This window comes from Zootoca vivipara, chromosome 13, assembly GCF_963506605.1.
Source record: "Zootoca vivipara chromosome 13, rZooViv1.1, whole genome shotgun sequence".
Lineage (NCBI taxonomy): Eukaryota > Metazoa > Chordata > Lepidosauria > Squamata > Lacertidae > Zootoca > Zootoca vivipara.
Window position 1 is genome coordinate 52,621,383 of NC_083288.1, and position 135,694 is coordinate 52,757,076.

The following is a 135,694-nucleotide window of genomic DNA, read 5'->3' on the forward strand; positions in this document are numbered from 1 at the left end:
AAACAATTTCTTTGCATACATATATAACAACCTGAGCCTACGATGGAGGGGCTCAACAGCATTCACACCCCAAAACGGCCTTGCTTCTCCCATAGCCATAGCCTTGCATCCCAGCAGAAATCAGGCCTGGCGCTGGCTTTTGTCCTTCTAGCTACCGGCCACCTGTTTGCCCTCTGGCACAGAGCTCCTTTCTGATGGTAAGAGCTGTTGGAAAGGGGGGGGGACAGTCTTCGTCAGATGGTGGCAGATAAAGAAATATTGGAATATGATACATGACGAAATTTAAAAATTGATAAAAACAGCACACAGTAAAAGACCTGGATCTTACTTACTAGGAATTTTGAACAGAGGCATCCCAAGTGAGAAAGTTAACATCTTTCTATACGCAACAACTGCAGCGAGAGTGTTGATGGCTCAACATTGGAAAGAGAATTGCATTCCGACTAATGAGGAACGGTTGATTAAATTATGTGAATATTTAGACTTAGCAAAGTTGACTGACTGGGTAAGACCAAAACATATAATTCAGGATCAGAGGAAATCCTCTTTTCTTATTTCTTTCTTTAATTTGCTCCTTTTTTTTCTTTTCTTTTTCTACCTTTCCTTCTTTTTACTTTGTTTTGTTTCTTCTTTCTTTTCTTTCTTTTTTCTATCTTTCCTTTCTTATTAAAATGAAAAATGTGTTTATAAGTAATGAGTGTGTATGTATGTGTTAATTCGTAAGATTTTGCGGGTGTTTTGTATGTGTTTTGTAATAATTAGGTATAATAAATTAATTTTTTTTAAAAAAAGAAAAAAGATGGTGGCAGACTCTCCTTCCTTGGAGGTTTCTAAGCAGAGGTTGGGTGGCCATCTGCCATGGATGCTTTAGCCGAGGTTCCTGCATTGCAAGGGGTTGGACTGGATGACCCCTGGGGGGCCCTGCAAACTCTACGGTTCTCTGTTTCTGTGTGCAAACAGAGCGAGTCCAGGCAAGTCTCGACATTGCCAGGAAACCCAATAAATTCCAAACTGTTTCTTTCAACCCCACCCCGAAAACAAATATATTTTGCAGAATTGTACTCTGCTGTGTCCTGTAAGCAAAGGCAAACTGGTCCGACCTGACAGCTGCTGACGGATGATGTGGCAGCCGCGAAGGTGATCGTGATCCCAGAGTTGGGGTTGGGGCCCTTCAGGAGAAAGCACCAAGCAGGGGTGGTGAGCCGAGAGAGGCAGGAGCATAAGAAGAGCTTGGCTGCAGGATCGGGCCAAATTGGGCCCATCCAGTCCAGCATTGTTGCCCCAATGGGAAACCCGCACACACCGTGGCAACTGGCCACCTGTAGCCCTGTCCACGAATCTGGACAGGGGAAAAGAAGGAAAAGTAGAAAAAGAAAAAAGCCAATGCAATTCTGGGCTGCATCAATAGGAGTATAGCGTCTAGATCGAGGGAAGTAATAGTACCACTGTATTCTGCTCTGGTCAGACCTCACCTGGAGTACTGTGTCCAGTTCTGGGCACCACAGTTCAGGAAGGATACTGACAAGCTGGAACGTGTCCAGAAGAGGGCAACCAAAATGGTCCAAGGCCTGGAAACGATGCCTTATGAGGAACGGCTTAGGGAGCTGGGTATGTTTAGCCTGGAGAAGAGAAGGTTAAGGGGTGATATGATAGCCATGTTCAAATATATAAAAGGATGTCATATAGAGGAGGGAGAAAAGTTGTTTTCTGCTGCTCCAGAGAAGCGGACACGGAGCAATGGATTCAAACTACAAGAAAGAAGATTCTACCTAAACTTTAGGAAGAACTTCCTGACAGTAAGAGCTGTTTGGCAGTGGAATTTGCTGCCAAGGAGTGTGGTGGAGTCTCCTTCTTTGGAGGTCTTTAAGCAGAGGCTTGACAGCCATCTGTCAGGAATGCTTTGATGGTGTTTCCTGCTTGGCAGGGGGTTGGACTGGATGGCCCTTGTGGTCTCTTCCAACTCTACGATTCTATGATTCTAAAGCCTCATTGACACACTGGACAATAGATATAGGACACAATATGGATTTTAACCTCTGGGGAAAACTCTGGAAAAGTGACTTCTATGATTATTTTAAAGGCGACTAGCTTAGCAGCCCCCATTGCCTTCCATGGGAGTGAGTTCTGCAGGTTAACTCTGCATTGAGTTCAGGTGAGATTCCTGCGTGGCAGCGGGGGGGGGGGAGCCCATCAACGTTTGTGACACGGGATAAGGAATTTCGGCAGGTGTGGCGTCCGGGAGAAGGGCTCTACTCCACACCTTCAACATGCAAGGAGGAGAGGTGTGCCTCTCTTTGAGCACCCTGAAAACAAAACGTCTCGGAGTCTGTGGGGCCGTCCTTAGGACACCCTTTGCCAACCTGGTGCCCTCCAGTTGGGAGTTGCAAGTCCAAAACAGCTGGAGGGCATGAGGTTGGCGAAAGGTGTCTTCTTGGGGACTTCCAGAATTCAAGAGCTGAGGTTGGTTAACTACCTGTCAGGGACTGTTTAGCTGTGATCCCCGCATTGCAGGGGGGGTTAGAATCTTAGAAACATAGAGTTGGAAGAGACTACAAGGGCCATCCAGTCCAACCCCCTGCCAAGCAGGAAACACCCCTGCCAAGCAGGTTCAATGGATCTGCCTTCTCCTTTATCTGGTTCTGCTTCTGATTCATAATAGTAACACTAATTTTATTATTAATACCCCACCCATCTGGCTGGGTTTCCCCAGCCACTCTGGGTGGCTCCCAACAGAACACTAAAAACAGAACAAAACATTTAAAACTTCCCTAATCAGGGCTCCCTTCAGATGTCTTCTAAAAGTCAGAGAGTTGTTTATTTCCTTGACATCTGGTGGGAGGCAAGCAAAGATGTTTATTCGGCTGTACGCCCATCATAAAACACAACACAACAAAACAAATCAAATAAAAACCGCGGACTCATACAAACCACAGGTAATATAACACAATTCACAGCTCACAAGGACAAATATTAACAATTCAAAAAACATATCTTGAAGGTTTAAGATTAAGATTAAAAATTTAGGCGCTAAAATAAAATCAATATCTGATGTCATTTTAAAAAAATTCTTATAACTATCAATAATCAGCTAACATTCCATTCCGTCTCTTGTACGAGAGGACGGCTGTTAGGAATTTAGCAACCTGTAGAGTAATATAAGGGTCCACATCTTGAAGAACCCAAGCTAGCTGAAGGTCAACTGGATTGTCAGCCATAGGCTGGATTATGGAGTTTAATATACTCGCACGAGCCAAACTGTACATAGGGCAGATAAACATAATATGGTGTAAAGATTCAGTTGATTTCATTTCGCAAGCACACATTGAAGAGACTTGGCCCTTAGTAAATCTATGTCTCAGCACGTTAGTTGGAAAAACATTGAACGTAGCTTTAAGGAAGGCATATCGATGAGACGCGGCCGTAAGCGTTGTTAAGTAGGATGGAGTACGGTAAATAGGGGTTATGCCGATATTTAACGGTGAGCAGACTCCCCCGCCAGCTAGACAATTTTGGTATAGCTCCGCATCATCCAACCTTTGGTTTATACACCTTTTTGCTGCATTTAGATCCAGTTTGAGCAATTCAGAGGGAGAGATCTCATAGGACAGCAATTTGGCATGGATTTTTCCGGTCCACAAATTTGTGAAGTCATCCCGCCACATGCATTGAATAAGATAGTGGTTCGGGAGTTTATGCCACAGGGATATCCAGTAAATCAAAACTCGCCTCCATAAGACTAACTCAACTGAAGGGATCTTCATTTCTAAACGAATAGCAGCATTACTTACGCATGTTGGTAATTTTAAGAGTCGGCGTAAGAATTGGCTTTGAAGCGACTCTAAAGGTGAGAGATTTGCAAAAGCAGCCCATAAAGGGGCAGCATGGGCCATTGTAGCCAACACTTTAATGCTATACACTTTCAAAGCCGCAGGGATGAATAGGGCCCCCTCGGAAAAGAAAAAACGGAGGAGGGAGTTCTGGTGGGAGGGCGTTCCACAGGGCAGGTGCCACCACCAAGAAGGCCCTCTGCCTGGTTCCCTGCAACCTCACTTGTCGCAGGGAGGGAACCGCCAGAAGGCCCTCGACGCTGGACCTGTGTGTCCGGGCTGAACGATGGGGGTGGAGACGCTCCTTTAGGTATACTGGGCCGAGGCCGCTTAAGGCTTTCAAGGTCAGCACCAACACTTTGAATTGTACTCGGAAACATACTGGGAGCCAATGTAGGTCTTTTGGGACTGGTGTTATGTGGTCTCGGCGGCCGCTCCCAGTCTGCAGTTCCTTCAACCGGTTCAATGGATGATGAATTAGTCTTGGCTTGAAGAAGCAACATGCCATTCTTAAAATCAAACACACCCAGTTATTTAACGGGTCAGCAATTCGCAAAGTTGAAATACAATAATCTTTGTGGTAGTGGCGCCTGCCCTGTGGAATGCCCTGTTTGGAACGACGGTCGTTGGAGACGGGCATATATGATTTTATTTGCATATGTTTATTTGCCTCGCAGGACATTTTTGGGAGTAAGCCCTAAGCAAATCTGCAGCAGAGCTGGTGTCCGAACGTCTTGCATATCACATAAGTATATGAGAATGAATGACTCTGGACCAGCTACCCCCAAACTCGGCCCTCCAGATGTTTTGGGACTACAGTTCCCATCATGTTAGCTTTGGATGATGGGAGTTGTAGTCCCGAAACATCTGGAGGGCCGAGTTTGGAGATGTCTGCTCTTGTGGATCACAATTTCCGTACAGTACAGTGGAACCTCGGTTTATGAACACCTCGGTTTATGAATTTTCGGTTTATGAACGCCGCGGACCCATCTGGAACGGATTAATTCATTTTCCATTACTTTCAATGGGAAAGTTCACTTCAGTTTACGAACGCTTCAGTTTATGAACAGACTTCCGGAACCAATTACACCCATGCTTCAGTTTATGAACGCTTCAGTTTAAGTACTCCGCGGACCCGTCTGGAACGGATTAATCCACTTTCCATTACTTTCAATGGGAAAGTTTGCTTCAGTTTATGAACGCTTACTCCGTGGACCATCTGGAACGGATTAATTCACTTTCCATTACTTTCAATGGGAAAATAAAAAAATTCCTTCAGTAGCACCTTAAAGACCAACTAAGTTTATATTTTGGTATGAGCTTTCGTGTGCATGCACACTTCTTCAGATACTGAAGAAGTGTGCATGCACACGAAAGCTCATACCAAAATATAAACTTAGTTGGTCTTTAAGGTGCTACTGAAGGAATTTTTTTCTTTGCTTTGACTCAGACCAACACGGCTACCTACCTGTAACTATTTCAATGGGAAAGTTCGCTTCAGTTTATGAACGCTTCAGTTTATGAACAGACTTCCGGAACCAATTGTGTTCATAAACCGAGGTACCACTGTATATGGCTTACAAAAATTCATTAACAGTAATGTACAGAAATTCGACACCTTCTAATTCTGAAGAGTGTTAAATGATATTTACAAGGTCAACATAATAACAGCATACACTACTCAATACCCGAAGCAATTCTTGCAATAAGTCAAAGAGAATAACTCTATGTGTATATTATGCCGACGAAACTCCGACAAAAGAGAGAACTGGATGAGAGGAAACTGAAAGAGAGGACCCAAACAATTACCGCCCAGTCAGCCTGACATCAATACCAGGAAAGATTCTAGAGCAGATCCTTAAGCAAACGGTCTGTGAGCACCTAGAAAGAAACTCTGTGATCACTAAAAGTCAGCATGGGTTTCTGAAAAATAAGTCATGCCAGACTAATCTGATCTCTTTTTTTTTTACAGAATTACAAGCCTGGTAGAGGAAGGGAACGCTGTGGATGTTGTTGTTTAGTCGTTTAGTCGTGTCCGACTCTTCGTGACCCCATGGACCATAGCACTAGGGCGTGTCATTTAAGGACATTTTTTTTTTTAATTTGCTCAATGAGGGGTTCTAAAAATACTGTATGTTATTGCACATGAGGAATCCAAATCTGCAATTATTTTTACGATTGGTTGATGTTTAGCTTGGTAAATTGAGATCTGTTTGAAATACACTTTAAAAAAAGCCGAAAACTCGCATTTTGAAGCGAAGTTAAAGTTTTTAATCATTTTATACAAGCGAAAATATAAAGGAATTTTGTTTCCAGCTGTAACAACATATCATTACTTTATATTAGGCATCCCCAAACTGCGGCCCTCCAGATGTTTTGCCTACAACTCCCATGATCCCTAGCTAACAGGACCAATGATCAGGGATGATGGGGATTGTAGTCCAAAACATCTGGAGGGCCGAAGTTTGGGGATGCCTGCTTTATCTTATAACATCCTATTATAGTAAAAAAAGAATAATAAATTAACAACTTCAAGGGCTGGTGTCACATGATCATGTATCTTCTGAGGGCCCACATCTGAGTAGGAGAGCCACTGGCAGAAGCCCCCTGGACCATGCTCTTCAAAAGAAGTGTACACTGTTAAAATTTTATTCCTGTAGAATCTAAAGGCCTCACAAAGATGGTGTCAGACTTAGAGAAACCATATTCCATGCAGGTCAAGACTTCTGTTCATTTAATGGTTCTGAAGCAGGAGAATATATAGTATTTCCATCCTTCCATCACTGTGATAGAAGGGTTACCATAATGCTTATTATCCCAGCCCCCAGTCTCCAATGCAACACAGAAGACAATTGCTAGGGCTGGTTAGATGTCCTCATGCCACCCCACTCTGTCTATCTCGGATAGATGAGAAATCTACTTGTCAGAGCATTTCGGCTTTGAAACCCCAACGACCTCAGTGGGTGGACTGGTGGTAGAAAGCAAAAAAGATATCACATACTGTTGTATAATATTAATAGTACAGATAACTACAATACATATATAAGACAACTACAATACAGTGGTACCCCACAAGACGAATGCCTCATGCAACGAAAAACTCTCAAGATGAAAGCGTTTTGCGTTGCGCGAGGTGACTCGCAAGAGAAAGTTTCCTATGACCGCGCTTCGCAAGACAAATAGGAATGCATTAACTAAATGGGTAGACCGGGTAAACTGGGAAAAATTTAAACCGTGCTTTGCAAGATGAGCGACTTGCAGAACAAAATAATTTCATCTTGCAAGGTACCACTGTATCTTGTAATCAATTTTAGGCACTTATCAACATCTGTTTTCATCAAAATTGGGGAATAACCTATATGTTTATAAATGACAGGAAAATTTTAAAAATGTTAAAAAGTAGGAAATTTTCACATAGAGATTTACCAAGCAAGACCTCAATATTTACAAGGAACCAAAATAGATTTCAAATTACCTCATCATACCACAACTTTTTAACACCCCTCAAATCAGGATTTTTAAAGATGAAAAATTCAACACGCCCTACCATAGCACGCCAGGCACTCCTGTCTTCCACTGCCTCCCGCAGTTTGGTCAAACTCATGTTCGTAGCTTCGTGAACACTGTCCAACCATCTCGTCCTCTGCCGTCCCCTTCTCCTTGTGCCCTCAATCTTTCCCAACATCAGGGTCTTTTCCAAGGATTCTTCTCTTCTCACGAGGTGGCCAAAGTATTGGAGCCTCAGCTTCACGATCTGTCCTTCCAGTGAGCACTCGGGGCTGATTTCCTTCAGAATGGAGAGGTTTGATCTTCTTGCAGTCCATGGGACTCTCAAGAGTCTCCTCCAGCACCATAATTCAAAAGCATCAATTCTTCGGCGATCAGCCTTCTTTCTGGTCCAGCTCTCACTTCCATACATCACTACTGGGAAAACCATAGCTTTAACTATACAGACCTTTGTCGGCAAGGTGATGTCTCTGCTTTTTAAGGTGCTGTCTAGCTATGGATGTAGCCTACCTTGATTTCAGCAAGGACTTTGACAAGGTGCCCCATGATATTATTGTAAAGAAGCTGGTAAAATCTGGGCTAGGTAGACAATGCTACCATTCAGTGGATTTTTAACTGGCTTACTGACCGAACCCAAAGGGTGCTCATCAATGGCTCCTCCTCATCCTGGAGAGTAGTAAATAGTGGGGTGCCACAGGGTTCTGTCTTGGGCCCAGTCTTATTTAACATCTTTATCAATGACTTGGATGATGGGCTTGAGGGCATCCTGAGCAAGTTTGCAGATGACACCAAATTGGGAGGGGTGGCTAACACCCCAGAGGACAGGATCACACTTCAGAATGACCTTAACAGATTAGACAACTGGGCCAAAGCAAACAAGATGAATTTTAACAAGGAGAAATGTAAAGTACTACACTTGGGCAAAAAAAAATGAAAGTCACAAATACAGGATGGCTTGAGAGCAGTACATGTGAAAAGTATCTAGGAGTCTTGGTAGACCACAAACTTGACATGAGTCAACAGTGTGATGCAGCAGCTAAAAAAGCCAATGCAATTCTGGGCTGCATCAATAGGAGTCTGTATAGCGTCTAGATCAAGGGAAGTAATAGTACCACTGTATTCTGCTCTGGTCAGACCTCACCTGGAGTACTGTGTCCAGTTCTGGGCACCACAGTTCAAGAAGGATACTGACAAGCTGGAACATGTCCAGAAGAGGGCAACCAAAATGGTCAAAGGCCTGGAAACGATGCCTTATGAGGAACGGCTTAGGGAGCTGGGTATGTTTAGCCTGGAGAAGAGAAGGTTAAGGGGGGATATGATAGCCATGTTCAAATATATGAAAGGATGTCATATGGAGGAGGGAGAAAGGTTGTTTTCTGCTGCTCCAGAGAAGCGGACACGGAGCAATGGATTCAAACTTCAAGAAAGAAGATTCCACCTAAACATTAGGAAGAACTTCCTGACAGTAAGAGCTGTTCGGCAGTGGAATTTGCTACCAAGGAGTGTGGTGGAGTCTCCTTCTTTGGAGGTCTTTAAGCAGAGGCTTGACAGACATATGTCAAGAATGCTTTGATGGTGTTTCCTGCTTGGCAGGTGGTTGGGCTGAATGGCCCTTGTGGTCTCTTCCAACTCTATGATTCTATGATTCATTTGGGAGTACCAAATCTTGCCTTTGCGCAGGGCTCCCTATTACAAAATATTACCAAAGTCCACCCCTGCTGATCAGCCTGTGAGAAGATAATGCTGACCTAGATGGGCCCCTTTTGGTATGATCCAGCAGCCTGACTCTTATTGCATTCTTAAATTCTCCCCCTCTCCCTTTCATTCATAAATGTGTCTTACAAATACAATAATTTAACAATACACTCTCCTGATTTGCCAGTCTTGGCTTGGAAATGGCGGTTCTGCTGTATGAGTCATAAAGGCATGCTAAATCATAAAAAAAGTGTCTGGAGTTTCTGAATATGCTGCCATTTCTGTCAAAATCCAGATTCCAAAACCTCACACTGAAGCACCATAACATAGAGCGTTTATTATTCAAGAATTCTGTACAATATGACGATTTCCTGTCCAATATTTTAAGTATGCATATAAAAGCCTTGCTACTATATAGTCATGTATTTATTAGAAGCTCAGTTAATCTCATTGTTTATTGTTTGTTCAAACAGACACCTCCAAGATGCCACACTGAAGCTTTGTTCATATCATATATCTGTATTATAAAGTACAGTTCCTTTACAGTATTCCTTTATAATGTATCAAACAGTCTGTGCCATTTTATGTATCTAACAGGGGTCAGATAACAGGGGGCCGGTCCACTGTCCCTCAGACCTTGTGGGGGGCCGGACGATAGTTTGAAAAAAAAAAATTGAACGAATTCCTATGCCCCACAAATAACCCAGAGATGAATTTTAAATAAAAGGACACATTCTAATCATGTAAAAACACGCTGATTCCCGGACCGTCCGCGGGCCGGATTTAGAAGGCGATTGGGCCGGATCCGGCCCCCGGGCCTTAGCTTAGGAACCCTGATCTAAGCATTTTTTACTGTTGCTGTAACTTCTACTTGAGAACAAAGAGGGAAGACAGTTAGACCTTCAGGCCCCAGATAAGGAGGGAGGAGGAAGCGACAACAAGGCAGTTGGGCATTTCAGGACCAGATATTGAGCGCCAGTTGGGCCTTCAGATGCAGATAAAGGAAAAGGGAGGGTGGCAGTTTCAGGTTCCTGGAATGTTTTCTGGTAACTTGTTTCGAATTCCTTTAAGTTGCCTGCAAGTTTCGTTTTCCTGGAAATCGTGCTTTCGGGGAAATCAGGTTTCTCCGTAACCTCTTGACCGATCGTCCTGAAATTTTGACACAACGATCCAGGCCACTCCTAGAGCGTTGTTAGGGGCAAAAATCCCTCAAATCGCACACCTGCCCAGGTGCAAACCTGCTTTTCCACCAAGTCAAACAGCGCCCTCAAGTGGCGTAGTACCCTCCTCCACCCCCTCCCTTCCTGTGAAATCTAAGCCACACCCACAAACCAAATGACATCATCATCAACCAAGCAACTGAAAATCCCCCAAGGCAGCCATTAGGCCTTTGTTTAATGTAGGCCCCTGACAGCCCTGGGGGGGGGGGACCCACAACAACACACTTGGGGGCATGGCAAGGGGCTTTTACTTTACCATTTAGCACCACTAACCCTCCCCCCACCAAAAAACCAACATTGCCAAGTGGAGGTCGGGGCCTGCCTGGGGGTGGTGGTGGCACAGGCCACAGCACAGCCTTTGATTTATGTAGGCCCCTGCACGGCAAGGGTTTTTTACTTTACCATTTAGCAACACTACCACACCGGTCATGGGGGGGGGGAACTGAATAGATCATGGGGCCAGTCACAGGGATAAGGCACAACAACACACCACACCCACAAACCCCGCCTCTGCCACGAGATCCTGTAAAACAGGAGGCCTTGGCTCCATTTTACATACTAGGCCTCAGGTCTACAGCCCATTAAATACTGTCCCAAATGGAGCCCTGGGTGGGAGGTGGGGGGAGGAGGAGCCCAAATAGGTCATGGGCTGACGTAGGGTGGGGGGATAGATAACCCACATCAACGCATTTGGGGGCACAGCAAGGGGTTTTTACTTTACAATTTAGCACCACTACCCCCCCCCCAAATCCACAAGACAAAAATAAATACCATCCTTCAAAACGTCCTGAGATACGCCGGTCATGGAGGGGGGGGCAAACTGAATAGATCATGGATCGGGACACATGGGGCCAGTCACAGGGATTAGGCACAACCACACACCACACCCACAAACCCAGCCTCTGCCACGAGATCCTGTAAAACAGGAGGCCTTGCAACCACCCAAACAGCTATTCCACCCAAAGCCCAAAGCCTCTCCCGGCGGCTGCATTAATAAACGCCTGGCAGCATTAGGCAGTCGTTCATCATTTCTCCTAACACGCACTTGGGGGCACAGCAAGGGGTTTTCGCTTTATAATTTAGTGGGCGTTGTGTCACATGCGAGGCTCCGGCAGCCATTTTAAGTAAGGGCAGTCGTGCCCCTTTTAACTTAGGCTTTACCGTGTTTCTAAAAAAGAAAGAAAGACACTGTCTTATATTTATTATTCCTAAAAAACCCCCACATTGGCTTATTTCCAAGGGATGTCTTATTTTTTATTACGTGTCCAGCCTTGCCTCTTCCTTGGGGCCCTCCAGAACTGCGCCTATAACTATGTCTTATTTTTGGGGTATGGCTTATATAGCACAAATGCTTAGACATCTTGCTATGGCTTATTTTATGGGTATGTCTTATTTTAGGAGAAACAACTGATTGTAAGCCTCTGTGTTTTGTTTTGTTTTAAAAAAACCATTCACTTTCTCTCCCCAGTTTAAGTCCTCAGATATTTGCAGTGGCCACCCCCCACTCCATTTACAATCCCCTACCTTCCCCTTGCCCGGGCCAGGTAGATAATGTGGCCCTTTTTAAACCCTTTTGTTACTTTTATCATTTTACTGATTGTGAATATGCTGACCGAGGCCCCCTTTAGATTCGGAGGCCCGCCCCAAGTGGCCCATATGACCCCCCTCCTTCTGTCTGGGCCTGTCTGTTGCTACGGGGCTATGGGGCTTCGCTATTTGACCCCCCCCCGGGTTGGGATTCTTTAAGTAGTTATCTGGGTCCCAGGGCACATCATCATCCCCTATCCTTAATCTAAATATATAGAAATGTTCACGATTCGTTCGCAGGGGCCAATGTATGGAAATACGGGGGGAGGGGACAACAGAGGGCTCAGACAAAAGTAAATACTGGGAAATAGAACCCAGAAACTGACAACTCCTTCTCCAATGACGGGGGCCAAGGTATGGAGATACAGGGGGGAGGGGCCAACACTCCCCAGGGACAACAGAGGGAAGGGTATCCTACGGAAACACAGGGATGAGCCGGGGTGGAGGGAGGAGGGGCAGGGAGGATCGTGACAGGGTGGGTGGGGGGAATCACAGGAAAGAACCACAGCAACGCGAGGCCGGGTCAGCTAGTATATATATGAATGTAAAAATCGTGAAAGTGTGTGTTCCACTTTTCTCTGTAACCACTTGACCGATTGTCCTCAAATTTTGACACAACGATCCAGGCCACTCCCCGAGCGTTGTTATGAAAAAAAAAAAACAACCTCAAATTTCACACCTGGGCAGGTAGAAACCTGCTTTCCCACAAAGTATAACAGCGCCCTCAAGTGGAATTCCTCCCACAGTACACCCCCTCCCTTCCTGTAAAATCTACACCACACCCACAAACCAAATAATAGAATCATAGAATCGTAAAGTTGGAAGAGACCACAAGGGCCATCCAGTCCAACCCCCTGCCGAGAGCATTCTTGACATATGGCTGTCAAGCCTCTGCTTAAAGACCTCCAAAGAAGGAGACTCCACCACACTCCTTGGTAGCAAATTCCACTGCCGAACAGCTCTTACTGTCAGGAAGTTCTTCCTAAAGTTTAGGTGGAAGCTTATTCCTTGTAGTTTGAATCCATTGCTCCGTGTCCGCTTCTCTGGAGCTGCAGAAAACAACCTTAGCCTTCTCTTCTCCAGGCTAAACATACCCAGCTCCCTAAGCCGTTCCTCATCAGGCATCGTTTCCAGGCCTTTGACCATTTCATTGACATCATCAACCAAGTGCCCGCATCACAGGTCGCATCACGACATTTGTTTTATGTTGCCCCCTGCCAGGCCCCCACTAGGCCCGGGGGGGGGGATAACCCACAGCAACGCACGTGGGGGCACGGCAAGGGGTTTTTACTTTACAATTTAGCACCACTACCCCCAAAAAATCCTCCACCAAATAACCACAAGACAAAAATAAATACCATCCTTCAAAACGTCATGAGATACGCCGGTCACGGGGGGGGGGCAAACAGAATAGATCATGGATCGGGACACGTGGGGGCAGTCACAGGGCTTAGCCACAACAATGCGCCACACCCACAAACCCCGCCTCTGCCACGAGATCCTGTAAAACGGGGGGACTCTGAGGCTTAGGGGGATCTGAAGGGGGCCTATTACCCTCCATTTGACAGACTAAGGCACAGCAACACGTGGAGGGCCAGCTAGTGGCTGTATAAAAGGATAAGGCACCCACCAGTGGTTGTGCAGTTTTGCGAGCAATCGCCCTGCACCTTGCCACGCATATGCTTGACAATAAACCTGTTGTATCTGCTTGACCTGTTGTATCTGTGTGACTCCATTGCTCCTGAGATCCGGACCTGGGCATAGGTCTTATCAACACCAGCTTGCAAATGATCACTATTTACCAAAAGCTTTCGGTAACCCAGAACAAACTTAGTTGGTCTCTAAGGTGCTACTGGAATTTATTTTCTAATTTATTTTGACTACATCAGACCAACACGGCTACCTACCTGAAACTATTTACCTAGTTAATTGCAACCGCCCACCCAACAGTTTGGTGACATGGAAGAAAATATTTTGGACATTTGCAAAGTGGTTTTATTTTTCCAGGGGCAGTCCTGGGTTTATAGAAGCCGTCCCGGTTTCTGATTTGATCCCGAATGCCCTGATTTTCCTTAGGACGTCACTGTTTTTCATCAGAGAAATGTTGGAGGGTATGGAGTTATGTGACACCCCCTCCAAGCCAAGGAGATACATAAATATGCAATCTTTAGAAGACAATTGAAGGCAGCCCTGTATAGGGAAATGTTTAATGTTTTATTATGTTTTTTTTTAATAGATGCTGGAAACTGCTGTTTTAAAAATGACTGTACTGTTTGCTTGGTACATTTATGAACATTTATTATATATATGACCTCAAAATTCTTACAACACTGCCCAGAGTAGCTAGGGCAACCCAAACAGATGGGTGGGGTGTAAATAATAAAAATTATTATTATTATTATTTATTATGGAATAGGACGTCCCTATTTTCATTGTAGAAATGTTGGAGGGTTTGTCGTGCGCAGCAATTTCAATGAGATTTCCCTAACAAAAAGTTGCAATGACTATTTGAGGTGCCAGAGTCACACACACACACCCTCCGATTCCTCTGACAATATATATATATATGCATTGCTATCCAGGGCCTTGCATGGCTCACACACCGCAATGGCTCAGGCCAGGCCTTATCTTTGCAGGATGGGGCCCTCCCAGGTGGGCCCCGTTTGCCCTCAACAAAGATGGCTGCCCAGAAGTTCAGGAATGTGCTGCTTGCTGCTGGCAGGTTGGTAGAGGGGGAGTGGGGGGCCCTGTTGGGTTTTGGGGCAGGAGTGGGGTGCAGGGAAAAGGAGGGGGTGCAATTATCGCAGAGGCTTCCCTGCCCCCCGCCCCGCTTTCGCCAAGGCAGGTCTGACAAGCTGGAACGTGTCCAGAGGAGGGCAACCAAAATGGTCGAAGGCCTGGAAACGATGCCTTAGGGAGCTGGGTATGTTTAGCCTGGAGAAGAGAAGGTTAAGGGGTGATATGATAGCCATGTTCAAATATATAAAAGGATGTCATATAGAGGAGGGAGAAAGATTGTTTTCTGCTGCTCCAGAGAAGCGGACACGGAGCAATGGATTCAAACTACATACAAGAAAGAAGATTCCACCTCAACATTAGGAAGAACTTCCTGACAGTAAGAGCTGTTCGGCAGTGGAATTTGCTGCCAAGGAGTGTGGTGGAGTCTCCTTCTTTGGAGGTCTTTAAGCAGAGGCTTGACAGGCATATGTCAAGAATGCTTTGATGGTGTTTCCTGCTTGGCAGGGGGTTGGACTGGATGGCCCTTGTGGTCTCTTCCAACTCTACGATTCTATGACGAAGAGGTTAGGCCTCTGGACCGCCTTGCAGGGACGTTGTGGGCCCAGCCAGGATCTGGGCTCGGCAGACAACTCTTGCAACTTTGCAGAAGCAACCCATTTATCAGGGGAAGCCGCTCCCTAGGAGATTATCTACTTCATTTCCTCTACGCAGATTCTTTTTTATCTCATTCCTGACCGCATCTCGTTGCGTTTGAGATGATTTTTACAAGTGCGATAAATCTGTGTTCATATGAAGGCAATCACAGATATGTGCCCGTGTGACAGAGAGAGATAAATTGCTTCAGGGTGCATCCTGGTCTGAAGCTCAACATCAAAAAAACCAAGATCGTGGCCACTGGTCCCATCACCTCCTGGCAAATAGAAGGGGAAGAAATGGAGGCAGTGAGAGATTTTACTTTCTTGGGCTCCTTGATTACTGCAGATGGTGACAGCAGTCACGAAATTAAAAGACGCCTGCTTCTTGGGAGAAAAGCAATGACAAACCTAGACAGCATCTTAAAAAGCAGAGACATCACCTTGCCGACAAAGGTCCGTATAGTTAAAGCTATGGTTTTCCCAGTAGTGATGTATGGAAGTGAGAGCTGGACCATAAAGAAGGCTGATCACCAAAGAATTGATGCTTTTGAATTATGGTGCTGGAGGAGACTCTTGAGAGTCCCATGGACTGCAAGAAGATCAAACCTATCCATTCTGAAGGAAATCAGCCCTGAGTGCTCCCTGGAAGGACAGATCGTGAAGCTGAGGCTCCAATACTTTGGCCACCTCATGAGAAGAGAAGAATCCTTGGAAAAGACCCTGATGTTGGGAAAGATGGAGGGCACTAGGAGAAGGGGACGTCAGAGGACAAGATGGTTGGACAGTGTTCTCGAAGCTACGAACATGAGTTTGACCAAACTGCGGGAGGCAGTGCAAGACAGGAGTGCCTGGCGTGCTATGGTCCATGGGGTCACGAAGAGTCGGACACGACTAAACGACTAAACAACAACAAAGCATCCTAGGAATGTTGTAAGCCAAAGAGATTCGCAAATGAAATAAATGTTCTCCATCCCGGGGCTTTTTGACGCTCGAGATGTACATTTTTAGGACTGTCCATTTATCTGCGAATGTAAGTTGCTTTGAACGGTTTTTAATACTGGGTTTGTTGCCTCCTGCCTCCGGGACCATAAAACATGGAATCTAACAATACAAACATCAACAATAAAAATGTATATAAAACAATCTCGCCGTTGAAGCATAGCAGCCAGCCAGCAATTTCAAACCCAATAAAAGACTTAACCTCAGGAAGCCCTTCATAACATTGGGTCTGTCTCTTTTACGGTATTACAATTTAAATCAACTGGTTCAGGTCCTCCGCTCCGGAGCAGGAGAAATCAAGCTTGCTCCCTCTTCCGTGTGACAGCCCTTTAGATATTTGAAGGTGGCTATCCTATCTCTTCTCAGTCTCCTCTTTCCCAGGCTAAATGTACCCAGCTCCTTCAACCGTTCCTCATAAGGTTTGGTTTCCAGGCCCTTGATTATCTCGGTCGCCCTCCTCTGCCCACCTTCCAGCTTGTCCATGTCCTCCTTAAATTGGGGTGCCCAGAACTGGACACAGGACTTCAGGTGGGGTCTGACCAGGGCAGAATACGGTGGGATTATGACTTCCCTTGTTCTGGAGACCTAGACTAGCATGGGTTTTTCGGCTGTAGAATATTACGCAGCCACAAGGCCTGGCTGAACGTTTTGGCCTTGCGCCTAGAAATAAAAAACAAAGGCGCCAGGAAAACGTGGGTTCAGAAATTTTAGTTAGTGCAGAATTTGGTGGCTAGGCTGCAAACCGGAGCAAGACAATTTGAGCGTATTTCACCAATCCTGGCCTGGCTACTGATTAGTTTCCGGGCCCAATTCAAAGTGCTGGTTTTGACCTACAAAGCCTTAAACGGCTCAGGACCACAAGACCTCTAGGACCGCCTCTTTCCATATGAACCGACCCGGAGGACCCTGAGATCATCTTCTGAGGCCCTCCTTCGTGTGCCTCCTCCTTGAGAGGTCCAGAGGATGGCAAGGCGAAAACAGGGCCTTCTCTGCAGTGGCTCCCTGTCTGTGGAACGCTCTCCCCAGGTAAGTTCGCCTGGCACCTTCATTATACACCTTTAGGCGCCAGGCAAAAACGTTCCTTTTCAATCAGGCCTTTGGGTGATCTGGTTGACATCCTATGCCCTTTTAAAATGTGGAGTTTGGCCGGCGGCAGGGGAGGCTATTGGGTCGTTGTTTTTGTTTTCATTAGGTATTTTGTAGTTTTATACCTGGGACCCAGGTGGTGCTGTGGGTTAAACCACTGAGCCTAGGGCTTGCTGATCAGAAGGTCGGCAGTTCGAATCCCTGTGACGGGGTGAGCTCCTGTTGCTTGGTCCCAGCTCCTGCCAACCTAGCAGTTCGAAAGCACATCAAAATGCAAGTAGATAAATAGGAACCGCTACAGCGGGAAGGTAAACGGCGTTTCCATGTGCTGCTCTGGTTTGCCAGAAGCAGCTTTGTCATGCTGGCCACATGACCTGGAAGCTATACGCCGGCTCCCTCGGCCAATGATGCGAGATGAGCGTGCAACCCCAGAGTCGGTCACGACTGGACCTAATGGTCAGGGGTCCCTTTACCTAGTTTTATATCTTGATTTTATTTTGTGAACCACCCAGAGACCCCCAGGTATAGGGCGGTATATAAATTCTAATGATGATGATAGAAGATGTGGTCCCCTCCAACTCTGTGATTATATGAAACTAACTAATGAAGACTGGTTTCCTGGCTCTCTGCAGGCTTCCGCACCTCCCCTTCCGAAGGACCCACCAGCTGGGGATGGCCGTGGGGTTCCTCATCTTCATCCTCCTGTACGTCTGCCTGACCCACAGGGAGAACGTCTCCCCCCACCCCGAACCTCTCGTCTTGCAAATGGGCAGCTGCCGCTTCCAGCTGGACCTCAGCGTCCATGCAGCCCTGTACCCGCACCTGCAGCGGTATTATTGCCGGGAGCTGACGTCCGAGAAGGCCTGGTGCCACGGCCCCCGGTCTGCCCCTCTGCTCCTCCTGGCCATCAAGTCGCACCCGGCATCCCGCAAAAGGAGGGCCGTCCTGCGCCGCACGTGGGCCCAGCAGAGGATGATGGGCGGCTTCTGGCTCCAGCCCGTCTTCCTGATAGGCACGGCCTCCGAAGACAGCCTGGCGCAGGTGCTGCTGCAGGAGATCCAGGCGTTCAGGGACGTCCTGTGGTGGGACTTTGCGGAGTCGCCCAGCAACCACTCCCTGAAGGAGCGCTGCTTGCTCCATTGGGTCCACAACCGCTGCCAGAGGGCAGCCTACGTCTTCAAAGGTGAGTGGGTGCTGGTGAGGCTGGTGTAGGAGCGGGGACGAGGAGGGGCCACACACCTGTTTCTTTCGGTGGAGAATCCCGAGAATCGTAGCACTGGGAATCCCTTCCAACTCTACTATTCTGTGATTCTGTGCGTCAAAAAAATATAGATCCTCCATTTTCCCTTTGGGGTTATCGTGCATTTATCCTTATCGAGTTACTGATGCATAAGAGGAATAATAATAATAATAATTTTATTTACAGGTAGGTAGCCGTGTTGGTCTGAGTCGAAGCAAAATAAAAAAATTCCTTCAGTAGCACCTTAAAGACCAACTAAGTTTTTATTTTGGTATGAGCTTTCGTGTGCATGCACACTTCTTCAGAATGTCCTGGGAGATTGAAGTGTTCTCCTACTGGTGGAACCACAAGACAGAGAAACCAGTAGGAGAACACTTCAATCTCTCAGGACATTCTATACAAGATCTCAAAGCAGCTGTTTTATTACAGAAAAATTTCAGGAACAGACTGGAAAGAGAAGTTGCTGAATTGGAACTCATTACCAAACTTAAAACCATGGAGCTACCTGGGATGAACAAAGACATTGGATTCTTATCTCATTATGCATGATCAAGCTTTCTTTAGCGCCTCAGCCCTTGTCCCCCCCCCCCAGGACTAATTGCAGCCATCAGCAGTCGTTAACAGCCATCTACAGGTTTACCACTCCCATCAGCCCATCACCCATTCCCACCCACCCCCACCACCCTCTGCATATACATAAGGGTCTGACTCTTCTGTTTCAAGTGTATCTGAAGAAGTGTGCATGCACACGAAAGCTCATACCAAAATAAAAACTTAGTTGGTCTTTAAGTTGCTACTGAAGGAATTTTAATAATTTTATTATTTATACCCCACCCATCTGGCTGGGTTCCCCCAGCCACTCTGGGCGGCTCCCAACAGAGGACTAAAAACAGAATAAAACATCAGACATTAAAAACTTCCCTAAACAGAGATGCCTTCAGATGTCTTCTAAAAGTCAGATATATTTCCCTGACATCTGATGGGAGCGCGTTCCACAGGGCGGGTGTCACTACTGAGAAGTCCCTCTGCCTGAATTTTGGGATTTAATTTGTAATGAATTAAAAAGGATGTTTATTTCATTGCCCCCAAACCCCAAAGCATTTATATTTGGGGTTGTGGGAAATGAGATTCCAAAGAACCTAAAGAAAGCAAGAGTTGTGATCACACAGAACTGGAAAAGGGATTGTTTACTGACTGAAAAAGATTAAATTAATGGAGTATGTGGAGATGGACAAGTTGACTGGGCAGATAAGAGATCAAACAACACAAAAAAATTAAAAAGATTGGAATATATTCAAACAATACAGTATTTGCAAGATTATCATGAAGAAATACAATTTTTGACTTGTTTAGAGTAACTTCTGTAAGAATTTTTTTATAGTGGTAACACAGGAAACCAAATTCATAAACGCGTTAAGAGAGTCGTTTAAATAAGTAAATCTAAGGACCATTAAGTACAAATCTTTGTTTTTGTTTTATTTATTAGTATTTAAAAACACATGTATAGTTATAGGAAAATTGAGATGTCACAATATTTCATGTATGTCTATTAAAAGAAACCAATATAGATGAATTGCAAAAAGAGAGAAGGCCCTCGCTCTGCCTGTGTCCCTGTAACCTCACTTCTCGCAGGGAGGGATCCGCCAGAAGCCCCTCAGAGCTGGACCTCAGTGTCCAGGCTGAACGATGGGGGTGGAGACGCTCCTTCAGGTCTACTGGGCCTTTGAGGCCGTTTAGGGCTTTCAAGGTCAGCACCAACACTTTGAATTGTGCTCGGAAACGTCCTGGGAGCATCTGCTTTAAAACCTGCAATGAAGGAGAGTCCGCTACCTTCGGAGGTCATGCAATCACATAACTGTGGCATTGGAAGGGACCCCCAAGGGCCATCTAGTCCAACACCCTGACATGCAGGAATCACAACTAAAGCATCGCTGACAGGCGGCCATTCAACCTCTGCTTGAAAACCTCCAATGAAGGAGAGCCTGCTTCCTTCTGAGGGAGCCTGTTCTGCTGCCGAACGGCTCTTGCCCTCTGTAAAAATTAGAAAGAGCTTCCCATTTATTGTTGATCTTAATTGTTTTTAATACATTTTGGACCAAACAGATTGGACCAACAGATTGGCTAACAGATTGAGGTTGAATCCTGACAAGACAGAAGTACTGTTCGTGGGGGACAGGAGGCGGGCAGGTGTGGAGGACTCCCTGGTCCTGAATGGGGCAACTGTGCCCCTGAAGGACCAGCTGCGCAGCCTGGGAGTCATTTTGGACTCACAGCTGTCCATGGAGGCGCAGGTCAGTTCTGTGTCCAGGGCAGCTGTCTATCAGCTCCATCTGGTACGCAGGATGAGAGCCTACTTGCCTGCAGACTGTCTGGCCAGAGTGGTGCATGTTCTAGTTATCTCCCGCTTGGACTACTGCAATGCGCTCTACGTGGGGCTACCTCTGAAGGGGACCCGGAAACTACAACTAATCCAGAATGCAGCAGCTAGACTGGTGACTGGGAGCGGCCGCCAAGACCATATAACACCGGTCTTGAAAGATCTACATTGGCTCCCAGTACGTTTCCGAGCACAGTTCAAAGTGTTGGTGCTGACCTTGAAAGCCCTAAATGGCCTCGGTCCAGTATACCTAAAGGAGCGTCTCCACCCCCATCGTTCTGCCCGGACACTGAGGTCCAGCACCGAGGGCCTTCTGGCGGTTCCCTCGTTGCGAGAAGCCAAGTTGCAGGGAACCAGGCAGAGGGCCTTCTTGGTGGTGGTGCCTGCCCTGTGGAACGCCCTCCCATCAGATGTCAAAGAGAAAAACAGCTACCAGATTTTTAGAAGACATCTGAAGGCAGCCCTGTTTAGGGAGGCTTTTAATGTTGAAGAGATTATTGTATTTCATTTTTCTGTTGGAAGCCGCCCAGAGTGGCTGGGGAAACCCACCCAGATGGGCGGGGTATAAAAAAATTATTATTATTATTATTTAGCTTTTGCCATCCCATTTATTCTTTTTGCAAACTGCTTTGCATTTCTCGCTCTTTCTTTTTTAAACAATTGAATGGTACAATGTTAAAGAATTCCAAATACCCCTAAGATAGGGACTGTGCTAACGGGAAACCGAGCGCTAACCCCTACGTCTTGCCGTTGCAGCGAACGACGACATCTTTGTGAACCCATATGAGCTGACACAGTACCTGAGGCAGCTCCCCAGAGTCGCCGACTCCATCCACGGAAACCTGGCCAACGAGGAGCCCGTCAAGAGGACGGGGGACGCGGCGGTGCCCTGCCTCCTCTACCCGCTGGAACACTACCCGCCGTTCATCGCGGGGGGAACCATCCTGCCCGGAGCCATGATCCTGAAGCTCTACCAGGTCTCCCTGCAGCTGCCCGTCTTCCCCCTCGACGAGGCTTACTTGGGGTTCCTGGCCTTGGCGGCCAACATCAACCTTCGCCACGAGGGGCGCTTCCAGGTGTGGGGGCTGGTAAAAGACGAGCTCGAAGCGTACAAGGAGTCCATCACCGTCCACGGGGTCTCGATGGAGAGGATGGAGGAAGTGTGGAAGGAGCTCTGGAACTGAGGGGAGGCCGCCGAGCCAAACGTTTTAGGTGCACCCCGACCCCCAAGGGGATGGGACCTGAATTAGGTACATACCCCGGTTTCACGGTTTGGCTCAGGTGTCTAGGTTGCCCCCCCCCTCGCCCCACAGAGGGGCTGGCCGGTTTAATAGCCTTCTTGTTCACAGTTCCTTAAAGTTACCTGGGTCGAACAGTGGCGTTGCGGGAGCCTGAAAACCTCCCTTTGCTCCTCAGGGTGGACTTGGAGCAGATAGAACCCATTCTGCACTGCTGCAAGGGCCTGCTCCCGGTCAGGAATGGGCTGAAGCAGCGAGATTTAACCCCTGATCGACAGGCTGATGAGCAGGGGTTCAAATCCTGCTCAGTTTGGCTGCGGGCTGCTGTGTCCCGTCTTCCAAGGTGAAAATGCCACAAAGCAGACACGACAGGCAGGTCCAGATTTTTCCTCCCATCGCTGTGCAACTAGGCAGCCCCTGTCAGAGGCGACGCCTGCTTGCCCTAAAAACAGGCTTCTCTTTCCCTGCCTGCCCAGGGTGGGAAGAAGCTGTTTGCAAGAGCTGATCTTTCTTCAGAGAATGGGGCAGCTTCGAAAGCCCTCTCCTCTTTTCAGGCTCCACAGCCTTCGCAAGGGATTTTGGCGTGGGGGGTGGGGCTGGTGACCCGTCAAATCAGGCGACATCACAATGGACGGGTGGGTTGCCCCCCTTCCCCGCATCGAAGTTGGCCTTGCGAGATTCGGCTCTCAGAGCCAAAAAAGGGCTCCCCTAGCCAACCCCTACCTTAAGGGGGGGAGAGTCAATTTTCGCAGAAAACCCAGGAATACCACCCCAAAACGGTGTTCAAACAGGGACGTTTATTGAAATCTCGTTGGAAAAGTTAACATGAAATACCCATAAAATGACACAGCATTTGGGTGGGTGGAAGAGAGACTAACACACAGGGAGGGAGGGTTGGCAAGCAGGAGAAGCGGCTTCATTTTTTAAAAAAGAAAAGCTTGGGGGGGGGCAGAACTGAAACCCAACTTGGCAAGATGACTCCTGGGCTCAAAAGAAATCGACGTCTTCTGGGGCATCCAAGTCTCGGTACTCCACTATTGCCCGTGGATCACCTCGCACCATCCTGCGGAGATAATTGGGGGGTGAGATGGTGGCACTGGGGCCCAGCTGCGCCCTCTCCGACCCCCCTGAGCACTGCCCCTGTAAGGCAGAAGGCCCCCACCCCACCCCTCCACAATAGGTTTGTGGCCCATCTCTGCTCTTGCTTGAATTAGATACACAAACACCTACCTGTTGCGTGGTTTGTTCAGGTAGCCGCCCTGCCCTCGGAAGGTGTCGTAGTTCCCCCTGCCAGCGGCGTACGGGGTCGGTGGGTAAGGAGGGCCCCCTGCGAGATACCAAAGGGGGGGGGGAGATCATCAGAAACTGACACACTGTATTGTTATTGGGGTATCTTTCTTGGGAAGGAGCTGGGAGGGGTTTTGCTTCTGTTCTAGTTGATAAACAAAGCTGTTCTAAGTACACATGTTATTAAACTGTTCATTTCGAAACAAAAATTAATGTGTTTGTTTTTCACGGAGCCATTGCGGCCAGTAGCTGTGAATAGCCCTCTCCTAAAATGCATTTCTCCAGTCCTCTTGTCAAGCCATCCCAGCAGGCAGCCGTTATTGCCTCCTCCTGTGGGAGGGAGTTCTGTAGTTTACCTATACACTGTGTAATGGCATTTCCTTGCAAGGCTCCCTTGGACAAAGCCCATTTGCAGGGCAATAGCGCTGCTTGCTCCCCGGTGCCCCCTTGTGGGAGGAGGCCTCGCCAGGGCTGCACCAGAAGCTTTTACGTACCTCCGTATCCCAGGATGGGCAGGCGGGGCTGTCCGTAGGGCAACAATCCCTGGGGGGCCTGCGGAGGGTAGGGCAACCCTGGAGCCAAGCCTGCAAGAGGAAGAGGGAAAGCACTGCGGTTGCTGCGGGAGAGAGGCAGAAGGGACGCTTGGGGAGAGGGAGAGAGCTGCTGCGTCAGGCTAGGACCCCCCTCCCCCCTGTAGTCCAGCATCTTGCTCTCACTGTGGCTTTGAGGTTTCTAAACCTTCCAGGGTTGTTGTGGCTACTCTTGAGTAACGACCCTCCACATCTGCTTGTCTTTCAGATGTTTTTATTGGTGCATATTATTTACAGTGTAAGGCAGGCATCCCCAAACTGCGGCCCTCCAGATGTTTTGGCCCACAACTCCCACGATCCCTAGCTAACAGGACCAGTGGTTGGGGAAGATGGGAATTGTAGTCCAAAACATCTGGAGGGCCGAAGTTTGGGGATGCCTGGTGTAAGGTGTCTGAAGTCCCACGTCTGTTCATTCAGAGTCAGATTCCTGCACTGCCGATTTCCGGCTCTTAGTCCAACACAAGAGCCTGGGAACCGTGAAGCGCCTCCCCCTTCTCCGACGCCTCAATTCCGGCGTGGGGGGGGGGATGGCCTCCCCCTCTCTTCCTGCCCATGGAGTAAGGGCTCTTTGATGCTGCTGGAGTGTCGGCACTCCCTTTCCGTTTCCTGGCTCTTGTAATCTGACCCTGCGCTCGAGTTACTGCTTGGAGAAGAGCTCGTCCTGATGAGGGGGGGGGGGCTGTTCTCTGTAAGCCTTCCCCCTTACAAAACCGCTTTTAGGTTTTTCCTTACGAATATAAGAATAAATACACTGTTGGTGGCAACACATCTGTCTCGAGAGACAACGGAGTGTCTCCGGGGCTGAAGCCACAACGCTGGGGAATCGCAGCGCCTGCTGTGGCTGCAGAGAGTGGCAACTCATAACTGCTGCCTCCTGCGTTGTTTTTGCGCAGCATTAGGAGCCCCAGAGTGACCTCTCTCAATATAAAAAATACTGTGGGAAACAAGCCGGACCTGAGCACAAGAGCCACTCTCCCTTCCTGCGGTTTACAGCAACTGGGATTCAGAAGCACTGCTGCCTCCGAATGTTTGCGAGTTTCTGGGCTTCGAGACAAGATGAAAAGTGTGTTCTCTTCTGAAAAGTACCCCTGCCCTGTGCATTTGCTGAGCCCCCTGGTTCTGCCTGTCCCTCTCTGCCTTACCTTGTCCTGGTGGCTGGTTGGGCTTGAGCTCAGGCAGGGCAGGCCTCTTGGCGTCCATGAGGAAGTTGTTGAAGAAGGACACCTCCTTCTTCACCTCCTCGATCTTCTCCGCATGCTTGTTGAAGATGTGCTTGCGCACAAACTCTGGGCCCTGAGAGAAGAATGAGAGCAATGGAATTGGGGAGTCAGAGTCAGAAAGGGAGTCCCTGAGCATCATCTAGTCCAACCTCTCTGCAAAGCAGGAATTGCACCTAAAGAAACCCTGGCAGGGGGCTACCCATCTTCCCTTTATGAACATCCAACGAAGGAGAGCCCACCACCTTCTGAAGGAGTCTGTTCCACTGTCAAACATCTCTTACTGTCAGAAAGCTCTTGCTAAGGTTAAATCAGAATCTCCCTACATGCAACCTCAGTTCAGGTCTTGCCTTCTGGAACAGCAGAAAACAAGCTTGCTTCATTTCCTGTGCAACGGCCTTCAGGTATTTGATGAGAAAGGCTCTCATTTTCCCCTCATTTTCCTCTTTTCCAGGCTAAACACCCCCATCTCCTTCCACCGTTCCTCATAAGGCTTGGTTTCCAGACCCTTGGTCATCTCGGTTGCCCTCCTCTGCACATCTTGCAGCCTATCAATAACCACCTTAAATTCTGGCACCCAGAACTGGACACAGGACGCTAGACTTCTGTTGATGCAGCCTGGAATAGTGTTAGCTTTTTTTGCTGCCGCATCTTGCTGCAGGCTCATGTTAAGCTGGTGGTCTAGAGAGTGAGGAGGGGGGGCATTTGTGCAGGTGCACCAGGGAGCGTGGCCTCCTCTCTTCCCCTTGGAAGCTGGGAAACGAGACTCACCTTGAACTTCTTCCCGCTGAGGGGGCACAGCCATTTGTCCTTCCCCAGCTCCTGGGTGTTGGCCGTGACGAACTTCTCCACCTCCTGCTCGGGGTCCTTCTTGCCCATTTTCTGGGCCTCCTCCTCCGAGAGGAACTCCCGGGCGCTGAACAAAGGGGTCAGCTTCTCCTCAAAGGTCTTCTGCCAGTCAGACACTGCAAAGGGAGGGCAAAGGGAGCTCGTGGGCAACATGCAATGAAGCTGTATGTTGGGGCATTTGGGATAGACGAGTTTCCCTTGGGGGCATATGCTTGGCCACTGCGAGAACGCGGGTGCTTGTTTGGATAGGCCAGGGGTGGCCAACTCTGAAGAGACTGTGATCTACTCACAGAGTTAAAAACTGGCAGTGATCTACCCCCGTTTTTTAGGGGTTCAGGTCAAAGTTTTTGAGCTTTTTTTTAGGAAGGAAAGCCCTGTTTTGGGGGGTTCAGGTCTAAGTTTTTGAGCTTTTTTAGGGGAGCCAAAGTTCTTGAGCTTCTTTGGGGAAACCCAGTGATCTACCACAAACATCCGGTGATCCACCAGTAGATCACGATCTACCTGTTGGACATGCCTGGGATAGGCCATTCGAAAGGCAACTCTCATAGTATCGAAGTGAGCTGAGGAGCCAGGAGTTCTGGGTCCCGGTCCCCGTCTCCTCACCCAAATGACACTCTTTCTTCCCAGAAGCAAGAAATGGTTATCCTCACCAAGTGTGTTGCTCCTTAGCAGGGCAGAATTTTGAGTAGTGCAAGGGAACAAGGGTGGGAGCTGGGCAATAAAAAAAAAAACCCGGGAATTTATTCATCTTGCATTTAGTTTCCTCAACAGCCATTAAGAGATTAAGAACACAGAAACAGCCGTGCCAATGGCCTATCTAGTCCAGCATCCTGTTCTCACCGTGGTCAACCTCTGGGAAACCTGCAAGCAGGATTCCACCAAAAGAGTAGTCTCCCCTCTTGTGGTTTCCAGCAGTTGGGGTTTGGAAGCACATGCTGCCTCTGAGTGGAAGCAGAACATTAGCCATCCTGGCTAGAAGCCACTGATAGCCCTCTCCAACTCCTACATGAACTTGTTCCATCCTTTTCTATAGCCACCCATAGTTGGTGGCCATCATTGCCTCCTGCAGGAGGGAGTTCCACAGTTGTGCTGCGTGAATGCAAGGAGCTAAGGAGAGACTGCTGGATCAGGCCAAAGGGGGCCCATCTAGTCCAGCATCCTGCTCTCACAGTGGCCAACCAGATGCCCCTCCAAGCGGGACCCGAGTGCGAGAGAACTTTCTGCAGTTTCCAGCTACTGGCATTTGGAAGTACGGCCGCTTCTGACCCTGGAGGCAAAGCCTAGCTACGGATCGCTTCCCCTCCCATGCATTTGTACCAACGTGATCAGAAGAGGAGGCTCCAAAGAGCCCACAGCCCGGTGCTGTTCCAAAGCCTGCTGTGCCCTGCAAGTGGGGACCACAATTCATTCTCTTCCACCTGCCTTGCCCCATCCTCCAGTCCCTGCTTCTCAATTTGTATCGTATTATTTTATGCACTGTGGCTTGCCGTCGTTTTGTTGATTGTAGTTTAGAAATTATTCATTGTAATTGTTAAGAGTGGATCTCTGTTTAATTTTTATATGCTGATATTATTACAGTGGAACCTCGGTTTACGAACACCTCGGTTTACAAATTTTCGGTTTACGAACGTCGCGGACCCATCTGGAACGGATTAATTCACTTTCCATTACTTTCAATGGGAAAGTTCGCTTCAGTTTATGAACGCTTCAGTTTAAGTACTCCGCGGACTGTCAGGAACAGATTAATCCACTTTCCATTACTTTCACTGGGAAAGTTTGCTTCAGTTTATGAACGCTTCAGTTTATGAACAGACTTCCAGAACCAATTACACCCATGCTTCGGGTTAAGTACGCTTCAGGTTGAGTACTCCGCGGACCCGTCTGGAACGGATTAATCCACTTTCCATTACTTTCAATGGGAAAGTTTGCTTCAGTTTTATGAACGCTTCAGTTTATGAACAGACTTCCAGAATCAATTGTGTTCATAAACCGAGGTACCACTGTATTCTATACTAGGGATGGTTAAACTGTATCATACTTAATTAAAATAAAATAAGACATCCCCTGAAAATAAGCCACCATGTGTGTTTTTGAGGAAAAATAAATATAAGACTGTGTCTTATTTTTGGAGAAACACGGTACCTGCTGGACATGCCTGTTATATACTATTCTAATGATTGTTGAATGTGACTTTATTTGATGTAGGTTGCTTATTTTAAAGTTATGTTTTATTACAACATTTTTGTATTAAGTTAATTGTTATAAGGTGTACATTCTTTGTTTCTTCAGCTTGTGAACCGCCTTGGGTATTGGACAGAAAAACAGTATACAAATTAAAAGTGATGATGATTATTCTCTCTCTTTTCCCACCCACACACACGCAGCCCACCCACCTTCTCCATGGGTGACCCGGTTGGGGGGGATGGGCCCTCGCACGTGGATGATCCCGCAGCGGTTTGGCATCTCGTCCTCGTTGACGTACTCCGAATTGTTGTAGTAGTCGACTGAGTGGACGATGCGCAGGTACAGAAGCAGCTTGTCCAGCACCTGCAGGGAGGGAAGGAGGGACGTTGGCCCTGGGTGGGTCCTCAAAGGAAGCCCACCGGGGGTGGAGGGGGAGGCCGGGCCTGGAGTTAGTGGACCTCTGGAACTGTTATTATTAAATTTCACCCAAGGATCACAGGACAGCTTAAAGCACAAAAATACAAAGATGCATAACATTCTAACAAACCTGCCATTATCTCCCTTCCCCCCCAGTTTAAAAATCCATAGACTGCTTAATTCGCCAAAGGCCTGGGAGAAGAGGAAACTTTCCATCCAGATGAATGTAGTGAAGGCGCCAGGCGAGCCTCGCTGGGGAGAGCATCCCATGAGCAGGGAGCCAGTGCAGAAAAGGCCCCTTTCTCATGTTGCCACCCTCCAGACCTCTCTTGGAGCAGGCACACAAGAGAGCTGTTTAAGGCTTTATAGGTCAAAACCAGCACTTTGAATTGGGGCCGGAAAACTGATCGGCAGCCCAGTGCAGTGGGGCCAGGATCATTGTTATGTGCTAAGACCGCCTTGCCCCACTGAGCAACCCAGCTGTCAAATTCTGCACCAGCTGAAGTTTCCGCACAGTCTTGGGGGCAGCCCCACATAGAACGTGTTGCCGTAATCTAACCTAGAGGAGTTATGTGCTTTGTGTTGCGGGGCTGTTGCGCCGTGGTAAGTGTACTTGCCTGGACTCAATCTCCCGTGGCGTCTCTAGCCAGGGCCGGGAACTTCCCCAGCTCTGGAGAGCTGCTGCCAGTCCGTGTAAGACAGCACTGAGTTGGACGGACGCTGACAGTCTGACTTGGTAGAAGACAGCTTCCTATGTCCCCAGCTTCCCGAAAACCAAAGCTCCTACTTCCCACACCCTCAAACAAAGCCACTAATCTTGCAACAGTCACCTTGACGAGCTTCTCGTCCCTCTCCACGTTGAGCTCAGCGGGGTTCCCTTCCTTGGGGGGCTCTTCAGAGGGCTCCCCGCTTTTGCCCAGCAGCTCCTCCTCCTCAGCGCTGACCTCTTCTATCAGGTAGTCCGTGATGTTCTTCAGGATGGGGTTCTGGGAAGGCAGGCTCTGGGGTGGCAGAGAGGGAGAGACCGCTGTGAGCTTTGCTACTCTCTAAAAGACAGAAGGTCAAGCCTTCCTTCTGATGGCTATGGCTCCAACTCTGTTAAAAACCAACGACCCATCTGCTTGAGCCACTGTGTTTCTCTATGGACAGCCTTTCCCTGAGCAGGTGCCCCTCCAGTGCTTTAGACTACAACTCCCATCAGCCATGCTAGCTGCGGTTGATAGGAATCGTAGTCCAAAGCAGCGGGCGGAACACCAGCTCAGGGAAGGCACACAGGCGACTTCCTGCATCATATGTAGACATTCAGCTGAGAACTGGTATCCGAGGGGAGCCATTTTCACGAATCCATAGAGTTGGAAGGGACCCCCGGGGGTCATCTAGTCCAACCCCCGGCAAGGCAGGCATCGCAGCCAAGTTTCTGGGGATCACGTACAGCACGCTCGATCCAGTTTGCCATCTGAAGAGGCACAGAGGAATCCGAAGGGCAGAAAAACCCAAGGGCTGCGAGCGGCCCCCTCCTCCAAGAGTCTCCCCCCCCCCGTGCCACATGCCCCCAACTGACCGAGACTTCAGAGGCCGGACGGGCCTCCCCGGCCCCCCACAGCTGGGTGCGGTCATCCATCGTCTGGATCAGCTTCGCCGCCAGTTTGATGTCGTTGCGCAGGATCTGCTTGTGCTGCGTGATGCCGTTGACGTTCCGGACGCGGCGGGTCAGGTCGCGGTTGACTCCGGGGCTCAGCTCGCATTCCCGCAGCTGGGGAGAGGGCGGAGGGCAGTCAAGGCCAGAACAGCGCCCCAAACCTTGCTGAAACAGGGAGGGACCCCCTCCTCCTCCTCCTGGCATGCAGCTGTGTCTAGGCACAACATTTTAATAATAGCACTGCAGACAGGCATTGTTTATCCTCTCTACCCCGGGGGGGGGGGGAACACTACAGATTGGGAGATACAACTTAAGAGAAGGTCTCTCGCAGTTCCCAAACTTTTGGGGGCCATCCCCACCTCTGCTCCTCGGTGCCCCCCCCCACAAAAGCATTATTCAGAATAGCGGTTTGCACGGCCCGCTCAGGAAGATAACAACGCGATACAGTTCAAAACAGGAAAGATTAACTGCAGTTAATTCAAAATCCAGTTAAAACGATTCAGTTTGGTTCACTCAACAAAACAGATGTACTAGATTCCAGGGATACGAGCTTCTCAAAATGTGACAGTCGTTTTGCACCTCCAGTGCCCTCTCCAATGCCCCCTCGCCTCTTAGGGTCCCCCCCCCCAGGGAATCCCCCTGCCTCCTGCCCCTTTTGGGAATCGCCCATTTACCCGAATGTTCTGGAGGTTCCAGCAGATCTCCTTGATGTTGACGCTGCGGTCAAAGGTCACCCAGCCTCTTCGGAAGAACCTGAAAAGGAGAAAGGTGTTTGGGTGCCGGCCTTTCCAAACACCCTCTCCCCCTTGCAGGCACACAAACACGCACAAGCCTGACCCACCCTGCCTTTCCTCCGAGCCAGTTCACACAGGGCTCTCTCGTTTCACCCACACAACGGCCCTGCAAGGTAGGCTAGAGGCCGAGATAACTGCCTTGCTTTTCTCTGTAGAAAGGACTTCTCGGCTGCCAAATGGCTGGCATGGTTGTTTTCCGGCCTGACAAAGGAACATTCTGCACTGTTGAAAGCAGATCTTGCAATTGCTTAGCAGAAGAACCGCTTATGATGAGTAAGTTGCTCACAGCCACTCAGTTAAGCCTTACGGCTCCGCAGAGATTTGAAAATAGGGGAATTCTTCCTCCACCCTCTAGAGAGAATGAGGAGGACCAGTGGATCTCCCAGGGATGTGAAGGAGATCAGGACGGATTTCTGACTCCCAACTATTTAACGACGGCACCAACTTAAATGACTCTCCCCACAACGCCTTAAATATATTGCCGGAATGAAGAAAGCTTGGAGTGGGGTGTGTGTGTGTCTGTATTCATTTTTTAATCTTTAAGAGGCTTTCACACCTGGCTGGTTAGTGGTTCTAGCAAAAATATGAAGGAGATCCCACAGGCCTGAACAAATTATATTGAGAGGGCTGTCAGTGGCTCTTAGCCACAATGGCTCTGCTATGTCTCTGCAGTCGGGAGGCAGCAATTCTCCTGGGTACCAGTTGCTGGAAACCGCAGGAGGGGAGAGTGTTGATCCTGTGTTCGAATCCTGTGAGAGAGCAGGTCGCTGGCCTAGACGGGCTCCCTTTGGCCTGATCCTGCAAGCTCTTCTTACCTTCTTATGCTGTTCTACAGACAGGGGATTCTACGGAAATATTACCGATAGGACACAGGCATACAGACACAGAAGCACGTGCAAGAAGGTTTTGGGTGTAGGTGTGTGTTAGAAAAACGAAAGTTACCTCCTTTCTGGCTGGGGTTCTGAAAGAGCCACTCGCATGAAGCCAGGGTACCTTTTGCAAAGCTGGGAGAAGGGAGAGAGGAGAGAGGGGAGTCAAAAGCTGGAAATCTGGGGGGTACGGGGTATGTTAAGGCAGAAAACCCTGCTCAACACCCGGCCCCAGAAGAAATAAGAAACCTTGCCAAGTCAGCTCCTCTATCACAGAAGGGGAGCCCATCTTAGGATTTGAACACATTGATTCAATGCTAAACATAAGAACTTTCTCATGGCAAGAGCCATCCGGTATCAAAACAGGGTCCCTTGGAAGGTGGTGGGCTCTCCTCTGTTGGAGGCCTTTGAACAGAGGTTTTCAGCTGTGATTCCTGCATTGCAGGGGGTTGGGCTCTTACCTTCCAAGTTCCAGACTGCAGAATCCGGAACCGGCAGCCATGTGACACCGGAAGTTGCGTTGACGTAACTTCTGGTGTCGCTTTGCCCTTCTATGGGCACCAAAAATGGCCGCCGGCGGCTTCGAAAGTCGCTTGTACGCATGTCAGGAAGTGCGCCGACGCAACTTCCGGCATCGCTCCGCCCATCTATGGGCACCAAAAATGGCCGCCGCCAACACCGGAAGTCGCGTCTATGCACTTCCGGACATGCGTAGATGCGACTTTTGAAGCTGGCGGCGGCCATTTTTGGTGCCCATAGAAGGGCAAATCAGAAAGAAAAAAAATGGCCGCCGGCAGGAGAAAATAACTGAGAAAAACGGGAGACGAAGTGATACAGGGGACCACCGGGAAAGGGTAAGTAAAAAAGGGGTTTTCCCGGGGAAAACGGGGTACTTGGCAGCTATGGGTTGGGCTAGATGTCCCCTGGGGTTCCTTCCAGCTCTTCTACAACCCTACGATCCGCTCGTTTCTTACACTGACACCCCACCAAGAGCTGGAGGCGGTATACGCATGTCCCTGCCTCTCCGTTTTGTCCTACCCTGCGGGGTAGTTTAGGCTGAGAGAGGCCCAATGGACCACTGCTGATTATCTGTCCCCCACCAGAGTGTGCTGGGAAGAGAGATGCCGGGTTTACTAAAAGGCAGGAGGGAGGGTGTCTGGAAAGCTCTGAGCACCATATATATCCAAAAGGGCTGTGGCTCAGTGGGAGGGCTGAGAACACACCTAGCCTGGAACCTGGAGAGCCATAGCTGCCAGCCAATGTCGACATCACTGAGCTAGGTGCAATATTATTATTAATGAAATAGACAAGACCTGACTTCCTATGTTCCTTATAAGCCTTCCTAAGCCTGCCCTCCGGGGGGGGGGGGAGCTCCTAGGGTCTCACAGCCCACCCTAGAAGCACCTGCTCTTCCCTGCAGCGCCACACAAGCTGGGCTCCACTCACCGCTACGATCTCCGCCTGGGAGATGTTGGGGGCGATGTTCCGCACAAAGAGGGAGCAGGTCTTGTGCAGGGGGCGTGGCTTGGGCTCCCCATCCTTCTCCTTGGCTTTGGGGGGCTCCTCGCCACCTTCCTTTGCTGGCCCCGCTGTCGTTGCGCCTGCCGCTCCCGCTGCTGCCCCCACCTTCTCCTCCTTCGGCTTTTTGTCTGCAAAAAGAGATGGCAAAGAACTCAAGAGCAAGGCCTTTATTTGGCGCATTTCCTCTAGCTAACCGGCGGCGAGGGAATTGTGAATCCCGAGGCGTCGGAAGAGCAAGCTGACTCTTGTGAGCTGCCGAATTACACATCTCAGCATCTCTAGGTCCAAAGAACTGGCGCTTTGGTTTACCAGAGGCAACACTTTTTTTTTTTTTAACCAGATGCAGGAAAGAAAATAGTTCAGGCTACAGAGGCTTTTCTCTGGCTTCAGCAAAGCCACAGAGGCCCTGTCAGCAAAACCCTTCGCTCTTTTCTAATTTGGAGACCTCTAAACGTAAGAAGGTAAGATGGGCCTGCAGGATGAGGCCATCTAGCCCAGCATCCTGTCCTCAGAGTGGCCGACCAGATGGCCATTATGGGATGCCAGAAAGCTAGATCTGAACGCCAGGGCAAACGTCGTTTCGCAATGCGGCTTTTCAATCCTTTCTTTTGCTGCTCACACATCTTAAATCTATACCGCACATTTCCCTGTACAAGACGAGTGTTTTTTCTTAGAAAATTATGACAAAAAGAGGGGGAGGTCTTATACACGGATAGTGCATAGTGGGGACGTGGGATTGGCTGCTCCTGGGAGCCGTAGATTGTCAGCGGCTATTGGGTGTGTTTTTCTGCGGCAAGGACTGGTGTCGATTGGCTGTCACTGTGGCAATTGGGTGGGCGATTTTCTGCTTCTGCTGTTGAGGGGACAGGCGATAGGTGGGTTTTGAGATGCGTGACAGCGTATGTCAGGCAGGTGAGCTATTTTCGGCAATCCCCCCTTTGAAAAGCTCAGTAACTCTGCCCCTCGCAAAACAACTCAACAACTCTGGGCAATCCTTCCTCCATTTTCCTAATTTGGAGTCCCCCAAAATAGGGGGCGTCTTATACACGGGGGCGTGTTATACACAGAAAAATACAGTACATCCATTCATTGGTTTGTTTTCCTACTGCATCTCTCCACCCACCTTCCTTGTCTTCCTCCTCAGGGCGCCCGCCTTCGGACTCTGTGTCAGATTCAGAAACGCTGCCTTCGTCGTAGCTGTCGTCTCCACTGCGCTTCCGTTTGTGCTTGTGGCCAACCTGGGTGGGGGTGGGAGAAAGGGATCAGTCATTCCTACCCCCCAAAATCTTGTTTCTGGTGCATATTATCATTGCTGTATATCTTTAGGTCCTGCCTTCCCCGCAGCCTCAGGGGCGGCTTGCCACAAATGAATGCGACACGGATAAAAACGTCTAAGAGAGACCCGTCGAGAAATAATTAAACTACGAGAGACTTCAAATAATATAAAAGGCAGGCCCTATTAAAATACAGGTGATGAGAATAGCGCAGCATTACTTTAAAGCCCTTTCTTTAATAGAAAATGGTTGGCTCCCAAAGCCTGTTAGAATAAGGAGGTCTCCAAAGCCAAAGGAGAACAAGGAGGGAGCTGACGCTTCCTTTGCACCATTTACTCCTGAAATAACGCTCGGCCTTTCTTGAAAGAGGCAGGGAGGTTTGTTCCCCACCTATCTTTTTATTTTATTTTAGCGTAGGTGGTGTCTGGTCTCTCTAACCCTCTCCTGGTCTCTTTCCCTTGTGCAAAGACACCCCAAGAGGAAAAAGCCCCCGTTGGCCCCTGGCTCCTGGCCCTCTTCGTCTTCGTGATCTGCGGATCAGGTGATTTTCCCATTTATTAACAGTTTCTCATAGAATTGAAAGGGACCCCCAAGGGTCATCCAGTCCAACCCTCTGCAGTGTCTCTCTTTTCCTTAAAAAGCTCAGGGTGGCAAATGCGACTTCCCATTTTATCCACACAAAAATGAGGATAAAATGTGTGTGTGTGTGCATGAGAGAGCAACTAGTCCAGGCGAACATTTTTACTCACTAATGTCAACAATTTAGATATTGCTTAAGCAGCGTACACAAAGCAGTGTACACAAAGGTTATGAAAGAGGCATGGAAAGATAGATTCACTTAACATTGACAAGAAGGTAAAGGTAAAGGACCCCTGGACGGTTAAGTGCAGTCAAAGGCGACTATGGGGTTGTGGCGCTCATCTCGCTTTCGGGCCAAGGGAGCCGGTGTTTGTCAACAGACAGCTTTCGGGGTCATGTGGCCAGCAGGACTAAACTGCTTCTGGCGCAACAGGACACTGTGGTGGAAACCAGAGCGCACGGAAATGCCGTTTACCTTCCTGTTTGTCTACTTGCACTGGTGTGCTTTCGAACTGCTAGGTTGGCAGGAGCTGGGTCAGAGCAACGGGAGCTCGCCCCGTCACGGGGATTCGAACCGCCGACCTTCTGATCGGCAAGCCCAAGAGGCTCCGTGGTTTAGACCACAGCACCCTCTGCGCCCCTCCCATCTATCTAACCTCCAGCACGGCATAGACCTGACACTGTGAATGAAGTGCCTCCACACACACCCTACGCTGGCAGCTCATCCACTTCCTGCCTGCTCCGGTTCAGTGAAGAGAAGCACGGAGGCCCCTGTACCTTTTTGGCCTCCTTGTCCGTCTCCTCTTTCTTCTCAGCCCTCTTCTCCTCCTCTTCCGAGGCCTTCTTCGCCTTGTCCTCGACAGCTTCCTCGTTGCCAGCCTAAGACAGAGCAGGGAGGCACGTCAAGACTCCCCTGCCCAGCTCGCAGCAGCAAGGAAGGCCCAGCCAGGATCGCACCCGCCTCCCCAGGAGCTACCTGAAGGAGCGTCTCCACCCCCATCGTTCTGCCCGGACACTGAGGTCCAGCACCGAGGGCCTTGTGCCGGTTCCCTCATTGCGAGAAGCCAAGTTGCAGGGAACCAGGCAGAGGGCCTCCTTGGTGGTGGTGCCCGCCCTGTGGAACGCCCTCCCATCAGATGTCAAAGAGAAAAACAGCTACCAGATTTTTGGAAGACATCTGAAGGCAGCCCTGTTTAGGGAGGCTTTTAATGTTTAATAGATTATTTTATTTCATTTTCTGTTGGAAGCCGGCCAGAGTGGCTGGGGAAACCCAGCCAGATGGGCGGGGTATAAATAATAAATTATTATTATTATTACCTTCTTGGCCTCCTCCTTTTTGTCGTCCTTCTCCGAGGCTTTGCGGTCCAGCTCCTGCAGCCGGTTCTCTTCCTTCTTCCCCGGCTCTGCCTTCTCCTGACGCTCCTCCTCTTCCTCCTGGTCCAGGATCTTCAGGTCGTGTTCAGTCCCGCCTTCCATCTTAATGACGGCTGCAGGGGGAGAAAGAGCCACCACCGTCATGACCCTGACAGGCTCTTAACTATGGCATGTGGCAACACATTGTAAACAATTCGGGCTGGGGTGGGGTGTTTCAGCGGCTTTCAAACTCAGCAAAAGATCTATGTGGACCCCAGGCTGTGCCAAACGCTGCCACCTTTCTTCACAACCGTTTATGAAGATAATTAAAACCGGCAGCCTAGAAGATTAAAAATATGTCAACACCTACGTGTCTGGAGATGGGCTGTCTCGAGTAAAAATGTATGGCTCGTGATGAGGACAGATGCAATGGCCTTCTGGGCACCCAAAGCAAAAACTCTCCTCCGCTAGAAATCTTAAGGCAAAATCAGGTAAATCAAACCCTACTGTTGAAGTAATAACTGGCTTTCCTTTACCCATGGGTCCTCTGAATTTTGCTATCTGGTTATGTTAAGGAAATAAGCACAGGGAATTAATGCAACGTCTCTTAACTGCTGCCAGAATTATTTGTCAAAAACTGGCCGGGGCGGAAATGGGAACACCAGCGCATGGGTAACTACAATGTGGGACGTTGCATACCTGGCTACGGTTGCATGCATGGTGAGAAGCAGAGAGAAACAGAGCCTTTTCACGATCTTCTCGAGAAAGAAGGTCTGTGCTACTTGGAACGTTGAGATATTAACTTATTACGTGGGATTTTGGCATGAAAATCTGTCCGTATATGTGTGGCTTCACTGCACTTCTGCATCGTTCTGGCTTCTGTTGCTTTTCGTTACAAATAAATATATGCAAGGAGGACGACAACAACGACAACAACAACAGTTGGTATTTAACACCAGCAAAATTAGCTAAAATGTATAGGATGAGTAATAAAATGTGCTGGAAATGTAATGAGAAGGAAGGAGGATTTTTATCATATGTGGTGGAAATGCGAAAAAGTTAAAAGATTTTGGGAAATCATATATAATGAACAGAAAAAGATTCTTAAGTATACTTTCCCCAAAAAACCAGAGGCATTCTTATTAGGAATTATTGGACAAGAGATTGCAAAGGAGGACTATATGATATTTTTATATGCAACAACCGCGGCTAGGACCTTGTTAGCCCAAAAATGGAAAACTCAGGATTTACCGACGATCGAAGAGTGGCAGACAAAAATGATAAGACTATGCAGAACTAGCGAGACTGACTAGCAGGATCCGGAACCAGGGCGAAACAAGGTTCCAAAAAGACTGGAGTAAATTTGTGGATTATATGGAAAAGAACTGTAGAAGTTTAAAGACACTTTCAGGGCTGAAATAAATCCTACGAATTGATTTTAAATGGATGGAAGAAAAGAACTGCGAGATAAGAGCTGAACAGAAAACCAAATGAGGGGAGGGAGGGAAGTCAAGCTCGGCAGAGCACTGAGAAGGAGAATTGTTAAAAAGATAGTTGTGTGTGTTGTGTTTGTTTTTGAATGTTTGGTTTATTGTTTTAAATGTGTTTATTTGGAAAATTCAATAAAATGCTTTACAGCAACAACAACAGCAACAGCAGCAGCAACTGTACCGGCGTCCAAGACTTTGATGATGGCGTTGGCCTTGTCGATCTCCAGCTGCAAGTTCTCAAACCAGCCGTTGTCCATAAGGTAGAGGAAGACATTGAGGCGGTTCTGCAGGGCGTTGTGAGATTCCTGCTTCCTCCTGCCGGCTTCGTCCGGGTGGTATTTGGACCGGAACCTGAACGGAACCCAAATTAGCAGAAGGGTGGGGGTGGGGAGGGGCAGGTGGGGGTGGGGTGAGAAGAAAGACACAGAAAAGGAGGGGCGGAGGGGAGGGGAAGAAATGCGTTAGCCAGAAGAACGGGAAAAGGGAAGCACGACCCTCTTGGTCGCTAATTCACACATGCAAAGCAGGGAAGGAGGGAGGAAACTCCAGGTGGTGGTTTTTGTTTTTTGGTTTCTGTGGAAATGGAAGTGTAGAGGGGAGGGAAGCGCTGCTCGAGGAATTTCTTGGTCGCTGGCAGGGCAGGCCAAAGCCCCCGAGGGACCAAAAGCTATTTTTCGCAACCATCTGTGGTCTTGGTTCTTGGGGCAGGCGGAAGCCCACCTCCACAAAACGGGGCGCCGCTCACTCGCTGTCTCCCGCCACAGGGAGGGTGCGTGCACAAGCGGGGTTGCCCTTGGGCCGAGAGTCTTTGCGGAGTGGGAGCTTTGGGGAGACTGCGTCGGTCTAAGAAAGGGCCTCCTACTCCTCGACAGCCTGGCTCGGTTCAGAATCTTTCCCCCTTCTTTCTTTGGGTTTGGTTTGTTGTTGATGCTGCTGTTGTCAAGTTTATTCCCTGCCTTCCCACCTTAAGGTCCCGGGGAAAGGATGTGGTTATCAAATCAACTTAGGAACCGCAAAGATAAGGCAGGTCCTAATAATGTACGCGTCAAGCATCAAAAGCCAGGGTAAAAAGGTGTGTCTTCAGCACCCGCCGGGAGCAGAACAGTGAAGGGAGTTCCACAGCTTAGGGGCCACCACAGAGAAGGTCCTCTCCCCCTGGGTCACCCCTACCCTGAGCCTCTGAGGGTGGAGAAGCTGCCAAGAGGGACCTCTCCGCAGATCTCGGCACCCGAGGGGGTCTGTAGGGAAGAAGGTGGCCGTTCAGGTAACTTTTAAAGGCTTTAAAGCGGTTCCCTCGCTACGAGAAGCCAAGTTACAGGGAACCAGGCAGAGGGCCTTCTCGGTGGTGGCGCCTACCCTGTGGAATGCCCTCCCACCAGAGGTCAAAGACAATTACCAGACCTTTAGAAGGCATCTCAAGGCAGCCCTGTTTAGGGAAGCTTTTAATGTTTGATTTCTGTATTTTAATGTTTTGTTGGAAGCCGCCCAGAGTGGCTGGGGGAACCCGGCCAGATGGGCGGGGTATAAATAATAAATTATTATTATTATTATTATTATTATTATTATTATTATTATTATTATTTAAATGCCAACACAAGCAACTTGGGTTTACAAGGTCACGACCTGCCTGCCCTGGGACCTTAGGGTGAAATGTAGTTAATAAATTGTAATCAGCAGCAGCAGCAGCAGCAGCAGCAGCAGCAGCAGCAACAACTGTTCCAGGCACCTCCTCCCTCCCTCTCAAGCCCTGCCACAGGCTTCTCCTCAAGCTTTCCCTGGTCTGGTCCTCCGCCTTGGCTGCCGTGCTAAAATGCCCCACACCCAAAGCCCCGCCTGCCAGGCAGGGACAGTAAGCCCTCCTTTGTCTGCAGATGCTAACTATGTGATATAAGGAAGGACAGCCCTGTTTGAAGATAAGCCTCACAGCCTGCCCCCCCCCCCCCCACAGCTCACGGTGTGGGGTGGGCTAGCTCCACCGGGGCCACTTCTGTCAAAGAGATATCAAACTCTGCGAGGAGATTTGGGGGGTCCCTTCTTGTGAGGCAGCCATTGACTCCATTTTCATGGAGGGAGCGGGTAGTTGAAGGCACAACAGCTGTGCGCTGCCTTCACGGTTGGAGGAAGCGATGCTTCTGAATCCCAGCTGCTGGAAACAACAGGAAGGGAAAGTTGATCGGATCCTGCTTGCTGGTTTCTTATAATGGGCACCCTGGTTGGCCACTGTGAGAACAGGACGCTGGACTAGATGGGCCATTGGCCTGATCCAGCAGAGCTCTCCTTACGCCCTTATGGAAACTGCAACTGAACCTAGATCCCTACGGTGAGTACAGAACGCGGTTCTCCCCCCCCTTTGGCCCAATCCAGCCTCGCCCTATTTGGGAGATGGTATGCTCTCAGGATTTGGAGATGGGGTGGGGGAGATGTAAAAGCAGTTTCAATGGGGAAGGCAGTTAAAAAGGGGGGTGGGGTGGGGTGGGAATTAATACAACCAAATCTACAGTCTTTTTTTTTTTACCTTTTGCAAATACAAGATATGCGTTTTAGATTTTTATTATTATTATTTTTTGCTCTCAGCTCTGATTTAAGAAGACAGAACACGTCATACATACACTGAGAGGAGTCACACTCCGAGCCTTCCAAGCGAAGAGAGTTTTCTTCGGCGGATTTTTTAAGAGAAAAAAAAGCAGCACGGGCTTAGCCCCCAAAGATTGGAATCTCTCTCTCTCTCTCTCGCTGGGTCGCAGGACTTCATAAAAACCAAAACAAAAGAGAGAAGAGGCTCTGGTGCCTGCGATTTCGCCCTGCTCTGCCTACATCCTGCCAACTCACATTCAGCTAGTCACTGCATTGTGCACAGTGAGGACCCTGACTGTCTGCGCTACGGAGGAAGAAAAAAAAAATCGCCACCACCAGCAGAGAGAGGAAGGGGGAAAAATTGGAAGAAAAAAAACACATTCAAGGCTCTTTGGTTTGTTTGGCTTATTTATGGATTCTCCAGGCTGAGGACGGATGATTTTTGGAGTCTCCTGTGAGAGGTTCTTGGGAGGAGGGGGAGAAAAGGCCAAGTTATTACAGTCAACAACCAATTAACAAAAAATGAAAGAAGTTCAAATCTATCAAAGGAAATTAAAATGGTCCAAAGTGAACACACACACACACACACACACAGAGAGAGAGACACAGCTGTGTTAAGATACCCAGTTGCCTAGGGAAGAGGGACCACACACAGCCCCCTCCCCTCGCTGAGATTCCCCCATCCAGCGCTGCAGCAAAGCGTCCCTCCACTCCCCCAGGCACACAAACACCTCGGCCACGTCCGTCCAGAGGCCACCTTTCGTCCCCAGTCTCCTTCCCTTGCCCTGGTGCAGCCTCTGCTAACCTGGCACCCTCCCGGTTCTCCGTGGACCTGACCTGAAGCCTGCTCCATCCATTCTGCTACCCTGGTAAACTTATTTTGGATGGCTCAATAATAGCAGCTGCTTTGTAGAAACTAGAACTAAACAAAAACGTCCCCGTCCGATGTGCCAAGCCCCACCCTTGCCTGCCCTCAAAAGCAGAGTAGAGTGTTGCACTAGAACCTGGCAGAGACCAGGGTTCGAATCCTCCCATTCGGCCCTTGGGGGGCCAGTCACTGCCTCTCAGCCTATCCTATCCTGCAGGGTTACTGTGGAGATCAAATGAGTGGGATATAAATGCAACAGATAATTTAAAAGGTCGATACAAGGATGTTTCCCCTGACTAGCGGCTGGCAGTTTTCTTTCTCAATTTTATTTTGCGTTTGCTCAGTTTTCAAGGATTCTGCTGAAAAGCATCCGTGTGCTTTTAACAGCAGGCGAACAAGCTGCTGGAGCTATTGAGAGATGAACCCAAATCAAAGAGAAACTGGGGTTCCGAGCTGGAATTCTAAAAGTATTTAGTACACAAGCAAGCCAGCTGAGAAGCAGACGGGAAATAGGAAAAAACACAAGACACCTAAATGATGAAAATCTGCATTTTACAAGTGAGAGGAGGGAAGTGGGTGCAAAAGAGCTTGTTACCATCTGGATTCAGATAATCATGGCTGTGTTCGCACACAATGCTAAACCATGGTTTGCTCAACGAACCACATGACAACAAGCCTTGGTTTGTTCTCTCCAAAGCTTGCTTTGCTCCCCAGCTGTGGTGGCTTTGTAGCTTGGCAAGCATCTAGGGTAGGGGTCAAGCGAGATCGTTGGGTTCAAACCTGGGGTTAGACCATAATTGGAACAAACCATGGTTCACAAGCCGACAAGAAGCCACAGCTTCACGTTGCGGTGCCTGCTGCCAGAGAACAAACCATGGTTAGCATGCTGGGCTTGGGACTTCTAACAAGCCACACACTCGCTAAATGAGTCATGTGCGAACCCAGCCAGTGGTGGAAGAAGTTTTTATGCTGACTGATGTGAAACAGAACAAGTGGAAAACATGTCAAAGGGAGCAAAGATGGTATGTAGGTGATAAGGATGGCAGGAGAACACCACAGACTTCCAGAGAGGAACGAGCGGGGTTTCTACACGCCTCTCAGCTCCCACCTCTCTCTCACCACCATCGCCACGCATTCAGTATCCCCCTGCATCACCGCGTCCTTCTCAGCAGTTTCTCCATCTCGTAGAGCACACCCGACCGCGCCAAGTCAAAGCCCGTTGCGTCAACTAAATCAACCAACTCCAAGCTGGCAGCCTCCGGATGCTTCAGACAACGGGCACAGCCGGCTCGGCTGAGAGATGGTGGGAGCTGTGGTCTGAAACATCTGGGAGGCGCCAGGCTGGGGGAGCCGGGGCCGAATATCCCTGATTCGCTGGGAACAGCTGGTTGATTTCATTTGCTGCGCTGGTTGTAACGGAGTCTCTCTCACACACTAACACTGCTCTGCTATCTGTAAACCAGGAACGTAGACTAGGGAGGGTGAATTAGCACCCGAATCTGGCAGTCCAAGAGGAGGGGGGCCTATTTCTGGGAGGCGGGGGGGGGGGTCGCTGGAACAAGGCCAGCACCCAGAATGGACGTGTGTGTGTGTGTGTGTGTGTGTGTGCTGCTTTTCAAAATACAGTCTGGCCCACCACATGGTCTGAGGGACGGTGGACCAGCCCATGGCTGAAAAAGGTTGCTGACCCCATGTTCTAGCCTGCCTGCATGTTTCTGGGATGGGGGAACAGCTCACATACCCCACGGGGGAAAATGCGCAAGGACCTCACAGGGATATGTGCAGAACATTCTTTCAATTAGCTGGAGACTTCATGCTACGTTTTTTAAACCCACCCAAGTCATTTAAAGCCCTGAGCATTCCAGCAAGCTACACCCATCGGAAGGCCAGAAAGCGGCCTTCTAATGCCTGACAAATCTAGCAACTGGTTACTGAATTATATTCCACTCTGAAGGCTCTTATTTAAGTTGCCAGTCATGCATAACTACAGATACACATCCCTGAGGGAACCAGACCACTCCTTGCTCCCACCCCAGTCCAAGGCAAGAAGGCCCAGCCCACGAGAGACGTACCACTCTTCATCCTTGTGGGCCAGGAAGAAGTCTTGCATCTTTTGGCGCTGGAAGTCCAGCTTGTAGTCGTTGTAGCGCTTCACGGCTTCCGTCTCGTCAACGGAGTCGTCCAAGGAGAGGAGGAACTCCTTGAAGTTCTTCATCACGGGAGGGGCAATGCCCAGGTCCACCTCCGCGATGTTCCCCAGCCTGGGAGGGAAGGAGGGAAAGGGAAGTAAAGAGGTGTGCATTCTCGCAATTCAACGTCTCCAGTGCAAAGGGGCCACCCTTTCAAAACCAGCTAAGCTCCACAGAGCCTTTTCAAGTGTGCAGTTGAGTTGTCAAGTGCAGGAGATGGAGAGGTGGCCTGCCCTGGATGGGGGCCGCACTCCCTCGGAAGGAGCAGGTTCGCAGTTTGGGGCTGCTCCTGGATTTGACTGGGCTCTGCTAACTTCCAGAATGGATTTCTGCAATGCGCTCTACATGGGGCCGCCCTTGAAGATGACTGGTAAACTTCAACTGTTCCAAAACTCAGTGGCCAGATTACTGGCTGGGATTCCATATAACCCTCATTTTAAAAAAGCTCATTTTAAAACAAACCAGTTTGTTTTCGGACCAGATTCAAAATGCTGACATTACACAGTAGGACCTTGGTATTCAAACGGCTAGGCTCCCAAACGCCGCAAACCCGGAAGCAAGTGTTCTGGTTTGTGAACGTTTTTCGGAAGCCGAACGTCCAACGTGGCTTCCAATTGAGTGCAGGAAGCTTCTGCGGTCAATCGGAAGCTGCACCTTGGTTTTTCGAACAGTTTCGGGAGTCAAACAGACTCCCGGAACGGATTAAGTTCAAGAACCAAGGTACCACTGTGGTTTAAAGTTCTAAATGACTCTTGGTGGTGGACCGGGAGAGGGTCCTCTCTGTGGTGGCTCCCAAGCTATGGAACTCCCTCCCTGCAGAGGTTCACCTTTCACCTCTATCATAACAGCATTCTGGAGGATGCTGAAGATGCTGGTTTTTGACACTTGAGGGGTGTATCTTGAAGCCCCACCTTATTTTTATGATTGTTGCTTTAAACTGTTTCTAACGTTGCGTTTTAAAAGTTGTAACCTGCCCTTGGACCTCTGAGTGAAGGGTGGGCAATAGCTAAACAAATAGCTAGATTTGTTTTTAATTTACCAACAGGATTAACGACAAACCCAACGTAACTATGACGTAACCAATCCAATCCCTGCTCAATACAACATAACTGTAATTACTGAAGAAGCCTGTGCAAGGCTTAATTAACTGTAATTATTTAATTAACTGTAATTACTTAAGAAGCCTGGGTACTTTCTACTGTTAAGTACCCAGAGTGGCACAATATGAACTATAGGACCATGTGGCAGCCTGGCCCTAAGCCACTTAAGAGTTTTAAAGGAACTTGACACAGCCCCTAAAATGAAGGCCAGATGCAAACTGGAAGCCAATGGACCTGAGGTGCGCTCAATTATGTTCCCCAGCCTATGCGCACTAGGCAACGGCCTGGCTGCTGCATTTGAAGAAACCTAAAGGCCTCAGACTATCTCCAAAGTGAGCCCCACATTGTGTGCATGGCAGGGCCGCCCCTGGAAGTAACTGGAGCATGGATGGTGGGTGCCAAGTGGGACAAGCCTGTTTGAAGTGTTCTTTATTTAGCTGTGATTCCTGCACTGCAAGGAGTGTAGGAATGAAGTGGATGACCCCCGGGGGTCTACAATTTCGCCTCTATAATCCTATTATTCTACTTCGTCACACGGAAAGCAACAGGGAGGCATTTCAGTATTTGCAGGCACCTGTTCTTGGGAAGACGATTTGACCAACGTATCTCACGGTCTTCAGGCAGAGCAGCCTGAGGTCTTACCTGAGTGGCAAAGGCCACCTGGCTTGAACAGGCAGGACGTGCTTGGAGCAGCTTACCTGGCTTGGATAGGCAAGATGTGATGCTGTGTCACGTGCATTTCTGGGTGAGCCCAGGGTTGCGGAGGTCCGTAGGTGGGGCCAGTGGTGACGCCACTGTAAGGCATCTCGTAGCCGCTGTGGTAGGGGTCCGATGTGTGCTCATCCCTGCAGAAGTTTTTTGGGGGAGGGGGTAAAGTTAAAAACCACCAAGAGGATTGGGGGAGAACCAAAGTGTTAATTGATCCCGATTTATTTTGAAGCAAGGGTATGTGTGTTAAAACCAGTTCTTCCCAAACTGTTTCTGGCTGGTCCACACCCTTGGTTCCATAACCTCATTCCCCCGTGCGTCCTGCCTTACCATACAAAATGCAATATTCAGAATACCCGTTTGCACGATAATGGCACAGAGAAATTCAGAATGGTGCCAGATGGGCGGGGTATAAATAATAAATTTATTATTATTATTACTATTATTATTATATTCAAAATCTAATTCAAGCAATTTAGCTTAATTAATTCAACAGAATGGATCCAATCATACCAGCTTTTCAAACTCGGACAATTGTTTCCACCTCCAGCATCCCTACCCCCCCCCCCCAGGTTATAAAGAAAAAGTTTTGCCTCCTTCTCTCGTATCACTAGAACTCGCGGACATTCAATGAAGCTGAACGCTGGGAGAGTCAGGACAGATAAAAGAAATGCAGTGGAACTCCCTCCCACAGGAGGCAGTGATGGCTACTAGCCATGATTGCTACGTTCTGCCTCCGTAGTTGGAGGCAGCAATGCTTTGGAATTATTCTTATGTATTTATTGATACCCTGCCTTTTTCCCTGACAAGGACTCAAGGTCCTTGAGAACAGCTAATCCCAGTTGCTGGAAAGAGTTGCTCTTGTGCTTAGGTCCTGGCTTTTGAATTTCCCAATGGGGCACTTGGCTGACCACTGTGATAACTGGAGGCTGGATTAGATGGGAGACTGGCCTGATCCAGAGGGGTTCTTCATGCTCTGGAGGGTCACGGATTCCCCAGACCTGACCCAATATGCTGTTTCTGCTGAGCATCTCCTCTTGGGAACTAAAGAGCCACGTAATGCAGAACAAAGAATGGAAGAAGCAACCCAGAGGAGATCGAACGGCCACCTACCAGTCTCGTCGCATCCGTTTTTGTGGGGGGCTCAGTTCGTGGCGAGGTGGGGAGAAACGCTCCCGCCGGTTCCGGTCATAATCACGGTATTCGCCTCTGCTGCGGCGCTCTCGGCCCCTGTCCCACTCCCTGGATGCAAACAGCACAGAGCTAGTAAGGAGGGAAGGCATAACTGACCCCTCTCTGCGGCTGGCAGGGCAGAAATCAGCCCAACTGGGTTTTCTACCAGCTCTCTGTGCCATGAGCTGAAGTGCCTGAGAAATATTTCAGGACCTGCTCTACCTGGATTCCATCCTGCCCCTTCAAAAACAGGGCAATCAACAATCAACCATCACGTGTTAAGGATTCTAATATGCTTAAAACATATTTGTTTACGCAGCCTGCTCAGATGGGCAGAACAGGTGCTGTTAAACAAAATACCTGTTCCACATTTGTAAGAACTCAAATCTTTTCGTGCAGCAGCACTTATGGAACTCCCTGCCCATTGACATGAGGAAGGCACATTCAATGTACTCTTTTTGGTGCCTGCTAAAAACATTTTTGTATAGACAAGCAGGCGTTTAGAAAGCTGGTGCAAGTTTTAACCTGCATTTAGCCTATTGTTATTTTAATTCTTATTCATAGCTTTATTGGGGTTTTTTTCTGTAAACCACTTTGATGTGGTTTTTTTTTACTATCAAGTGGTGTATCATTTTAATGAAATAAATAAAATAATAAATATAGAACTCCTTCCTGTCTTATAGATCCGCCTCCAAGACTGAATGGGCTTTCCTGCAGCCACAGAAAAGAAAAGCATCAGGTTTGGTCTCCTTGGGAACAGAGCAACTCTCTAAGCATGTCCGCCATTGTTCCATTCCCGAGGTCACTTGGGGTGTACCTGTCGCTCCAGTCGTCTCGCCGCCTGTCATCACGTTCTCGAGAACGGTCGTAGTCACTCCTTTCGCGTCTGAATTTGTCCCTGCGCCTGCGGTCATATTCGTCATCACTGTCACCCATAGCTGCAGGGTGCTACTATCCCTTGTTCTGCAGACAAGAGGCAGTTAATCTAAGGGGGTCCAGCACAGCTGTCTTCAGGTCGAAAATACCCCTGGCAAAGCACAAGGAAAAGTAAAATAAGTGTGCCCACGCCTGTTCCCAAACATGTCCGGAACTCAACCCCTTTAAAAAGCACTATTCAGAATGGCAGTTTGCACGATCCACTAAGATAACACAATAAAATTCAAGACAATAACAATTAACTGCACATTTATTCACAATCCAATTAAAACTGTTTAGTATTGCCTACGGTGACTGGCAGCTGCTCTCCAGGGTTTCAGGCACAGAGTGACTCCCAGCCCTACCTGGAGATGCTACTGGGGGGGGGGAGTGTGGGAAGTTCTGCTTGTAAAGCAGATTTCCTACTACTGTGCGATGGCCCCTTCCCCTAATAACAGCAGTCATTAAAAGGAAAACAAAGCTAGGGTCCCCAGACGGGGCCAGGACTACAATCCCCCTCATCCCACAGCCATCCTAACCCAACGATCAAGGATGATGGGCAATGTGGTCCACCCACATCTAGCCCAATCCACCCAGGTTGAAGAAACCCTACTCTAGACAAACCTTCCCCAACCTGGTCAAGAGGTTTTGCACCACACGTCCCATCATCCATGGCCAGCTCAGCCCAATGATCAAAGATGGTGGGTGTTGTGGTCCACCCACGCCTAGCCCACTTCACCCAGGTTGAAGAAACACTGTTCTAGTCCAGGGTTTTCCAAATTCGGGTCTCCAGCTGTTTTGGGACTACAATTCCCATCGTTCCTGACCACTGGTCCTGGCCAGCGAGGGATGATGGGAGTTGCAATCACAAAAACAGCGTTTTTGGGAAACCCTGCTGCAGACAAACCTTCCCCGACCTGGTGCGCTCCAGGGGTCTTGGACTACAAGTCCCATCATCCACGGCCAGCTCAGCCCAACGACCAAGGATGATGGGCGTTGTAGTCCACCCGCCCCTGGGGAACCACAGGCTGAAGAAACGCCGGTTTAGTGCAGCCCGCCTTGGCTCCCCTGAGAGGGCCTCACTCACCGACCGAACCCCACGCTCTTCTCCGCCGCACAGCCGCCCTTCCGGGCACGAGGCCGCCTCTGGGCCGCCTCCCTCCCCGGCCACGCCAGAGGAGGAAAGGCAGGGAGGAGGAAGGCCGGGCCTCTCCTCTCCTCCTTTCCCGCCGCCTCCTTCTCTCCTCGCTCGCCCGCGCGCCCCTTCTCCTTCCTCCGCGCCGGAAGCCTGGCTCCGGGTCACCAACCACTTCCGGTTCCTCTCCGGACAGCGAATGAGGTTGCGAGGCATGGAGGTGCAAGGAGAGATGAAGAGGTGGGACTTCCGCTAACTCTCCCATTAACAATGATAATAATTGGGCTCGTGTGGAAAATCAGCAACAACTTCTTAGATGAAAGCAGTGTTCGTGAAATTCACAAGGGACCAAAAAAGGAACCAAAACCCCCACCCAGAATAGGGAGTGTGGGTGGGGCGCTCTAGGACGCGGGCGCTCTGTGGCGCCCCGCCATGTTGGGGAGAGGAGGCGCGAAAGGGAGGCCCGCGGAGGAGGAGATGGCTAGAGCGTCGTGCGCTGCGTCTTCCGGCGAGGAGGCCGCCGGTGGCTAGAGTGACGTCAGCGCGACCATAGAACCGGGTGAAAGTTTTAGAGTCGCGTGGCTAGGGGAAAGTCCAGGCTCCCTTTCGCCCCCCCTTCCCCAACCTGGCGCCCTCAAGAGACTCCACCTCCCGCCAGTGCCAGCTGGGCAAGGCTCGCAGTGAGAGAGATGATGGGACTTGTAGTCTTAAAAAGAAATGTTTCCTTTTTAGAGGGCCAGGACAGTGAAGGCTGCGACAGGATGCTCTCCCCCAGGGTGCATTGCTAACAACAGCCCTGCAATGTGGTCTTTGGTTTTTTGTTTTTTTAAAAGTTCTTATGATGGAGACCCCCAATTTCTGCACCAAGTTCAGTCTGGCTTCCTCAGCCTGCATAATGAATCTGCCTCAGAGTTGTGTTTTTTCTAAGCCAAAAAATATCCACCCCATTTGCCCTTTCTTATAGGCACAGAAGCAGCTGGCCTTGTCTTGAGCACTTTGCTCTGTATTTCCAACACTGACTGGCAGCAGCTCCCCATATTTTCAGGCCGAGGGTCTTTCATAGCCCTTCTTTCCTGGCACTATGTCCACCCTCTTCTGAACTTCCAGCGCTGCCAATCTCTTTTCTTAGAAGGGTCAGATCAAAGGGTAGCACAAAGGAAACTTATAAAAGGGTTTTTTTTAATGACAGAAGTTTAATTTTTGACAATGCCCGAAACCCAATTTGCTTTGTCCATTTACTTTTTGTTCTCGTGTGCCGAGTTGATGGGTTTCCAAAAAAACCCCACCCACTGCAACCCCAAGACTGCATTCCAATCCATTGCATTTGCTTACCTTGACTCTCATTTGAAATCCTAGTACTGTATCTGTTCCCACAGTTTGAAAAAGGTAATTTCAGAAGTTCTCGGCTGCTTCGGATTTCACTCTCCTTCGTATTGTGCAAAGGTGAAGAAACTAAACAGCACCAGTTTCAATCTGTTTACTTCTGTTCATTTCAAGGAGGATGGCGGACGCAGAGCATAGCCATCACGGCTAGTAAACCACCGAAATCCCCCTCCGCCACAAATCTGTACAATTCTTTCTTCAAGCCATCCAGGTTGGTGGTGATCACTGCCTCCTGGAGGAGTGAGTTCCACAGTTTAACTGTGCACTGCACAAGGGGACGTTCCACCTACATGCTTTAGTTCAGGGGTGGCCAACTCCCAAGAGACTGCGATCTACTCACATAGTTAAAAACTGGCAGTGATCTACCCCCATTTGTGGGGTTCAGGTCAAAGTTGAGCTAAATAAACCGTTTTTAGGGGTTCAGGTCAAAGTTGTTGAGCATTTTTTTAGGGGAGCCAAAGTTGATGAGTTTCTTTGGGGGGAGCCAGTGATCTACTGGTGATCTACCACAGACGTCCAGTAATCTACCGGTAGATCACGATCTACCTGTTGGACGCGCCTGCGTTTAGTTTTCCACCGACTGGTCTATGATGGGTCTCTAGGGCAATTGGGTCTGTCATTTCCTGGCCTGGCGAACGGCAGATGAGGGAAATGGATTTGGAGACACACACACAAACACAAACCCCTCTCTATGGTGACACTATTTATTAAGAAATTTAAAATTACTTGGTTTGTGGCAAAGATTCCAACAAGGCGATTTGATTTATTTAATCAGCGGCTCGATCGGAGTGGTGAGGGAGAACGAACTGCAGGTTGGTGACAGGTTGAGAGGAATGTGGGATCCGGGAGAAGCCTCCCCAACTCTGCACCCCGTCTCCCAACCCCAAACACTGCAAACCGGCTGTAGACCTTCCTCCTTGTTGCAATCCATCGTTTCAGTTCCAAAGGAAAAAGCCCCACGCTTCCACGAGGCGAGGGGGAGAGAAGACAGATGGCCCCGGCTCAGTCCAGCGTCCCTCCAAAGTGGTCAACGGCTCAAGGGACAGAGAGCGGGGAGGGAATCGGTTAGGGGGTCTCACGAGAGCAGGCAGGGAGGGAGAGATCTGGTTCTTGGCAGAGGAAGACTGTCATGGCTGTAAATTGGGAGGTCCAGAAAAGTTCCCACAGTTCCCTGAGAGGAGGATTGGTGTCGGCGGTGGGAAAAGCATCCCGCCTTCTCCCCGTTAACCTCCAAGTCGGATGCTCTGGATAATTTGGAAGATGGCTGCGAAGAGTAAGAGAGGGAAACGTAAGGATAACATGTTTGGATCCGGCCAATGGTCTCACCCATTCCAGCATCCTGTTCACACAGGGCAGAACAGTTTTACCTTTCAATACTCTTAAATTCAATACTCTTAAAATGGGACCCAGGTGGCGCTGTGGGTTAAACCACAGAGCCTAGGGCTTGCTGATCAGAAGGTTGGCGGTTCGAATCCCTGTGACGGGGTGAGCTCCCGTTGCTCGGTCCCAGCTCCTGCCAACCCAGCAGTTTGAAAGCACGTCAAAGTGCAAGTAGATAAATAGGGACCGCTACAGCGGGAAGGTAAACGGCGTTTCCATGTGCTGCTCTGGTTTGCCAGAAGCGGCTTTGTCATGCTGGCCACATGACCTGGAAGCTGTATGCCGGCTCCCTCGGCCAATAATGCGAGATGAGCGCCACAACCCCAGAGTCGGTCACGACTGGACCTAATGGTCAGGGGTCCCTTTACCTTTTTACTCTTAAATTATTGTTGTTAATTCCCCCTGCCTGCAACTATCAAGCGGTGTGTAAATCTTATGAAATAAATTAACTAAAATTGTTTTGGAGAGCCATGTGGGGAACATCAGGTAATATAATAATAATAATAATAATAATAATAATAATAATAATAATAATGTAATAATAATAATTTAACCAGACCTTTTCAGTAAGTCTTTCTCGTCAATGAGGGACGCGGGTGGCGCTGTGGTCTAAACCACTGAGCCCCTCAGGCTTGCCGATCAGAAGGTCGGCGGTTCGAATCCCCGCGACGGGGTGAGCTCCTGTTGCTCTGTCCCAACTTCTGCCAACTTAGGAGTTCAAAAGCACATCAAAGTGCAAGTAGATAAATAGGGACTGCTGCGGCAGGAAGGTAAACGGCATTTCCGTGCGCTCTGGTTTCCATCACAGTGTCCCGTTGCGGCAGAAGCAGTTTAGTCCTGCTGGCCACATGAGCCGGGAAGCTGTGGACAAAATGCCATCTCCCTCGGCCTGAAAGCGAGGTCAGCACCACAACCCCATAGTTGCCTTTGAGTGGACTTAACCGTCCAGGGGTCCTTTACCTTTACCTTCTTGTCAATGTGAAGTGAACCTATCTTTCCATGCCTCTTTCATAACCTTTGTGTACACTGCTTAAGCAATATCTAAATTGTTGAAATTAATGAGTAAAAATGTTCGCCTGGACTAGTTGCTCTCTCTCATGCACACATTTTATCCTCATTTTTGTGTGGATAAAATGGGAAGTCGCATTTGCCACCCTGAGCTTTTTAAGGAAAAGAGAGACACTGCAGCGGGTTGGGCTGGATGACCCTTGGGGGTCCCTTTCAATTCTATGAGAAACTGTTAATAAATGAGAAAATCACCTGATCCGCAGACCACGAAGACGAAGAGGGCCAGGAGCCAGGGGCCAACGGGGGCTTTTTCCTCTTGGGGTGTCTTTGCACAAGGGAAAGAGACCAGGAGAGGGTTAGAGAAACCAGACACCACCTGCGCTTCCTTCTATTCATAATCCCTTCTATTATGATGGGATAAATCTGGGCTTATTCCTGCCTATTCCCCTTTCCTGCAGCCTCAAACTGAGGTCATGGGGCAGAAGTGGGAAGGAATGGGAGCACCCGTGGGGACAGGAGGGGGCATAACTTTTCTAGGTGACTTCCCTCACATCCCCAAAATTCCCTTTTAATGCTTCCCCCCCCCAATTTGATCATAGAACAGCAATGCACAGATGGGCTCAGAGACTATTATTATTATTTATTTATACCTCCCCCGCTTTCCCCCAGACTGGAACTCAAGGCGGCTCTCGCAAACTAAATGGATGCAGATAAAATACAAGTAGCTAAAAGCATAGAAAATATAACCGTTTAGCTACTTTTCAACAATAATTATCTTCCATGCGTTTTTAGCTTTCTGAAACTCTTAGAGGTTTACCCCGACCCTATTAAAACGCAGATAATAAACACAGGGCAAAAACAGAAAACGGTAGAAGAGGCCCTGGAAATTAATAGAAACTAATCGGGGTGGGGGAGTCCTGCCAAGGATGGCCCACCCTATTCCAGCCCCCTTAAGAGGCAATGGCAAAACACCCCCCCCCCAAAAAACCAGGCTCTCCCTAAGCAACCCCTCCACCGGTCAGATATATATGTCAGGGTGCAACTCTGCTCACCTTTCAGCAGAAGACCCTAGGGTGCTCAAATGGGGGGGGGCTTTGCTCCCAGGAATTCAGGGTGCATGAATGGAGCTGCAGCCTCAGACTTACCTGTGGGGTTTTTTTTTTGGGGGGGGAGTTCAGGTGATCCTCCCCACTCCACTCCAAACCTCATCCCTCCTGACCTAAGCTGCTTCCCCCCCATCTTTGCAAATATCTGAAGCGGGGGGGGCTCCCCCTTCTTCATCCCCTCCCAAGCCCAGGTGCTCCCCCTCCCCTTCCCCCCCCATTGCAAACTCCTCCTCCCCCCCAGCAGCCCCCCATATACCGGGGCCCGATGGAGGCCCCCCCTCTGAGTGATGCTCTTGCTGTGCCTCTCGTTGGCCACTTTCATACGTTGCACCCCAGACATGGCGGCGAGTTGGGGGGCTGCTCAAGGGGGTGGGGTGGGGGACACCGACCACCACCTCTAGAGCAGCTGCTGCTGTTGTCGTGGCGCCTTTGGCGGGGTGCCGCCTCCTTTCCCACCCACCCCCACCCCGGCTCCTCCCCGCGCAGGCGCAGCAGCCGCACTCCCAGCTTCCTGACGCCGCCACGGAGGCCGCCATATTGGCCTCTGCCCAAAGTACCGCCGCCACCTAGAAGGACGGCCGAATTCCCCAACACCACCACCACGGCGGGCTACCGTATTTCTCCTAGTACGAAGGCACATTGTTGTACCTGCCTGTGGACTGCCTCGCCAGAGTGGTGCATGCTCTGGTTATCTCTCGCTTGGACTACTGCAATGCGCTCTACGTGGGGCTACCTTTGAAGGTGACCCGGAAACTACAACTAATCCAGAATGCCGCAGCTAGACTGGTGACTGGGAGCGGCCGCCGAGACCACATAACACCGGTCTTGAAAGATCTACATTGGCTCCCAGTACGTTTCCGAGCACAATTCAAAGTGTTGGTGCTGACCTTTAAAGCCCTAAACGGCCTCGGTCCAGTATACCTGAAGGAGCGTCTCCACCCCCATCGTTCTGCCCGGACACTGAGATCCAGCACCGAGGGCCTTCTGGCGGTTCCCTCACTGCGAGAAGCCAAGTTACAGGGAACCAGGCAGAGGGCCTTCTCGGTGGTGGTGCCCGCCCTGTGTAATGCCTCCCAACAGATGTCAAAAAGAAAAACAACTACCAGATTTTTAGAAGACATCTGAAGGCAGCCCTGTTTAGGGAGGCTTTTAATGTTTAATCGATTCTTTTTTTTCATTTTTCTGTTGGAAGCCGCCCAGAGTGGCTGGGGAAGCCCAGCCAAGTGGGTGGGGTATAAATAATAAGTTGTTGTTGTTGTAGTTGTAGGGGGGAAAGTTCGAAAAAGAGCCACCAAAACGAATAGAGCCTAGAAGGAAAAATTGTTGCAGTGTTTAGGGTTTCCCAGTTTAGAGAAGAGGCTCGGATCCTGTTTGCTGGTTTCCCATTCGGGCAACTGTTCAGCCACTGGCCTCATCTAGCGGGGCTCTTTCTTCTCCATCCCAAAAACAAAGCAAATTCTTTTGACATTGTTATAAGAATAATAAGGTCCAAGATATAAATGTACCAAGCAAACACATGCATAAAATACATAAGCCGCATTTCTGAAACAGTACAGGAAAAAAGTCCTGAAAGCATCTCTCCCAAATTGACCTCAAATGTTTCTCTGCAAGGAGGGAGGAAATGAGAAAAACCTCCCCATTGTCTCTTTGCTCACAAATCCTGCCTTGTTGTTGTTGTTTAGTCGTTCAGTTGTGTCCGACTCTTCGTGACCCCATGGACCATAGCATGCCAGGCACTCCTGTCTTCCACTGCCTCCCGCAGTTTGGTCAAACTCATGTTCGTAGCTTCAAGAACACTGTCCAGCCATCTCGTCCTCTGTCGTCCCCTTCTCCTAGTGCCTCCAATCTTTCCCAACATCAGGGTCTTTTCCAGGGAGTCTTCTCTTCTCATGAGGTGGCCAAAGTATTGGAGCCTCAGCTTCAGGATCTGTCCTTCCAGTGAGCACTCAGGGCTGATTTCCTTCAGAATGGATAGGTTTGATCTTCTTGCAGTTCATGGGACTCTCAAGAGTCTCCTCCAGCACCATATTTCAAAAGCATCAATTCTTCGGCGATCAGCCTTCTTTATCGTCCAGCTCTCACTTCCATACATCACTACTGGGAAAACCATAGCTTTAACTATACGGACCTTTGTAGGCAAGGTGATGTCTCTGCTTTTTAAGATGCTGTCTAGGTTTGTCGTTTGTCATTGCTTTTCTCCCAAGAAGCAGGCGTCTTTTAATTTCGTGACTGCCTTCATGGATCAATGCCTTGTCGTGGAGAAGGGGCTTGAATAACTCAGAGAAGCTATGAGCTATGCCATGCAGGGCCACCCAAGATGGACAGGTCATAGTGGAGTTTTGACTAAACGTGATCCACCTGGAGAAGGAACTGGCAAGCCACTCCAGTATCCCTGCCAAGAAAACTCCATGGACAAAGACAACAGGCAATCCTGCCTTAAGGGCACATTTAAGAGATGAATGGGGTGAGCCTGTGACCTGGACTCAGGAATTAAGTAGTTATGCTCACAAAAGAATATCCAGGTAAACAAATTAACAGGTCTCTTGGCAGACAGGATTTCTGCTCCAGACTCCCTCCTTCTGTGATGTATGTATGATGTATTGGGGGCTGGTCTTGGGTTCCAGGGTGGGCAATTTCAAATGTCTACATAAGGGCTCTCTCCTGCGTGTAGGGGACCACCCTGTTGCAACAGTTAAGAAAGATCAGGCTTACTAGCTGCTTTTGCTTCTCACTATTCTTTGGTTGGCTTCTGTTATTTTCTTCTACCAATAGGGAACCTACAAAAGGACTCTATATGGGCTCTTAAAGGTAAAGGGACCCCTGACCATTAGGTCCAGTCGTGACCGACTCTGGGGTTAAGGCGCTCATCTCGCGTTCTTGGCCGAGGGAGCTTCCAGGTCATGTGGCCAGCACCGGAACAGTACCTATTTATCTACTTGCACTTTGACGTGCTTTCGAACTGCTAGGTGGGCAGGAGCAGGGACGCTCACCCTGTTGCGGGGATTCGAACCGGCGACCTTCTAATCGGCAAGCCCTAGGCTCTGTGGTTTAACCCACAGCGCCACCCGCGTCTCTATGGGAGATGGAAATGGAAGAGTAGTAGTTTTTTTCTTATAACAACACAAAATGTATTAATAAAAAGGGGGGCAACCCCCCACTTTAGTTTTTCCAGATTTCCCTGCCCTCCATCCTCCAGAAAAGGGAAGGCACAAGATCCCTCCAAAGACTTAACTGCGATTCCTCTTTACTGCCGCCACAGATCAGCTCTGGAGCAAGAAAACAAACAACTCTTGAGCATACACACAGTGCCTTTGTCACGGAGGAACCACCAGTCCACTGCACCCTTTCCGAGAGCAGGTGAAGCGGGCTTTCAGACCAAAGGGCAGGTTTTCAAGCCACCTTCTGCATTTCATTCCACGGGGTTGGATTGGATGACCCTTTGGTTCCCTTCTGAGTCTACAATTCTATGATTCTATTTCCCTTGCAGGGCAGTTGGGGATCCTAAATATTCCTTCTCTGCCCCTCCCTACCAGCCACTGAAACCCCCCCCATACACCCCAGCGATGAAAGGAACCATAAAAAGCACAAGGAACCCCACCCTGAAAAGCAATTCCAACATTTTTGTTCCGCCTTGTTTTGACATGGATTCAAACTACAAGAAAGAAGATTCCACCTAAACATTAGGAAGAACTTCCTGACAGTAAGAGCTGTTTGGCAGTGGAATTTGCTGCCAAGGAGTGTGGTGGAGTCTCCTTCTTTGCAGGTCTTTAAGCAGAGGCTTGACAGGCATATGTCAAGAATGCTTTGATGGTGTTTCCTGCTTGGCAGGGGGTTGGACTGGATGGCCCTTGTGGTCTCTTCCAACTCTATGATTCTATTCTATGACATTTTAATTCCGCTGTGCTTGGCAAGGCTACAAAAAGGTCTACTGCCCTCGTCATCAGTACTGCAATGTCAGCAGAAACTCCTGTCAGGTGCAGCGCATGCAGAAATGGTTGTTTCCAAACCCGTAGATAAAATTAATCTGATCCCATTATTCCTCTTTGGGGCAAAAACAGGTGTGGGAAAATATCTCCCCCACCCCACTATCTCTCCAGAACATCTGGAAGGGACGAAGAATTTAAGAGAGAGAGAGAGAGAATTGCTCCCACAATCAACAATAATATAGTTTTTATTTTAAAAAAATCTATAAATTTTATAATAAATAAAATTTATTAAATGTGTTAATACGAATGGAAGTAAAAACACCTGTAGCTGTTGATAAGTGACTAACATCAAGACTGAATGTAATTGGATGAATTCCGACTTCATCCATTTCACCTTGAAATCTAGCACGCGGGAGGCCACACAAAATGCATAACTGGCTTTATAATCAATATATATTTGAATCTGAATCGCAATTTGAAATGGATAACATGTGGTTTATATTGTATTTTAGTAATTGAAAATTAATAAAAATTATCTACATTAGAAAGAACTTCCTGACAGTAAGAGCTGTTCGGCAGTGGAATTTGCTGCCAAGGAGTGTGGTGGAGTCTCCTTCTTTGGAGGTCTTTAAGCAGAGGCTTGACAGGCATATGTCAAGAATGCTTTGATGGTGTTTCCTGCTTGGCAGGGGGTTGGACTGGATGGCCCTTGTGGTCTCTTCCAACTCTATGATTCTATGATTCTATAAAAAACCCCAACAATATAGAAGTTTTACATATAATAATCTTTATTTATTTATTTTCTTTCTTTTTTTAAAAAAAGAAAGCCAGTGAAAGAAAAAGTAGTTTAAAAGCCACCCCCACCACCCGTCCTTTGGAGGCAGCGGCTTCCTGTTCCTTGATCCTGGAAGAGGGGCACCGGACCCCCCCCCCAAAAGGCTCTGCTTCGCCCCCAAAATTACCAGATAAGCTTCAGAGGAGGAGCGAGGTATCCAAAAGACACCCCACCCCCGTTAAAAAAAGACCAGCCCTCTGTCCAACTTCCCCCACCCCCCAAAGAACCCACTTAAAAACCCTGACGCTTCTGCAGAGGTAATTAACATCGTAATACTAATTCCTGGTACCGTTAAAAACAGGGCAGGTGGGGCGTTTATGGTGGCCGGAGTCAGGGAGGTAAAAGGGGGGGAACACGTACCAGCTGCCCGTTTCTGTGCAGCACAAACGGATCCTGTGCGCATTTGACTCACGCGATTTCAGCCATGCGCGGTTGAAACAGCGCAAGTCGAATCCAAGTGAGGTGGAAAGCTCAAGGGCTGTTTTTGCGCCGGATCCACCTGGGGTTACCCAGGGCGTAAAGAGCCTGTAAGCTCTCTAATATGCTTGGGGAGGGGGGTGCCTGCTCATTGCGCCGGCTCTGGTATGATCAGCGCCATCCGAGTTCCCGCGCTGCCACTCCCCCCCCCCGGCACCTTAGAGCCCCGCAAGGTTGGTTTCTGCGTATTTATTCCGTAAAATCCATGCGCCGCTTGATGGTTAAGCACCTCAAAGCAGTTTCTCCAAAAAGATGAAACTACGAAATCGAGGGGAACCTGATCGACAGCAGCAATTTAAAACATAATGGAGAGCTGAAATGGGTTGAAGTTCCAAGTCGGGTTTCTAAAGGAGAATGCTTTTAAGCAGGCGCTGAAAGGGGCACAGCTGAAAGCTCTCGCTTGGGATCAATAGGCAGGGAGTTCAAAGTTGGCAGGCGCTGCGACACCGAACGATCAAGTGCTTCTTACAAACGCAGAAAATGGGAGTTACGTGGCCCCGATTCTGCCGATCGAAAGGGATGATTGGGGAAATGTGGAGCAAGGCAACCTCGCAGGCTAAGAGCCTTTAAGCTCCCCCCCCCCGCCTTGCTTGCTGGGCTCTAGGAGTACGGCTGGCTCCGAGGGTTTGGATACACGCCGTTTCCGTGTATGCGCAGAACCCTTGGAACCAAACCGCCGCGCAAGATGCGATTGTGCCGTACGGAATGCTACATGGCTTGGAGGGTGGGACGTCGCTGTGGCCACCTTACGAAGAGAGAAACAGCAGTTTGCAAACTACAGTTCCCAAGAGGCGCTTCCTCTTATTGCAGCCCCGGCGAGGAAAGGGGGGGGTGCACAGCAAGGTGTGGAATAAATAATAACGGTAATAAAAGCTCGGAGGCGTTTTCACGGCAAGGACTGGGGCTGCAGCAACCCGGGGCCCTCTTCTCCTTGCGCTCCCGGTTCCTGCAGGGTCTGCCGCTGCCGACATCAGGCGCTGCTCTCGGCAGGGGGCACCTGGGCCCGGGTGCTCGTCTGGGGCTGGGGAGGCCAGTCCGGGTCGAAGAGGAGCTCCTGGGCCAGGCGTTTGTATCTGGCCCGGGGAGGGGCGTTCCGACGGCAAGAGTAGCCAGGCGCCGCCTCGTCCAGCTCCAGCTGCAAAGGGGAGAGGGGAGGGGGGGTCAGCATCTGCGGACAGCTCTGGGAACCAAGAACCGTTTTCCCCCAACAGGTGGCACCCTTGGGAGTTGGGAACTACGTTTCCCACGCGCCCGGTCAGCCCTCCTCCAAGCAACATTTTCTACAAAGACTTTCCCACGTAACTGAATCCACAGAGCAATGGATTCAAACTACAAGAAATAAGATTCAAACTACAAGAAAGATAACTTCCTGACAGTAAGAGCTGTTCAACAGTGGAATTTGCTGCCAAGGAGTGTGGTGGAGTCTCCTTTGGAGGTCTTTAAGCGGAGGCTTGACAAGTATATGTTAAGAATCCTTTGACGGTGTTTCCTGCTTGGCAGGGGGTTGGACTGGATGGCCCTTGTGGTCTCTTCCAACTCTATGATTCTATGATTTTATGATTCTATGATTCCCCATTCTCAGGACTTGTGCGACACAGAACCTGGCACCCTCCCGCTTAACTGCGGTTGCTGCGTGGCAGGGGGTTGGGCTAGATGATCTCTGTGGTTCCCTTCCAACCCTGCAGTTCTGTGATTCTATGACCTCGGAAGGTGGTGGACTCTCCTTTCTGGGGTTTTTTTTGGGGGGGCAACAGAGGCTCGAAGGCCACCTGTCAGGGATTCTTTAGCGGTGACTCCTTCTCTGAGAACCTTGGGGAAACAAAGATTTGGGGAGGAGATGGGTTACTGTTTTCCCCGCACATCAGTCAAGTATCCTGGCAGCCTTGGTGTACCAACCCACAGAGTCTATGGGGTTCGGACATGCTCTCCCACTGGCTGCTCCCCACGCCTTGCCCTCTTCCTCACAAGAGGAAGAGAGGCAGCGTGGTTTAGTGGTTAGCGTCAGACTACAGCCTGGGGAAAACCCGCTGAGTGGCGAGCTTGGTGGCCAGCCCCTCACTTTCAGCCTGGCCTACCTCGCAGGGTTGTTGTGGGGAAGAATCACGCAGGCCACTTTGAGCTCGCTGCGGTAAAAAGAGGGATGTAAAGGCAACAACACACAAACCGTCGGTGGGAGCCTCTGCCCGTTACCTGCGGGTAGGTGGCCCGGTTCGGATACTCGTACTTCCTCCTCGTGTAGCAAACTCGCTGCCACAGGGTGTCGCAGTCGCAGACAAAGTTCTAGGCGATACAAGAATTAAAGAGACCCAGGGTGTGGATTTTTATTTTGCCTGAAAAACGTCCCAATTATTAATTTCGCCGAACCTTTGGCTAGGATGTCTGTTGTGAGATAGCACCAGCCTTTTCCCCAAGAGGTTTCAGGAACAGAGATGGAAAAGGAATGCCAACAGCCCCGACCGAAGGTCTGGTTGCCTAGACATCTGCCCGATGAGTCATAAGCTGAGACCGCATGTTTTGGAACACCCAAGGGAAGTCAATACCAATGTGGAGCCCTGTATCTTGATATCTCTTGGCCTGCAACCTTTCCTAACGTATGGAAAGGTTGACACCTGGCTTGAGAGCAGTACATGTGAAAAGGATCTAGGAGTCTTGGTAGACCACAAACTTGACATGAGTCAGCAGTGTGATGCAGCAGCTAAAAAAGCCAATGCAATTCTGGGCTGCATCAATAGGAGTATAGCATCTAGATCTAGGGAAGTAATAGTACCACTGTATTCTGCTCTGGTCAGACCTCACCTGGAGTACTGTTTCCAGTTCTAGGCACCACAGTTCAAGAAGGATACTGACAAGCTGGAACGTGTCCAGAAGAGGGCAACCAAAATGGTCAAAGGCCTGGAAACGATGCCTTATGAGGAAAGGCTTAGGGAGCTGGGTATGTTTAGCCTGGAGAAGAGAAGGTTAAGGGGTGATATGATAGCCATGTTCAAATATATGAAAGGATGTCATATGGAGGAGGGAGAAAGATTGTTTTCTGCTGCTCCAGAGAAGCGGACACGGAGCAATAGATTCAAACTTCAAGAAAGAAGATTCCACCTAAACATTAGGAAGAACTTCCTGACAGTGAGAGCTGTTCGGCAGTGGAATTTGCTACCAAGGAGTGTGGTGGAATCTCCTTCTTTGGAGGTCTTTAAGCAGAGGCTTGACAGGCATATGTCAATAATGCTTTGATGGTGTTTCCTGCTTGGCAGGGGGTTGGACTGGATGGCCCTTGTGGTCTCTATGATTCTATAAGAAGGGTGTTTGACCTTTCAGGACTCCTTGGTTGCTGTGTCTGAAATGCGACCCAAGCTCCCTTCTGATATGTCTCTGGGCAGCCTTTTCGAACTGGCTCTTCTAAGCCACTGGTTGGCAGGGCTGCCCTATTGCAAGAGCTGTAACAAATGTGGGGCTGGTCCTTCCTGCTTGCTGGACTTGGATTGTTTTATTTACAAGGCGGCCCCCTCACCTGCATAACAAACAACGTAGCGCAGAAGCAAACTCTTGCTGTACAGGTTAAGGAGGGAGGCGAGCGGAGAGAACGACAGGCTAGCTTGGCCTGTTGCGGGACGGAAAGCAGGGAGGGCGACTTGGAAACCCAAAGTGCGGAGAGGAAGAGAGCCCACCCACCCTCCTGCCCCTCGGCAAACACCCCCAAGAGGGGAGCAGGATCCTTCCCCTCTCCCCGACTCACCTCCAGGGAGAGGGACAGCGCCAGGTTGCTCAGCGTCAGGACCAGCAGGATGAGTCTCCACTCGAAGGGGATGCAAGCCAGCTGGGGAAAAGAAGGGGCAGTGGTGGGTCTTGCTTCCCCCTCTATGGCAGAGGTTCCCAAAGGGAGCTGGAGCACCCCCCTCCAGCAGTGGGGGGGACTCCTTAGAGGGACGCTAAGAGCCAAGCTTTGACAAGCTGTTATCCCTGGCTCACAATCAGCCAATTTATATTTGTATAAATTATACCTAAGGGAGTGCCTTCCACCCCCATCGTTCGGCCCGGACACGGAGGTCTAGCGCCGAGGGCCTTCTGGCGGTACCCTCCCTGTGGGAAGTGAGGTTAGAGGGAACCAGGCAGAGGGCCTTCTCAGTGGTGGCACCCGCCCTCCCATCAGATGTCAAGGAAATAAACAGCTATCTGACTTTTAGAAGACATCTGAAGGCAGCCCTGTTTAGGGAAGTCTTTAATGTTTGATGTTTTATTGTGTTTTTAATATTCTGCTGGGAGCCACCCAGAGTGGCTGGGGAAACCCAGCCAGATGGGTGGGGTATAAATAATAATAATAATAATAATAATAATAATAATAATAATAATAATAATTTTAAATACAGGTAGGTAGCTGTGTTGGTCTGAGTCGAAGCAAAATAAAAAAATTCCTTCAGTAGCACCTTAAAGACCAAATAGTGTATCTGACGAAGTGTGCATGCACATGAAAGCTCATACCAAAATAAAAACTTTAAGGTGCTACTGAAGGAATAATTTTAAAAATATATTATTATTATCATTATTATCATTATCATTATCATATCTGCATACTGCCCTTCACCTGAAGATCTCAGGGCAGTTTACAGCATAAAAACACAAGGTTAAAGCATTAATCATTTAATTAATGGATTAAATACTACAGCCTTTCCCCCTGACCAGTCCCCTCGCCGAATTGGCTGGTCCAACCAGGCTCTCAGGAACTTAAGTGTCGCCCTAGATAAGGCTGGACTTGGGAGTGCCCCAACCACGTCCCTCGTGCCCTCAAAATCTGCCACGGGGAGTGCGAGAGAGCAGAGCCTCGCCCAGTTGCAGAATCCAGGGGGGGGCCCTCCAGCTCACAGCGTCCCGGGGTGGGTGGGTGGGGGCAGTTGCAGGCCCCTTACCTCAAAGAATTCATCCAAGGCAGGGATGGGCCAGAGCAGGAGGAAAAGCAGGAAGCCGGAGGTGGCAGCGAGGGAGGCGACAAACAGCCCTGAAAAACAGAAGGGAAGTGTCAGCCAGTGGCACCCGTCACAGGATTTATAAACTCTTGTTTGTTTCATAAAGTTTATGGGGGGGAAAGGGGGGACACACCTCTAAGCGGTTAAGAAAGAATCATGGAAGTGCAGTAAACAACGAATAGAAGGTTAAGGGGTGATACGATAGCCATGTTCAAATATATAAAATGATGTCATATAGAGGAGGGAGAAAGGTTGTTTTCTGCTGCTCCAGAGAAGCGGACACGGAGCAATGGATTCAAGCTACAAGAAAGAAGATTCCACCTCAACATTAGGAAGAACTTCCTGACAGTAAGAGCTGTTCGGCAGTGGAATTTGCTGTCAAGGAGTGTGGTGGAGTCTCTTCCTTTGGAGGTCTTTAAGCAGAGGCTTGACAGGCATATGTCAAGAATGCTTTGATGGTTTTTCCTGCTCGGCAGGGGGTTCAACTGGATGGCCCTTGTGGTCTCTTCCAACTCTACAATTCTATGATTCTATGAATATTATAATCCTTGTTGTTGTTTTAAGACAATAGTTATTTAAAATTATTGTTCCAATACATCACTCTCATGCAAAAGTATTATTTTTAAAAGAGCGAGCAGCTGTGGGCAGGCATAGAACCATGTTCCCTGAAACCCCAAAGCCACACGGAGTCGAGCAATCGCTTAACCTCTTGATCCCTTGCTTGAATTTGGGGTTCCCCCCCCCCGAAACGGCATGCACGGAAACGGGCCCCGAGAGCTGGGTGAGGCGCTGCCGGACTCACCGTTGGTGCGGGTGGGCTGGCGGAAGGGGCGCCCCTTGGCGAAAGCCAGCGCCACAGCCACGTACTGGAAGCAGGAGACGTAGAACAGGGTGGTGTTTTCGAAGCCACGCACAGAGTCCTCGCCGTCCTCGCCACTGCCTTCCGGCGCCGACCCTGCGGTGATGTTCGCCTGGGTTGTGCTGTTGGGAAGAAGGCTGCAGGTCCTGGGGGAGCGGGGAGGGGGGGAGGAGGAGGAGGAGACCCCCGTCAAGCTTCTTCGCTTACACCCCGCCTTTCCCGAAAGCTGAAGGCAGCGGACAAAGAGAAATGCATCTATTTGCTATATAAATAGATACGCAACGCATTCGAGAAGCAGCAAGCCAGCTTTTCCAGACCCGGCGCCCTCCAGGGATTTTGGAGGAATACTCCCAAACTGCCAAGTCTGGGAAGTCTGCTTATGAAACACCCCCAATTTAAAGGAGGAACGGAGCAGCGAGAGCCAGAAAGAGCAAGTCATTAAACCTAAGCCCATCGCTTAAATCCCGAGCAACCGAATCACAGAATTGTAGGGTTGGCGAGGGACCCTCCAGAGGCCATTTAGTCCAACCCCCTGGAATCGCAGCCGAAGCTGCCTTGGCAGACGGCCACCCGGCTTTTGCTTAAAATCTCCCAGCGAAGAAGAGTGTGCCGCCACCCCCCTCAGACGGCTCAAGAGTTTCTTCATCGGTATACAGTATTTTATTACTACTGTACTGTATTATTGATTAAATTTGCATACTGCCCTCCATCCGTGGATCTCAGGGAGGTTTGCGACATAAAAACACAGCATTGAAAACACAACATGCACTATGACAACAAACCAAAACAAACCAATACCCCCCCCCTCATACAACACGTTTAAAGGATGTCAATCAGCCAAAGGCCTGGTTAAAAAGGAAAGGAATTGTGGTACTTTATCTGGGGGGCGGACCCAAAATGAAATCAATGGAAAATGTAAGGAGTCACATTATAGATTGGTTACAATACCGCAAGTTACACAAAATGTTTAAATTAGATAGAAAAAATGGTTTTTTTTAGGACCAAAGCTCACAATTCGAAAAAGAACTTCTACAAAACACAGAGAAACGTTTGTCTAAAGTGTATAATCTGTTATTTAGAATGGGAAACAAAAGACGAGCTTGTTAAAGCCATGTTCAAATATATAAAAGGATGTCATATAGAGGAGGGAGAAAGGTTGTTTTCTGCTGCTCCAGAGAAGCGGACACGGAGCAATGGATTCAAACTACAAGAAAGAAGATTCCACCTAAACATTAGGAAGAACTTCCTGACAGTAAGAGCTGTTCGGCAGTGGAATTTGCTACCAAGGAGTGTGGTGGAGTCTCCTTCTTTGGAGATTTTTAAGCAGAGGCTTGACAGGCATATGTCAAGAATGCTTTGATGGTGTTTCCTGCTCAGCAGGGGGTTGGACTGGATGGCCCTTGTGGTCTCTTCCAACTCTACGATTCTATGATTCTAAAGCCTCATTGACACACTGGACAATAGATATAGGACACAATATGGATTTTAACCTCTGGGGAAAACTCTGGAAAAGTGACTTGAAGTTTACAGCATGTTATTCTTTGAAGGAGAACTACCTGAAAATGATTCGCAGATAGCTTTTAACTGCGAGTAGGCTTCCTAAGATGTATAAGAGTGAATCAGGTAAGTGCTGGAGATGCAAGGAGGTTGAGGGAACCTTCTTTCATATGTGGCGGACTTGCAAAAGGGTAAAAGAGTATTGGGAAATGATCCATGATGAATTGAAAAAAATGTTTAAAATTACTTTCTCCCAAAAACCCATAGTCCTTTCCGTTGGGGTTAACTCAGACTGAAATTCCCAGGTGTCAAAAAAGGCTATTTATGTATGCCAATACTGTGGCCCGTGTTTTGTTAGCCCCAAAATGGAAAATGAGCGAGGTCCCAACCAAAGAAGAATGGCAACTTAAACTGATGGAATATGCGCAGCTTGCAGACTTAACATATAGAACGAGAGAACAAGAAGAACATATGTTGAAAGAAGATTGGAAAATGTTCATTGAATATATGGGGGGGGGGGCAAACTGTGTGCACTCGAAAATGCTGGCAGCATTAAGATAAATTAAACAGTGAAACAGTTTTGAGGGATGCAAGAATGGAATACTGAATGGTATAGGTTTTGTAAGATATGCAGGGATTTACGATATGGAAAATGAACCATGGAAAGAGAAGAAGGGATGAATATCTTAAGGACGTAAAATGAGTATTTTACATTGTAAAACAGAAAATTTAATAAAAAGTATATATAAAAACACAACATGCATCAAAACAACAAAACAACACAACACAACACAACAAAACAAAACAAAACTATATAACCTCCTAACACAGTTAAAAGATGTCTTTAAAGTTTTCGTATGGCACTTAAAAGGTGTGTGATGAAGGTACCAGGCGAGCCTCCCTGGGGAAAGCATCCCACAAGCGGGGGCCACTGCAGAAAAGGCCCTGTTCTCATGCTGCCGCCCTCCGGAAGAGGCACACGAGGAGGAGCCTCAGAGCACGGTTGCAAAGGCGGTCCTCGAGGTATTGCGCCCCCCCCTGCCCCAGACGCCTCGCCCCGGCCACTCACCCGTTCTCCTCGCCGTGGTACCAAGGCTGCCCCTGGACGAGGAGGAAGGCCCCCACCTGGAAGCCCAGGGAGAGGAGGATCTGGGTGAAGACGGAGAGCAGGAGCTGGGGCGACACCAGGCTGGTGGGCGGCCGCTGGGGGACCAGCTCCCTCCATGCTCGGTTCAGGCTCACTGGCGGGAGGGAGAAGAGGGGTGGGTAGGTGGGGCGGAGGGTCCGGCAGCCCCTTCCCGGCCAGGCACCCATCCCAGATGAGGGTCGGGGGGGGGTGAGGTCCCCCCCAATTCTGCATGCAGCAGGCCAGCCACCATTCTACACCCTTGGTCCCTGGGGAGGGAGGGGCGCACCCACAGCCTTCCCTCCGAGTGCCCCCCACCCCAGACCTTTACCAGGGCAGGGCTGGTGCCACCAAATTTTATATGCGCTTCGTTAGTATGTTACTACGTAGCGGATTTAATTGCAAGCCACCCACGTAAGGGGTCTCCGGCCACCCTCGCCCCGGACGTTGAAGGCACCGCCATGCCCCTTTAAGCAGTCGTGGCTCCCCTGCCGCAAAGGATCCTGGGAGCCGTAGTTTCTTAAGGAGGCCCCTGCTCCCCTCCGAGAGCTACGAGAGGACCACTTACTGGTGAAGGCCAAGGACATGATGATGGCCACGTCGATGAAGAGGTACTGAACATCTCCCAGGTTGCCCTGGATCTGGAAGAAAAGGGAGAGGTCGGAAGCAGCCTTCGACTCTCCCGCAATCCTGCAAATACCTGGCCCTGGGAATTTCCCCCTTGCAGGTCCCCCAAAATAAGCTCAGCCTGTTGAGTACGAGGCCGTTCATCTCAGGGTCGTGGGTTCGAGCCCCGAGTTGGGCGTTGCAGGGTTGGACTAGATGACCCACAGGAACCCTTCGGACAGCACGGTTCTATTAAACACATTAAATAAACCGTACTGTCCGAAGGGTTCCTGTGGGTCATTTAGTCCAACCCTGCAACGCAGGAATCTTCTGCCCAACTGGATGGGCCCCCATTGGTCCGGTCCAGCAGGGCTCTGCATACGGAAGCCTGGTGCGACAGCAGAACCTCCCCACCTAAGGGCAGTCTAGCCCGGAATACAGGAAGGCAGGACACAGGAGAGCTGTTGCTGTTGTGTACAGGAGGGTGGACTTGATGGGCCCCCTTGGGCGTCATCCGTCAGCCATGGTCGCCTTGCGCCCTTTACTCACCGAGTAGAGGAGCAGGACGCTGAGATACTGGATGATGCTGTAGAGAGCCATGAACTTGAAGACGCAGAAGGAGGTGACCAGAGCAGCACGGCCTTCGCTGGGAATGAATAAGCAATAATAATAATAATAATAATAATAATAATAATAATAATAATGAATTTATTATTTATACCCCGCCCATCTGGCCCAGTTCCCCCAGCCACTCTGGGCGGCTTCCAACAAAATATTAAAATACAGAAATCCATCAAACATTAAAAGCTTCCCTAAACAGGGCTGCCTTGAGATGCCTTCTAAAGGTCTGGTAATTGTTATTCTCTTTGTTATTCTGGTGGGAGGGCATTCCACAGGGCAGGCGCCACCACCGAGAAGGCCCTCTGCCTGGTTCCCTGCAACTTGGCTTCTCGCAACGAGGGAATCCCCAGAAGGCCCTCGGCGCTGGACCTCAGTGTCCGGGCAGAATGATGGAGGTGGAGACACTCCTTAAGGTATACTGGACCGAGGCCATTTAGGGCTTTAAAGGTCAGCACCAACACTTTGAATTGTGCTCGGGAACGTACTGGGAGCCAATGTAGATCTTTCAGGACCGGTGTTATGTGGTCTCGGCGGCCGCTCCCAGTCACCAGTCTAGCTGCCGCATTCTGGATTAGTTGTAGTTTCTGGGTCACTTTCAAAGGTAGCCCCACGCAGAGCGCATTGCAGTAGTCCAAGCGGGAGATAACTAGAGCATGTTCCACTCTGGCGAGACAGTCTGCGGGCAGGGAGGGTCTCATCCTGCGTACCAGATGGAGCGGCTAGACAGCTGCCCTGGACACAGAACTGACCTGCACCTCCATTGACAGCGGTGAGTCCAAAATGACTCCCAGGCTGCGCACCTGGTCCTTCAGGGACCACAGTTACCCCATTCTTGTCAGGATTCAACCTCAATCTCAATGAGGAGAGGTGTATGGCTGTCAGCAACCATGGCAAGGTGACTGCACTACGAATCCCAGCATGCATTCCGGCCACCCACCCCACCGTCGCAAGGAAGCCGGACGCGAGCCTCAATTTGCAAGTCCCCCGAATTTCCTGTAGATTTCCAGCCGCCACCTACCGGATGAGATCCGGGACGCAGGAGATGTTGGGCGTCTTGGAGGTGAAGGGTGAGGCCACGGAGGCCTCCAGCTCGGAGAGGGAGATCCCAGCGTGAGCCCGCTTCAGTGCCTGAGGCGGGGAAGGGAGGAGAGCTGTTATGGGCCTTACACACAAGCAGCAACACCCTGAGCTCGGCCCTGGGTGCGAATCTGCTGCCACCGTAACAGAACGCAGGCAAAAGCGGCCTCCGCGACTTACCCCACAATCATTGGCTCCGTCCCCACACATCCCCACGTAATAGCTGGAAGGAAGAATAAGGCAGGTTATCCGAGGCAGGCAGGGAGACGGGGCCAGACCCCCAACCTCCCGGAGCCGGGGCTGGGACTCAGGGAGCCACAATGGCAGGGAACGGTACTCACTCCATCTTCTGCAGGGCTTCTACCAGCTGGGTCTTCTGGTCAGGGGCCATCCGGGCATAGATGGTGCCGCAGAGGAGAAGCTGCAATGGAGGCAGAAGGGGGCTGGAGTCTAACTAAAACTAGAGGCCATCCCAGCTCCACTTGGGGCAGCAGTTCTAACCCCTCCCTCCCTCCCTCCGGAAAGCGTGAAACCCAGGGCGCTTCTGCAAGGAGAAGCAAGACAGCAAAGGCAGATGAGGAACTACGGACCTACAGGAAAGGAGGTTTCAGGATCCGACCTGGACCTGCGGGAGACCAGGGTTCAAATCCCCCCTCTGTGCCCGTGAAGCTCGCTGGGTGCTGCCTTGGGGGCCGTGCCACTGCCGCTTTTGGCCTGGCTTGCCTTGCAGGGTTGTTGTGAGGACGAGGACTTGGGTTCAAATGCTGGCTCTGTGGCCCCCGCTTGCTGTTCTCTGCACTGACTGACAGCAGTGGCCCTCCAAGGGCTCGAACACGGGAGACACCTCGCCCCACTCCAGACCTGAGGTGCCCCTAGCACAGGATCTGAACCTGCGGCCTCTCCCCGCCTCCCGCACTTAAAAGGGAGGCTCTGCCGTTCCCTACGAAGGACGTACCTTGGGCAGGAGATCGGGGAAGTGGTCGAGGATGACCGAGAAGGACTTCCCGCCGACCGCAAAGTGGTAGCTGGCGTCCGGGGGGCGCGCAGGGGGCAGGTCCTCCTTGTCCAGCATCAGCTTGATCTCCTGGGGGGACGGAACGGGACATGGCTCCACTTAGAATCATAGAATCATAGAGTTGGAAGAGACCACAAGGGCCATCCAGTCCAACCCCCTGCCAAGCAGGAAAGACCAGCAAAGCATTCTTGACATATGCCTGTCAAGCCTCTGCTTAAAGACCTCCAAAGAAGGAGACTCCACCACACTCCTTGGTAGCAAATTCCACTGCTGAACAGCTCTTACTGCCAGGAAATTCTTCCTAATGTTTAGGTGGAATCTTCTTTCTTGAATGTTGAATCCATTGCTCCGTGTCCGCTTCTCTGGAGCAGCAGAAAACAATATTTCTCCCTCCTCCATATGACATCCTTTTATATATTTGAACATGGCTATCATATCACCCCTTAACTTTCTCTTCTCCAGGCTAAACATACCCAGCTCCCTAAGCCGTTCCTCATAAGGCATCGTTTCCAGGCCTTTGACCATTTTGGTTGCCCTCTTCTGGACACGTTCCAGCTTGTCAGTATCCTTCTTGAACTGTGGTGCCCAGAACTGGACACAGTACTCCAGGTGAGGTCTGACCAGAGCAGAATACAGTGGTACTATTTCTTCCCTTGATCTAGATCAGGCATCCCCAAACTTCGGCCCTCCAGATGTTTTGGACTACAATTCCCATCTTCCCCGACCACTGGTCCTGTTAGCTAGGGATCATGGGAGTTGTAGGCCAAAGCATCTGGAGGGCCGCAGTTTGGGGATGCCTGATCTAGATGCTATACTCCTATTGATGCATAGGGGGTTTCTCCTCTGCAAACAACAGTGTGTTGCTCTACTTCCTCAAGGCCTTCCTTCTCCCAGACGGCAGGCGGCAGTGGGGCTCTGCTACCATGCCCCAAAGGCCTCCTCCACCCCTCTCTCACGCTCCCCGGTCCCCCCCACCTTGGCCGCAAGGGAAAAGACTTGTTCTTAAGAGAGCCAGGTATTTGTCGAACCTCTGATGCACTGTCAGAGAACGTCTGAATCGGAGGATTAGGGAATGGCATTCTCAGGAAGATCAGTTCCTTTTTGAAGAGGAGCTGGAAGGGGAAGATTGCCCCCCCCCCCGGCCCCTTGTCTCCAGCGGTTTCAGAAGCAGAGAGAGAGACACTGACACAGAGCAGCTTAGGCAGGAGTTAGCTAGCTATGAGATAATGGGAAGAGAAGCAGGAGGGAGGGAGCAACTAGCAGAGACATCATTAGACAGTGTGGAAGAGCCTCCCTCCCGGCCCCCGGGCCTTAGTTTGCCTACCCATGATTCAGAGTAACCAACTCCTCCCCTTGTGGAGGGATGTGGATTTTTGCTTGCAACCAGACGACTGAATTAAAAAGGACTATAAATATAAGCTGCTCGTTCATTCGTGCCTTAAGTTACCAAAGGGAGGGGAGGACTCTCCACGCCTGACATGGCACCCGTGACTTGCACCCCCTGGGGAGACCGGAGGCAGCAAGCGCTTCCGAATCCCAGTCACTGGAAACCAGTGAAGGGGTGGGTGGGAGAGTTGCCTCTTGTGCTCGGGGGGTCAGACTGGATGGCCCTCGGGTGCCCCGGTCCAACTCTACGGTTCCAGGAACCCTGCTTGCAACCATTTGGCTGCTGCGCTAGATCAGCTGTTGGCCTGATCCTGCAGGATCCCCTTGCGTTCTTAATGCCCCCCCCCAAACAAGCCATAAAAGGGGGTTTCACTGCTGCAGGTGGGGGGGGGGACGGACGCCTCACCTCCTTGCTCGCCTTGTCCGATATTTCCAGCGCAGGGAGCTCGTCCGCGTACTGCCAGTGGATGGTGGCCGGCTGCCCGTCCCTGGGAGGGAGGGCCTCAGTCAGAATCACCTTCCCCTTGGCGGGGATCATGCCACATTCGCGCCCCACGGAGATGGCCGTCAGAAGGTTATCTCCTGGCCAGGGAGAGGAGGAGGATGAGGAGGGGCACAGAGAAGAATCATAGAGTTGGAAGAGACCACAAGGGCCATCCAGTCCAACCCCCTGCCGAGCAGGAAACACCATCAAAGCATTCCTGACATATGCCTGTCAAGCCTCTGCTTAAAGACCTCCAAAGGAGGAGACTCCACCACACTCCTTGGCAGCAAATTCCACTGCCGAACAGAGAAGAGGAAGGCCGTCACAGCAATACATCCGCTGGGGGGGGGGTGGCAGCTAGGCACCCCAGGTATCCTGGCCCCTGATTCCACTGCCCCGGTCCTGCTCTAGGGTCCTAATGGTTGGTGCAATTTGGATTTGGTTTACTTTAAAAAAAATATCAACATTTTCACCAAAGAAAAAACCCCAGAGCCTTTACAAATCTATTATACCTTCCCCTCGACTTCCCTCCCCTCCCTTTTGCGGGCATTTATTTCATATCTTTTTTATTACTGCATATCCAATTCAAATATATTTACAGTAACACCTCTGCGAACGTCTGCTTCGTCTAGCGTCCGCTTCGGCGAACGTCTGTGGCAAACCCGGAAGCTAAATTGCGGAAGTGCAAACCACTTGTGCAGAAGTGCAAACCACTCCACGTGCGTGCGCAGACGCGGCGCTTTGCCCTGCGTCCTTTTCGGCTAGCGGCCGGGGCTTTGGTCACATAACAAGGTACGACTGTATACATTTCCCCTTAATTATCTCTTACTTAATTATCTCTTACTGCACGTGTTTATATCAATCCCGCTGAATTTTTTAATTCGTTTGTCCTCAAATAATCAATAAATCCCCCCCCCCATTCTATTTTCAAAAGTCTCTCTCCTTGATTTCTTATTCTTCCGGTAAGTTTTGCCATTTCTGCATATTCCGTTCATTTAATTCGCCAATCTTCCTTAGTCGGAACCGTTTCTTCCTCCTGTTTTGGGGCATGGACCGTTTGAGCAGCCGTGTGTTTGTTTACTTATTAAATTGGTACGCTGCCCTTTGCCCAAGTAAGGGACCCAGGTGGCGCTGTGGGTTAAACCACTGAGCCTAGGGCTTGCTGATCAGAAGGTCAGCGGTTCGAATCCCTGCGATGGGGTGAGCTCCCGTTGCTTGGTCCCAGCTCCTGCCAACCTAGCAGTTCGAAAGCACATCAAAAAAATGCAAGTAGATAAATAGGAACCGCTACAGCGGGAAGGTAAACGGTGTTTCCATGTGCTGCTCTGGTTTGCCAGAAGGGGCTTTGTCATGCTGGCCACATGACCTGGAAGCTATACGCCGGCTCCCTTGGCCAATAATGCGAGATGAGCGCGCAACCCCAGAGTCGGTCACGACTGGACCTAATGGTCAGGGGTCCCTTTACCTTTACCTTACCTTTGCCCAAAGATCTCAGGGCGCTTCGCAGGACATAAATAACAATAATTTAGGTTAAGATCAATATATTAAAAAGGTATCAGAAAGAATCATTCTTGTGTGTGTGTGTGCCTGGGGGCTCATCAGCCTGGGAAGGTAGCCCATCTAAGGGAAGCAGAACTCTTGATCCTGAACCCCCGCTGAGCACCCGCCGCCCCTCCTCCAGGCCCCAGCGCACCTGTCACCATGACGAGGCGGATGCGGGCCCTCTGCAGCTCGGCCAGGATCGGGACCGTCTCGGGCTTCAGCTTGTTCTGGAGCACTACCAGGCCCAGGAAGTCCATGTTGCACTCGATGACATCTCTGCGAGGGAGAGGGGTGCGTCAGAAAGAGAGAGAGAGAGAGAGAGAGAGAAAGAAAGAAAGAAAGAAAGAAAGAAAGAAAGGGGGGTTGTGGCCGGTGCATGTCAGGGAAAATGAGGGGCAGGGAGGAGGAGAAAGTCTTTTTTTCTTTTTTTCTTTTAAGTGCTTTATTGATTGAAAACTTTATAACAGAAATGTACAATATTTCTCGGTCCAGTATACCTGAAGGAGCGTCTCCACCCGCATCGTTCTACCCGGACACTGAGGTCCAGCTCCGAGGGCCTTCTGGCGGTTCCCTCCTTGCAAGAAGCCAAGTTACAGGGAACCAGGCAGAGGGCCTTCTCGGTGGTGGCGCCCGCCCTGTGGAACACCCTCCCACCAGATGTCAAAGAGAGAAACAACTACAAGACGTTTAGAGGACATCTGAAGGCAGCCCTGTTCAGGGAAGCTTTTATTGTTTAATAAATTATTGTATTTTAATATCTCTGTTGGAAGCCGCCCAGAGTGGCTGGGGAAACCCAGCCAGATGGGCAGGGTAAAAATAATAAATTATTATTATTATTATTATTGGCAAAATGAGAAATAAAAATAAACAATTATTCACTCTTTCACTATTGCTTGTTTTGTGCATCGCTTTGTGATTACATTTGTCAACACCCCCCAATCTTCCCCTTGCATTTCCAATTTAAATTCTTTAAATACGTGCTTGAACTTTACTTTCTTCCATATTATTTGACTTAATAAAATTTTTGCTTTGTGCAATTATCCTAGTTGCACACCGAAGCTCAATCAAGACCTGCCAACGGACTGATCTTTTGACAATGTTCTTTTACATAAACTCTGCAAATATCCCACTCTCTGGAGAATTTGTCATCTGCCTTGTCTCTTAACCTTGCTGATAATCTCGCCAGTTCGACGTATTCTCTTATTTTATTTTGCCAGTCTGATTTAGATGGGATACCCTCTCCCTTCCAACCTTTTGCCAATTAGAATTCTGGCAGCAACTTTAACATACATAAAGACTCCCCTGTATTTTTTTGGGAGGGGGTTCATTTCCCATAATTCCTAGCAGGAAGGCTTCAGGGTTTTTTTTAGGGAAGGAACATTTGAACGTTTTCTTCAGCTCGTTATAAATCATTTCCCAAAAGTGCCTGATCTTTTTACTGTTCCGCCACATGTGGATGCATGTGCCTTCAGCCTCCCTGCATTTCCAGCAAGTGTTTCTCCCAGATCTGAACACTTTAGCCCGCTTAACAGGCGCTAACATCTTAGAATCATAGAATCATAGAGTTGGAAGAGACCACAAGGGCCATCCAGTCCAACCCCCTGCCAAGCAGGAAACACCATCAAAGCATTCTTGACATATGACTGTCAAGCCTCTGCTTAAAGACCTCCAAAGGAAGAGACTCCACCACACTCCTTGGTAGCAAATTCCACTGCCAAACAGCTCTTACTGTCAGGAAGTTCTTCCTAATGTTTAGGTGGAATCTTCTTCCTTGTAGTTTGAATCCATTGCTCCGTGTCTGCTTCTCTGGAGCAGCAGAAAACAATCTTTCTCCCTCCTCTATATGTCATCCTTTTATATATTATATACATGGCTATCATATCACCCCTTAACCTTCTCTTCTCCAGGCTAAACATACCCAGCTCCCTAAGCCATTCCTCGTAAGGCATCGTTTCCAGGCCTTTGACCATTTTGGTTGCCCTCTTCTGGACACGTTCCAGCTTGTCAGTATCTTTTTTGAACTGTGGTGCCCAGAACTGGACCCAGTACTCCAGGTGAGGTTTGACCAGAGCAGAATACAGTGGTACTATTACTTCCCTAGATCTAGATGCTATACTCCTATTGATGCAGCCCAGAATTGCATTGGCTTTTTTAGCTGCTGCATCACACTGCTGACTCATGTCAAGTTTGTGGTCTACCAAGACTCCTAGATCCTTTTCACATGTACTGCTCTCAAGCCAGGTGTCTCCCATCCTGTATTTGTGCCTTTCATTTTTTTTGCCCAAGTGTAGTACCTCTAACGCAGGAAACCGCCTGACCTGCTGATGTGCTGGATCTTGTGCCAGGTGAACTTGCTCTCCAGCCGTCGGCTCGCCAGAGCGATGACCCGCAGCCCTCGGCGCGTGTAGGACTCCAGCACGGCTGAGAAGGTGTCTGGAACTGAATGGCGGCACCGTCAGGCGTTAAAGGTGGGGGGGGGGTGCAGGAGATGTCAGATGGAAACAGGTACATTCCTACATGTATGGTGGCACTGCGCTGAGATAAAGCCTTTTTGGAGTGGGGTATTGGAAGAATTAAAGAAAATATTCAAATACAATATTAGGAAAACTCCAGAATCTTTCCTATTAGGTATGGTCGAACAATAAGTGGGGAAAAAGGATGAGAAGATATTTTTGTATTCTGTGGCGGCAGCAAGAATTTTAATCGCTAAATTATGGAAAACTCAGGAAGTCCCTACGATTAGAGATTGGCAAGAGAAATTAATTAGTTATATTGATCTGGCCAAATTGACAAATTCAATAAGGGGTGGTTCAAATAAAAAGTTTAATAACAATTGGGAAAAATTCGGAATATATCTGCAAGAACTTGGGTTTAAAACGAATATTTTGTAGAATTCCCAAGAGGAAAGTAAATGGATGCAGTGGGAAAGTTAAAAACTTTGAAGCCAGGGAGGAAGAGAAGGGGAAGTCAATCGGGATAAGAGGATATGAATATGGATATTGAAATGAAGATGTAGAAGCTAGACCAATAAATATGGCAGAAGATAGGATAAGTTTTATTTGAATGTTTATGATTGTTTATTTGTATATTTTTTTGGTTGTTGTGTATTTTTGTTGGAATTTTAGTTGACTGTTTTGTTTTATAATTATTTTAAATTCAATAAAGGTTATTTTAATCTAAAAAAACCAAACAGAATAAAGGTGGGGGGGCAGGAGAGAAGCCCTACAGTTGGATCAGGCCAGTGACTCATCTCAGAGGGACCAGGTAACCCGAAGAACCCAGGAATCCTGATAGACTGCCGCTGCACCTGGAGGTTCCTTACAAACGGGTTGGGTCAGTGGCCTGCCCAGTCCAGCACCCTGGTCCCGCAGTGGTCAAGCGGAGGCCTCAACTGGAAAAACCCGCAAGCAGGATCAGAGCCCAAGAGCAACCCTCTCCTCCTGCGGTTTCCTGAAACTGGGATTATTCGGGAACATTTGGTGCTTCAGGCTGGGGAGGGGAGAGCGCAGCCATTGTGGCTAGTAGCTTGCAGTTGGGTTTTGTTATGTACTGAGCTGAATCATAGAACAATAGGATCCAGAATCAGCAGTCTGATTGGTCCGCAGGAGCCACCCAATCCAACTCCAGGTGGAAGTGAATCCGCAACCTGATTGGCCTGCAGGAGCAGCCAATCAGGCGGCTGGCAGAAGTGAATCCGCAACCTGATTGGCCTGCAGGAGCAGCCAATCAGGCTGCTGGCAGAAGTCAATCCACAACCTGATTGGCCCACAGGTGTAGCCCTGAAGTAGCCAATCAGGCAAGGCCCATTGTGTAAATAATGTATATAAGCAGATGGTTTTGGGGAAAGGGCATTCTTCTCTTCTTCTCCTTGATGACTACGAGCTGAATAAAGAGCATGAAATTCACTCTCGACTCCGAGTATATTTCAGGTTTTCACCTGTTTTATTTGTACACGGCTCAGAGAGCTCTTGGCGGTTCTCAAAGGGGGGGGTGTGTCGCGCCCCCTGGTGTGGCAGGAAGACTCAAGGACCATCAAAGAGACATTTAAACATTTCAGTTGTATTGTATCAAAATATCAATATTATTTCAATTTGTGTGCAGTCCTATACCCATAGATCTGAGGGCAGTTCAGAACATAAAACTACAGTATAAAAACACAAAATACAGAATAAAAATCCCCAATCAATCCAATAAATTTTTTAAATTATTTGCAGAATATGAAGGGATATATTTTAAAAACGAGAGCAAGGGCAGCAAGGGGTACTGCAAGCTGAGACCTCTCACTGGGCTTGTATAAATCAGGCTTCCTCAACCTCAGCCCTCCAGATGTTTTGAGACTACAATTCCCATCATCCCTGACCACTGCTCCTGATAGCTAGGGATCATGGGAGTTGTAGGCCAAAAACATCTGGAGGGCCGAGGTTGAGGGAGAGCAGTATACATACTTAAGGTACATATGGAAGAGGCCTGTTTATAATCATATTTGGGGAATGATTCATGTCTTTATGTAGCCTCACTGTTTCACCATCGTATCATAAAGTAGTTGTGTTCTAGGTTCCACCCTGTGGAATGCCCTCCCACCAGAGGTCAAAGAGAACAACAATTACCAGACCTTTAGAAGGCATCTCAAGGCAGCCCTGTTTAGGGAAGCTTTTAATGTTTGATTTCTGTATTTTAATGTTTTGTTGGAAGCCGCCCAGAGTGGCTGGAGGAACCCGGCCAGATGGGCAAGGTATAAATTATTCTTATTCTTATTCTTATGCTTATTCTTCTTATTATTATTAATCAAGCACTGCTAGGAGTCGTTTCTGTTTCCCAATGTATTCCTTATCCATAAAAAAAAAATCAGAGTGGCACGAGCAAATTTTTATTCTGGCCCATAGAAGAAAGTTGGGAAAACCACTGGGGATAATATATAATTTAAGGAAGCACCCTTGGGGATGATATATAATTTAAGGAAGCACCCTGTTATAGCGACTGCATTTTGTTTTGAATGGTTTACAGCTCTGTATTCTCCATGTGGCTGCAACCGGCCCCCGGGGCCCTAAGATGCAGGGCAGGTAAGAAACGGGGACGACTATTAATCTTAACCTTTTCAGCAGGGGGCCGGTCCACTGTCCCTCAGACCTTGTGGGGGGGGGCGGACTTTATCTTGAAAAATAAGAATGAACGAATTCCTATGCCCCACAAACAACCCAGAGATGCATTTTAAATAAAAAAGGACACATTCTACTAATGTCAAAACACGCCGATTCCCGGACCGTCAGCGGGCCGGATTGAGAAGGGGGTTGGGCCGCATCCGGCCCCCCGGGCCTTAGTTTGCCTCCCCATGATCTTAACCATAACGATTATTCTCAAGAAAGAAGCAGCCCACCCGTCTCCTTGCGGCAGAGGCTGCCCACCGTCTCCGGAGCGCCCTTCATGTAGGCCACCAGGCGCTTCTCCCCCAACGTCCGGGTCACGACGCTCATGCGCTGCAGGCTGGAGGAGAAGGGGAACTGCGCCAGGATGCCGATTTCGTAGACTTTCTGCAAGAGGCGGGCAGGGGAGGAGGTGAGCCAAGGGGCCAGAGCGAAGGGGGGGGAGGCTGCCTCGGGGCCCCTGCGCTTCCCATCCCCAAAATCCCCCAAAGGTTGGGGAAACTCCAGTGGCGCGGGGAGGGGGAGAAAAGCAGGTTCCACTCACCATCAACTCCATGAGCTCCTGAAAGAGAGAGAGAGAAAGAGAGAGAAAGAAAGAAAGAAAGAAAGAAAGAAAGAAAGAAAGAAAGAGAGGGGGGAGGGGAGAGAGAGATCAATAGCCTATCGTTACGCATAAGCCCCTGGGCAAAAGCCAGCAAATCCAGGCTCCAGAGACCTTTTCTATTTATTTCGTAAAATTTATACATGGCTTGATCATTAAAAACACAAAAAGCGAAACACCACCTCAAAGGAGTTTACAAAAAAAGATGAAACAAGGATTTAACCTGCACTCAATGTGCTCATTCTGTGTTCTTTTTAATATTATTATTGCTGTTGTTGTTATTATAAATTCCCCAGCCACTCATTTTATGGGTTTCATTTTTTTTTTTCAACCGCTGCTATAGCTGACTACTCTGCTTCACACGTTATGAAACGTAATACAGTGGTGCCTCGCTTAACGAATGCCTTGCTTAACGAAATTTCTGCTTAACGAAAGGTTTTTTCTAGCGGAGGTTGCCTCGTTAGACGAATTCGTTTTACGAAAAATTCGGCTAGCGAATCGCGGTTTCCCATAGGAATGCATTGGAATTCAATTAATGCGTTCCTATGGGCAAAAAAATAATAATCAAAAAACAATTCAATGCATTCCTATGGGATTCGCTAGACAAATTTTTCGTTATAAGAAAAGACCCGTGGAACGAATTAAATTAGTCTAGCGAGGCACCACTGTAATTACAAAAACTCCTCCCCCCTCCCAAAAAAAGATAAAACAATAAAATAAAAATCACAATAGTTTAATAGGTTTTTTAAAGCCCGAGTTAATAATTTTATTGTTTGTACTCCGCCCATCCGCCTGGGCTGCCCTGGCCACTCTAGGCGGCTCCAACAGGTATAAAAACGGAATAAAGCTCACGTCAACTTTCGAAACCTGAATGTTTTCAAGCAGGCGCCAAAAAAAGAGGACAGCGAAGGCGCCTGCTTGCGACCAATAGGCAGGGAGTTCCGCAGTGTACGTTCTGCTGTGCTAAAAGACCCAGTTCTTTCGGACACGGAATGGGTGTTGCGTGGCTCCTGGCGCAATGCCAGCTCATCCAATCGAAGCGGCCGAGTGGGGGAAGGTGACCTTGCGGCCGCTGCGAGGGGAGAGCTCCCCAAGCCCCTACTCACCTCGTCCTCGGGGGTCCCCTCTGAGGCGGCAGGAGGCGTCTGGTCAGGGGGCCGCACGACCGTGGGCTGGATCTGGTCGTGGAGGGCTGTCTCCTCTTGGGTCGGCTCTTCCAGGACCTGGGAAGAAGGGAGGCTGAAGGCAGCGCCCCAGACCCCAAGCGGGGAACGCGGGGGTCCCTTCGCTGAGGCGAGCTTCTCGTGGCGGAGCCCTGAGGCAGCCTCCTCAATCAAAACGTGCCTCCCCCCATCTCCCCTCCCCAAACGCCTTACCCAGCCAGTGGCCTCGAACATCTTGAGGTCAAGGGGGTCCCCCGAGAGACGTCCCCCGATGGTGGTGAGCGAGTGGCAGGCGGCCATGGTGGCAAGGAAGGGCGAGCCGGACAGGCTGGGGCCGCGGACATCCTGCCCCGCTGGGAGGAAGCTGAGAGGGGAGGAAGACTCTTAGAATTTTGAAGTGTCAGGCATAGCTCTAGTGGCTTTAGCCCAAAGGTAGCAGAGTTTTCCTGCACAGCGCAGAAGCTAGTTGAGGTGGAAATGACTAGTCGGCTAGACGCAGAATAACTATTTACAGGATTTATTAAAAGAAAATAAAACCAGCAGAGTTTCTTCATACAAAGCAAAGCAAAATAAATCCTCTCTGTCTCTCTCCAACCATACGCAGCACTCCTACTCCTAACACCCAACAAGAAACAACTGTGCTAGCATTCCTAGAGAACAGAGTACAGTGCTGGTCGTTAACCAATCAGAGAGTAGTTTCCAGGCCAGGCAGACCTTGGCTTTCTGCCAAGAGTAAATTGACACTGCCTTGAGTTAATTGTGTGAAGCAAGAATCTGTAAGTTTCCCATGAGAACCAATTATCAGAAACTGAACAAAGACGTGGTTGTGAGAATCTGTCTAGGGAGTTAAGCGCTGAGGACGGCAGAGGCAGTTCTCTGGGTAGTGCTCAAAGGCTTGGGCATGTGGCAGAATGACCCAAGGGAGGGCCTTCTCTGTGGCAGCCCCCCAAACTGCGGAACTCCCTCCCCAAAGAGGCACCTTCACTGCACAGCTTCTGGTGGACTATTATCACGATGACTTACTTGATTTATATACCACACTTGATCCAGGGATCCTAGGGTGGTTTGCAGCTGAACAGGATGGAAACCTGAGGGGCACCTCTGCCCTCATCTTTAGATGCCAGGCAAAAACAAATCCTCTTCTCCCAGGCCTTTGGCTAACTAAACAATCTACGGCCTAATAAACCAGAGAGATTGTTGTTTTTGTTTGTTACTACATGACGCAGTTTGTGTTTTTATATTGATCCCCAGACGAAGGGCGGCATAGAAATTTAATAATAATAATAATAATAATAGTGAGGAGAAGAAAAAGAGTTTGGATTTGATATCCCATCTTATCACTATCCGAAGGAGTCTCAAAGTGGCTAACATTCTCCTTTTCCTTCCTCCTCCACAACAAACACTCTGTTGAGGTGAGTGGGGCTGAGAGACTTGAGAGAAGTGTGACTGTCACTAGCCCAAGGTCACCCAGCAGCTGCATGTGGAGGAGCAGAGACGCGAACCCGGTTCACCAGATTACGAGTCTACCACTCTTAACCACTACACCAGACTGGCTATTATTATTATATTATTATAATATAATAATAATATTGTATGATTGCAAGTTGTCTTAAGATTGTTTTTTTATCGCTGCGTTTTGATGCTGCAACCTGCCCTGAGACCATAGGGCAGGGGTCAGCAAACTTTTTCAGCAGGGGACCGGTCCACCATACCTCAGACCTTGTGGGGAGCCAGACTATTTGGGGGGGGGGGAGGAGAACAAATTCCTAATAACCTAGAGATGCATTTTAAATAAAAGCACACATTCTACTCAGGTAAAAGCACACTGATTCCCGGTCTGTCCATGGGCCGGATTTAGAAGGCGATTGGGCCGGATCTGGCCCCTGAACCTTAGTTTGCCTACCCATGCCTTAGGGTAAATGAATGAATGTGTAAATAAAACGATGACGAAACGAGAGGCAATATACCAGGGACGTCCAACTCCCAATAGACTGCGATCTACTCACAGTATTAAAAAACTAGCAGTGATCTACCCAAAGTTTTTGAGCTTTTTTTGGAAAGCCCAAGTTGTGGAGCTTTTTGGAGAAAGCCAAAGTTGTTGTTGTTTTTGGTCTAAGGAGATCGCTGGGAGGGGCAGAGATCAACCAGGATCTACCAGGAACACCCTGTGATCTACCAGTAGATCACGATCTACCTGTTGGACATGCCTGCTTATACAGTCGGACCTTCAAGCAGGACCTGAGGGCCAGAGCCCTCTCTCTCTCCTGCTGTGGTTCCCAGCAGCTGGGATTCACAAGCATCGCTGCCTCGGACCGTGGAGGCCGAGTGTAGCTGAAGAGCTTCCTCCTGCTCACTCACCAACCATCTTGGGCTTGCACAAAACCCCAGAAGTCGAGCCCGTCCTCGGTCAAGGTTCCTGTCTGCAAGAGATGAAGCAGCAGTTGCCATGAACGCTCCCAGGTTGAGGCCGGAGGAGGAGAGGATTTCCCTGCCCCTCCCTCTCTCTCCCTCCCTCCCTCCGAGGAGCAGGGGACGGGGTCTGCTACCTTGTCGAGGCACATCAAGTTGAGTTGCCCGCAGACGTTGATGCGCTGGGGGCTGATGGAGAAGATGCGCTGCCCCCGCAGGCGCTGCTGTGCATACACCAGGCCGGCCGTCATGGCTGCCGGCAACGCGGGGGGCACCGTGATGGTCAAGATGTCAAGGGATTTGAGGATGATGCGGCCGACCAGCTCCTGGTTGGGAGGGAGGAAGAGAGGAATGGGTTTGCTTAGCCTGGAGGGACAAAGGTCAGGTTCTGCACCGGAGAACCGGAGGCACAAATACAGGGTGGGGGGGGGACACCTGGTTTGCTAGCAGTTTTGGGGGGCGGGCAGGTGTGGGGGACACCCTGTTCCTGAATGGGGTAGCTGTGCATGCTCCCAGTACGTTTCCGAGCACAATTCAAAGTGTTGGTGCTGACCTTTAAAACCCTAAACGGCCTCGGTCCTGTATACCTGCAGGAGTGTCTCCACCCCCATCGTTCTGCCCGGACACTGAGGTCCAGCGGCGAGGGCCTTCTGGCGGTTCCCTCCCTGCGAGAAGCCAAGTTACAGGGAAGCAGGCAGAGGGCCTTCTCGGTGGTGGCGCCCTCCCTGTGGAACGCCCTCCCATCAGATGTCAAGGAAATAAACAGCTATCTGACTTTTAGAAGACACCTGAAGGCAGCCCTGTTTAGGGAAGTTTTTTTATGTTTGATGTTTTATCGTGTTTTTAGTATTCAGTTGGGAGCTGCCCAGAGCGGTTGGGGAATTGGTATAAATGATAAATTATTATGATTATAGTACATGCGAAAAGGATCTAGAGCAGGCACCCCCAAACTGCGGCCCTCCAGATGTTTTGGTCTACAACTCCCATGATCCCTAGCTAAGAGAACCAGTGGTCAGGGATGATGGGAATTGTAGTCCAAAACATCTGGAGGGCCGAAGTTTGGGGATGCCTGATCTAGAGGTTTGGTGGACCACAAGCTGAACATGAGCCCACAGTGTGATGCAGCAGCAGCAAAAAAGAGAGAGGAAATGCTATTCTAGGCTGCATCAACAGAAATATAGTGTCCCGATCAAGGGAAGGAATAGTACCACCCCCCAGCCTCCCCGGGAGGAGCACCCACCTCCTGCTGCATGCTGTGAATCACCGAGTACAGCATTCCGATCCCGGCGACGCCGACCAGGCAGAGGAGGAACCGGTAGGCATCTCGGTAGAGGCGGAAATCTGCCGGCTTTGGGAATAGGATGGAGCAGACCAGCTGCCCCTTGGAGGTGGAGAAACCTGGTGGAGAGACGCGAGTGAGGGCTCCGAAAAAGCGGGAGAGGCCCAGAGACACACCCTCCTTCCTTTCGACGCCCTGAGTCAGGAACAGGCCTTGCCTGCCCGCCCTCCCGCCCCAAGCTGCTGCGCTTACCTGTCCGGATGACCAGCGCCCGAACAGCCTCCCCAGAGTAGTACCGTGTTTGGATGACGGAGGTGCCACAGAAGAGGGTGTGCCGTTTGTGCTCCTCGGGGTCGTAGGCGAGGTCCTGCAGTGGCCCGCTGGCCCCTTGGGACGGGTCTGGCAGGGCTGTCTTGGTCACAGGGACGCTCTCGCCTGGAGAAGGCAGGAAGAGACGGCTGGGTAAGGCTGAAGACGGTCCACCGTCCTGTTCTCAACAGGGGGCGGGCAGGTGCCCCCAACGGGAAACCCAGCAAGCAGGATTCGAACACAAGAGCCCTCTTGTCTCCTGAGGTTTCCAGCAACTGGCATTCAGAAGCATCACTGCCTCTGACTGTGGAGGTCAGAACATAGCACAGCGGCTGTTGAAAGCCTTATTCTTAATCCTCGCTTAAAGCTACAGCCCTCTCCCCTTCTGCTGGTAGAGATGAATATTGCTGCCTCTGGTGGTTTAGACAGAGCATCATGGCCAGCAGAGATTCACGGCTCTCTCCTCCTCCATGAATTTGTCCAATCCTCTTTTAAAGCTGGCAAAACGAGGGCTGGATGAGGCAACTGCTAGGTGGACTTTGCAGCTGGTCAACGGACTGAAACCAAAGATTGCTCAAGAATGGTTCCCCGTCATCCTGGGGGAAAGTGGCATGTCTTGGATGAAGGAACTGAGGGGATGCTCATCTGACGAAGCATCCTTCTTCATCATCTTAGGTATCACTTGTAACGGATTTAAGATTGTCTTCCATAAACACGGTTTTAACAATGAGCCCGTAAGTGACTGTGGAGGCCAATTCTGGATCCACACGTCCTTCCACAGTGGGGGCATAGGTTTCCAGGCAGGGGTTGATCACGGTGTGGATTTGCCAAGCGTGCCTTCCTCTTAGCACGTTTCTCCCTTGCGTCCTGAGTTCGAGTGTCTTCAAAGCCCATGACACCTTTGGGAAAGGCTGTTCTCCAACTGGAGCGCTCGCAGGCCAGTTGTTGGTGTTTTGGTGTTTATACTACATTTCCCCCCCTCAGATTTACCTTGAGAGAGTCTTTGAATCTCTTTTGTTGACCTCTTTGGTCAACATTTCTGACAGTAAGAGTTGCTTGACAGAGGGAAGGACTCCCTCAGGAGGTTGTGGCCTCTCCTTCCTTGGAGGTTTTTAAGCGAGGGGTCGGATGGCTTTAGCTGAGATTCCTACCTTGCATAGGTTGGACTAGATGACTTTTGGGACCCCCCTCCAATTCTATAAAACCACCCAGCTTGGTGGCCTCCTGAGGCAGAGATTCTAGTTGAACTCTCTGTGGTGTGTGAAGGACTCCCTTCTATCCCTCCAGAATGAGAGGGTGGCAAGAAAGAGGCAGTTCCCCCCGCCGCCCTGCCCCCGTACCAGAGGCAGCCGTGCCCACCTGTGAGCATGCTCTCGTTGGCAATGGCAGTGCCGCTCATCAGCACCGCATCGCACGGGACGGTCAAGCCCTCGGGAGGGACCAGCAGGACGTCACCCGGAACCAGCTGTGTGGAAAAGATCTCCTCTGTCTCTGCGGACAGGAAGGAAAGCCATCGACACAGAAACCTAAGACCGAAAGAAGGGCCTGGTGGGTCAGGCCAAAGGGGGCCCCCTCTAGCCCAGCCTCCTGTTTTCACAGGGGCCAACCTGGCGCCTCTTTGGGAAACCCCACAAGCAGGAATCTGGACACAAGAGAAACTCTTTATTTTATCCGTCCTGAATCTCCCACGAGTTCTTCCGTTACGAGAGAGGGAGGTAAACTTTTCCCTATCGCCTTCCTCCGTGCCAAGTGCAATTTCACAAACTCCTATCCTGTCTCCTCTTCCTAAGCGCCAACTCCAGTTTCAAGCGCCATGCCCGCTTTTGCCAAAACTGCCTCCCTGGGAATGGACTCTTAATTCCTTCCTCTACCTATGTGGAACACAGCAAGAGGAAGAGCCTGCTTTGGCACCCACTCGAACTGGCATCCTCCCCCCAGGGCCTCAGACAGAATCCACAGCCAGCTGGGCAAAGGCCCTGCTGGATCTCTGGTCCTTTTAATTGGGGGGTGGTGTTGGGATCTGAACCCGGGTCCCAGTGCACAACAAAGCCCGTGCTCTCCTCCTGAGCACGTCCCTCCCTCAGCCGGGAAAACAGCTGCACTCTCAACCTCATGCTATATTCTAGAACAGAGCTTTGCAAACTGCGTCGCGACACGTTAGTGTGTCGGTTGCGGTGTGTGGTCTTGCGAACGCTCCCCGCACTCCTCCAGAGGCTGGAAAGGGGTTAGTTTAACCCAGGGGTCCCCAGACTTACCCGGCTTTGGGCCGGTGCCTGCCACGCCGATCGCGCAGCGGGCCGGAGGGCAGGGGAGTGCGCGCCCGTGCACATGCGCACACACACTTACTGGCGTGGTGGCGCGCTTCCAGGTCGGAAAAATCACCGAAAACCATTTGTGCGCATGCGTATGGGCCTCCCCCCGACCTGGAAGTGCACCGGAAATGACCTCTTCTGGGTCGGGAGAGGCCCATACGCATGCGCACAAACGATTTTCGGCGCTTTTTTCCGATCTGGAACTGCGCCAATGTGCTGCGCGCCGTAAGAGCGGGTGGCGGGGGTCGTCGCGGGCTGGATTGGGAGGCCAATTGGGCTGCATCTGGCCCGCGGGCCGTAGTTTGGGGACCCCGGTTTAACCTCTGGTTTGCTCGCAAAACTGGATCACTGTGTCGCAAAACGACGCATGTCTAAAAAGTGTGTCACCGACATGAAAAGTTTGGAAAAGCTCCGTGCTAGAGCACCCAGAGCTTTCTAGGAAACGGAGGCAGCGGAGGTAAGGCTGTACCTCCGCTGTGCGTGCAAGGCCCCGGGTTCAAATCCTTGACGGCGTGTCCAGTCCAAAGGACGAGGGAGCAGGGGGGGTGCCTGTTATGGGAGACCCCGCCGACAGTCCAGATGGGGCTGCCCCCTTCACCTTTGCCCAGGGCCAGGGGAAACACAGCTGGAAAAGGGGCCTTTATTATTATTCCTAATTAAATTTGTGCACCACCCTTCAAGCACAGATCTGCAGGGCTCCCCTTCTACACAGACTGTCCACACGGTCCCAAGCGGTGCTAGAAGTGGAGAGAATCAACTGTGGCCGAGTGTATAGGATCCATGTGCGATTCAATCACGCTGGGTCCCCAAAACTCTCTGGGTCTGGGCCGTTTTTCTTGGAGCTGCGAGGGCGTCGCAAAGTCTGGTAAGGGAGCTTGATCCCCAGGACCTCCCCTCCCTCCTTCCACGACGCTCACTCACCATACGGCCCCCGATACACCGTCACGCGGATGATGTTGTGTGCAGCAACCATGTCGTGCAGCAGGACGTATTGCTGGGCGGGGGGGGGGGGGAGAAGGAGAGAGACGGGGTGAGCCTGCACCCAGGTAGGCCCAGCCCAGCATCCTGTCCTCCTCACAGGTGCCCAAAGGGAAGCCCGCAAGCAGGATTCGAACGCAAGAGCAGCACCCCTGCGGTTTCCAGCAACTGGGGGGCAAGGTGTGCATTTTATGGCAATTACAACAATCGTTTCTAAACGTGCCGCTCACACCTGGAAAATAGCACCTTTCCACACAAATCTGTGCCCTCTTTTTTGCGGGAGGGGGGCGGGGTGTTTGGATGTGTGCCTGCCTTATGCCTGTCTCAGAATGAGCCCTGTGGGACTCAAAAGCTTGCTTAAGTCCCTCGTGACAATTTTGTGCTCTTCTCGTAAGAAGATCCTGCAGGGTCAGGCCAACGGCTCGTCTGGTCCACTGAAAGCTGCCTGCGGGGAACCAGCAAGCAGGATCCGAGCACAAGAGCGACACTGTCCTCTCCTGTGGCTTAGCCCTCTCCTCCTCCGTGAATTTGTCCCACCCTCTTTTAAAGCCACCCAGGCTGGTGGCCGCCGCTGCCTCCGATCCTCTTTCGATGTCACCCCCCGCTGTCGTGTCGTCTCCCCTTTTGCCCCCTCCCAGCCTCCCCCCCCCCGCCAACCGTGACCCCGGCCGGCGGTACCTTCCGGATGGTGTAGAGGGAGGAGCAGATCGAGACCAGCGACATGAAGAGGATGGCAGAGGCATACAGGTAGTAGTTATCCAGGGACCACAGCACCATGCTGAAGGCTTGGAAAATGTAGAAAGGGTTCAACACCTGCGGAGGGGAGGAAGAGGAGGAGGAGAAGCCCCCGGCAGGGTCAGGACTTTCTGACGGAGAGAGCCATCGGACGGAGCCCCTCAGAAGGTTCTCCTTTGTTGGGGGTCTTTAAGCAGAGGCTGGACGGCCCGCTTGCCAGGGACTCCTGCATTTCAGGGGGGGTTGGCCTAGATGACCCTCAGGGGCCCCTTCCGACTCTACGGCTCTATGATTTATTGGATGAAGAACCACCTGGGATTTTAAATTCTTGTAGGACCCAACCCTGGGACCTTAGGGTGAAAGACGGGTAAGGCGTCAAAACAAGCAGAAACAGCAACACTTGTAAGTCACTGGTATTTTAGTGTGGCAGATCCTCCCCTTTGGAACTCCCTGCCTGGTGATATCAGGCAGGTGCCTTTGCTGTGCTCTTTTCGGCGCCTGGCTGAAAACATTTTCGTTCAAGACGAGCCTACCCAGAACACGTACCCTAGAATACGGACACGTGTTTTAATCTGGTTTGGGTTTATTGCTGGCTTTATAAGCAATTGATTTCATTGTTTTACAGTGATGCCTCGCAAGACAAATTTAATTCGTTCCGCGATTCAATTCGTTTTGCGAAAAATTCATCTTGCGAATCGCGTCTTCCCATAGGGATGCATTGGAATTTCTTTTTTTGCCCATAATAGGAACGCATTAATTAAATTTCAATGCATTCCTATGGGAAACCGCGATTTGCAAGACAAATTTTTTGCATAACGAATTCGTCTTGTGAGTCACCATCAGATCGCAAGACGCATTCGTCTTGCGAAAAATTCGTCTTGCAGGGCTTTCATCTTGCGAGGTACCACTGTATTCTTTTTTATCTGAACCCCCAGTGAGGCTTTTTGCTTTTTACAATCAAGCGGTGTGCAAGTTTTACGAAATCCATCCGTCCAGTGCCAGATTTACGTATAAGCTGAACAAGCTATAGCTTAGCCCCCCCCCCAATTTTTTTTAAAGGAAATGCACAAAATATAAAATAAATATTACTTTGATAAAATACATATTTTGTTATGTGCAAATGGCTTTAGATAACCTATTAGGTCCATAAAGGACCATACAGCATCTATTCAACACACAAAAAAGAGTGGCAAATTGTTGTTGACAAAGGACAGCTGGACATATAAAGGGCCCCATTACCTTCAGTAGCTGAGGGCCGCATCAAACCTAAATGTGGCCCTGCATCCATCATCACTGTCGTCATCCCCACCATCCGGTTCTCGCAGCGGCCAACCAGGTGCCCGTTATGGGATGCCCACAAAGCAGGATTCGAACACAAGACCGGCGCTCTCCCCTCCTGTGGTTTCCAGTGACTGGCATTCGAAAACACACCACGGCCTCCGAGAGGGGCGACCGATACGCACACAAGCACACATACAAATACCTGCCCTCCTGCAAACTTACCTCCTTGATGAGGAGTTTGGGGAGGGAAGGCACTTGAACGTCAATTTCGTTGGCTCCGTAGAAAAGCCTCCTAAAGACAGAAGGGGGTTGATGGGGGGGAGGAATGCATGTGCTCAGAATCAGGGGGGAAGCAGAGGGGGTGCATTAACTTCCCCCCGTTGCCCCCCTGCCCCAGCTAACATTGCAGAAGCACTGCAGAATGAGAATGCCCTGATCTCCTCCCCCCCCCCACATTCCTCTAAGCCTGCCAGTCGCTTACCTTCCTTCTCAGCCTCTTCAAATGCAATACAAAAAATTAAGAGGGGCCCTTGAGCTGCCCAGATCTGAGAGACGTTCTGGACCTGAGCAACTGGACTCTGGATCTCACTGGTCAGAAAGAGCCGGGGTCATTCCTTCCAGAAGGGAGAGGCTTCTATAAAAGCTGAGCTGCCCTCGCAGGGTTGTCCCACCACCAGGGACCCAGGCCAGACTTTCAATGGCGCTGACCACCCTCGCTGCTTCCTTGTGAGTAAAGCACAATTCCTCTGGTCTTGTGCATAGGCAAGGATAATTGGCCTAGTTTTGGAACCACAGAGCTCTGGTGTGTTTTGTGTCCTGCTCTGACCTGCCTGCTTGTCCTCTACTCCGGTTATTTTGAATAAATAAATTTGACCACCGGAGTGTGTGTGTGTGTGTGCAATTGCCAACCTTGGGGTTTTTAGGATCCACCACATTCCCAGACACTTGGAGTTCCTGCTACTGGGAGTTTAGGATCAGAGCTAAGAGGCCAGGACGCTCTTCTGAGATCTGGGAGAGACTTGGGGAGCATGGGCTGCCCTTACTCTCTGAGTAACTTACAGTGGTCCCTTGGCTCTCAAACGCCTTGGAACTCAAACACTGCAAACTCGGAAGTGTTCCAGTTTGCGATCCTTTTCCGGAAGCCAAACAGGCTCCGTTTTGAGTGTGACACTTCTGTGTTGAGTGTTACGCTGAGGTCTGTCTGTTTTTGCTATTTACTTTGCGTTTTTGTGGCTCTTTTTGTTTTCGTGATTGTGTGGAACCCAGTTCAGCTACTGACTGACTGATTGATTGATTGTGTGACTGCAGTATGTTGTTTCTTGTTTTCATTTTATGGATCCATGGTCCCGTTAGATAGTAAAATTCATCTGAAATGGCTGTTTTAGGGCTTGTTTTTAAAAGCCTGGAACCAATTGACCTGTTTTGCATTACCTTCTATGGGAAAGCGCACCTTGGTTTTGGAACGCTTTGGTTTTGGAACGGACTTCCGGAGCAGATTAAGTTTGAGAACCAAGGTACCAATGTACAAGGGAACTGCCTGGGAAATGCAGGGGGCGATAGTCCCAGGAGTTCCTGGGTCTTAGCGAGTTTAGTGAGGTCTGCCAGGGAAACGAGCAAGCGGTTTTCACTTTGGGCAAGGAAGGGGGTGGGAGATGGTTCCTTGGGCGCCCTCCCTCCGTCACAACTGGTTCACCGCCTGCCCAGAGATGCTTAGCGCAGCCACAGCCTGCCCTTGCACCTCTCCCCTTACTCACCGGTAGTCCTGGGTGCCGCGAGGGAGACCAGCCCCGTGGAGGGTGTGCAGGGAGGAGCACAACAGCCCAGCATCGAGGGCCCTGAGCCGCTGGAAGGACTGGGACTCGGGGCTCCAGAGGTAGCGTGAATTCTGGTGGACGAAGAAGCGGATCTGCAGGGGCGGGGGAGAGAAAGGTGTCCTTGATGGTGGGGGAAGAGAGGAGGGCTGCAGCAGAGACCCCCCCTCCCCTCCCAAAGGCCCCCCAGCTCACCTCTGCCAGCTCCCCGCAGGTGGGTTGGGACAGAAGATTGCCCTCCTCGCAATCCCAGTCCTCCAGGGGGCCGGCCTGGCAGAGAGGCCTCTTGCTCTCCGGCACCTGTGGGAAGCCCAGCGGGCTGGATCCGGGAGCGAAGAAGGAGCGCACCCGGACCCGGGACCAAGTCCGGAACTCGTCCTGCGGGAGGGAAGCAGTGGGGAGGCTGAGCGTTCGCCCACGTTTCCTACGGACTCAGGTCTTTCGGTACCGCAGCAAAACCTGCCCTCTGGAACTCCCTGCCTATTGACGCCAGGAGGGCACCTGCGTGGCTGGATGCCAGGCCAAGACCAGACAGCCCTTATGGAAGGAAGAAGCCTCGGCCAAAGAAGATAAAGGAGAAGATAAAGAAGAAGGCTGGCAAAATAAATTACTGAACTACGTAGGACAAATTATTACAAAAGAGGGTAACAGTTTAATGCATATTTTTAAAGCTTTGGGTATAAATCTTTACATTAGCATAACTTTTAAAAGTCACTTGTAATAATATGAAGGAGGTTTTAAAATTGGATTGAATCATAGAATCATAGAATCGTAGAGTTGGAAGAGACCCAAAGGGCCATCCAGTCCAACCCCCTGCCAAGCAGGAAACACCATCAAAGCATTCTTGACATATGCCTGTCAAGCCTCTGCTTAAAGACCTCCAAAGAAGGAGACTCCACCACACTCCTTGGTAGCAAATTCCACTGCTGAACAGCTCTTACTGTCAGGAAGTTCTTCCTAATGTTTAGGTGGAATCTTCTTTCTTGTAGTTTGAATCCATTGCTCCGTGTCCGCTTCTCTGGAGCAGCAGAAAACAACCTTTCTCCCTCCTCCATATGACATCCTTTCATATATTTGAACATGGCTATCATATCACCCCTTAACCTTCTCTTGTTAAGTATACAGTATAAGATTTTATGGACGTGCATGAACAAGTAGATTACAATGGAACCAAGAGGGGGAGTGAAGTCGACCGAAAATTATGGTTTCATTTGGCTATGATTTTCTTTGTCCCCCCCCCCCCCGTTTTGTTATTTTTAGAAAATCAATAAAATGTTATCCCAAACAAAAAACAAACAAACAAAACCCTGGGACCCTCTGCATGGATGGCTATCCCATACCACTGGGCGAAACAGCAAGATGGGGGGGGGGAGGGGCCCTTCTCAGAGCCTGAGGCCGCCTACCGTGGTCCTCAGCAGCACGACCCGGGCATCCCTCAGCGGCACAGCGCGGCAGGTCCACTTGACGCTCAGTTCCGGCAGCCAGTAGAGGAAGAGGAGGAGGAAGCCTCCGCTGCAAAGGGTGCCCAGCGAGACCAGCGCCAGCTTCCAGCAGCAAGGGCTGTAGCCGGAGATTTCCTGTGCGGAGGGGGGAAAAGGTGGGAGAAAAAGCGAGAGGGTTTTCTCATGGAGAAACGGGATGCCCTGGGCAACCAGGGAGCGGATGCGGCCCCCAGCACCCCTCTGCGTGGCCCTCAGAACACTTTCCAGGCCATGCCCCCAACTGGCTCTCAGAACACTTTCCAGGCCATGCCCCCAACTGGCTCTGCTCCGCCCCCTTGCTCTGGGCATTTTTGCCGGGGGCGGGGAGGGAATATTAGCCAGGCTTAGCGCATGCTGCTTCCCCTTACCCGGGGAGGAAACGGGCAAACAAAGCTTTGGTTGCACTCTGTCTACATGTGAATCCGGAGTGTGAGGAGGTTCTGAGCTGGTGGTTGCAGCTCAGCCAAATAGCTTCAACCAGCCTCTTTTGTTTCAGACAAGAATGAGTCCCTTTTTTTGTACGCAATGGTTTAGGAATCCTTGCCATTTTGTAACCAAGCAATGTTTTGCCGCCTGTGCAACTTTTCCTGGCTGCTGTATGGAAAAGCACATGAATCTGACCTTTGGAGTGTTTTGTAAGTAAACCATTTTATAACTTACTAAGGGTATGATCTATCTTTGTGCTGCGAAGGTGGGATACTTTGGAGAGAAGAAATAAAAGGAGACACTGGAAAGAGCACATTATAAAGCTTTTACAGCCTCTGCTTCCATGCTTTTCATTGCCGCATGTTTCGCCGTGTTAAATCTTTGCTGGGGTTCTGTCATCAAACTTGCCCCAAACTTGGATCTTGGCTTCCAATAGAAATGTATCCTTGATCCCTAATCCTGCCTCTATGCTAGCCGGGATGGAGGACAGAGTATGTGTGAGAGGGAGAGACTAAGCGTGTCTAAGATTTTTAGTGTGGCAGCATCTACACTTTAGATCTCTCTGCCTATTGACGTCCTATAGGCAGAACACTGATATACAGTATATTGCTGCGTATAAGACTACTTTTTAACCCAGGAAAATCTTCTCAAAAGTCGGGGGTCGTCTTATACGCTGGGTCGTATTTCTTATATGGCGAGTATATCCCAAACTCTATATTTTAACTGGAAAAGTTGGGGGTCATCTTATACGCCCAGTCGTCTTGTACGCCGGAATATACGGGTACATTTAAATCTGCTTTTAGTTCATTTCCCTGCTGATTTTGTCTTTGAATGTTTTAAAGTGATGTTTTTATGGATACTTTTATTGTTTTGTCCTCTTTTTAAACCTCTGAGTTTGTTTGTTTGTTTTCTACAGTCCAGAGGTGAATAAATTTCACGAAATACATACAATGAAATGGAAAGCAGCCTACTGTACAAATGCCATAATTGCACAAGTTGTTTGCTCCACCCACGTTTGCCTTTGGCCCCACCCACCTCTTGCATGTGGCCCTCGGAATGGGTCCCTTGGCTTGAGAAAGGTCCCCCACCTGCCACCTTAACCCTCTCCTCTCCGAGAGGAGCCTTCCCCGTGAAAGGAGAACAACCTCTAGGGGCAGATTCTCAAGACCGTTGCTCCTTGGACCACAATTCTGCAATGTTTGCAGTCGGAGGGAGCCAAAGGTGGTTGCAGGGGGAGTCGGTGGCAGAGGGAAGTCCAGGATCCAGGAGATAGTGGGGGCCAAGAGACAGAGGTGAGTCCGGATGGTGAATAAGCAGCTGGTGCCTCTCCCTCCTGCTTTGACAAGCTCCACTTCCCCCTGGTCTCCCAGAACCAGGAGAGGTGTGAAGAGGGCGGAGGAGAGGTTGGCAAGCACAGTCTCAGATTGCTTGGGAGAAACCTGAGGGGGCGGGGACTTTCGGCAACTGTCTTTCATGGAGGAAGGCCACCAGGAATGAGCTGCTCTGCTCATTAGGCCTGACACTCAACCAAGCCTGTGGAGATCACGGACCTCCTGTGACATCTACACTGACCGGCAGCAGTGGCTCCCCAGGGTTTCAAGCACGGAGCCTCTCCCAGCCCCTACCTAGAGATGCCATCAACATTTGGACCCGGAGACCTTCTGCATGCAGAAGGCAGGTGCTCCACCCCTGAGCTACCGTGGCTTTCCCCTTGGGCCCATGTAGCTCAGTACTGTCTACACTGACTGGCAGCAGTGGCTTTCCAGCGGTCCTGCTTCTCCCAGCCCTGCCTGGCGATGCCATCAGATACTTGACCTGATGCCTTCTGCATGCGACGCACGTGTGCCACCACTGAACTACAGAGGCCCTTCACGGAACAAGGGGCTACATGGAACCGGGATGGTTTTGGCGTTCATTCCAGAACCCAAGGGAACAATCCGGAGGGTGGCGATAGGAGAACGGGGCCTTTTCTGCAGTGGCTCCCTGTTTGCGGAATGCTCTCCCCAGAGAGGGTTGCCTGACGCCTTCACTACATATCTTTGGGTACCAGGTGAAAATGTTGCACTTCAAACAGGCCTTTGGTTGATTGGCATTCAATGCTCTTTTACTTTCTTTCTTTTATTTTTTTCTTTTCTTTCCAGAGATGGAAAGAAGATAAAGTCTCTACCAGAAAAGAATGCCAGATCAAGTTGATGTATTGTGCCGAAATGGCTATAATGACCGGAAGAATCAGAAATCAGGAACACCAAAATGTTAACAAGGAATGGGGAAAACTTATCTTAAGTTAAAATCATTAAAAGGACTGGAATATCACTTGTAGTTTAATGGTGCATTTTGGACACAATGGAGAGGTAAAAGATTTGGATTATTATAAAAGATGTAGGAGGAAATGATTAACAATAGGAACTCCCATGAAGGGGAGGAGGGAAGAGATTCCCTGGAATCTTGCTTTTATGTCGTATGTTGGATATGTGACTGTAAAATTTTCATCCGGAAAACCAAATAGACCAATTTGTTTATAATAAAAAAGACATTCAATGCCCTTTTAAAATGTGTTTGGGGGGCGGGGTCATTGGGTTGCTCCTGTTTTTATTTTGATTATGCATTTTGTGTTTTTGTATTATGATTTCATCCTGTGAACTGCGACCTGCGGGTATTAGGTAAAGGTGAAGGGGCCCCTGACCATCAGGTCTAGTCGTGTCCGACTCTGGGGTTGCGGCGCTCATCTCGCTCTATAGGCCGAGGGAGCCGGCATTTGTCCGCAGACAGCTTCCAGATCATGTGGCCAGCATGACTAAGTCGCTTCTGGCAAACCAGAGCAGCGCACGGAAACGCCGTTTACCTTTCCGCCGGAGCGGTCCCTATTTATCTACTTGCACTTTGACGTGCTTTTGAACTGCTAGGTGGGCAGGAGCTGGGACCGAGCAACGGGGGCTCACCCCGTCGCGGGGATTCGAACCGCGTACCTTCTAATCAGCAAGCCCTAGACTCTGTGGTTTAACCCACAGCGCCACCTGGGTCCTGCGGGTATTAGGGCAGTGTAAAAAACCAATAAATCAGCAGCAGTAGAAGCACCTGGAGTGGCCACACTACAGGGCGGTTGGGCTAGAGGACCCTTTCGGGACCCCCTCCCATTCTTAGCAGCCCCGCCACTCTGGAGCGTTACCAAGAAGCGACCCCCTCCCAACTGACCATCTCGTCTTCCTCGTGGCGGTTGACCCGCGCCTCGGCCGCTCTCTCCATGTCTCTTTCCTGTGGGTCACGCAACTACTCCACTTCCAGGCTCCTGAGACAGACAGACAGACAGACAGAGGGGGGGCAGGTCAGCAAAGGGCACCCAGGGGCCCTCCTCCCCGCAGTCACGCTGTGCACATCCCTTCCCCGACTCTCTCGCAAGCTCAGCAAACACCACGTCCCTGCTGATTCCCCCGTCCGCCCGCTGCCACAGAAGCATCTGTTCAGCCCACACTCCCCCCCCACCTTCAGCCAAAACCACACACCCTTCCCCCCGCCCAGGAGGCCTGGGACAAAGCCCCCCAGTCATCCGAGCTCCCTCTGTCCTCGTGGGCAAAACCTCAGCCCAGCCGGCTATTCGCAGTCCCCTGGAGGCCAGTGGTTTCGAACTCCTGACCACAACGTCTGTGGCTGCTGCCGTGTTCCTGGGGTGGGTTGGGGGGTGGGAGAGCCTGCCCGAAAAGGCAGCTGGTGGAGGAGAGGAGAGAAGAGGGACACGGCAGCCGCTCTGCTTCCAGCATTTTCAAGCCCAACGCACACGTCCCCCCCCCCCAGGGCAAACTCACGGCAGCTTTTGTCACTGTGTCAGCTGAAGGGTCCCGGGTCCACGGGCCACATCCAGGAGGGAGAGGCAGGCAGCCTGCTGAGGAACTGCAGTAGGGAGAGGAAGGAAGGAAGGGAAGGTCAGGATCGAGGCCGCAGTCCGCTGGGCAGTGCCCAGGGGGTGCCAGGGCTGCAGACAGGAGGAGAGACGGGCATCCAGGCATTAGGGAAGAGCTCAACGTATCCGGAGGAGGTGGGAAGCTGCGGCTCTGTCCCTGGATTGAGGGCACGGAGGGCTGCTGGATCAGGCCAGCATCCTGTCCTCATAGTGGCCGACCTGTCGGGAAGCCTGCAAGCAGGGTCCAAGCACTTTCTCCCCTCCTGTGGTTTCCAGGAACTTGGATTCGGTAGCATTTACTGCCTCCGACTGCAGTGTCAACGCAGGAGAGCCTGCTGGATCAGGCCGATCTGGTCCAGCCTCCTGCTGCCCTTAGCTTCCCATAGGAACCCCTGCAGAAGCCAGGAGGAAGAGGACTCCCCCCCCCCTCCGCCCAAGTCTGGCCCAGAAGAGCTCTGCTTATCCCCCCCCACCCGAGCTGCCTTCCCCAACCGGGCGCCCTCCAGACGTTCCAGAAAGCTCTGCCAGTTGGGAGATGGTGCCCAGAGCATCTTCAGGATGCCTTCCTCGCCCTCTCCCAAGTTCAACTCCTCGCAACAGTTCAATTCCCGCATCGAAAGGGGGTTGGACTAGATGACCCCTGGGGTAACCCTCCAACTCTCTGATTCTGTGAACAGAGCCCCGTGTTCCACATTGTTTATTACACTCACGTCCCACATTTCTCCCTCCAAGGAGCTCAAGGTGGGGAAACGTGGTCCTCTGCTCCCCGTTTCGTCCCCACAACAATCCTGCGAGGTTGGCTAGGCAGAGAGAAGGCAGGGGCTGCCCCCTCCCCAAGGTCACCCAGCGACTTTCAGGGCTGAGTAGGGGGCATTCAAACCCAGGTCCTAGTCCGACACTCTAGCCACTGCACCACGCTGCCTCTCCCTGCCCTGACGTCCTCCGCTTCTCTCTCTCTCACACACACACACACACCTGTGTATGCACCTGCCATCGCTACTCCGTTCCTGGCCAGGTGAGTGGTTTTGGGGAAGGAGATATAAACATTGACATTTCCAGACGGGCTGGTTTAACCAACAGCTGGTTTACTTTGGCTCGCAATCCAGTTTCGAGCTTCCTGGTGTTGTGGGGAGAAGGTATGTGTGCACCCATGGGTGGTGGTGGGGGAGGGGCAGCAGCACAGGTGTCCCGGCTCCCAGCCTCTCCCTATCTGGCCATATTTCCAAACTCCTCACACCTGACGGCTCCTTTTAACCCACGAGGGGAATATGCAAAAAAAAGGCTCCCCTCTGTCTTCTTAAAAACAACGAGAACAGACCGCTGGATCAGGCCATAGCTCACCTAACCCAAATACAATTTGCCTAATCCTCTTTTACAGCAACCTAAGTTGGTGGCCACCCCTGACTCCTGTGGGAGGGAGTTCCACAGATTAACGCTCTCCCCTCTTTTTTTTCCCCTAGAGGGGATGGCTCTGATCTCTCCTTTCCCCACGGGCGGGTAGCAGGGATCTCCGCTCCCGATAAAGGAATCCTGCCCCCGTCAAAGCCCATTTGAACTAAACGTTAGGAAGAGGTTTCTGAGCATGAGAGAAGTTTAGCAGTGGTGGGTACACTCCACCCCAGAAGGTGACAGGCCCTTGAAGCTCCCTGCCGTGTGACTCTACAGCTCTATGATTCTACTTTGTTCTTTGTGGGGTGGGGATAGCTGAGTCGGTAGAGCACGGGACTCTTAAACTCAGGGCCGTGGGTTCGAGCCCTACGCTGGGCAAAAGATTCCTGCATTGCAGGGGGGTTGGACTAGAGGACCCTTGGGGGTCCCTTCCAACTCTCCAATTCTATGCTCTTGCAGCCCTGTTTCCCAGTTGGGGCAGGCACGGCAGAGGAAGTTCCCCGCCCACCCCTCGAGAGGAACTGCTCTTCCACAGAACCGCTCCTGGGAGGGGCGAGACGGAGTTTTGATTTCGAGAGAGGTTTTTATCGCTCATCTGCAGCGCAACAGCTTTCCCTCGGGGGGCACAGATCCGGCAGTTGGGCTTGGGCTGGGCGCTGGGAGCCCATCTGCACCGCTCTGGGGGCTGAGCTCAACCCCCTCTCCCGCCCCCCTTCTTCTGTTCTGCTGCCAGGGCACCTGGGTTCTCTGGGCAGGTCTGAGTGGGCAAGGCAGCCAGGCAGCCGAGGGTGCGCCAAGAAGCCAGGCGGGGTCTCCCGGCAGGTTAAGGCAAGATGCGCAGCAAGATGACTCCAGCTTCTCCGCTGGCAGCACTTCGCAGGAGGAACTGGCGACTCCGAACAGGAAGCTCCCTTATACTGAATCAGACCACTGGCCCACCTAGTTCAGCAGCAGTGGCTCTCTGGGGGTTTAGAGGCTGGGATCCCTCCCAGTCCTACCCGGAGAGGCCCTCGGGGATTGAACCTGGCCTTTTCTTGTCAGGGATTCTGTAGCCGAGACTCTTAAACTGTGGGGGGTTGGGTTAAATGATGGCCAGGGTCCCTTCCACCCTACGATTCTATGGTTCTAGGAGTTTTTAACAGCAGGCAAGTGGGCATGCTTTTACATGACCAGTTCCTCTTAGGAAGCACCCAGAGCTTGACAAGGAGCCTGCAAACGGATGGGGTGATAAAGAATGTGAGATGAGCCAGGTCCAGCATCTGACCAGGTGTCCATTATGGGAACCCACAACAAGCAGGATCTGAGCCTTCTCCCCTCCTCTGGCAACTGGCGCTCGGAAGCACAACTGTGGAGGGAGGCAGAGCGCAGCTATCCTGGCTAGTAGCCGTCAACAGCCCTCCGTGAAATGACCCAATCCTCTTCTAAATCCACCCAGGTCGGTGGCTGCCACGGCCTCCTGCGGGAGGGAGTTCCACAGTTTAACAATGTGCTGCTTCCTGTTATCTGCCCCGAATCTTCCAACATTCAGCATTCAAATTCTAGTCTTATGAGAGGGGGGTGAGAAAACAACAACCCTCTATCCATTTTCTCCATGCTGTGCAATTTTACAAACTCCTGTTGTGAAATCCAAGCGGCCACCTTCGTGGCGCCAGGGAGCAGGCGCTTAAGAACGTGCCCCTCCGAACTTTGCCGGCTCCAGGCAGGGAAGCCTGGCGAGGTTTAAACATGGCAAACACACCTGTTCCAAGAGGCAGGGGGCTGAGAGCATCCTTCTCACAGGTAAGGGCAGGGCAGGCAGCTGTGCAGTCAAGGCCTCGGGGTTCCTCAGGGTTTCGTCAAGCAAGCAAGATTCCATCAGCCTGATGAAAGCCCAGCGTATCTCTTGGTTTGAACCCAGGGTGCTGTGTGACTGTCCGCCTAGCTCAGCGTTTCTCAACCGGTGTTCCGCGGCACAGTAGTGTGCCGCGAGACACCGGCTGGTGTGCCGCGACGTGCAGCAAGGAAAAGGGCGCTTTGCATTGCTGACGGACTTCCGGCGAGGCAAGATGGCGCGCGGCACGGCAGCGCGAAGCTCCTGAGAGCGACCAGCGTGCCCGTGCCACCAGCCTAGCCTCTGGCCCGCCGGAACCGCCGGCGGCGGTACGCGGGCACCAAGTGAGCCCGGCGGATCGACCGGGGAGTGGCTGGAGGCCCCCCCCCCGCAACCCCACCGGAGCGACACCAAAACCGCCCGGCTGGAGGATCGCAGGACCCCTGGGCTCCGCGGCAGCCGCGTGGGCGTCGGAATCGCCCGGCGGATCAAGCGGGGAGCCGCTAAAGCCCCCCAGCGAGCCCGCCTGCGGCCGGGAAGAGCTCCGAAGCCCGGGACCTCCCACCACGCGACGGCCCTGCCTCGTCGCCGCAGCCGCCGCCACCCCAGCCGCCCCAGGAGAAGAGGAAAAGGAGGGAGCCCCCCCCAGGTGAGGGAAAAAGGGAAAGATAGGGAGGAGAGGGCCCCTCGCCACCCCCCAACCCAGGTGAGAGCGCCTGGTGGGTCCGCCTGGCTACCGCGCAGCAGTTCTTCAGTGGCATGCTTTACGTCTCCCCTCCAAACTAAACTAAATATAGGGCGGCACAGAGTTGGTGTGCCGCGGGATTTTTTTTCGTAGAACAAGTGTGCCGTGGCCCAAAAAAGGTTGAGAAACACTGGCCTAGCTGAGTAGTGCCAACAGGGCTTCAGGTTCTACCCAGTCCTGGCCAAACATGTCTGGGAACTTCAGGAACGACAGTGGAACGGACTTCCTCAGAAGCCGGAGGACTTTCTTCCATATTTTTAAAAGGTTTTTAAGCAGAGGTGGGATGGCCTCCTATCAAGGATGATTTAGTTGCAATTCGCGCATTGCACTCAGTGTTCGAAATTCCCTGGGCACCAGGCGGGTTTTGCTACTGGCACAGGACCAAACGCAGAGCAAAAAGGGCACATCTTGTTTTCTGCGCGGCCGTGAGAATCACGGACCCCTTGCTGGGCATCTCAGTCCTCCACCACCATCACATCAAGGAAAATAAGGAGAGGGCTGGGTGCAGATCTACGCGACTACTGCAGCCATTCAACTCAAATGGAATTCACAGACCACAGTTTAGAAACCTCTGCCCTAGCCCATAAGTCAAAACCATTTTCCATGGTGTGTGTGTTTCTCCTTCTTGCATCCGGGGACAAGTGAACTGTTGTAAGAGACAGTCAAGCAATGTAGCTGAGGTCGTAGAATCGGAGGACTTTGGCACTGGAAGGGACCTCGAGGGTCATCTAGCCCAACCCCCTGGTGAACGGACGTCCCATTGTGGTTTGAGGTGCCATTTGGCGGTTAGCTTATATACCTGAGTTCCTAACGCTGACTGCAAGGGGGGTTGGACTAGATGACCTGTGGTACCCCTTTCCCCATGCCTGATTGACGTGTGCTGCCTTGACTTGAGGGCAGGCCGCTCGGGCCTCAGCAACAGCCCCCTTTTCTCAGAGGTGCTCAGACCCGCCAGAGGGCACGGGTGACGCCCCCTAACACTGTTCGGCAAGTGGAAATTCACAGCTGCCTTTCTTACCTGGGGGAGAGGCAGCACCTCTAGAGCTAAGCCTCAAACTAAGCCTGTCTGATGAGCCACGAGCTCAGAACAAGCAGCACAGTTTCCTTTTCAGTCCTCGGTTTGGGCTGCTGCCACACTTATCAGCCGCCTGGGAAGGAAGACCCAGGTAGAGGCTCCCCACCTTGCCAAATGCCTGCTCACAGCTGCGGCGGAGATGAGCCTCCCCACCTCTCACCAGTTTGCACCGTGTGAACCAGGCAATCGGTAAGGGTGGGGGTACGCCACAAGAAGCTCAACATCTGAAGCTCAACATCAAAAAAACCAAGATCATGGCCACTGGTCCCATCACCTCCTGGCAAATAGAAGGGGAAGAAATGGAGGCAGTGAGAGATTTTACTTTCTTGGGCTCCTTGATCACTGCAGATGGTGACAGCAGTCACAAAATTAAAAGACGCCTGCTTCTTGGGAGAAAAGCAATGACAAACCTAGACAGCATCTTAAAAAGCAGAGACATCACCTTGCCGACAAAGGTCCGTATAGTTAAAGCTATGGTTTTCCCAGTAGTGATGTATGGAAGTGAGAGCTGGACCATAAAGAAGGCTGATCGCCGAAGAATTGATGCTTTTGAATTATGGTGCTGGAGGAGACTCTTGAGAGTCCCACGGACTGCAAGAAGATCAAACCTATCCATTCTTAAGGAAATCAGCCCTGAGTGCTCACTGGAAGGACAGATCCTGAAGCTGAGGCTCCAATACTTTGGCCACCTCATGAGAAGAGAAGACTCCCTGGAAAAGACCCTGATGTTGGGAACGATTTGAGGGCCCAAGGAGAAGGGGACGACAGAGGACGAGATGGTTGGACAGTGTTCTTGAAGCTACGAACATGAGTTTGACCAAACTGCGGGAGGCAGTGGAAGACAGGAGTGCCTGGTGTGCCTGGTCCATGGCGTCACAAAGAGTCGGACACGACTAAACGACTAAACAACAATGCCACAAGAGCTTCTCTCCTGGGGGTCCCACCCAGAACACCCCCAGTTCTGCTGCTCCAGGCCTCCTTGGTCCCTCTGCCTTCGTCATGTGCCGCGACGTCCTAACACAGCCTTGCATTTAAGCACTAGCCTGGTAGCCACAGGTGGGCCTGGCGCAACGGGGGGGGGGGGGGAAGCGCTCCTTCCTTTCTCTGCTCCCAGCTCAGGAACCCAGCAGCATTCTGCAACAGTTGGGAGGGTCGGAGCCATTTGCCCTCCTAAAAACATCAGGAGAGCCATGTTGGATCACGGCAACATCATCCTGATCTCACAGTGGCCGGCCAGATGCCACAAGTAGGATTTGAGCGCAAGTGGTAGCCGTCGATTGCCCCCCCACTTCGTCCATGAATTTGTCTAATCCTCTCTTTTAAAGCCATCTGGGTTGGTGGCCATCGCTGCTGCCTCCTGCAGCAGGGAGTTCCATAGTTTAACCATTTGCTGGTCTTTGGTCCAACGCATTGGGCAGGGCACCTATAAAACATAAAGCTACTTGAAAAGGCCGCATTCCCTCCTATGAACCTGCCTGGGTACTGATATTTGAGGGGGAGGGCTTTCTCTCAGTCCCACCCCCCTCTCAGTCCCGCTTGGTGGGGATGTGGGAGAGGGACGTCTTCGTGGCGACTGCTCCAGACAACTTTGGAACTCCCTTCCTGGAAAAGTCAGGCCGGCTCCCTCCTCGTCCTTCGTCGGCAGGTGAAAACCTCCTTATTCCAAGCGGCTCTGAGGAACGAAATGCTTTCAACGCCGTGCTGTGTTTATTGCAATTATCTGTAGGTCTCAAATAGGTATTTTATATTTATACATCGTTTTAATTCTATTAATGCTTAATTGCTTTTTAATGACTCCCCTGCCCACAGTAATATTTTTAGCTGTTCCTATTTTTGTCTGTAAGCCACCTGAGTCCCTGTCTGGAAACAGACGGGGTGCAAATAAAGATACAATAACAACAACAGTTAAGTCTTGCTCTGAAGCCATCCAAACGCTGCACAATGCACAGAACCGTGCCTGTTGCCATGTGACGGCAAAGGTTGCAAAGAAGGACCATTTGGCTGCTTGAACTTAATCTTCTAGTAGCCAGCAAGCTGAGTTATTTCGGACAGTCCAGAGATCACCGACTCCCCCAGCGGGGGAGAGACCTCCAAAGTGCTTGAGGACCGGCTGTGGCCAACTGGCTACACATTTTGAGGATGAAGCTGCTCAGCGACCTAATTTCCGTTTGATGTGTCCAGCGCTTCAGTAGGTGATGTGCTGCGCGGGTTTTCTTAGCTCATGCAATCAGCTGAGGCCGCAATACTTCCGAACGTCCGCCCTTAGGGCTTATTAAATCTGGCAGAAGGAGCCTGGTGCCATGGTTCAGCCTCTCCGGAAGCAATTGGCTCTGAACCCTTTGGACTGGAGTAGCTGTCATCCAGACACAAATACCGTACCCGCTTCTTGGGGGAGCTGCAAGCATTCTGGGATGACACAGATGATCTGCATCTGCTCGAATCTGGGTTCCGGCCTGGACACAAGTTATCCTTGGTTGTCCTGGAGAGTGACCTTGCTCCTCGATCTTCCTTCGACTTCCGATGCAGTTACGCTATGGGGTGTCGCAGGGCATGTAAGAACATAGGGACAGTTCTGCCGGATCAGGCCAATGGCCCATCTGGTCCAGCACCTTGTTCTCTCAGTGGCCAACCTATGGGAAACCTGCAATCAGGATTCGAACACAAGAGTCCCTCTCCCCTTCTGCGATTCCCAGCAACTGGGATTCGGCCCTCCCCTCCTCCCTTGGATTTGTCCCATCCTCTTTCCAAGCTCTCCATCACAGCCTCCTGAGGGAGGGAGTTCCGTAGTTCAGCTATGCGCCGGCACAAAGCTACCCTCAAAGCTATTGAAGCCACTGGGAACAATCATTAGGGGTTTGGGGCCAGGGCTGTATGCTGACAACACCCAGCTCTATTTCTCAATAACACCTGAATCACGAGGGGCCGTGAGGGCCTTGGATGCGGTGGTGCAAGAGGCAAGGAAAAATAAGCTGAGCTTGACTCCTGGCCAGATGGAGGCACCGTGGGAGAGCGTCCGAGAAATTGGCCAATTTCCTTCCCCGGTCACACTCACGCCGAAGGAGGAGGCACGCAGCCTAGGTTCTGCTTCAAGACCCAGCTCTGCCACTGGAGGCCTAGGCAGTCCCAGTAACTTTTATCCGCTGCGACTGGTGCAACACATACGGGAGTTCCTGGACCACACTAGTTCAGGCGTGGGTTACTTCAGGGCTTGATTACTGCAACGCGTTCTGCGTGGGGCTGCGCTTTGCACGATCTAGAAGCTGCAGCTAGCACAGAATGCTGCAGCGCAATTGCTGAAGCCTCGTCAGCACAAAGCACCTGCGCTGGTTTCTGATTTGCTCCGGGGCTAAGTTTGAGGTGTGGCTATTAGCATATAAAGCCCTTCGACAGCCCGGGGACCAGTTTACCTGCGGGGTCGCCTGACCCCACATGCACCCACTTGACCACTTATACTTTGATCAGCACTTACACTTTGGAACTCCCTGCCTAGAGATATCTAGAAGGGACCTTCACTGTATTCTCTTTCGGCACCTGCCTAAAGCGTTTTCTCTCTTTTTGTAGCTACTGCTGACTTTTGAACGTTGCTATGCACCTGCTTTTGACTTGTACTTTAATGCGCATATTATTTCTTTATACTGTATTATCGTAAACTGCCTTAGAAGTTTTCTTATGGCCATGTAATAAAGGAACAGAATCCCCAAAAAAACAATCCGCCGCTGGAGGTAGAACACTCACGCAGAAGCAGGAGCGGCAAGTGGGCTGAGCTAAAACCTGAGGGGCTACGTTTCTACTTGCGGGGAACCACCCCAGCGTAACTTCATGGGACGGCTTTTGAACCTCTGCTTCGTTGCCACCTGTCAGGGGGTGGACTGGATGACCCTGAGGGAGGAGCTCCCCTTCCAGCCCTCCTCTTCCATCCTCCCTCTCTTTGCCACTTTAGGTCTCCACCACCTCTTCCTGGGACCTGGTGCTGGTGCGGCAGCAACCCCGCACTTCCCCCCCCGCCCCACTGCTCTTCAAGGTAACGCGTTCCCACGTTACGCACGCAAACACGCGAGGTAGCCTGGCCCGGCCCCCTCCCCTCCCACGTGACCGAACCCCGCCTGGCCCCGCCCCTCGCTCCAGCCGGCCTCCCCGCCCCGCGCGACTTACCCGCTCCGGACTCATCACATCACCAGCGGCGGGTGGGGGAGGGGTCGCGGAACAGGGGGCGGGGCCTAGAGGGGAGGGGGGGAGACCAGGAAAAGCTCTCGCGGCGGCCTGAGGAGAAGAGAGAGGGAGCGGGTCGCCCAAGCCAGGCAAGGAGGAGACCTCCCAAGGGCCGCCGGGAAAAGCAGCGCGAGGCGGCCAGGCGCATGCGCTTCTTCTTCCTCCTCCCCCTCCTCTCCGTCGCCTCTTTCCCCCCACTTTCCCTTCCCAAATCCGGCGCATGCGCCTACTGCTCTCATTTACACCCTCTCCACCCATCCGCCCCGGCTTCCTTTCCTTCACGCGCAGCCTCCGTCGAGAGACTTTTCCCGCCCTTTCTCCTCGCCGGCGCCGGCCGCGCTGAGCATCATGGGAAGCGTAGTCCTTCCCTTCGCGAGCCTCCCTCTGCGATTCCAGAGGGGGTGGGGGCGTTGTTTTCAACTGCTGCTGGTTTTCATCTCCTTGAAATACTATTTAATACCAGAGCTTAATTTATGAAAAATAATAGAAAATGTAATTTTTATTTTATTTTATATTCTCGTGGTTTCTTTTTAAAGGTCAAGAAGAGGCGTACTGTATAGTTTTTGCTAATTAAAATAACAAGCCCTGTCCAGACCTAAACAGACTAGATTTGTGTGTGTTTCAGCTGCTCCTGCTGATTTAAATCTCTTTTTAAAAAATACTTTTTGTTATGTACTGAGCTGAATCCTAGAACAATAGGATTCAGAATCAGCGGGAGCTACCCAATCCAACTCCAGGTGGAAGTGAATCCGCAACCTGATTGGCCTGCTGGAGCAGCCAATCAGGCGGCTGGCAGAAGTGAATCTGCTACCTGATTGGCCTGTAGGAGCAGCCAATCAGGCTGCAGGCAGAAGTCAATCCACAATATAATTGGCCCTCAGGTGTAGCCCTGAAGTAGCCAATCACGCAAGGCCCATTGTGTAAATAATGTATATAAGCAGATGGTTTTGGGAAAAGAGCCATTCGTCTTCTCTTCTTCTCCTTGATGAATATGAGCTGAGTAAAGAGCATGAAATTCACTCTCGACTCCGAGTATATTTCACTTTTCATTCCTGCTTTTAACTCTCTGTGTGTGAATATATGCGCATATATAGAGCGAGTGTGTGCATATTACATAAATGCACCTCAACATGGGGAAGAACTTCCTGACAGTAAGAGCTGTTCGGCAGTGGAATTTGCTACCAAGGAGTGTGGTGGAGTCTCCTTCTTTGGAGGCTTGTAAAATAAAAAAATTCCTTCAGTAGCACCTTAAAGACCAACTAAGTTTTTATTTTGGTATGAGCTTTCGTGTGCATGCACACTTCTTTGGAGGCTTGACAGGCATATGTCAAGAATGCTTTGATGGTGTTTCCTGCTTGGCAGGGGGTTGGACTGGATGGCCCTTGTGGTCTCTTCCAACTCTATGATTCTACATATATATATCTATCTGTATATATGTATGTATTGTTATAAGAATTTTGATCAAATTTTTAATATGTAATGTTTTACTATGTTTTTATATATCCTGTCAACCGCCCAGAGTGGCTAGGGAAACCCAGCCAGATGGGCGGGGTATAAATAATGTTGTTGTTGTTGTTGTTGTTGTTGTTGTTTATTTATTTATTTATTAAATTCGCAGAGCTCAGGCAGCTGTCCATCAAGGATTCTCCAACTGCAAGTCCTGCAGCAAGGGGCTGGACTAGATGTCCCTTGGGGGTCCCTTCCAACGCTACAGCCCTATGAAGTAATAAATGCCACAAAGCCGACACAAGAGGGAAGCCGTTTTTCTCCGGTTCCCGTTTATTCTCCGGCTGCGCAACCAGAAGAGACCCTCCTTGCCCCACGTGGCGATGCTTCTTCTCCTGCTCTGGTCTAGCGCTCCGACGCTCTCCGCTTGGGGCTGCGCCGTTTCCTTCTGTCCTGCACGACCTCCCACAGCCGGTGCCGGATAACTTGGAGGATGCTGGAGACCTCGCGCAGCAGGGATTCATCCAACCGGGTGTCTTGGTCTGCGGCTGCTTCTGCGCCCTGCGTGGGGAAGGGGGCCATCATGGCTGAGTGGGCATGTCACCTGCCTGGCATGCAGAAGGACCCCGGTCCAATCCCCAGCAGCACCTCTAGGCAGGGCTGCAAAAGACTCCCTTTCTGAAACCCTGGAGAGCTGCTGCTGCTGCCAGTCAGTGTGGGCACTACCGAGCTGGATGGACCAATGGCTCTGATTGGGGAAAGTCTGCAGCTCGACGAGAGAGCACCTGCTTGGCATGCAGAAGGACCCGGGTTCAATCCCCAGCAGCGGCACTAGGTAAGGCTGGGGAAAGCGCTCTGGCCTTAAACCCTGGTGTGCCAAGCTGCCAGCCAGTGTGGGCAATACTGGTACCAGTATGGACCAAGAAGGCAGCTCTGTTCCCAGGTTTATCCCTAGAGAAGCGCAAGGGCTCAGCCTTGGAATGCAGGAAATAGGTCATAAAGGGGACGTTACCTTTGACATGCCTCCGAAGAAGTGCACGAGGCTTCCATCTTTCAACCAGCAAGGTAGAAATTGAGCCAGGGAATATAGCCTGTTTTTCAGGGCAGCAGCCCAGTCCTGGAACATGCGAGATTAAAAAAGAGATTTTTGTTTCTCCCCTGAGCTTAGGTAGAGTGCCTTGTGCAGCCCTAGACAGTAGACTGCACAGCAGGGAAAGGATTTATGGGGTGGGGGTCAGGGGCAACCTCCAGGGACGCACATCTCCTTAGAATTGTAGAATTTGAAGGGTTATTTGGGCCCATCTTCTGCAATGCAGAAATCACAGCTATTGAGTGGCACAGCAGTTGCAACCCCCGGTTTGCGCAAATTTCCCTTCACTCTCCCAGTAAGCAGGTGAGTGGTTCTCCCTTCCTGTCTTCTGTCTTACTAGAAGTCCCAGAACATCCTGAAGGCAGAGAGGAGGGCGTGTCAGAGCAGATATGGGGGAAAGAGCCTTTCACCCTCCCTGATCTCAACTGAATAAAGGAATAGATAAGAATAATATTCCTTAATAACATGAGGAGAGCCCCATGGATCAAGCCAGAGTTGCCAGCCTAGTCCAGCATCAGTCAGGTGCCCTAGTGGGAAACCTGAAAAGCAGGATCTGAGCACAAAAAAACCTCCCTGCCTGTGGTTTCCAGCAACTGGTATTCCGGACCTTGGCAGTGGAGGCAAAGCATTATTACTTATAATCTCAATAGTAGCCGTTGTGGCTAATAGCCCTCAATAGCCCTCTCCTCCTTTAATTTGTGCAGACCTCTTTTAAAGTCCGTCCCCCGCGGGAGTGAGTTCCACAGTAACTCTGTTTTTTGTGAAGACAGACTTTCTTTTATCTGTCCTGAATCTCCCAACGTTCAGCTACATGGGATGTCCATAAGTTCTGGTTTTAGGAGAGAAGGAGAAAGATTTTTTTTTCTCCGTCCGCTTCCTCCACAGGTGGTTAAAACATGGTTCCGGCACGGCCTACGAAGGCATGGAGTAGACATTTAGAACAAAAACAAGGGGAGTGTATTTATTCACCCTGCCTACGAGTCTGGCCACACACAAAATTGACAGGCTGACGGTTGAAAGGCAAAACAAAAAGATAAGTACTTCCCCAGACAACGTGCAATTATTCCTGGGGATTCACTGCCACCAGACGCTGTGATGGTCAGTAGCATAAATAGTTTTCTGGACAGAGCTAAACAAACACATGGCGGGCGGCTGAGCCTTCCCATGGAGAGCCAGCGCTGCAACTTCCCTTTCAGAGATAAGCGAAGGCATGTCTCAACAAGAACAGGAAATTGAGATTGCCGCCATGTTGGCTGGCTGCAAGAAGAGGTGTGGACCAGGAATGAAATGTTGGGGGCACAGGTGGAGAGCTCAGCGAAGATGTTGTCAACCTGGTGTGCAGCAGCCATGGAAAAGGCAAATTCCATGCCAGGGATGGTTAGGGAAGAAACCGAAAACAAAACTGCCAATTTCATAACTCCATTATACAAGCCTATGGTGTGACCACATTTGGACTACCTACTTTGTAGAGTTCTGGTTGCCTCACCTCAAAAAGGATACTGTCGAGTTGGGGAAAGGGTTCAGAAAAGGGCAACCAAAATGATCGAGGGGATGAAGCGACTCCCTTGGAGGGGAAGTTACAGCGTTCGGGGCTTTTCAGTTTAGAGAAAAGGAGAGTAAAGGGGGGGAAATGGTAGAGGCGGAGAAAGAAGATAGGGAAAAGTTTTTTCTCTCATAATTCAGGAACATGTGGACGCCCAGTGAAGTTGAGCATTGCAAGCAGTGTTAGTAATTCAGATGTACGAGCTAAGCACCAGATGGCACCTTGAATCTAGGTTATGGTCACCACAACGGAATGTCTGTTCACCAGGGGGTTGGACTAGATGATCCTCAGGGTCCCTTCCAGCACTAAATTTATATGATTCTATGATCTCAGCTGCATTGTTTGACTGTAGCTCACTCTTGCAACAATTCACTTGTCCCAGGATGCAAGAAGGAGAAACACGCACAGTGGAAATGGAAATGCTATTAACTATGGACTAAGGCAGAAGCTTTTAAACTGTGGTCACCAACCTGGTGCCCAGAAATCTCCATGTCGACGCAACTGGACTCGCACCAGTAGCAAAATGCATCTGGTGCCTGAGGAATTTCAAAAACTTGATTGGGAGATTCAGGGCAGATAGAAAGTCCTTCACGCAGCACAGGCTTAAACTGTGGGACTCGCTTCAACTTGGATGGCTTTAAAAGCAGCTTAGAGGAATTCCTGGAGGAGGAGGAGGAGGAGGAGGAGGAGGAGGAGGAGGAGGAGGAGGAGAGGACTATCAACGGCTCCTAGCCACAGTGGCTCAGCTCTGTGGAGGCAGCAATGCTTCAGAATGGGCCACTGGACTGATCCATCAGCCAGACTTTTACAGAACCTCCAGGTCCCAAAGCAGTCTATCTCAATTCTTAGATTCTTTGGGGCATTTGGCCACTGTGAGACCAAGGTGTTGGACTAGAAGATGATGGGCCCCTTTGGCCTGATCCAGCAAGGCTTGCCTCGCGTTCTCATTGTAAGAGGTGCTTTGCTTGAGCCCTTACGCCATCCCAGACTCACCCTTTGCCCTTTGGAGAGGAAGATACAAATGAGGGTGAGGGAGCCTGAGAGGACCACCAGCAGCGGCAAGGTGCAGTCATCGCTGGCTAGCCAGCCCCCACCAATCCCAAGGGAGCAGGCCTCCTCCTGCGGCTCTCCCTGATCCGGGTCCAGCTCGCTGACCCTCTGCCTCCTCGAGTGGGCAGGGGCCACCATGATCCAGGCTAGGAAGAACAAGGACGAACGCCACAGCCCCATGATTCTTGCAGGGATATTTGCGGCAGATAGCCGGTTGCTAGGGAACAGTTTCCAGGGAGACCGTAGTTTGAAGCTTCCGTGGACCAGTATGGGACAAAGTCAAGGGACAAAATCTGGAACTGGGGTGGTGTTAGGCTGAATACTTCTACTTCCCACCGCACATCCTGTTGTCCGGCACCAGGATGACCGGTCACCTGGCTGAGCTTTTCTGGGGAGCTACTAGCCCAGCCACCCCCAAACTGCGGCCCTCCAGATGTTTTGGCCTACAACTCCCATGATCCCTAGCTAACAGGACCAGTGGTCAGGGATGATGGGAATTGTAGTCCAAAACATCTGGAGGGCTGAAGTTTGGGGATGCCTGTACTAGCCCAATGGTATTTCCTATGGATTAAGGTTCCTGACTTGTTGGTGGGCATCTTTGTCCTACTTTTGCCTTACTGAGCAGCATACGACTTGGCTCACTCACTTGAAACACCTGGAGTTACTTTGCTCTACTTTTTTGGGAGAGGTATTTATATATTTAGTAGGTTTTATAGAGCGCTTGTCAGTAAGAAAAAGCAAACCTCAACGCAGTTTACAAAAAGATAGAACAAGAAAAATCTACATTACTTTAAAGTAACACATATGAAAATTAAAATATTAAAGTTTTCTCTCTCAGCCTGGCCTTCTTCACAGGGCTGTTGTAGATGAGGAAGGAGGAGAACCATGTACATGGCACCTTGAGCTCCTTGGAGAATGCCCTAAGTAGTTTGACTTCCTATGATGTGCAGACTACGGTGTTCTCACTTGGGAGGGCTGGTGGTGGTGTACAGTGGTTAGAGAGTGTCAGACTAGTACCTGACTCGGCTGTGAAACTCACTGGGTATGGCCCCGACAGCTAGTCTGTATCGCTCTCAGCCTAACCTACCACGCAGGGTTGTTGTGAGCGGAGTGGGGAAAAGGTGGGCTAAAAATCTATTGAATAAGTAAGATTTAGCACATGGGAAGAGCCTTGCCGGATCAGGCCAGTGGCCCATCTGTTCTCATAGTGGCTGAACTGTTGCCTGTGGGGAAACGGCAAGCAGGATTAGAGCACAGGACCAATTATAATAATAATAATAATTTATTATTTATACCCCGCCCATCTGGCCAGGTTCCCCCAGCCACTCTGGGCAGCTTCCAACAAAACATTAAAATACAGAAATCAAACATTAAAAGCTTCCCTAAACAGGGCTGCCTTGAGATGCCTTCTAAAGGTCTGGTAATTGTTGTTCTCTTTGACCTCTGGTGGGAGGGCATTCCACAGGGTGGGTGCCACTACCGAGAAGGCCCTCTGCCTGGTTCCCTGTAACTTGGCTTCTCGCAGTGAGGGAACTGCCAGAAGACCCTCAGCGCTGGACCTCAGTGTCCGGGCAGAACGATGGGGGTGGAGACGCTCCTTCAGGTATACTGGACCGAGGCCATTTAGGGCTTTAAAGGTCAGCACCAACACTTTGAATTGTGCTTGGAAACGTCCTGGGAGCCAATGTAGGTTTTTCAGGACCGGTGTTATGTGGTCTCGGCGGCCGCTCCCAGTCACCAGTCTAGCTGCCGCATTCTGGGTTAGTTGTAGTTTCCGGGTCACCTTCAAAGGTAGCCCCACGTAGAGCGCATTGCAGTAGTCCAAGCGGGAGATAACTAGAGCATGCACCACTCTGGAGAGACAGTCCGCAGGCAGGTAGGGTTTCAGCCTGCGTACCAGATGGAGCTGCCCTGGACACAGCTGCCCTGGACACAGAATTGACCTGCGCCTCCATGGACAGCGGTGAGTCCAAAATGACTCCCAGGCTGCGCACCTGGTCCTTCAGGGGCACAGTTACCCCATTCAGGACCAGGGAATCCTCCACACCTGCCCGCCTCCTGTCCCCCACAAACAGTACTTCTGTCTTGTCAGGATTCAATCTCAATCTGTTAGCCGCCATCCATCCTCCAACTCCATCCTCCAATACACTCTCCTCCTGCAGTTTCCACCAACTGGAAAATTACCCCAAGGAGGTGCTTCTGCAGCCGCAGCAGGAGGAGGGAGGCTGGTGCCAGATCGCAACTCTGCTTGGCTTCCAGGGCTGCCTCTTGCAAGAAGTGTGAGGCGGGTGCTTTTATTGCAGCAGTGGTGTGTGTGTGTGTGTGTGTGTGTGTGTGTGTGTGTGTGTGTGTGTGTGGCCTAATGCTTCCAGACTGGGCTGGCCCACGACACAACAAACAAGGTGCTTTTCATTCCAGCAACTGTGTGTTGCTCAGTGGTGCTGTTTGTCCCATGCCCTGTGGGAACACAATGATCCTGCGCAGGAAGGGGAGAGGGGCCAGGGAAGAACAATAGCCCTTGTCACCCCGCCTGCGTGGCACATGCCCCTCTACTGCTGCTGCTCACGCCAGGCTCCATCCGGCTTCCAGCATTTCCCTGGGTGTGACGAGCCACTGGTTAAGAGCGTGGGGCTAAGACCTGGGAGAGACCGGGGTTCGAAACCCCCCACACACTTGGTGGCCATGAAACTCGTTGGGTGACCCTGGGCCAGTCATTGCCTTCTCTCAGCCTAACCTACGTCACAGGGCTGTTGTGGGGATTAAGTGAGGAAGGGGAAGAACCACGTACGCCACCTTGAGCTCCTTGGGGGGGGGGGAAAGGTGGGATACAAACGTGGTAAAATAAATAATAGAAAGCAGCTGCAGATTTTGGGGAGCTTACAGCCGGTTCCCACCTACTGCCTTCACGGGGGGGGGGACACTTGGTGCCTGGAGGGCAAGTAAGGTTCCTTATGCTCGGAGGACAGCTTGTGCTTGTGTGTGGTCTTTTGGGGTGTGGGAGGAAATTCCTTTGAGTTAGAGGGGGGGCAGGAAGGGGATTCCTCCCTGGATTTTAAGTACGGCTTGACTCACTTACCAGAGCCACTCAGAGGCTGCTAAGGTCAGCAAGCATCTTTACCTCATTGTGCAATCTTGGGGATGTGGGTTGCTGCGGGATGGACTACAGAGGCCTGGTGGGGCAGGCAGGGGATGTGTGGTGTGTGTGTGTGTGTGCCAGGTGGTGGGAGGAGTGCATTGGCGGTTTCTAAGCAGAGGTCGGGAGGCCATCTGCCAAGGTTTCTTTAGCTGTGCTTCCTGCATTGCAGGGGGTTGGACTAATTACCCTTGGGGGGGGTCCCTTTTCCAATTTCGCAGTGATTCTTTAAATGCCCTGTGATGCCTCCAACACACCCTTCTTGTAGCTGCTTTCGACATATTTATCAAACACTGACAAAGTATTCCCCCCTCCTCACCGAACTGAACCCCCAGCCCATATCCCCTTGAGCCCAGAGATCCACAGGCCACACAGAGTGACATTAGCAGTCTTGTACTTTAATAACCTGAAATACTGCAAAAGTGTCCTTGATAGAAAATTTATTGCCAGCTCCATCCAAACCCCCACCCAACCCAACCTGGCCTGCTCCCCTCGCCCCCAATCGTGTCTTCGGCCCCACACCCCATCCCGTTCCCCATTTCCGTGGGGTGGCTGCAGAGCTGTCCCAATGAGATTTGGCCAAGGGGCGTAAGTCAGGCCCATAAGGGGGCAGGCAGGAATCACTCCCTAGTCTGTGAGCGGCTTTCCTCCCCAAAAGCCCCAGCCCCAGCTCACCAACCTGGCAGTTCCCCTCCGCAGCCAGTAAATCGTGTCTTTGCGCAAAAAAGGTCCCCCCACTCCCAGAGCTGGGGGCGGGGGTTAAAACCAAGTCCTGATTCCACCCCCGAAAAGGCACATGCTGTGTTAGTAGGCCCCCTTTCTCCCCCCCCACCCCAACCCCGCACCCCAAAAGGCTGGCTCCACACACGCGCACACACACCCCTTCCAGCAATGCTAGTGCCCCCCCCCCCACGTTTCACATCTGCGGGAAATCCATTAGTGAGTGCCCCCTCCCCAAAACACGCAAACACACACACACCCCTCAATGTCCAAGTCCAGCCCCCTCCTGCTGGCCCAGGGTCACGCGGCACCGCTGGAAGGAGGCTTGGCGTTGGCGTGGAGCTGGGCCTGGAAGCGGCTGAGCTGCTCTGCGCTGGCCAGGGAGCGCAGGAGCGCGTTCTCCTGCTCCAGCAAGGCGTTGCGGTCGGACAGCTCCTTGATCTGCTCCCGCAGGATCTCCACCTCCTCCCGCACAGCAAACATCAGGTGGCTTTTCACCAGGTCCTAGAGGGGGGGCACAGAGAGAGGGGGGGACACCATCAGGCATGTGGGAAGCCTCCACTCAAAGGATCAAAGCGTTTGTAAAGGAAGTAGTTCATGCAGCACATCAACTGTGGAACTCCCTCCCGCAGGCGGAAGGGATGGGCCACCCACTTGGATGGCTCTGAAAGAGGCCGGTTATCTCCCCAGCGTCTTTTCTAAAATCCTCCCCAGCTTCGGTAACTAACAGTTCCGCAGTATTGCAGCCAATTAATCCCTAAAAGATACCACCTGCCCACCTCTGCTTTTGAACCTCCAATGAAAAGAGAGTCCGCTGCCTTCAGAGGTCATAGAATTGTAGAGTTGGAAGGGTCCCCCTAAAGATCCTATAGGCCAGGCACGTCCCAACTCCCAAGAGCCTGCGATTTTTGAGTTCGTTTTTCAATTCAACCAAAGATCGACCTGGAAGGCACCCAAGACTGACCAGTAGATCGTGATCGACAGGTTGGACAGGCGTGCTATAGGCCAAAACTCCTGCAACAAAGGAGTCACAGCCAAAGAGTTGCCGACTCCACACACACACACACACACACACACACAACCATAGAAACCATGTGCTACAACTGATGCTCAATTCTGATTTTGCAGCTTCCTCCTCCCAGACCAGACTGTCTGGTCCAGCTAGCTCAGCAACACTTGCCTTTCAGGATTTCAGCCCTCCTTGGAGGTGCTGGGGATTGAACCAGGGACCCTCCAGCATGTAAAGATACATGCATTGCCCTCACAGCAACCCTCCCAATGCAGAAGAGGCGCCTGCTGCATCCCACCAATGCCCCCCCCCTAGTCCTGCATTCTGTTCTCACAGTGGCCTGCCAGGTGTCCAAATGCGAAGCCCCAGAACAGGATTCAAGCAAACCTCCTGTTTGAAGCATCGCTGCCTCCAGCTGAGGAAGTAGGGCGAAGCCATCCTGCCTAACAGCCATCAATAGCCCTCTCCTCCCCCATGGATTTATCCCATCCTCTTTATAGCCATCCAAATTGGCGCCTATAACTGCCTCCTGTGGCAGGGAGTTCCATAGCTTAACTATACACTTTAATTCCCACCTCATCTATGCAGCGTTCACTGGAAACAGCTGTTGCCCCAAACACCCCCTGCTAAACCTGGAGTTTTCCTGCCCTCAGAAAAATCCGAAGGTGATGTCTGCCCCACTTTAAAAGCACTCCCACCAGTTTTCCGTGGGTACCATGGCCTCCTCCCCCCTTTTTTTTTACATGGGCGATTTTGCTGAGGAGCAGCTTCTACGGAAACAGCAAATAGCACAAAACGGGGAGAAGGTATAGGGCAGGCATAGGCAACCTTGGCTCTCCAGATGTTTTGGAACTACAACTCCCATGATCCCTGGCTAACAGGGCCAGTGGTCAGGGATTATGGGTGCTGTAGTTCCAAAATATCTGGAGAGCCAAGGTTGCCTATGCCTGGTATAGGGGAACCTAGGGTTAAAGTCACATCTGAATGTAAGCCTAAAATGCATATTTTGTGGGCCAGTCTGGCTGGACCCTTGCTTCTTCTTTTTCTAGAGGGAGAGGGAGGGAGGGATGCTCATCTGTTCACCCACTACGACCCTTTCCTGCTCATGTGCAGAGGACTTCAGAGGCTGGACAGAGCTCAGCAAGGCCACTGTCCCAGCCTGGAGGGGGCCTGCGTCATTTCCCCCACCCCTTTGACTCACCATGGCTTGTTCAATCTTGTTGTCTATGGCGATCATGCTGCTGTTGGTTCCGCTGTGAGGAAGAGACGGACAGGTGGATCAGGAGGCAAGACAGACAAGACACCCACCCCACTCGTTAGCCAACCACCACCACTTCTGTTCTCACAAGGCTTTCCTACTTGTAGAATTGTAGAGCTGGGAGATACGCCCCTAGGGCTATCTAGTCCAACCCCCTGCAAGGCAGGAACTACAGCTGAAGAATCACTTGACAGGTGGCCACTTGACCCCTCTGCTTAAAAACCTCCCATTGAAGGAGAGCCCACCGCTGTCCAAGGAAGTCCACCGTCTGCTCCACATCAGAAAGTTCTTCCTAATGTTTGTTTGGAATCTCCTTTCTTGCAACTTTAATCTACTGGTTCAGGTATTTCCCTCTGGGGCAGCAGAAAGCAAGCTTGCTCCTTCTTCCATGTGGGAGCCCTTAAAATATTTGAAGATGGTCATCACATTCCCTCTCAGTCTTTTCTTTTTCCAGGCTAAACATACCCAACTCCCTCAACCATTCCCCGTAAGGGTTGGTTTCCAGACGCTTGATCACCTTGGCCATTATCCACTGCACACCTTCCAGCTTGTTAATATCCCTCTTAAATTGCGGCGTCCAGAACTGGACACAGGACTCCAGGTGGGGTCTGACCAAGGCGAAATACTATGACTTCCCTCGATCTGGACACCAGACTCTGCTGGAATTGTGTTAGCTATTTTTGCTGCTGCCTCACATGCTCAGCTCCCTTTGAGTTAGCCTCCCTCCTTTGCAACACAGGGACTGCATACCCATTATACTTTTAAGGCGCATTTCCCCCCCCCCTCAAAGTATTCTGGGCACTGTAGAATTGTGGAATCGTAGAACTGCAGAATTGGAAGGCACCCAAAGCATAATCTAGTCCAACCCCCACAACGCAGGAATCGCTAGGGATTGTAACTGGGGGGGGGGAGGGATAACCTTACAGTGTCCAAAATTCTTGGTGGGCGGGGGGGCTGCACTTCCAATGAGCTTGAATGGTATCATCGTCACACAGCCGCAAATATCTCTTAAACAAGACCTTTTTAGGCGCCATCCTCAAACAACAACACCTAATTCTTTACCCCCAAACACATGCCTTGTGATGCTTGTAAGAATTCAGTAGAAACGAGAAAGAGACTTGAAGCGAGCCCAGCGCACCTTTCACCTGCCAGTGAGGACAATTGCACCTGGCGGACGGGGGGGGGAGGGGGTTAGCAGGGAAAGGCTTCGGTCTTGGGAGGCTGTGTGTCTCCAGACACATTTGAACCCCCCCCCACTCCACCTTGTGTCACGCTTCATAGCTAATCATCTTTTTGGCCCGAGCTCTTGGAATTTTTCGCATTTTGTTTCTCGCACGCTGCAGAAAATAAGCACCCAAATTCTGGGCACACCTGGGTGGGTTGGGGGGGCTTGCTTTTCCGATTAAGGGATTGCCCCCCAAGAAACTCAGGGCAGCAAAAAAGATGCACATTTTCTTAATAGTAAAAATGCAAAACAGTTTCTAAAACATTAAAACTTTCCAAAAAAGCTATAACAATAAAAGATATTTAAAAGCAGTTGCTTTTCTCTTGGGAGCCTTGCCTTAATGCTCCCCTTAATGCTTGGGCCTCTTTGATCTCCTGAAATGTCAGCAACGGGTTTCCTGGTAGGACTAGACCAAGCTCCCATCCAACCCAGGGCTCCATTTGCACCCGTGGCCAGTCAAGGGCTCCAGGGAGCTCCTTTGCCTTTCCCCTAATCCAGAGGTGACTAACATGGAGCTCCCACCACCACGATCCCTGGCGATTGGGCAGCTGGGAACTGGCAGCCCAACAATGGCGGGAGATTCCCAGGTTCCTTGTACCTGTTGCTAATCACTTGGCCTCCTCTTGGCACACACACCAAGCTCATCTGCATTTTTCACTCAGACGCTTCCTCCTGAGAGCTCCCCCGCCCCTCCTCTATCCTCCCAGCAACCCTGCAAGGTAGGCCAGGGAAAGAGATTGCTCCGAGGCCATGCAGTAAACAGGTTTGTGGCAGAACAGGGTTTTGAGGTTCCCCCAGACCCACTCAGTGCTGTCCTCTGATGCCCTCCTCCTTAGCGTCAATACCCCTGCCCAACCATCAACACACACCCCCAAACACTCCCCCATGTTTGCCTCAAACTCTCCCCCCCACAACCCGCCGAGAAATCTGCCCCTCTACTACCTGTGGAGGACGAGCAGGAGGGAGACGAGGGTCTTGTCCACCTCTTTCTTCCGTCCGTTCAGCTTCCTGCGTCCCTTGGGGGTCTCCCTCTGCTTTGCAGGGGACAAATCCCTGGAGTGGGCCGGGGAGGTGCAGCCCCTCTGCCGGGGGCGGCGGGGGTCCCTCGAATCGGGGAGCAGGCAGCACCCGCAGCCCTGGGGCTCCTGCTGCACCTCAAAGGCGCTCACCCTGGACTTGACAGACACCCCCAGGGAGTCCAGCGCCATAACAGCTCCCTCCTCGGGTCTTCCAGGCGTTGGTGGCCGGGTAAGGCTCTGCGCTTCTGGGCCGCCAGAGTCCTCAGGCGCCCTTTGACCCCTGGCTCCGCTCTGGCCCGGATCCCTCTCCTCCCTCCTCGCTAAGGTCCTCTTCCGCTCCCAGATCCTGCACGAGCTGCTGCCCTGCATGGCGGTGGTCTTCTTTCTAGAAGCTCTGCGGCAAGAACCCCGGAGTCCAGGGCGGAATGAGGGGGCTGGGCAGCAGCAGCAGGAGGTGCCGAACCGCTGGGATGGGCTCCCTGGGCAGCGATGCCCAGCGGGGCTCCCTGGCCGGGCATAAATAGCCATCTCTGTGCCTGGCTCTCAGGCCCCCTCTCATTCACTCCCATTGGCCAAGGCCATGTGGCTGTGTGTATGTGTGTGTGTGTATGTTGTGTGTGTTTTTGCCTTTCTCTCTCCTCCCCCCCCCCATCATGACAGCCAGGGACATCAGCTGCACCAACCTCCACTCTCCCCCTTTCCACAATCACACACAGAGGACTTGTGCCTTGAGGAGCACCCTCAAATCAGTTAGCCCCCCCACCCACCCTGGAAGGGGAACAGCAAGATCAATGCTGTTTGCTTTTGCCCCCCCCCATCACAAGTCCACCTTCCCTTCACCCTTGCCTTGTTCTTGGCTGTGATGCAGCAGGGAGGAGGGCGGGTGCACAAAGGGGCCTTTATAAACCTGCCACCCTCTGTTTATGCCAATCCTGTCCGGGGGGGGGGCGGAATGCCAGGGGGTGTGGGGACGTCGCCATGGAAACTGGGACCAGAGCCCAAAGGCATTACATAACACAGCACCAGGCGCTCCTCAGTGGGGGGGGGCGCGGAAGCTCCGGAGTCCAGCCCAGCCTTGGCGGGGGGGGGGAGGTAGGTGTGTTTATGGGGACTTTGGGGCTCCTTGCGGTGAACGAGGCCCCACTGGGAGAAAAACATGGGACCTGGGATTGACCGCAGGGCACTTGAGGCAGTGGGTTTGTGCTGGAAAACCCTGCTTTGCAGAGAGGTTGGACTAGATAACCCCGGGGTGTCTCTTCCAACCTCACGGTTTTTAGATTCTGAGACCAAAAGTCAGACATAGAGACCTGGGTTCCCCTTCCAGGTGGCCTTCCCAAAGCCTGCTTGAAGAGGAAGCCTACTGACCCTCCCTCCCTCCCTCCCTCGTGAGGCAAGGGCAGGGTGACCTTGGCCTGCCTCCTAACTCCTTCCCTAGCCTCCCACCGGCCGGTCATGGGAGTCAAAAGGCAGGCCTGCAGTGCTTTTCCACCCTCGCTGGGGCAAGGAGGTAGCCAGCTGCGGCCCCCGGGTGTCGGTGTGCAAGTGGGTGGGGTGGAGCAGGCCTGCCCCCCAAACTCTGCCGCTCCCTTTGCTTTGGAGATTTGCCCAAATCTAATTAACACCCCCCCAAAAAACATTCTAGCTCGGTTAAGCTTTCAAACAGGAATAAACATGTACAGAGTCTGAATTAAAGCACAGGGGAGGAAGTTGGGTGTTTCACTGTGGCTGCCCCGAGACTTGGGGATGAGGCAGGCCGGAAGCTGTTAGAAAGAGCTGTCTGAGGGTCAAAGCCGTTTGACAGCAGAAAGGAGTCCCTCAGGTGGTAGTGGACGCACCTTCCTTGGAGGTTTGGATGCTCATCTGTCAGGGCTCCTTTCGCTGCGATTCCTGCACTGCCAGGGGTTGGACTGGATGTCCCCTTAGGGTCCCTTCCAACTCTGAAATTCTGTGGTTCTGTTGCAAATGAACCTGGGTGCTTCTTTCCTCTGCAGGGCGGGTGCCTGCTCTTGAGCTGTGGGGTCTGCCCTCTTTTCGTGGACCCTCTGGCTGCTTCCAGGGTCTAACCTGAGGAAGGGCTCCTTCCCTGAAAAACCTGCCCCGCTAACCGCGTTGGGAGCGCAGCCCAAGATCTCTGTTGAAGTCCAAAGCTTTGGGTGGGATTTGATTCTCCCCCAAATCACCCGGCAGCCATTGCTCTCTGCAAAAGCCTGGCGGAGGCAGTGCCTACCTTTGCCAACCTGCCACCCTCCAGCTGGCTGGCGGCTGAGGGAAGCTGCAGCCCAGTACATCCCGAGGGGGCGTTCAGTTTGGAGAACCCCTGGTCCGGAGGCCCAGGCAAAAATGGAGTGAGGGGGTGCCCAGCAACCCATGGGTTAACCCTAGACCTGGGCACCGTTTGGGGTGGGGTGGGGGTCAGCGGGGCATGAACCTGTGTGAGCACAAGAACCCGTCTTGCAGGTTTCGGAAGTGACAGGGAGAAGGATCCTCCTTGGCCCAGGGGCACATTCGCACCAGCTGGGCAGGAAGGAACAGGGGCCTGCTCTGAACTGCACACACTCCTTCCTGCATGCCTCACATGCACCTCAGCCCAGGCCTCCTCCTCCTCCTCCGCTGCTGTGCCCAAACCAACACCTCAAAAGGAATTTATTCCCGGGGTCGGGCCCGTCCCTTCCTCTCCTGCTGAGTTGTAACAACTGTGCCAACTTCCCCCAAGTTTCAGGGCTTTCCTGCAGAAGGGGGCACCCCGCTTTGAATGTCACACTGCCCCTAAGTCCACCCTCTGGCTGCCCTCCACCACCCTCTCTCCATGGAGTCCTGGACTCCCGCGCCCCTCCAATGTAGTCCTTGCATAAACAGGGCTAAGAATAGCGGAGCCAAATCCTGGGAGGAATGTGGTGGGTGCTGGCTCAAACCAGCCTCCTCCTCCTCCTCGCTGCGGCTTTGGCCCAGCCTCTCCCTCCACCGCTGGGAGGGAGAGAAGTGCGGAGGACACCATCCAGGGCGATCTGCGCTTCCGCAGCTCAGGCTCGGTTTGCAAGGTGTTAAAATGCAAGCACCTCTCCCCTCCACTGGAGATGCTGTAGGTATTGGGGCCGTCAGTGTGAAAATAAGCATGCGCCTGTATTCAGGGTTGCCTGTGTGGGACCTGAACAGCCAGCCTGCTTGCAGGAGCAGGGAGGAGGCCGCAGATGGGTCTGTGTGGTTAAAAGTGGCAGGGGCCCAGATTCAAATCTCAACACAGACAGGGTCTCCTGGGTCTCTCTCTCTGGTTCCTATCTTTAAAGCACCATGGTGCTGCTTTAAACAGGCAATTCCCAGAGTTCCCTGGGAAGAGAGACTGACTTTTAAACCACCCCGAGGAGAATAAGGCGAAGGTCTCAGCACCCTTAACAAATCCCAGAATCCGTGGGTTTTTTTGTGGGGAGGGGGGAAGCCATGCCTGTTTAGAGGGGCATCGTGTGAATGTGGCCCAACTCGCCTTGGAGGTAAATGGAGGGCGGCATGGAAAGAATCTGCCCTGAGGTCCTTTGGGGGGGGAGGGGTTTAAAATGTACCTTGAATACACACACACTAGCTAGCTGGCGCTGTGGGTTAAACCACTGAGCCTAGGGCTTGCTGATCAGAAGGTCGGCGGTTCAAATCCCTGTGACGGGGTGAGCTCCCGTTGCTTGGTCCCAGCTCCTGCCAACCTAGCAGTTCGAAAGCACGTCAAAATGCAAGTAGATAAATAGGAACCGCTACAGCAGGAAGGTAAAGGGCGTTTCTATGTGCTGCTCTGGTTTGCCAGAAGCGGCTTTGTCATGCTGGCCACATGACCTGGAAGCTGTACGCTAGCTCCTTTGGCCAATAATGTGAGATGAGCGTGCAACCCCAGAGTCGGTCACGACTGGACCTAATGGTCAGGGGTCCCTTTACCTAGCTAGCTAGCCAGGATGGTTATGCTCAGCTTCCACAGTCGGAGACAGCCATGCTTCTGAATGTCAGTTGCCGGGAACCACAAGAAGGAGAGGGTGGCTCTTGTGCTCAAATCCCGCTTGTGGGTTTTTTGAGGAGCATCTGGTTGGCCGCTGTGGGAACAGAACGCTGGACGAGGTGGGCTATTGGCCTGACCCTGTAGGGCTTTTCTCATGTGCCTATGTGGGAGCTGGAGTGTGCCAGGGGACAGAGTTATGCACAAGAGGAGACTTCGGCCTGACTTGCCCCCCTGCCCCTGGTTGTAAGGGCTCGTTGCTTTGCTTCACCCCCACCCACATGGGACAACCCTTGGCTCCCCATGTGGGATCAATGCATCAATGCACGGCTGCTATTTCTTCCAGGCCAATGCTCACATCACCATTTGGAGACATCTCCACCCCGCTGGGAGGTTCCCGGGCTACAAGAAGGCAAGGAGGGGTTGGGGGAGGGGGGGAAATAAATGCACAGCATTAACTGCCCTTCCTCCCCTCCCTCCAAGGCCTGCTTCTGGTCCCTGGACTGCCTGCTGTGGCTGCAAACCCACCTGCTAATTTTTAAAAATAAATAAAAATGCCACGCATGCTGGGATGTGTGCAGAAGGAGGAACGGCCGTGGCATGTGGTTCTGGGGTGCCAGCATGAGCCAGAGAGCCATGGCAATGGGAGGCTTGGTATGGCCTTTGGCCAGCCTGCCGAATGATGCGGTTGGGGGGCAACGAGCGCAGAGAAGCTGTTTCCCCCACCCTGGCTTGGAGGAGAGGAGACGACGTGAGAGAGGAAGGTTTGGCAGCAGAGCGGAACTGGGCATAGCTGGCAGGGGGGCATGGAGGGTCACACCTGAAATAGATCCATCTGTGCCCACTGCAGGGGCTGGCAAACTCCCAGGGCCGAGACGGAAATAGCCCAGTGGCAGGGAAGTGTGGAGAATCTCACCTACCTGGGAGAGCAGAAGGCCTGGAACCTGCCCACTAAAAGAAAAAAGTTGCAAGCTCCCTGTTTTCGTAAAATGTTAGAAATGCAGAGTTGGAAGGGACCCCGGCAGTCACCCCTGCCATGCAGGAATCACCGCCAAAAAATGACTGGCAGGTGCCAACCTGACCTCTGCTTAAAAACCTGCAAGGAGAGCCTGCCACCTTCTGAGGGAGCCCCTCTTCCGCCTCAGCTTTCAAGGTTTCCCCTCCCCGCTTTTCAAAGCATGCTCCTAGTCCTCAGTGCCTGTGGAAACACCCCCTTTGAGCCGTGGCTGAATTTCCACTGCAGGGCGCACCGCAGCTTCCCCTCCCTCCGAGACGCCTGTCCCGAAGCCACCATGGCCGGCCTGTCGCTGGAGCAAATGAATATTACGAGGACGCAACCAGCTACAGATGTACGAATTGTTCCGCTCACAGCGGGAGGCTGCTGGAGGGAGGAGGGTGAGCGTCAAGTCCTAACCGCCCCCCATTTCCTTCCTCTTGCCCAAGTCTGAACACTTCCCCGCCCCCCCCGCCCCCGCCAAGACGGCTATGACCAAGGAACCCTGCCCAGCTTTGCCAAGGCTCAGCCCTGTCACATAGGCTGTGGTGCCTCTGAGCATGTGCGGAGTGCAGCACCCTCCCTCCCCCATGCTGGAGGGGGAAAGGCCTTTATCCAGTGGTGGAGCTACTCCACGCTCAGCCTCTCCTCCTTGAGTTTTGTGGGTGGGTGGGGGGGATTACCTTTCCTATGAACCTGCCAGCACCCCCTTCACCACCACGGACCACACATCCAATAACTACTTTGGCTTTCAAAGAAAGACAAGGGGGTGGGGTGAGAAGAGGGGCTGTTATTTGCACAATGGCCCCATACCTCCTAGACTGGGCCACTTTGCCTTTAAAGTTGTTCCACTTTTTAAATGAAAAAAACACAGTGTTTTGATGCTGGAACCCACCCTGGGGCCTTAGGGTGAAGGCCAGGCAATAAATTAATCTTAATAATAATTTGCCTTAGATGTGTTTCCTGCATCGGGGGGTGGGGTGGACTAGATGACCCTAGGGCCCTTCCAACACTGCAGTTCTGTGGTTTTTAGAATTCCCTCCTCCTCCTCCTCCACGCCACCCCCCCCTGTTGCCACACACACGCAGACACGCCCGGGCATCCCACCCCCATGCCTCACCTGTCATCGTCGCTGTCCTGGGCGCCCCCCATGCCGAACATGGACCGCGCCAGGCTGAAGCGCCCGGCACCAAAGGGGTCTGAGGTCCTGCGGCAGGGGCTGGCATCTCGGAAGAGCGGGGGAGCAGGGGAGGATGGGCGCGAGCGGGACTCTCTTGGCAAGACCTGCGAGGCAGGGGGAGTGGGGAGGGAGGGAGAGAAAAAGAGAGAGAGAGGGTGAGCTGGACCCACAGCTCCTGCCCCCCCACCCACCCCACCTCTCGCGGGCACCAGAGCTGGAAGGCCTTCCGCAGGCCTACAGACATGGGGAAAGCCACCCCCCCCCACACACACACCCAGAGCCTGGTGGTTAAGTGAGTGATGACAGACCCACACCCCTCCTGACGGCTGCGGAGGGGTCACTGGGGGTTTCTTCCAAGGAGCACCAGGGGCGGATGAGGCAGAAAACAAGAGGCCCTGTGTGCCCTGGCTGGAAGGAACAGAGAGGGATTTCTAGGAAGAGAGGAAGGAGGCTGGTAGTGGGGCAGGGGGTGGAGTGAAGAGGGGGGGAGGGAGAAGAGGCCCTCCTGCCTCTTGTCCTGCGCGTTCCTGGGGACCTTGCTCCAGAAGGACCCAGGTGTCCGGCTCCTTCCTTCCTTCCTGCTCTGCCCTCAACAAAATAATCAATGGCTCATTGTTCTGACAGGGATGGGAAATGTGGGACTGGCTTATGGCCCCCCGCGCCCCACTTGGCTGGGTAAGATCCGGCTGCCAAAGTCTGCCCACCCACCCCCACCTATCGCACCCCCAGAACAGACCAATGGGGCAACCCAGGGCCCACTGAGAGCCCTGGGAAAGATTCTCCCATCGTGCACCTTGGTCACGGAAGGGCAGCTACGTCCAGAGGCTGGACCCCAGGAGAGAGAGGACCTGTGGCTGAACTGCTGTGGGGTGGAGGTTCTATGACCTGGGATGAAATCCTTGCTGAGCCACAGAAGCGCTGTGGGGTGGCCCGAGGCATGCCAGTCTTGCCCAGGCCCTGTTCCTCCACCCCTGATTTGTGGAACTGAAAGGTTTTTAGTGCTGCCAGGAAGGTGAAAGGAGGGTGCCTGGAGAACTGGTACATGCAATATATACGTAATTCCAAGCAGCGAGGAGTTCCGCAGGGCGAAGAAAACACATACACACAGAGCAAGCACTCTGTAAGGTCCAGGTGAGCTTGGGGACTTTTCCAGGCCTAGACCCATCCTCTCTAGGCTCAGCTGCAGTTCACTGTGTCCCCAATTGGCCCTAGTGGATGGAGACACACACACACACAAACTCAGGAGCCTCGTCCTCCCCACACCCGCAATCCCACCACAGCTGGACAAAGCCTCTCACCTTGCGCCGCTCCTCTGTCCCCCTTGGGAGTAGCTGGGCGACGCTCTTGGGCAGCAGGTGCTCCTCCACCATCAAGGATGGGATGGTGCCCGCCAAGGGGCCTGGTTCGCCAGCTTCCCTGCCGCCTTCGCCGGGAGCTGCCGGGCGGGTCTCCAGAGCCACCAGGGGGCTGCGGAGTGCCACGGGGCTGGGGGGAGTCCTGATGGGGCGGATGAGCACAGGCAAGCCTCCTCCCAGCGAGCGGGCCTGGTGGCCAGAGTGCCCAGGGGATGGGAGCACCAGCTGCGACTGCAGGTAGCCCCCTCGGCGCTGGGGCTGGGGGCTGAAGGGGCTCGGGGGCCTGGCCAGGAGCCCAGCCACCTCCAGCCGGGAGTCCAGGGACTGGGGGTGCCTCCCCGACTCCGCCAAGCGCCCCGTCAGATGGTAGTCCGCCTCCTGCTCGTAGAAGTCCCGGCAAGTCCAGCGGCCCCTCTTGTAGGGCTCTCCCGAACCTTGGTCCAGCTTCACCACCCGGAACCGGGAGGCGGCACCAGCTGGGCCCTGGAAGGCTGGGGCCACCCCCGGGGAGACCAAGGCCGAGGGCCCATTCTTGGGCACAGAGGCTCCACCATCGTCCTCGAGGGGATCAGCTTCCTCGCCCCGGGAGACTTTGGGGCTGGAGGGGCCCTTGGCCTCCCCTCCTGGGGACGAGCCCTCCTTCTGCTGCTCGTAATCCGAGGTGACGCTGGTGATCTGGAACCCGCTCTTCTTCTTCCCGCCGCTCATGGTCCCGAGGAAAGCGGGCGCGGAGGGCAGAGGAGCAGCGCAGGCTCTCCAGCTCAAGGAGCCAGCCCTGCTGCCGGGATTAGTGCCAGCCCAGGGCCATGGCGAGGCCAGACTCACCGACGACGGCGACGCCAGGGGGATCAAGCCGCGGGGGCACCACCAGGCAGAAGGCGCGGGGGCCAAGCCAGGCGCATGCCAGGCCCGCCAGCATCCGGCGCGGCTGAGCGTGGGGTGGCCCGCTGGGGCCTAAGGACGAGCTCTTGCAGGCGCCGGGCGATCCTGCATTGTTGCTGGCGCAGCCGCCGCGGGGCTAGCGGGTTGGGCTGCCGGAGGCCAGGGCGCTGCTCAGGCGCGGGGGCATCCTGGCGGTCTCCAAGGGGTGCCCGCAAGGGCCCGGGGTGCGCTAGGGGCCACTTCAGCAGGGACGGAGAGGCTGCTGACCGCAGGTGAGGAGGAGCAAAGTTGTCCGGCGTTTGCCCCCCCGGGCGCCTTGCTGAGTGCTGGGGCTTTTTGCGGGTGGGTGGGCAGCCCGGGCAGCCCTCCCCGATCGCGGCGGCGGCGGCGGCTCCTCTTCTGCCTAGCGCTGCCCAGCGTCTCTCTTTCGCCGCCTGCCTGCCTTCCTCTCCGCCTGTTGACAAGCCCCAGCACCAGGAAGTCCGGCCCCCTCCCAACCAGCTGACTGCCTGCCTGCACACGCCCCCCGCCCCCGCCCCACAATAGCTGGGGGCCGGCCAAGAGCTGCCTTAACCCCTCCGGCACCGGATCCTCCCCCCCCAACTCCTCCTTAACCCTTCGGCGGCTGCAGCCCAGCTGGTGCCCCGCGCTGCGCTCGGATGGCTGCGAAGGTGGCGGGTTCACGGGGCGCGCTTTGTAGCTAACGGAGGGGTCGCCCTCCTGAGCTCCAGGTGTGGCAGACTACAACTCCCATCCGCCCCCAGCCAGCGCTGGCTGTGGGTTGATGGGGGTTGTAGTCCGTCGCACCTGGATCTGGCTAGGCGAGGCTGATGCGCAATAGGTCCCTTCCCTTGCGCCCGGACGGGGCTTATCCAGGCGGCCTTAACACTCGGGCGTCGCCCAGAAAGGGCGAGAAAGGGGGGGGGGGTGTCGGACTTTGAAACAGGGCGTTGGACTAGACAGGCCTTCGGGCTGATCCTCCGCGGCTCTTAGGCTCGCTGACTGGTGAACACGTGCTGAGTGCTGGGGTTTTATTGGGTACCCCTCCCCAGTGAATCATTACGACAATGGCTCATACGTTTGGGCTTCCATGGGGGGCTTCCTCGAGCATTGCTTTTTGTGGGTGGGCAGCATTTAATTTTATTTTTTAAGAGTTATATGTGCAACTGTTTAAGCTATTCTTATATACGTCACTGTTTTATATCCATATAGGTCCAAACAGATCTATAGGTGTATAGATATTACTGTCAATCGTTTTGGAATGCCTCATGGAGAGCATTCCATGAATGAAATAAACAGACAAAGGAGCTACCACGGAAGATGAGCCTTTTCCGCTGGCCTTTCTCCAAGAGATATTGTTGCGCAGCAGCTAGAACCTGGGAGAGACAAGGGTTCAAATTCTCCGCTGGGTGGCCAGGAAACTCTCTAGGTGTGACCTTGGGAGCCAATTACTACCTCTCAACAGGGTTGTTGTGGGATGAGGAAAAGGGGAAGACCCACTTTGAGCTCATGGGGGGGGGCGAGATAGAAATGCAATAAATAAATGAAAAGACTCCTGCAAGGTAAAGTCAGTAAGTGCACAGATTTCCCAATAAGTGCTTCATTTCTAAAATGCTGGGGTGGGGGCTTGACCTGGAAGTGTCCTGCTGATTCCCAGAAGCATGTTGTTTCTTCAGTGATGGAAAGGCACTTTGCACATCCTCCAGGACAGTCTCTTCTTTGTTATTCCTGCATTGCAGGGGGTTGGGCTAGATGGCCTTGGGGCCCCTCCCTGCCCTACAATTCTGTGATTCTATGTGTTTCAGTGCTGAGCCTTCCCTGCGCTTGCCTAAGGGCTGTGGTTGACCTGAGCACCCTGTTCCTCCTCCTTCAGCACAACCTTCTTTGGTGATCACTCATAGCTGAGTATGATTGTCTTCCATAAACACGGTTTTAACAATGAGCCCGTAAGTGACTGTGGAGGCCAATTCTGGATCCACACATCCTTCCACAGTGGGGACATTGGTTTCCAGGCGGGAGTTGATCATGGTGTGGATTTGCCAAGCGTGCCTTCCTCTTAACACGTTTCCCTTGTGTCCTGAGTTTGAATGTCTTCAAAGCCCATGACTCTTTGGTAAAGGCTGTTCTCCAACTGGAGCGCTCACAGGCCAGTGTTTCCCAGTTGTCAGTGTTTATACTACATTTTTAAAGATTTGCCTTGAGACAGTCTTTAAACCTCTTTTGTTGACCACCAGCATTACGCTTTCCATTTTTAAGTTCGGAATAGAGTAGTTGCTTTGGAAGACGATCATCAAGCATCCACACAACATGACCAGTCCAACGAAGTTGATGTTGAAGAATCATTGCTTCAACACTGGTGATCTTTGCTTCTTCCAGTACACTATTAGTTCGCCTGTCTTCCCAAGTGATGTGTACATTTTTTCGGAGACACCATTGATGGAATCTTTCGAGGAGTTGGAGATGGCGTTTATAAGTGGTCCATGTTTCACAAGCATATAGTAAGGTTGGTAGTACAATAGCTTTGTAATCAAGCATTTTGGTTTCCCTGCGAATGTCCCGGTCCTCAAACACTCTGCACTTCAATCGGGAGAAAGCCGCACTTGCAGAGCTCAGGCGATGCTGGATTTCAGTATCAATGTTGGCCCTTGTGGAAAGACAACTGCCTAGGTACCGGTAGGAGATCCAGGTGGGACCCAGGTGGCACTGTGAGTTAAACCACAGAGCCTAAGGGCTTGCCGATCAGGTCCCAGCTCCTGCCAACCTAGCAGTTCGAAAGCATGTCAAAGTGCAAGTAGATAAATAGGCACCGCTCCAGCGGGAAGGAAAACGGTGTTTCTGTGTGCTGCTCTGGTTCGCCAGAAGCGGCTTTGTTATGCTGGCCACATGACCCGGAAGCTATACACCGGCTCCCTCGGCCAATAACGCGAGATGAGCGCCGCAACCCCAGAGTCGGTCACGACTGGACCTAATGGTCAGGGGTCCCTTTACCTTTAGGTAGGAGAAGTGATTGACATTTTCCAACATTACACCATTGAGTTGGATTTGTGGCGCTGCAGAGAGGGGTTATTTTGTACTCGTTGATGCAGCACTTTGGTTTTTTGGATGTTGAGTGATAGGACAAGCTTTTCGTAAGCTTCTGCAAATATATTTAGGATGGTTTGGAGGTCATCCTCTGAGCGTGTACACACTACGTTGTCAGCACAACCTACATTGTCAGGGAGAGGAGTGTTGCGTTATGGAGAGACTGGCCCAGGGAAAGGCACAGAGAAACCACCCTGGATTATTATTACTATTTTAAAAAAAGATCTCTGGCTCAAGGGAACACGTGAACAAAGCAAGAGAGTCTTCACTGTGTCTCTGAGCATACACGGAGTGCCTCTTCCTCCATTCCGAATAACCAGATCCTGTGGAGAGCTGGGACAAACCGCCAGGGCATCATGTCCCCAACACTAGGAGATGATGCAAAGGCACCGAGCTTTTGAACCTCCAACGGACCAGCAAATGGCCCTCCCGCTTCACCTAGGGCAAAGTCTGCAAAGTGCAAGGCTGGCAGGGGGGCACCTCCAGAGACCTTCCCCAAGGTTTGTGGGTGGGAGAGGAGCGGTGCACATTGAAGGAGCCTGCCTTTGTTTCCTTCCCTTGTAGGCTTGGGTGTGTGTGTGTGTGACATTTGCGTTGCCTCTGTGAGAAAGAAAACACTGGTTTGAGATTGGCCCTGACCTCAGGTGCCCCCACCAGGACTGGGCTCTGGGAAGTTTTAGACTGCGACAAGGAGTACGACAAGGTTGTATATTGTCTCCCTGCTTATTTAACTTATATGCAGAATTCATCATGCGAAAGGCTGGAATAGATGAATCTCAAACCGGAATTAAGATTGCCGGAAGAAATATCAACAACCTCAGATATGCAGATGACACAACCTTGATGGCAGAAAGTGAGGAGGAATTAAAGAACCTTTTAATGAGGGTGAAAGAGGAGAGCGCAAAATATGGTCTGAAGCTCAACATCAAAAAAACCAAGATCATGGCCACCGGTCCCATCACCTCCTGGCAAATAGAAGGGGAAGAAATGGAGGCAGTGAGAGATTTTACTTTCTTGGGCTCCTTGATCACTGCAGATGGTGACAGCAGTCACGAAATTAAAAGACGCCTGCTTCTTGGGAGAAAAGCAATGACAAACCTAGACAGCATCTTAAAAAGCAGAGACATCACCTTGCCGACAAAGGTCCGTATAGTTAAAGCTATGGTTTTCCCAGTAGTGATGTATGGAAGTGAGAGCTGGACCATAAAGAAGGCTGATCGCGGAAGAATTGATGCTTTTGAATTCTGGTGCTGGAGGAGACTCTTGAGAGTCCCATGGATGGCAAGAAGATCAAACCTATCCATTCTGAAGGAAATCAGCCCTGAGTGCTCCCTGGAAGGACAGATCCTGAAGCTGAGGCCACCTCATGAGAAGAGAAGACTCCCTGGAAAAGACCCTGATGTTGGGAAAGATGGAGGTCACTAGGAGAAGGCGACGACAGAGGACGAGATGGAAGCTACGAACATGAGTTTGGCCAAACTGCGGGAGGCAGTGGAAGACAGGAGTGCCTGGTGTGCTATGGCCCATGGGGTCACGAAGAGTTGGACACGACTAAACAAACAAACAAACAAACAAACAAACAGCCATGCTGCATCTGAGGGGCACCAGGCAGGTTCATAGAATTGTAGAGTTGGAAAGGACCCCAAGGGACATGTAGTCCAACCCCCTGCCAGGTTGGTGAAGTCTGCTGAAGCCCACCATGGCTCCCTGTTTGGGGTTCTACAAAACCCACCCCCTTCCACCTCCCATGATCCTTAGCTAACAGGACCAGTGGTCGGGGATGAAGGGAATTGTAGCCCAAAACATCTGGAGGGCCTAAGTTTGGGGGTGCCTGGATTATTCCCTCGGTCCCACTGCAAGGTAGCCTTCAGTCTGGACTTGGAAGCCTGAGGCTTCATGAGTGGGACCAGCTCAGCTCTACAGGATCTGAATGGAGCCTCGACCTCGGTGGACCCCCCTAGCTCAGACAGGGGTGGAGTGGGGCTGGGGAGTCTGCCAGAGCCGCAGCCCCCACCCCAACCCGCAAAACTCCTGGCAAAGCAAAGTGCGCTTGGGAGGTGCCGGGAGGCTAATCCGTAACAACCCGGAGAAAGTAACGGGATTAAAAGCTCAGGGGGGATCGGAAATGGGGGATTATCTCCCTGGGAACAGGACTTGCCACCTGATAGGGGTAAGGGGGGGGGGACAAGCACCATTCTCTCTTGCTGCGGGGGACGGGTAGGAGATGAGAGGTTCCCACACAGAGACTGGAACGAGCAGGAGAAAAGTCGTCGTCCCCCAAGACATACCCTAGATCTTGGAAGGAGACTCCGAACCGCACCGTGGGGTGTAGAGTAAGAAGAAGCGCGCCCCCTTGGAGAAACTGCCCCCCTAGGAAGGGCTCTTGAGCAATCAAGCAGCTTCTGAAAGGCAGCCTTCGCCAACCCGGTGCTTTCCAGATGTTTTGGACTACAACTCCCATCAGCCGCCGGCTCCCGCCCCAGCATCACCGCCTGAGACACGATGCTATAGGTCTGACTGCGCCTGGAAGATAGGGCGCTGCTGCCACCTAGCGGAAGAGCGCTGTCCAAAAGCTGGCGGCCGGGCTGGACGTGGCTGCAGTTGCTCGAGCGGCCAGCAGGTGGAAGCACCGCCACTTTGCGAAGGGACGGGGCGCTCTCCCCTCGGCCAGTGCTGATTGCTGCGGAGTGGACCTGGCTGCAGGATCAGGCAAGGAACAAGCCGTCTAGGGAAGCCGTGCTTCGCTTTCTAGAAAGGGAGGCGCATGTGCGAGCCTTAGCTTACAGCCCTACGCACGAAGAGGGAGAGGCACTCTGTACATGCTTAGTAGAATCGTTTAGCAAGGTGCTCAAAAACAGGTTCTGGGGTAAGAATTTCTGGGTCTGCGTGGAGGAGGCTGGACGTTGCAAGAGAGAGAGGCCAGTTGCACGTCCTATTATTTGCGCCCGCCTTTTTCATACACTTTGCCTGTCCATGTTAATTCCTCAGACACCCAACTATAAATCCAGGTCAGACTCGGCTTGCCCCCCCTTTTTTGTAAAGACTTTCCAGGTCAGACATACCATCGCGTTCACAAGAGCAGAGCGGCATGTACAGATTTCTGGGGAAAGGCCGAACCTTCTTCAAAGAAATCCTCGTCCAAGGCTAAGAGCCTCAGCAGAATATACGGACAGCCCCGCTCTGGGGTAATGCCCGCTAGAAAGCTCCACTTTGACCGTGCAGAGTCTGAATGGTTGTGGGAAGCAAGGAGAAGGGCATGCTTGGCATGCAGAAAGTTCAGTCCCTGACGGCTCAATCTCCAGGATGGGCTGCGAGAGGCTTTTCCTACCTGAAACCCGAAGAGAGCTGCCCCTGCCGCTCAGTGGAGACAATAGGAAACTAGATGGGCCAAGGATCTCAACTGGGGAAGGGCCATAGCTCAGCAGTAGAGTCCCTTCTTGGCACGCAGAAGGCCGCAGGTTCAGTCCTGGATGGCATCTCCAAGGAGGGATGGGAGAGGCTTCCCTGCCTGAAACTCCGGGGAGCCGCTGCT

The 135,694-nt window shown here is 51.2% G+C and overlaps 6 protein-coding genes across 8 annotated transcripts in view; 2 read left to right on the forward strand and 4 right to left on the reverse strand.

Moving 5' to 3' along the window:
• The window catches only part of LOC118094177 (N-acetyllactosaminide beta-1,3-N-acetylglucosaminyltransferase 4-like), a 7,822-nt gene extending 6,342 nt beyond the window's left edge, over window positions 1-1,480 (forward strand). The window contains exon 4 of the mRNA XM_035134254.2: window positions 1-1,480. This exon is cut by the window's left edge and continues 1,254 nt beyond it. The gene's annotated coding sequence lies outside the window, so the exon portion shown is untranslated.
• Window positions 1,481-17,960: 16,480 nt separating this feature from the next.
• LOC118095774 (acetylgalactosaminyl-O-glycosyl-glycoprotein beta-1,3-N-acetylglucosaminyltransferase-like) lies at window positions 17,961-22,096 on the forward strand. The gene is made up of 2 exons (XM_035137009.2): window positions 17,961-18,478; window positions 21,669-22,096. Exons 1-2 carry the CDS (start codon window positions 17,968-17,970, stop codon window positions 22,094-22,096), a joined length of 939 nt encoding a protein of 312 aa, XP_034992900.1. The 5' UTR covers window positions 17,961-17,967.
• An 831-nt stretch (window positions 22,097-22,927) lies between these two features.
• Window positions 22,928-49,033, reverse strand: SRRT (serrate, RNA effector molecule). 2 transcript variants are annotated; one of them, XM_035134253.2, is made up of 20 exons: window positions 48,828-49,033; window positions 47,643-47,788; window positions 46,766-46,894; window positions 45,643-45,789; window positions 43,728-43,916; window positions 38,395-38,564; window positions 36,688-36,857; window positions 36,148-36,249; window positions 34,641-34,755; window positions 33,443-33,645; window positions 32,070-32,131; window positions 31,008-31,086; window positions 30,256-30,447; window positions 29,525-29,695; window positions 28,487-28,640; window positions 26,016-26,209; window positions 25,170-25,320; window positions 23,932-24,021; window positions 23,381-23,477; window positions 22,928-23,213 (listed from the first exon to the last, which is right to left on the reverse strand). In XM_035134253.2, exons 2-20 carry the CDS (start codon window positions 47,759-47,761, stop codon window positions 23,138-23,140), a joined length of 2,610 nt encoding a protein of 869 aa, XP_034990144.1. In that variant the 5' UTR covers window positions 47,762-47,788; window positions 48,828-49,033; the 3' UTR covers window positions 22,928-23,137. The 2 variants fall into 2 exon arrangements, with proteins under 2 accessions (XP_034990144.1, XP_034990143.1); XM_035134252.2 differs by having other exon boundaries at window positions 47,643-47,852.
• A 1,915-nt stretch (window positions 49,034-50,948) lies between these two features.
• On the reverse strand, window positions 50,949-54,207 carry LOC118094178 (stress-associated endoplasmic reticulum protein 2). The gene is made up of 3 exons (XM_035134255.2): window positions 54,009-54,207; window positions 52,899-52,971; window positions 50,949-51,522 (listed from the first exon to the last, which is right to left on the reverse strand). The coding sequence occupies exons 1-3, from the start codon at window positions 54,090-54,092 to the stop codon at window positions 51,482-51,484; spliced, it is 198 nt and encodes a 65-aa protein (XP_034990146.1). The 5' UTR covers window positions 54,093-54,207; the 3' UTR covers window positions 50,949-51,481.
• A 4,274-nt stretch (window positions 54,208-58,481) lies between these two features.
• Window positions 58,482-107,426, reverse strand: LOC118094179 (polyamine-transporting ATPase 13A3). Its single transcript, XM_060281950.1, has 33 exons — window positions 107,151-107,426; window positions 97,885-97,969; window positions 97,277-97,370; window positions 93,581-93,754; window positions 92,373-92,555; window positions 92,121-92,272; window positions 90,589-90,658; window positions 89,029-89,163; window positions 88,294-88,366; window positions 86,420-86,551; window positions 85,004-85,186; window positions 84,713-84,870; window positions 83,610-83,798; window positions 83,422-83,483; window positions 81,277-81,427; window positions 81,007-81,123; window positions 79,844-79,861; window positions 79,533-79,686; window positions 76,477-76,597; window positions 74,310-74,434; window positions 72,539-72,714; window positions 70,687-70,815; window positions 70,073-70,152; window positions 69,912-69,954; window positions 69,673-69,782; window positions 68,583-68,679; window positions 67,996-68,068; window positions 67,371-67,542; window positions 64,748-64,950; window positions 63,889-63,977; window positions 62,721-62,801; window positions 61,181-61,270; window positions 58,482-60,125 (listed from the first exon to the last, which is right to left on the reverse strand). Exons 3-33 carry the CDS (start codon window positions 97,325-97,327, stop codon window positions 59,961-59,963), a joined length of 3,756 nt encoding a protein of 1,251 aa, XP_060137933.1. The 5' UTR covers window positions 97,328-97,370; window positions 97,885-97,969; window positions 107,151-107,426; the 3' UTR covers window positions 58,482-59,960.
• Window positions 107,427-116,216: 8,790 nt separating this feature from the next.
• Window positions 116,217-129,532, reverse strand: TSC22D4 (TSC22 domain family member 4). Of its 2 annotated transcripts, none has more exons than XM_035136366.2 (4): window positions 128,143-129,532; window positions 126,785-126,948; window positions 118,400-118,448; window positions 116,217-116,693 (listed from the first exon to the last, which is right to left on the reverse strand). In XM_035136366.2, exons 1-4 carry the CDS (start codon window positions 128,905-128,907, stop codon window positions 116,490-116,492), a joined length of 1,182 nt encoding a protein of 393 aa, XP_034992257.1. In that variant the 5' UTR covers window positions 128,908-129,532; the 3' UTR covers window positions 116,217-116,489. The 2 variants fall into 2 exon arrangements, with proteins under 2 accessions (XP_034992257.1, XP_034992256.1); XM_035136365.2 differs by having other exon boundaries at window positions 118,400-118,451; window positions 128,143-129,529.
• Window positions 129,533-135,694: the final 6,162 nt, after the last annotated feature.

Bases quoted from the DNA above. Each gene is read 5' to 3' on its own strand.
- LOC118094178 (XM_035134255.2), bottom strand. From the start codon at position 54,092: ATGTCTGGGGTGCAACGTATGAAAGTGGCCAACGAGAGGCACAGCAAG. The intron at 52,972-54,008 runs GTATATGGGGGG...CCTTGTGCAAAG, and splicing joins GGGGCCTCCATCGGGCCCCG to ACACCCCAAGAGGAAAAAGC. The intron at 51,523-52,898 runs GTGATTTTCTCA...TACTCTTCGCAG, and splicing joins CTTCGTGGTCTGCGGATCAG to CCATCTTCCAAATTATCCAG.
- LOC118095774 (XM_035137009.2), top strand. From the start codon at position 17,968: ATGGCCGTGGGGTTCCTCATCTTCATCCTCCTGTACGTCTGCCTGACC. The intron at 18,479-21,668 runs GTGAGTGGGTGC...TTGCCGTTGCAG, and splicing joins GGCAGCCTACGTCTTCAAAG to CGAACGACGACATCTTTGTG.
- LOC118094179 (XM_060281950.1), bottom strand. From the start codon at position 97,327: ATGGAGAGAGCGGCCGAGGCGCGGGTCAACCGCCACGAGGAAGACGAG. The intron at 89,164-90,588 runs GTAAGTTTGCAG...TCCCCTCCGCAG, and splicing joins CCAAACTCCTCATCAAGGAG to GTGTTGAACCCTTTCTACAT. The intron at 74,435-76,476 runs GTCAGGCGGTTT...TCTCCCTCGCAG, and splicing joins AAGATCCAGCACATCAGCAG to AGATGTCATCGAGTGCAACA.
- TSC22D4 (XM_035136365.2), bottom strand. From the start codon at position 128,907: ATGAGCGGCGGGAAGAAGAAGAGCGGGTTCCAGATCACCAGCGTCACC. The intron at 126,949-128,142 runs GTGAGAGGCTTT...CCTGCCTCGCAG, and splicing joins GGACAGAGGAGCGGCGCAAG to GTCTTGCCAAGAGAGTCCCG. The intron at 118,452-126,784 runs GTGAGGCATGGG...TCTTCCTCACAG, and splicing joins CAGGACAGCGACGATGACAG to CGGAACCAACAGCAGCATGA.
- SRRT (XM_035134253.2), bottom strand. From the start codon at position 47,761: ATGGGTGACAGTGATGACGAATATGACCGCAGGCGCAGGGACAAATTC. The intron at 46,895-47,642 runs GTACACCCCAAG...GTTTGCATCCAG, and splicing joins CGAGACGACTGGAGCGACAG to GGAGTGGGACAGGGGCCGAG. The intron at 28,641-29,524 runs GTGACTGTTGCA...CCCTCCCTGCAG, and splicing joins GGGACGAGAAGCTCGTCAAG to GTGCTGGACAAGCTGCTTCT.